This window comes from Mobula hypostoma, chromosome 13, assembly GCF_963921235.1.
Source record: "Mobula hypostoma chromosome 13, sMobHyp1.1, whole genome shotgun sequence".
Taxonomy (NCBI): domain Eukaryota; kingdom Metazoa; phylum Chordata; class Chondrichthyes; order Myliobatiformes; family Myliobatidae; genus Mobula; species Mobula hypostoma.
This window is the reverse complement of record NC_086109.1, coordinates 6,666,521-6,794,613: the sequence shown is the minus strand read 5'-3', so window position 1 is coordinate 6,794,613 and position 128,093 is coordinate 6,666,521. Positions and strand designations below refer to the sequence as shown.

Sequence of the window (128,093 nt, the reverse complement as noted above, 5' to 3'; positions counted from 1 at the left end):
GTGGAGTGCAGAGGTAGGTGGGAGATTGGTGGAGTGGAGAGGTAGGTGGGAGATTGGTGGAGTGGAGAGGTAGGTGGGAGATTGGTGGAGTGGAGAGGTAGGTGGGAGATTGGTGGAGTGGAGAGGTAGGTGGGAGATTGGTGGAGTGGAGAGGTAGGTGGGAGATTGGTGGAGTGGAGAGGTAGGTGGGAGATTGGTGGAGTGGAGAGGTAGGTGGGAGATTGGTGGAGTGGAGAGGTAGGTGACAGATTGGTGGAGTGGAGAGGTAGGTGACAGATTGGTGGAGTGGACAGGTGGATGACATTGGTGGAGTGGACAGGTAGATGACATTGGTGGACTGGACAGGTAGGTGACAGATTGATGGAGTGGACAGGTAGGTGACAGATTGGTGGAGTGGACAGGTCGGTGGGAGATTGGTGGAGTGGACAGGTCGGTGACAGATTGGTGGAGTGGACAGGTCGGTGACAGATTGGTGGAGTGGACAAGTAGGTGACAGATTGGTGGAGTGGACAAGTAGGTGGGAGGTTGGTGGAGTGAACAGGTAGGTGACAGATTGGTGGAGTGAACAGGTAGGTGACAGATTGGTGGAGTGGAGAGGTAGGTGACAGATTGGTGGAGTGGACAGGTAGATGACATTGGTGGAGTGGACAGGTAGATGACATTGGTGGAGTGGACAGGTAGGTGACAGATTGGTGGACTGGACAGGTAGGTGACAGATTGGTGGAGTGGACAGGTCGGTGGGAGATTGGTGGAGTGGACAGGTCGGTGACAGATTGGTGGAGTGGACAGGTCGGTGACAGATTGGTGGAGTGGACAGGTCGGTGACAGATTGGTGGAGTGGACAGGTAGGTGACAGATTGGTGGAGTGGACAGGTAGGTGACAGATTAGTGGAGTGGACAAGTAGGTGGGAGGTTGGTGGAGTGAACAGGTAGGTGACAGATTGGTGGAGTGGAGAGGTAGGTGGGAGATTGGTGGAGTGGAGAAGTAGGTGACAGATTGGTGGAGTGGAGAGGTAGGTGGGAGATTGGTGGAGTGGACAGGTAGGTGGGAGATTGGTGGAGTGGAGAAGTAGGTGGGAGATTGGTGGAGTGGAGAGGTAGGTGGGAGATTGGTGGAGTGGAGAGGTAGGTGACAGATTGGTGGAGTGGACAGGTAGGTGACAGATTGGTGGAGTGGACAGGTAGGTGACATTGGTGGAGTAGACAGGTAGATGACATTGGTGGAGTGGACAGGTAGGTGACAGATTGGTGGAGTGGACAGGTAGGTGGGAGATTGGTGGAGTGGAGAAGTAGGTGGGAGATTGGTGGAGTGGACAGGTCGGTGGGAGATTGGTGGAGTGGACAGGTCGGTGGGAGATTGGTGGAGTGGACAGGTCGGTGACAGATTGGTGGAGTGGACAGGTCGGTGACAGATTGGTGGAGTGGACAAGTAGGTGACAGATTGGTGGAGTGGACAAGTAGGTGGGAGGTTGGTGGAGTGAACAAGTAGGTGACAGATTGGTGGAGTGGAGAGGTAGGTGGGAGATTGGTGGAGTGGACAGGTAGGTGGGAGATTGGTGGAGTGGAGAGGTAGGTGGGATATTGGTGGAGTGGAGAGGTAGGTGGGAGGTTGGTGGAGTGAACAGGTAGGTGACAGATTGGTGGAGTGGAGAGGTAGGTGGGAGATTGGTGGAGTGGACAGGTAGGTGGGAGATTGGTGGAGTGGAGAGGTAGGTGGGAGATTGGTGGAGTGGAGAGGTAGGTGGGAGATTGGTGGAGTGGAGAGGTAGGTGGGAGATTGGTGGAGTGGAGAGGTAGGTGGGAGATTGGTGGAGTGGAGAGGTAGGTGACAGATTGGTGGAGTGGACAGGTGGATGACATTGGTGGAGTGGACAGGTGGATGACATTGGTGGAGTGGACAGGTAGGTGACAGATTGGTGGACTGGACAGGTAGGTGACAGATTGGTGGAGTGGACAGGTCGGTGGGAGATTGGTGGAGTGGACAAGTCGGTGGGAGATTGGTGGAGTGGACAGGTCGGTGACAGATTGGTGGAGTGGACAGGTCGGTGACAGATTGGTGGAGTGGACAAGTAGGTGACAGATTGGTGGAGTGGACAAGTAGGTGGGAGGTTGGTGGAGTGAACAGGTAGGTGACAGATTGGTGGAGTGGAGAGGTAGGTGGGAGATTGGTGGAGTGGACAAGTAGGTGACAGATTGGTGGAGTGGAGAGGTAGGTGGGAGATTGGTGGAGTGGACAGGTAGGTGGGAGATTGGTGGAGTGGAGAGGTAGGTGGGAGATTGGTGGAGTGGAGAGGTAGGTGGGAGATTGGTGGAGTGGAGAGGTAGGTGGGAGATTGGTGGAGTGGAGAGGTAGGTGGGAGATTGGTGGAGTGGAGAGGTAGGTGACAGATTGGTGGAGTGGACAGGTAGGTGACATTGGTGGAGTGGACAGGTAGATGACATTGGTGGAGTGGACAGGTAGGTGACAGATTGGTGGACTGGACAGGTAGGTGACAGATTGGTGGAGTGGACAGGTCGGTGGGAGGTTGGTGGAGTGGACAGGTCGGTGACAGATTGGTGGAGTGGACAGGTCGGTGACAGATTGGTGGAGTGGACAGGTAGGTGACAGATTGGTGGAGTGGACAAGTAGGTGACAGATTGGTGGAGTGGACAAGTAGGTGGGAGGTTGGTGGAGTGAACAGGTAGGTGACAGATTGGTGGAGTGGAGAGGTAGGTGGGAGATTGGTGGAGTGGACAGGTAGGTGGGAGATTGGTGGAGTGGAGAGGTAGGTGGGAGATTGGTGGAGTGGAGAGGTAGGTGGGAGATTGGTGGAGTGAACAGGTAGGTGACAGATTGGTGGAGTGGAGAGGTAGGTGGGAGATTGGTGGAGTGGACAGGTAGGTGGGAGATTGGTGGAGTGGAGAGGTAGGTGGGAGATTGGTGGAGTGGAGAGGTAGGTGGGAGATTGGTGGAGTGGAGAGGTAGGTGGGAGATTGGTGGAGTGGAGAGGTAGGTGACAGATTGGTGGAGTGGACAGGTAGGTGACAGATTGGTGGAGTGGACAGGTAGGTGACATTGGTGGAGTGGACAGGTAGATGACATTGGTGGAGTGGACAGGTAGGTGACAGATTGGTGGAGTGGACAGGTCGGTGGGAGATTGGTGGAGTGGACAGGTAGGTGACAGATTGGTGGAGTGGACAAGTAGGTGGGAGGTTGGTGGAGTGAACAAGTAGGTGACAGATTGGTGGAGTGGAGAGGTAGGTGGGAGATTGGTGGAGTGGACAGGTAGGTGGGAGATTGGTGGAGTGGAGAGGTAGGTGGGATGTTGGTGGAGTGGAGAGGTAGGTGGGAGATTGGTGGAGTGGACAGGTAGGTGGGAGATTGGTGGAGTGAACAGGTAGGTGGGAGATTGGTGGAGTGGAGAGGTAGGTGGGAGATTGGTGGAGTGGACAGGTAGGTGGGAGATTGGTGGAGTGGAGAGGTAGGTGACAGATTGGTGGAGTGGAGAGGTAGGTGACAGATTGGTGGAGTGGACAGGTGGATGACATTGGTGGAGTGGACAGGTAGATGACATTGGTGGAGTGGACAGGTAGGTGACAGATTGGTGGACTGGACAGATAGGTGACAGATTGGTGGAGTGGACAGGTCGGTGGGAGATTGGTGGAGTGGACAGGTCGGTGACAGATTGGTGGAGTGGACAGGTCGGTGACAGATTGGTGGAGTGGACAGGTCGGTGACAGATTGGTGGAGTGGACAAGTAGGTGACAGATTGGTGGAGTGGACAAGTAGGTGGGAGGTTGGTGGAGTGAACAGGTAGGTGACAGATTGGTGGAGTGGAGAGGTAGGTGGGAGATTGGTGGAGTGGACAAGTAGGTGACAGATTGGTGGAGTGGAGAGGTAGGTGGGAGATTGGTGGAGTGGACAGGTAGGTGGGAGATTGGTGGAGTGGAGAGGTAGGTGGGAGATTGGTGGAGTGGAGAGGTAGGTGGGAGATTGGTGGAGTGGAGAGGTAGGTGGGAGATTGGTGGAGTGGAGAGGTAGGTGGGAGATTGGTGGAGTGGAGAGGTAGGTGACAGATTGGTGGAGTGGACAGGTAGGTGACATTGGTGGAGTGGACAGGTAGATGACATTGGTGGAGTGGACAGGTAGGTGACAGATTGGTGGACTGGACAGGTAGGTGACAGATTGGTGGAGTGGACAGGTCGGTGGGAGATTGGTGGAGTGGACAGGTCGGTGACAGATTGGTGGAGTGGACAGGTAGGTGGGAGATTGGTGGAGTGGAGAGGTAGGTGGGAGATTGGTGGAGTGGAGAGGTAGGTGGGAGATTGGTGGAGTGGACAGGTAGGTGGGAGATTGGTGGAGTGGAGAGGTAGGTGGGAGATTGGTGGAGTGGAGAGGTAGGTGGGAGATTGGTGGAGTGGAGAGGTAGTTGACAGATTGGTGGAGTGGACAGGTAGGTGACAGATTGGTGGAGTGGACAAGTAGGTGGGAGGTTGGTGGAGTGAACAGGTAGGTGACAGATTGGTGGAGTGGAGAGGTAGGTGGGAGATTGGTGGAGTGGAGAGGTAGGTGGGAGATTGGTGGAGTGGAGAGGTAGGTGGGAGATTGGTGGAGTGGAGAGGTAGTTGACAGATTGGTGGAGTGGACAGGTAGGTGACAGATTGGTGGAGTGGACAAGTAGGTGGGAGGTTGGTGGAGTGAACAGGTAGGTGACAGATTGGTGGAGTGGAGAGGTAGGTGGGAGATTGGTGGAGTGGAGAGGTAGGTGGGAGATTGGTGGAGTGGACAGGTAGGTGGGAGATTGGTGGAGTGGAGAGGTAGGTGGGAGATTGGTGGAGTGGAGAGGTAGGTGGGAGATTGGTGGAGTGGAGAGGTAGGTGGGAGATTGGTGGAGTGGAGAGGTAGGTGACAGATTGGTGGAGTGGACAGGTCGGTGACAGATTGGTGGAGTGGACAGGTCGGTGACAGATTGGTGGAGTGGACAGGTAGGTGACAGATTGGTGGAGTGGACAGGTAGGTGACAGATTGGTGGAGTGGACAAGTAAGTGACAGATTGGTGGAGTGGACAAGTAGGTGGGAGGTTGGTGGAGTGAACAGGTAGGTGACAGATTGGTGGAGTGGAGAGGTAGGTGGGAGATTGGTGGAGTGGACAGGTAGGTGGGAGATTGGTGGAGTGGACAGGTAGGTGGGAGATTGGTGGAGTGGAGAGGTAGGTGGGAGATTGGTGGAGTGGACAGGTAGGTGGGAGATTGGTGGAGTGGCGAGGTAGGTGGGAGATTGGTGGAGTGGAGAGGTAGGTGACAGATTGGTGGAGTGGACAGGTAGGTGACAGATTGGTGGAGTGGACAGGTCAGTGGTAGATGAAATGTAACTGCGAGGAACACTTCATGTTTCTCAGAGTTCTATGCCACCATTGTCTAACTCAATAACTTTATGGCTGATCAATAACTGATCAGGTGCATCTGTAAAACAACGTGAGCTACTCTCAAGAAGCTAGATGAATACTCTTCCCATTCTTCTGCACTCCTACAGAAAAATACTGAAGGATCGCGTATCCACCAAGGACACAGTGGGTAGCAACAACTGCAAATCATATTAACAGAGTCCAGCAATGGTGAAGTTATGCTGGTTCATATAAAAAAACAAAACTCTAGAAATAGGTTAATTTATCCTTATGCTGAAACAATCTAAACACGAATTGTTATCAAACAGTATACCTGACAGTATCAACCTGTATTAAGAAGCAAAAGGTGCTCACCTGTTGCAGGAAGAAGCTTTGTCATCTTTCCACTGGTCTGATGCTGACTTCAACAGCCTCTTTTATATAATTTTCTTATCAATGGAAATAATTAAATCTGTTCATTATTTACTTTATTGCAAGGAAGAGGTCAGTCACAATGGTCCTCTTGCTGTTTGCAAAGGGGAAATATGAGTCCTTATCTTAACTTCATAAAGACGTCTTTGCTTTCTCTTAACCAACAATCAGACCTTTTGCAGTGTTTACCTTCATTTTATTCTCAAGCCTGTTTTTATGGTAACAATAAAATTTTTGAGTTGGAAGTTGGCCACATATACTCATTGTGGGGGTGAGGTGAGTAAAATTGAAGTGGTAGAAAGCCAGTATGAGGAACCAGTAAGTAGCTCAGTACTGACTGTGGACTTAAGGAAGATGATGAAGACTGACCACTCCTCACAGCACACGCATGGCTCCTCCGAGGAGCGAGTTAGCAGCACCAAGTTTCCAGGAGTGCACATAATGGACGATCTCACCTGGTCCCTCAATACTACCCATTTGGCCAAGAAAACTCAGCAGTGCCTCCACTTCCTGAGGAGATTGGTCTCTCTTCTAACCATTAGAGATATTTATCAGGGGCTTTCCATAAGCAGGGCCCTTAGCATTGTCAATGACCCTTCCCATCTGTCAAACAATCTCTTTGACCCCCTACCAGGAGGTGCTGTAGAATTAGGACAAGAACTGTCAGGATGGGAAACAGCTTCTTCCCCAGGTTGTGGGAGTACTAACGCCCTGCCAGCACCAGGTCTCACCATGCGTGAAGCCCCTGTAGCATTATTACTATTTGCTCTTGAACTTGTATCATAAATGCACCTTATTGTTTGTCAATTTATTTGTGGTAATATTACTGTATGTGTTGCGTGTGTGAGTTATATGTACTGTATTGTGCACTTGGTCTGGAGGAACGTTGTTTTGTTTGGTGGTTTACGTGTGAATGATGATAAACCAAAGTTGAACTTAAACTTGAAGTTGGTATTTGGAAAGTGGAAACTGAGAATAGATTTATTTAATTGCATTAATTTAAACTGAGGTTGGTATGGTGGTTAGTGTTCCTATCTCACAGCTTCAGATACCTGTCAATAGATCAAATAAGTAGAATTCTGGCTCTTAACTCAGTAAATTAACCAACATACCCATGAACAAAAACAACAGGAATTCTGCAGATGCTGGAAATTCAAGCAACACACATCAAAGTTGCTGGTGAACGCAGCAGGCCAGGCAGCATCTATAGGAAGAGGCGCAGTCGACGTTTCAGGCCGAGACCCTTCGTCAGGACAAACTGAAGGAAGAGTGAGTAAGGGATTTGAAAGCTGGAGGGGGAGGGGGAGATGCAAAATGATAGGAGAAGACAGGAGGGGGAGGGATAGAGCCGAGAGCTGGACAGGTGATAGGCAGAAGGGGGTACGAGAGGATCATGGGACAGGAGGTCCGGGAAGAAAGACAAGGAGGGGGGGTGACCCAGAGGATGGGCAAGAGGTATATTCAGAGGGACAGAGGGAGAAAAAGGAGAGTGAGAGAAAGAATGTGTGCATAAAAATGAGTAACAGATGGGGTACGAGGGGGAGGTGGGGCCTTAGCGGAAGTAGAGAAGTGAGCCATCTTCTACACCCACTACAATCCAGCTGATGACCCGGAGTGATGAAGGAGTGGTGATTTATTCCAAGGAGTTACACAACCTGTTATTGTAGCCCCTGGACTTGTGCCTCTGATCAAATAGCAAAAGTGGAATCATGGAACCATTCAGCCCATGGAGTAAGTGCTATCCCATTGAAGGGTAGGTCACTCAGTCATTCCACTGGTCCTTTCCACGAAACCTGCCAATCATCTTCCTTCTGCCAACCTATTTCCCCTTTGGAGACCCCTGACAGAATCTGTGATCAGAAGAGGTGATCCTTTCGCCCAATAGATATGTCAGTACAAGTCTGGCCAATGGCTCACCTGTAAGTTCTGGAATGCCCTGGAATCTGCCACTTTCTTATTTATTTATTTATTTATTTATTGAGATTCTGTGTGGAATGGGCCCTCTGGCCCTTTGAGCCACACTGCCCAACAATCCCTGATTTAACCCCTGCCTAATCATGGGACAATTTACAATGACCAATTAACTCCCCAACCATCTTTGGACTGTGGGAGGAAACCAGAGTACCCAGAGGAAACCCACACAGTCACGGGGAGGACGTACAAACTCCTTACAGGCAGTGACGGGAATTGAACCCAGGTTTCCTGTACTGTAAAGCTTTGTGCTAACCACTACACTACCATAACCACCCTGCAGCCATGGTAAAGTAACTCCCTGACCAAATTCCAAGTATTTTGGAACAACATAGCCCTACATAAACGTAAGACAAGTTTGTATCAGGAGTTTAGAACAAGGGGTCCTGAAGCATCGTCACCTGTGAGTCCTGAAGATCGAAAGCTGTAGGTCGATCAGAAATCCTGCAGTTGAGCTATGTTGACCACAGCCTCGAGTCTGTATCTGTGAGAGCAATGGCAATATTGAAGACCTGATATCTGCGAATCTGCGTGTTTACTGGAGACTGGACCAAAGAAGATAGCCTGTCCTGTGGTTAGAGGACTATATACCGTCCTTTGCTAAAGTCTTGGGCACATATGTATAGCTGGGGCGGCTACGACGTTTGCACAGTACTGTATTTGTCAACGTGGAGCGGAGAGCGAGCTTGCAAATCTGATGGGAGCAAAGGCTGTTGGGAAATGTGAGGGTGCACCCTCGCAGGAGGGGTGGGGGACGGGTGGCAGAGAAGGAAGGGGTGACGTGGGTGCAGACACACCCAGCCCTGAGGCACCAGGCAAGGTCATTATTCCAAACAGTTGGTTTATTGGACATCACGGAATGTCTCCCTGGTACTTTCCACTCCCTCCCCTCTCCCTTCCCCTTTTCCTAACTGTGATTCCCCTGTCACTCATATCAGAATCAGGTTTATCATCACTTACATCATGAAATTTTTTTTTGTGACAGCAGTACAGTGCAATACATAAAATTCCTACAGGACTATGCAAAAGTCTTAGGCACCCTTTCTGTATGTTTTGTTTCAGTGTTGCTACTTTTATTGTGTTCTCTGTTGTTCAGCTGAGCATGTGGGCACTGGAATGTGTGGCGACACTTGTGGGCTGCCCCCAGCACATCCTTAGGCATCTTGGTCATTTACACAGACGATGCATTTTACCGCAGGTTTTGATGTAGCTGATAAATAAATTTGAATCAAGTGCACGTGACAAAGGAGTAGGCACCTGCAGAAAACCTTCTCTTTTTTATATCAGGATTTTGTGTTATTTGGCTTAGCGAGTGAATGGAATATTATGATTTGACAGATAAAATGTTTGTCAAGGTCTAAGAAAGACCTTGGGGACTGTGATGCACGTGCTATAAATGGTAATCTAGCCAAATAAATCACACGTTATTTGCTTAACCTGCCAGATATCCTTTCCAAATAATGACGCTAGCAGGTTGAAACAACAGATTTAATTTCTCTTTCTCAGCCACCACGGGTGAGTCATAAAAGGAACATTAAGAAAAGGGCAACAGCCTTGGCTTTAAGCATTAGCATTCATTCAGCTGAATCCAGGCACTCCCACAGGTATAGTTTTATTCTCCCGTTCAAAGTGTGCACAAAAGGTGTTGAGATCATCGGGGAGCGAGGCATCACAGCCATTCACGATGGGAGAGCATGACTTGTACGGTTCAGAAATAACATCTCCTGCTTGCTGACAATCAACACTGGCACACCTCAGGGATATGTGCTTAGCCCACTGCTCTACCCCCATGATTGTGATGCTCAAGCACCATCTATAAATTTGCTGACAACAGAAGTATTGTTGGCAGAATTTTGATGGTGACAAGGAACAGAGTTGCTAAAAAACTAATTTCACAACATATGCGAGTGATAGCTGGCCAGTGGGTTTAGTGGCATCAGCACTGGACTTCAAGATCAATGGTCCTGGGTTTGAATCTGGCCAGCTTCTTGCATGCTTTTTCCACCTATCACCTCCCACCTTCTTGCTTCATCCCACCTGGCTTCACCTATCACCTTCTAGCTTGCACTCCTTCCCCTCCCCCTCTTTCTTATTCTGGCATCTTCTCCCTTCCTTTCCAGTCCTAAAGAAGGGTCTTGGCCCAAAACGTTGACTGTTTATCGCATTGTGTGTGTTGCTCCTGATTTCTAGCATCTGCAGAATCTCCTGTGTTTATGTGAGTATGGCAGGCTTTCCCTACTTCCTTTGAAAACTCAGCCAGCTTCAAAATAAATGTATTATCGAAGTTCATATATGTTACTATATAATACCTTAAGATTAACTTTCTTACAGGAATGCTAAAGAAATACAACAGAAGCTATGAAAAACCCTACAAAGTCTGACCAATGACCAAAGTGCAAATGAAGGCAAAAAGTGCAAATTTTAAAAGTCAAATAATAATACTGAGAACGTGAGTTTTAAAAGGGCAATAGAGGTGAAGGTTCCGAACTTGCATATTTGAAAACACAAGTTCATATCCCACCACGGCTGTTGGGAGAACACACACAAAATGCTGGAGGAACTCAGCAGGTCAGGCAGCATCTTTGGACGGGAATAAACAGATGACATTTCGGTGCAAGGCCATTCATCAGGACTCACCAGAGGGATTAAAGTTCTGTTCAAAAGTTAAGTATGGAAGTAAAAGAGAAATCAATTTCACTAATGTTGATCATGAGAATACCGGCTTCAGAGGGGAAATTAAGTACAACACTTGAAATAAGTTTATTATCAATCTGCGCCTTGTAAGGCATGAAAATGCCCGACACAGGCCTCTCATGGTCTGAGTCGACGTTCCCCTCCCTTATAGTATGTATATGTTGCCATATATACCTAGACATTCATTTTATTGCAGGCATTCAGAGTAGGACAAAAAAATACAATAGAGTCAATGAAAAACTACACACAAAGACCGTCAAACAACCAATGTGCAAAAGATAAATTGTGCAATTACCAAAACAAAATTAAATAAATAAGGAAATAAATAATACTGATAAATAAATAATACTAATAGCAATACATAAAAGTATTAAATAATAAGTTGTTGTCCTTACCCGTTCTGAATTACACCTTCAGTTTGTGGATGGGTACCTGCTGTTGGCAATGCCTGTAGTCTCCACACGTACAAAGGCCAAAAGGTGCCCGCTTCCTGTTTCACTGAAGCCCACCTGGAGAACCCGAGGAACAGGCGGACACGCAGAGAGAGGTTCTGGATGTTGGCTACGGAGGAAGCCAGCAAAGACTGAGGGAGGTGAGGCCAGATGCACCAGTGCCTAATGTCACCCCAGGAACGAGTGAATGACCTCACCGATTGTGGTTAATAGGCTGAGCTATAAACATCAGAAGATCGCTGTATCACCCATGTCATCCACATGCACATCTGACTTAAAGGTCCAGATACTCAACCACAAACCACAAACTATAACTCATGCTCCTTCTGCCACTGGCACAGAGTGGAAGTCAGCCAAGAAACGCCCAGGACAGAAAAGTCTGCAGAAAGTAGTGGACACAGCCCAGTCCATCACAGGCAAATCCCTCCCCGTCACTGAGCACATTTACAAGGAGCCCCGCCACAAGAAAGCAGCATCCTTCATTAAGGACCCCTGCCAACCAGGCCATACTCTCTTCTCACCGCTACCATCAGGCAGGAGGCACAGGAGACTTAGATCCCACACCACCAGGTTCAGAAACAGTTATTAACCCTCAACCATCGGGTTTTTGAACCAACATGGATAACCTTGCTCGCTCATCACTGAACTGACTCAACAACCTGCAGACTTACTTTCAAGGACTCTACAACTCAATATCATTTATTTATCTTATTATTATTATTTAGATAATTTGTCTTCTTTTGCACATTGGTTGTTTGTCAGTCTTTGTTGGTGTAGAGTGTTTTCATAAATTCTATTGTATTTATTTTCTATAAATAACTGCAAGAAAATTAATCTCTCAAGGAAGTATATGGTGACATATACATGTCATCATAATAAATTTACTTTGAACTTTGAACTTTGAAGGGAAACCACTCTACCACTGTCTTGGTGTTAGGAGTGGGGGACGTGAGTGATGTTGATCTTCCCAACACAGGCGCAGTTGCCAGTTGGGGTTTGGAGGCCATGTTGTGATTCTAATCTGCATGGTTGCTGGTGTAGAGAGGAGAGAGTGGACTTCTGTTTTTAACTCAGAGGGTGGTGGGGAGTGTCAGCCTCACAGAGATGATGACAAAGGCTGGATCTCTCTCTATCTCTATATCTATCACTTTATCTTGCTCCCATTCACCGTCACTCTCTATTTCTCCTTTTTCATTCTCCCCACTCCCTCTCCTCTCCCGCCCCATTCCTACTCTTTTTCTCTGCCCACCCTTCCCACATCATCCATGGGCCCCCCTCCCTTATCACAGCCTTCTCAGCAGAGGCCTCACTGGAAGCTTTAATCCCTGCCATTGTTACTCTGTGGTCGGGGCTTCGAGTGTTAGATTCCTGCCCCCCCCCGCCCACTGCCAGGAACCTGTGACCCAGAAGCAGGTGCATGTCATGTGTAAAGTGTAAAGCTGCTGTCCTCTCTCTCCCGTGGTCCACTGCTCACATTGGCCTCTTAGTGTCTGTCAACCAATGGGCTGGACCAGGGACCTATCTCCTCTGCAATGCTGGATCTGAGAGCGTTCCTGTCATCAGGGGAGCCACCTCACATCTCCTACACTCTGTGCTATCCAGGAAACATTACATTAGACCGTAAGACCATAATATAGGAGCAGAATTCAGCCAATCAGGTCTCCTTCTTCTTCTCCATCTTGTTTTACGGCGGTTGGCACCCAGCTTAATGGTGCATTACCGCCACCTTCTGCTCCGGAGTCTGCACTAGACTTACATTCTAAATCCCTTCACCCAATCACACATACACACACACACACACACACACACACACACACACACACACACACATACCCTAACATACACTTTATCCTCCCACCTTTGGCCATCCTACTACCCTATTCCTGCTTATCCTTCATATTCTATAAAAAACCCCTGTATCCCTTAAGAAAGCTAAAAATACCTTGACCTGTGCTCTCTCACCAATGCCCAGCAACCCTTTTAATGTGAATTCCTGCACCCCCAATTCCTTTAGATTAATTATCATCATCTCTCTCTGTATCTGCCAATCAGGTCTGCTCTCCAATTCAATCGTGGTTGATATTTTTTAGCCACATTCTACTGATTTCTCCCTGTAACTAGTAACCACATTACCAACCAAAAACCTCTAAAATCTCTGTCATAAATACACTCAATGACTTATCTCCACAGCTCTCTGGCAATGAATTTCACAAACTCACCACCCTCTGACTGAAGAAACCTCTGTTCAAAGGGACGTCCTTCTCTTCTGGTGGGATGGCAAGGAGGAGATACATCTCTACCGAAGGAGGTGTAAGACACTCCTTCCTTCCGCTAGCCTGCAGGTCACCATTGGACAAAGTCATGTGAAGCCACGGGAGCAGGTGGTGGATGGTCGTATGAGCAGCTGGTGCACATCACTAGTCCTGGCTGTGTGACCACTGACACCAGGCAGACAATCTCTGAAGAGTATCGATAATGGCTGGGGTCACCCGTCTTGTAAAGACACTGCCCAGAAGAAGGCAATGGCAAACCACTTATGTGGGAAAACATTGCCTAGAACAATCAATCATGGATAAGACCAGTTTGCCCACATCATACACCACTGCACATAAGGATGATGATGGTCTTATCTGAGGCTGTGCCCTCTGGTCACAGACTCTCCCACTACTGAAAACATTCTATTCTCTGCCTTTCAGTATTCAGTAAATTATTTAGGATTAAGGACTATGTTAATCTCAGACTTTCTGTGCTTCTGTGATTGCTGGTCAAGAACCTTGTTAGCCGTTAACGCACCTGGCTCCTGTTCACATTTCACTGAACAACTAGATCCCTTGTGGGGTCTGGTTGCAACAGAGAGACCTGCACATGGGAGAGTGGGACCACACACACCAAAGGAAGATGCAGTTAGACGTCTTTGAGTCATAACTACAAGAGACTCTTCAGAAGCTGGAAATCCAGAGTAAACACACAAATAATATCTTATTATTATTTTCTTTGTGTTATTATTTTAGTGGGCTTAACCTCCTATTTAGGATGTCTTCTTCTGTGGTTCCTTAAGGTTGAGCCAGGGGTGCTAATGGGGAAAAAGCTCCCGCTACCTATTAAATGCTCCCAATGGCGTGCACCTCAAATAACCTCTGACAGCTAAGTCCTGCTCCTGGCCTACACATGTGGCTTAGCTACTAAGCCCGGTTGGACTGTTTCTACTGGCAGGAGAAGGGGGCAATGGTAGGTTACAGGCGCCTTAAAGCCAGTCGCTTCGGGCAGACAGGGCTCACCAGCTGTGGTTGGCAGCTCATCTAGGAGAAGGAAAACTCTGATCTCAAACTTCCGCTAACTACAGCTATTGCTTAACTACTCAAGAGATTGCATTTTGTCATATGTTTTTCTCCCTCTTCCTCTTTCTGTTCCTTTTTCTCTTCTGGGCATTACCTGTGAAGTTTGTGTTTCTGATTACAAACAGGGAACTTGCTCGTATTCCCAGCCAGCAGTCCACCCATTTCCAAGCATGTGACTGGGATAAAAGCAGAACACAAGCATGTTTCCCTTGCACAGTACTGTATTTCTCAATGTGGAGCAGAGAGTGAGTTTGTAGATTTGATGGGAGCAAAGGACGATGGGCATGGTGAGGATGGAGTGCCACAAGAGGTGTGTGTGACAGGTGGCAGAGAGGAGTGCCAGAGGTGGGAGGTGGTGTCAGTGCAGACACCCAAGCAAAGTAATTTCATTCCAAACAATTGGTTTATTGATCATTACAGAATTTCTCTTTGGTGCTTCCCTCTCTCTTCCCCTTTTCCCAACCACGATTCCCCTCTCCCTGCCCTCTTCCCACTCCCAGTCCACAACAGAGACTCATATCAGAATCAGGTTTATCATCACTCACATATGTCACAAAATTTGTTTTTTTTCTGTGAAGGTCTCAGGCACCCTAGCTATGTATATTGCCTTAGACTTTTGCACAATTCCCACTGCCTCCACAAAGCAGCCAGCAGCCAGCAGTCCTGCCGAAGGGTTTCATCCTGAAACATTGACGTTACTCTTTTCCATAGATGCTGCCTGGCCTGCTAAGTTCCTCCAGCATTTTGTATGTGTTGCTTGGATATCCAGCACTTGCAGATTTGCTCTTGTTTGTGAGAATAATCAAAGACCCCGCCAACCCAGGACATTCTCTCTTCTCCACTCTCCCACCAGGTGGAAGATGTAAAAGCCTAATGCATGTACCACCAGGCTCAGGGACAGCTTCTATTCTGATGCAATAAACTATTGAACAATAACATTGATTCTTGATCTCACATCATGGCCCTTGCAACCTACACAGTGCCAGACTAAACACTCCATCCCACTGTTACTGGAAAACGCGATCATCATCATCAGGTGCCGTGCCCAGTTTGAGCTTTGACTGCCATGGCCCACACATTCCTGTTTCGGGTTAAGTGGATCAATTAATTGGTATTCATTTCCAGTTCTCTGGTTGCTGTCTCCATCATCATTTGTCTTTGTCTTCTTCTTGCTTTCTTCCCTTCAATCTTTCCCATAATTACCGTTCATTCTAACTCCTCTTTCCTAATCACATGTCCAATGAAGTTACGTTGCCTTTTCATGATCTCATACATTATTTCTCTTCTTGTGTTTGCTCTGTTCATGACATCCTCATTAGATATTCGTTTCGTCCGTGATATTCTTTGCATCCTCCTCAAAAACCACATCTCTGCTGCTTCAATTCGTTTCCTCATATTACTAGATGTTGTCCAACGTTCTGATCCATATAACATAACTGGATAAACGTAACATTGCAGTACTCTGAGGTGGGTTGTCACGCCTAGTTTAGTATTGGTCAGTATACTCTTCATTCTCATAAAGGTGTTTTTTGCCATCCCTATTCTTCTTTTGATGTCCATGTCGCACCTGCCATCTGATGTCACCCAGCTTCCTAAGTAGCAAAAGTTCTGTACTTGTTTTATGTCTTCCCCGTTTATTCTCAGCCTGCAGATAGGATTCTCCTTCTTTTTGGATATCACCATACATTCTGTCTTTTTACAATTGATAGATAGACCCATTTTTGCACTTTCTTCAACAACTATATCAATTAAGTTTTGTAGTTCTTCCTCCGTACTTGCCATTAACACAGTGTCATCCACATATCTGAAATTATTGATGTTTTCACCACCAACTTTGATTCCGAAGATGTCTCTTATTTTTTGTAATATTGTTTCGCTGTACACATTAAACAAATCAAGGGAGAAAACACACCCTTGTCTAACGCCTCTCTTGATTTTCGTAAACTGACTCACTTCTCCATCTATCCTTATAGCGGCAGTTTGTTCCCAGTACAGATTTCTGATTAGGTGGAGGTCTTTTGAATCTATATCTAGAGTTTCCTGTAATATTTCAAGTAACTTATTGTGCTTCACTTGATCAAATGCTTTTGTGTAGTCGATAAAACAAACAAACAAATCTTTTTGCACCTGAATAGCTCGTTCACACTGGCCCCCATGAAGACCTTCTCACAACGGAGAAGAAAAGAAAGCTGAGATGGTACGGCCACGTAACAAGATCCAGTGGCTTTGCAAAGACCATTCTACAAGGAACTGTGGAGGGGAAAAGAAGGAGAGGCAGACAGAGGAAAAGATGGACGGAAAATATTAAAGAATGGACAGGGAAAACATTTGCGGTGACCCCGGCTCTGGCACACAACCGCGACAGATGGAACAGACTGGTGCAAAGCTTGTCATGACGGCGCCCCGACGACTCCACCAGGAGTTAAGGGCGCAAGGAAGGAAGGAAGGAAGCTCATTCTGATAGTATCCTTAACATCAATATTGCGTTTCTTGTACCTTTGTCTTTCACAAAACCACATTGTTCTTTACCTATTTCAGCTTGCGTCTTACTTTTAGCTCTTGTCATCAAAATTCTTAGAAGTATCTTGGTGATATGACTCATTAAACTTATGGTCCTATGTAATTCACATTCTATTGCTCCAGGAAGAGTGATAAATACTGATTTCTTCATCTTTTCTGGTGTTATTCCAGTCTCATAAATGTCATTGATTAAATCAGTAAGTTTTTCAACTCCATAATCTTCAAGGGCGATAATTTGTTCTATTACTAATCCATCAGGACCTGCTGCCTTTCCTTTCTTCATCTTATTTACTGCATTACGAACTTCAGATTTTAAAATACTTGGACCTTTGATGCTCTTCTTAATTTCTGGTTTTTCGCCTCGGTTGTCTTCAAACAATTTCTGAGTATACTTAGTCCATCTGTTCATAATCTTATCTTTTTCCATGATAATGGTACCATCCTTTCCTTTCAAACATCCACCTGAAGAACAGAGGAGCTTTTTACCAGTGATATTCTTGATTTGTTGATGTAACCTTTTTGGATCAGTAATAGGGATTCTTTCTATTTGCTCACATTCCTGGTTTAACCATACTTCTTTGGCTTTTTGACATAAGCTTTTAACTTTTTTTATCTAAGGACTTATATTCTGTAGGATTTGCTTTCTTCCATCTCCCTTCTTCCATTAGATTTTTGATTTCATCTGTCATCCATTTATTCTTTGTGCTTTTTTTCTTTTTTAAGAATCACTGACTTTGCTGATCTTACCAAGGCATCCTTTAGAGAGTTAAACTTCATTTCTACACGATTGCTATCATATTCAACGGATTCTATTTCTAGACTTTGAAATCTATTCCTTACTACAATTGTAAATTTTCATCTTAGATTTTCTTCTTTAAATAATTGTCAGTAGTCAAGGGATTGTTCAGGTTTTTGCTTCTTTAATTTTTTTAAGTTTTACTTTTACATGATGGCAGATGGAGTTTAATGCTGAAAAATGTGAGGTGCTACATTTTGGTAGGACGAATCAAAATAGGACATACATGGTAAATGGTAGGGCATTGAAGAATGCTGTGGAACAGAGGGATCTAGGAATAATGGTGCATAGTTCCCTGAAGGTGGAATCTCATGTGGATAGGGTGGTGAAGAAAGCTTTTGGTATGCTGGCCTTTATTAATCAGAGCATTGAGTGTAGGAGTTGGGATGTAATGTTGAAATTGTATAGGGCATTGGTAAGGCCAAATTTGGAGTATTATGTACAGTTCTGGTCACCGAATTATAGGAAAGATGTCAATAAAATTGAGAGAGTACAGAGGAGGTTTACTAAAATGTTGCCTGGATTTCATCTCCTAAGTTACAGAGAAAGGTTGAACAAGTTAGGTCTTTATTCTTTGGAGCGTAGAAGGTTGAGGAGGGACTTGATAGAGGTGTTTAAAATTATGAGGGGGATTGATAGAGTTGATGTGGATAGGCTTTTTCCATTGAGAGTGGGGAAGATTCAAACAAGAGGACATGAGTTGAGAGTGAAAGGGCAAAACTTTAGGGGTAACATGAGGGGGAACTTCTTTACTCAGAGAGTGGTAGCTGTGTGGAACGAGCTTCCAGCAGAAGTGGTTGAGGCAGGTTCGATGTTGTCGTTTAAAGTTAAATTGGATAGATATATGGACAGGAAAGGAATGGAGGGTTATGGGCCAAGTGCAGGTCAGTGGGACTAGGTGAGAGTAAGAGTTCAGCACAGACTAGAAGGGCCAAGATGGCCTGTTTCTGTGCTGTAATTGTTATATGGTTATATATGACATATTACTGGATATGTTTTGCATTGAGTCACTGAGTTTCTAAATCTTTGGTTTATAGTAATAAGGTCAATTTGATTTCTGGTGTTATCGCCTTGACTTTCCAGGTCCACAAGCATCTAGGATGGTTTTTAAAGTCGGTATTCATAATGACCTGATTATTCATCTTACACCATTCTACCCATTTCTCACCTCTTTAATTTCTTTCCCCTAGTCCAAATTTTCCTATGGTATTTCCATCAGCACCTTGTCCTACTTTAGCATTTAGATCTCCCATGACAATAACAATATCTTGAGATTTGCATCAATTCTTTACTTGTTCAAGCTCTTCATAGAATTTATCTATATCCTCATTTTTTCTATTATTGGTTCATATACCTGTATAATTGCTAAATCAAATGGTTGAGCTCTGAATCTAACAAGGAGCACTCTTTCTGATATTGCCCAATGTCCTAAAACACTTTTTGCCATGTTTTCATCTATAAAAATTCCTACTCCGTTAGTATGGGATGTTCCACAAGAATAAATTGGTGTTTTATTTCTATACTGACATGTTCCAGCACCTGTCCAATGAACTTCGTTAATTCCCTTGATGTTAATCTTTAGTCTTTCCATTTCATTTATCACATTGTCCAATCTTCCTGCTTGATATAGGGTTCTTACATTCCAAGAGGCAATAATTTTTTTTTGTGTTACTTGAATTTTATGAGCAGTAGCTTGATGACAGTTGGGGATCCCTTGCTGCCCAGAATCAACCCTACCAAGCGAAGGATCTTCAGAATTGTCTTGAAGACCGTCTTGACACTGTTGTTGTGCGATACAGTTTGTGAGTTTGATGATGGTTTTCTTAGCAAATAGATTCTAGGAAACCTAATATCTAGCAACAGTGGTTTGCTATTGCCTTCCGTTGGGCGAACTAAAGAAATCGCCATTTCCCTTCCCAAATGTTCATCCGCCTGTACTATAGCCATTGTCATTTGAGGTCCTAGCTCATCCGCCTTCTCCGTCATAAGATCAGTTACGGAACCTGCCGGATCTGCTGTTGGCCTTCGCTCGTATCCTGAGCAGGAACCCTTGCAGGTGCTACCGTTCCAGGTCAGAGCGGCCCTGGGAGCAATGAATGACGAAGGGGTAGCTCCACTTTCCCCAAAGCTCTGAAAGTCCCCAGTCAGAGCCTCATCACCGGTTGCAGTTTAGAGTCATACCCAGGACTGTGGAAAACGCGATAAGGGTGTTAAATTAAAAAACTTCGTGCCATCTTAAAAGTTTCTTGCCCCCAGGCAGTTAATCTGATCAACCATTCTGGTTAGCCCCCTCCACCCCCCTCTATCTATTACCCCCTATCACTGCACTGTAAACACCTTAAACACTTTTTATAATGCTATTTACATTTAAACTACATGCGGTGTTTATGTATTTCTGTTAATTTTATTCCATATCCGTAGTTTAACCTTTAACTTTATATTTTGTATAATCCTTTATAATTTTGAATGGTGTTTTCTTTTGTAAACCGTCATGCCAACACACCACAGCAAATTCCTAAAACATGTCAATCTATAGAGTGAGTAAAGTTGATCCCTGATCCTTGATTCCCATTGCTCTCTGTAAGGAATTTGTACGTTCTCCCCATGTCCGCATGAGTCTCCCCCAGGTACTCCAGTTTCCTCCCACATTCCAAGGACATACGGGTTAGTAAGGTAATCAGTCACATGGGTGTAATTGGGTTGCGCAAGTTTCTTGGGTCAGAAGGTTCTTTACAGTGTTGTATCTCTAAACTAAAATCCTTATAAGACAATTGAACGGTTCTCTAGTACTCTAAGATGGACTCTTGATCTCACAATCTACCTCATTATGACCTTTCGCCTTATTGTCTGCCTGCAGTGCACTTTCTCTGTAGCATTAACACTTTATTCTGCAGTCTGTTATTGTTTTACCTTGTACTACCTCAGTGATCTGTATGGATGGCATGTAAGACAAGTTTTTTTTTCTATGTACCTCAGTACAGGAGACAATAATAAACTAGTTCACCATTTTACCAGCCCTATTGCTTGAGGTCAGAGCGGTGAAATGGCAAGGTTCCCCCAAGAGGGCACAGAGTGTAGTGTCTCTAAGTTTGCTGATGATACTAAATTGAGTGGAAAAGCAAATTGTACAGAAGGTTCAGATAGTCTGCAGAGAGATATACATAGGTTAAGTGAGTGGGCAAGTGTTCTGCAGATGGAGTACAATATTGCTAAATGCCAGGTCATCCACTTTGGAAGAAAAAATTGGAAGATCAGATTATTATTTAAATGGTAAAAAAATTACAGCATGCTGCTGTGCAGAGGGACTTGCGAGTGCTTGTACATGAATCACAAAAGGTTGATTTGCAGGTGCAGCAGGCTATCAGGAAGGCAAATGGAATGTTGGCCTTCATTGCTACTGTCACGTACCCCGTGACGGGAATAAAGAGCCAGCAGAAGTAGAAAACACTTTGGAGTCCAGTATTGCTATTAACTAATAATATTTATTAGTAACTACACAATACAGTAATATAAATGTAGATAAATCAAACAGGTTAGCAATGATTATATATAAGTAAGCATATCAATAAGTGTGGAAATATATGAAAATCATGCTTCTTCAAGTCTAGTGGTAAAAAGCCACAGTCTTACGATGATGAGTAAAGTTCAGTTCAGTTCGTGGTGTTGAGTTGAGTAGTGATGGAGAGAAAGAGAGGGAGAGATTTGAGACCTCAGGTGAGCTAACACCGTCGATCTTCTCATTGTCCTCCGAAATCCCTTAAAAGTCACCGACTGTGTCCACAACAAAGGGGACTGGTTTTCTGTGGTGGAGCTATCACCCAGGCAAGGGTGGACACATGGACAGCTCCCCACCGGTCAACCTCTTTTCTCACTGCAAGAGCGACTGATCGATCCTCCAAAAACCCACTTTTTCTGCAGGCACAATGAAGCTCATTCAGATTCCAAAACATGTGCTGAGGTCTATATTATCTAACCTCCTATTTATCTCACTTTACCAGGTACCAACTGTCTCTCAAATAACTCCTCCTTCCTTTGACTGTGTAAGAAATGCACTAGCATGCCATGTCCTTGGGAAGTATCAACACGCTGCCGAAAAATCATAACATCGATTGTCCATCAAATAACGCTGCCCTCGGTCACCATAGCAACTTACGAGCTGCTTGGTGCCATCTCCAACTCAGCAGAAATCCAAAAGTTCCTTGTGCCTTAAAGTGATAGTCCAACAGTTAGTCTTTATCTCTCTCTCTCTCTCTCTTTCTTTCTCTCTCTCTTTTCAAAACAACATGTTGGTGTTAAATAACTCTCACTCTCTCTTTTCAGAAGCACAGTTCACAGGAGTAATTCAGGACCCCGTCACACTAGAGGAATTGAATTTAAGAGCAGGGAGGTTATGCTGCAACTGTACAGGGTACTAGTGAGGCCGCACCTAGAGTACTGTGTGCAGTTCTGGTCTCCTTACTTGAGGAAGGATATACTGGCTTTGGAGGTGGTGCAGAGGAGGTTCACCAGGTTGATTCCAGAGATGAGGGGGTTAGACTATGAGAAAAGATTGAGTTATCTGGGACTGTACTCACTGGAATTCAGAAGAATGAGAGGAGATCTTATAAGAACATATAAAATTATGAAAGGGATAGATAAGATAGAGGCAGGAAAGTTGTTTCCACTGGTAGGTGAGACTAGAATAGGGGACGTAACCTCAAGATTCGGGGGAGTAGATTTAAGACAGAAATGAGGAGGAACTGCTTTTCCCAAAGAGTGGTGAATCTGTGGAATTCTCTGCCCAATGAAGTAGTGGAGGCTAACTCAGTAAATATATTTAAGACAAGGTTGGATAGATTTTTGCATAGTAAGGGAATTAAGGGTTATGGGGAAAAGGCAGGTAGGTAGAAATGAGTCCATGGCCAGATCAGCCATGATCTTATTGAATGATAGGTCAGGCTTGACAGGCCAGGTAGCCGACTCCTGCTCCTATTTATTATGTTCTTATGTTAATTCTTTACAAGAGGCAGTAAGATTAGTTCTCTCTGTACTTGTACCGAGAGTGAGTTAACTTTCCAACCTCCTTAAACATAGACTAGTACAGCACAGTACAGGCCCTTCGGCCCACAATGTTGTGCCGACCCTCAAACCCTGCCTTATCATAAATCCGGCTTCTTATTTTGCTGAACTTCTCATGAAGGTCACAGAAAAAGCAGAGTGCACCTTTATCCCGGTGTGAATAACCAGGTTTGCACACAATTCGAGGGGTGATTGATAAGTTCGTGACGTAGGTAGAAGGAGTCAATTTTAGAAAACCTAGTGCATTTACTTTTCAACATAGTTCCCTCCTACACTTACACACTTAGTCCAGCGGTGGTGGAGCATACGGATCCCTTCTTTGTAGAAGTCAAGTCAAGTCACTTTTTATTGTCATTTTGACCATACTGGTACAGTACACAGTAAAAATGAGACAACGTTTTTCAGAATCAATACAAAAACTACACTGAACTACGTAAAACAACACAAAAACTACACTAGACTACAGACCTACCCAGGACTGCATAAAGTGCACAAAACAGTGCAGGCATTACAATACATAATAAACAAGACAATAGGCACAGTAGTGGGCAGTAGGTTGGTGTCAGTCCAGGCTCTGGGTATTGAGGAGTCTGATGACTTGGGGGAAGAAACTGTTACATAGTTTGGTTGTGAGAACCCGAATGCTTCGGTACCTTTTGCCAGATGGCAGGAGGGAGAAGAGTTTGTATGAGAGGTGCATGGGGTCCTTCATAATGCTGTTTGCTTTACAGATGCAGTGTGTGGTGTAAATGTCTGTAACGGCGGGAACAGAGACCCTGATGATCTTCTCCAAGAGCTGTATAACTCATCTCCGTCTACCTTAGGCCACAAACTTATCAATCAGCCCTGCTGTGGAGGTCCAAGACACTGACTTCTACAAAGAAGGGATCCGTATGCTCCACGACCACTGGACTAAGTGTGTAAATGTAGGAGGGGACTATGCTGAAAAATAAATGTGCTAGGTTTTCTGAAATTGACTTCTTCTACGCAGGCCACGAACTCATCAATCACCCCTCGTATTTGCTGCTTTCTGTGAAAGGGATAGTCATTGCTAGATCAGGAGGAGGGGTCCAGGAGTAGAGGTTGTGTGCGGTTCTGAGAAAAACAAGAGCAAGTTAACAAGGAGACTGGGGCCCGCATCCGGTTTATCAGAGATTAAAAGCAAGTCATTAAGTTGTTTGGGTAGGATGATTGGCCAAGATGTTAGACCAAGTTACACCTCTCTCTGTTAGATGTGAACTCAATGATATAGCTGCCCTTTCACATAGACGTGACAGGTCCCCTTAGCTGGAGATTGCAGTTAAGCAAAGAATATTCCATAGTTCCTGAGTCAATATTTAATTTTCCATCAACGTTACAGATTATGTGGCCACAAACATGTTGCTGTTACTGAGAAATTACTGTACGCAAATCACCATGTTTCCAAAATTCACTTCAGTAGTACCTGGCCAGTGGTGGGGCAGTTTAGAAAATCTGGCTGTTTCTTGCTTCATGTAAAACAAAGGACACGTTTTATTTATTTTTCTGTTGCACATTTCATGATTTCAGAAAGTCCCAAGTTACCTCAGGAAGGTGCAGGTGAACCATCCCCTCTGTGCATACATGGCTCCTCCATAGAGAGATTTAAATGAACCAAGTTTCTGGGAGTTCACATCACAGATGAGCTCACCTGGTCCCTTAATATCACCTCCTTGAGCAAGAAGGCACAGCAGCGTCTCCACTTCCCGAGGGGATTAAGACAAGTGAGGCTCCCACCCTCCATCTTAACTGCATTTTCCAGGAGCACCATTGAGAGAGTCCTGATAAGTTGCATCTCCATCTGGCAAGGGACCAGCCGACCATCGGACCAGAAGACCCTGCAAAGGACGATGAGAACTGCTGAGAGGATATTAGGAGTGTCCCTACCATCCACTGGGGACATTTATCTGAAGAGCTGCGTATGCAGGGACCTTACTATGATCAAGGATCCCACCCATCCACCCAGCGTCCTCTGACTTTCTACCATCAGGCAGGAGACTCCGATGCATAAAGACAACAACGGTCAGGATGGGAACCAGCTTCTTCCCTCAGGCCATCAGGCTTCTGAACTCCCTGCCACATCAGATTCGAAGTGTCACCAGATAATTTGTCCTGTACCCTACGATATTTAATTTAGATAGATAGCTACTTTATTGATCCAAAAGGAAATTACAGTGTCACAGTAGCATCACAGGTGCACAGGTTTACAAATATACAAATATTAGAAGAGAAGTCTGAAAGAATAAAAAAAGAGTTACCTTAAATAGGAGGGGGTCATCACTTTCCCAGCTATAGGTTGACTCATTACAGAGCCTAATGGCCAAGGGTAAGAATGATTTCATATAGTGCTCAAGCAACACACATAAAAGCTGCTGGTGAACGCAGCAGGCCAGGCAGCATCTCTAGGAAGAGGTACAGCCGACATTTTGGGCCGAGACCCTTCGTCAGCACTCTTTCTCAGGTCATATAGTGCTCTTTGGAGTAGCACAGTTGTCTTAGTCTATTACTAAAAGTGCTCCTTTGTTCAGCCAAGGTGGCATGCAGAGTGTGAGAAACATTATCCGGAATTGCCAGGATTTTCCGTAGGGTCCTTTGTTTTACCACAGACTCCAGTGTGTCCAGTTTGACCCCTATAACAGAGCCGGTCTTCCTAGTCAGTTTATTGAGCTTGTTGGCATCAACTATGTCAATTGCATTGCCCCAGCACACCACCACACAGAAGATAGTACTGGCGACAACAGACTGGTAGAACTTGTGAAGGAGAGGCCTGCATACTCCAAAGGACCTCAGTCTCCTCAGGAAGTAGAGGTGACTCTGGCCCTTCTTGTACACAGCCTCTGTGTTGGGGCTCCACTCAAGTCTATCATCCAGGTGCACCCTCAGATACTTGCAGGTCCTCTCCATATCCATGTCCTCACCATGAATAATAACAGGGAGCAATGCACTTCACTTTGTTTACCTATGTGTAATTCATTTGTAGATTTAATTATTACTTCCCTAAGTTATTGTGTGTTATGTGTACTACCGTGCTTTACAACCTGGCTCGGAGAAACGTTGTCGAATTTGGCAGTATACATGTATACGGTTAACTGACAATAAACTTGACTTGACTCTGAAGCAGAAAAATGAGAGGTGTTGAACTTTGGGAGGACAAACCAAGGTAGGACTTACACAGCAAACAGTAGGGTACTGAGATATGGGGTGGAATAAAGTGATCTGGGTATACAGATCCCTAATTCCTTGAAAGTGCCAATACAGGTAGATAGGGTTTTTAGCACATTGGCCTTCATAAATCAGAGCATTAAGTTAAGTGCAAACACGAGGAAATCTGCAGATGCTGGAAATTCAAGCAAAACACACAAAATGCCGGTGGAACGCAGCAGGCCAGACAGCATCCATAGGAAGAAGCACAGTCGACGTTTCGGGCCGAGACCCTTCGTCAGGACTTAAGTGGTTGGGATGCCATATTAATGTTGTATAAGATGTTGGTGAGGATAAATTTGGAGTACTGTGTGCACTTCTGTTAGCTGCTTACAGAAAAGATATCAATAAGCTTGAAAGAATGCAAAGAACATTTACAAGGATGTTGCTAGAACTTGATTTCCTGAGTTATAGGGAAAGGTTGAATGGGTTACGACTTTATTCGCTGGAGTGCAGAAGAACGAAAGGGGCTGTATAGTGGTATACAAAATTATGAGGGGTATAGATCGGGTCAGTACTTGCAAGCTTTTTTCCCTTCAGCTTGGGTGAGACTAGAACTAGAGGTCATGGGTTAAGGGTGAAAGGTGAAATATTTAAGGGGAACCTGAGGGGGAAACATCTTCACTTAGAGGGTGGTGAGAGTGTGGAATGAGCTGCCAGCAGAAGTGACAGACTCAAGGCCAATTGTAACATTTGAGAAAAGTTTGATGAATGGGAGGGATATGGAGTGCTATGGTCCAGATGCAGGTAGATGGGACTAGGTTGAAGGCCAGGCTGGCATGGACTAGATGGGCCAAAGAGCCTCTTTCTGCCTTGTAGGACTCTATGACTCTACTTTTTAACTGGAATGTAGTCACTGTCACATTGAGATACATACTGGCTGGACAAACGGGTATAATTCACCCAGTCTTCTCAAACGTGTCGTTTGGACAATGCTCTTTGAAGGGCAACATCTCAGTCAATGCAATACTCTTCAAGAGATTCCAATGAAAACTAATTAAACTGAAGTGCTAACTCTATAATTTTAGAATAGTATACTGTATCCATTTTTATGTCTTTGCATTGTATCGTGGAAGCAAAATAACAAATTTCATATTAACACACACAAAATGCTGGAGGTCAGGCAGTAACTATGGAAATGAAGATTCCTGAAGGGTCAGCAAGGGTCCTGAAGAAACAAGGGCCTCAGCCCAAAATGTCAACTATTTTCCCTTTTCCATAGATGCTGTCTGACCTGCGAGTTCCTCCTGCATTTTATGTGTGTTGCTTTGGATTTCCAGCCTCTGCAGACTTTCTCATGTTAAAATTTTCATGCCATATAAGTCAGTGATAAATAACCTGATTCTGATTCTCTCTCCATGGAGGCTGCCTGACCTGCTGAGTGTTCCCAGCATTTTCTGTTTATTTCAGACCAGGAACATCGGGTTTGAAGCTGGAGTGAAATCAGGAACAGATGTGAAGCAGGTGGGCCTTGAAGTAAGATCATGGTGCAAGATCAGAGTCTGTGTGGGCTTTGGGATGAGCTGAAGACATAAAGGTTTCAGCTAATTGACAGGGGCCTTGCACAGCTTTAAGGTGCGGGGGTTGGGGAATCCAAGGCAGATGTTCAGAGCACATTCTCTTACACAGAGAATGGTTTGTGTCTAGAATGGGACGCCAGATGATGGTGGAAATAGATATGATAGTGAGGATTAAGAAGTTTTTAAAAAGGTACATGGATATGCACGAGTGTGGGTTGGGGGTGGCATTATGGAACATGAATAGGCAGAAGGGATTCGTTTAATTTGATATTGTATTTGATACTGACATCGTGGACTAGGGGGCTGTGCTGTGCTATTCTACATTCTATGTAGACCTAGAGTGATACATTACAGAAAGAAACAGGCCCTTCGGCCCACCTTGTCTTTGATAACCCTCTGCATCATCAAGGACATCTTCAAGCGGTGGTGCCTCGGGAAGGGGGCATCCATCTCTAAAAGCGTTCACCATCTACGACATGACCTCTTCTCATTACTACCCTCCGGGAGGAGGGACAGGAGGCTGAAGACCCACACTCAAGGTTTTAAGAACAGCTCTTCCCCTCCGCCAAAACACACACAAAATGCTGGAGGAACTCAGCAGGCCAGACAGCATCTGTGGAAAAAAGCACCGTCAACGTTTTGGGCTGACACCCTTCGGCAGGACTGTGAGTTCCGCAGTGAGTCCTGCGCCCGCCACAATGCTGAGCTCTTCTTCTGCTGCCTCCGTCTCTGAGCCTAGTTCTTCGTCAAGGACTCTCCACCCCTCAATGATGACCCCTCCTCCCATACCAAATCTCTTCCTCATCCTGGACAACCCGCCCTAGTCTTCTGCCTGCTCTGGACCTTTCCATTAAAAAATCCCTGCTGAAGGCCCTCGGCCCGATACGTCGACTGTACTTTTTTCCATAGATGCTGCCTGACCTGCTGAGTTCCTCCAGCATTTTGTGTGTGCTGCTCGGAATTCCGGCACCTGCAGATTTTGTCTTGTTTATTCCCCTCCATCATCAGGTTTCTGAACTATCCATGAAACCATGAACACTACCTCACTAATTTACTCTGCTTTTTCACTGGTTTTTAATATATTTCTTACTGTAACTTGTAGTAATTTTTACGTTTTGCTCTGTACTGCTGCCACAAAACAACAAACTTCATGACACATATCAGTGGTAGTAAACACACAAAACGCCGGAGAACTCAGCAGGTCAGGCAGCATCTATGGAGGGGAATACACGGTCAACGTTTCGGGGTGAGACCCTTCATCGGGACTGGAAAGGAAGGGGGTGCGGGGGGGGAGCCAGAATAAGAAGGTGGGGGAGAGGAAGCATTAAAAGCTGGCAGGTGATAGATGAGACCAGGTGGGGGGCACGATGGGTGGGTGGGGTGGGGTGGGGTGGGGAGGATGATGTGAGAAGCTGGGAGGTGATAGGTGGAAAAGGTAAGGGGCTGAAGAAGAAGGAATCCGATAGAAGAGGAGAGTGGATAACGGGAGGAAGGAAAGACCATGATCCCCCAGGTCATACGACATGGCCACACAATGATGACGGTGGCTCCATACTTCGCACTACAAGGTACTTCACAGATTTCTAGACATCTGTCATAACCAATAGATTTACCGCCCTTTATCAGGAACCTTCAGGACCTCCTGTACCTAATAAAGTGGCCACTGAGTGTATGCTTGAGGACTTCGGCTGCTATAGCCCATCCACTCCAAGTTTTGACGTGTTGTGCCCTTCTGCACACCACTGTTGTTGCACACGGTTATTTGAGTTACTGTCACCTTCCTGTCAGCTTGAACCAGTCTGGCCATTCTCCTCTGACCTCTCTCATTAACACCTCAGTAGGGAGTAGACAGGAGCATCACCTCATACGCCGTCTGGGTAATCTCTAACCTGACAGCATGAACGTTAATTTCTCTAACATCCGGTCATTTCTCCCCACCCCTTCCTTCTCTCACTTTTCATTCCCTATTCCGGCTCCGCCCTCATCCCTTCCCTTCTCCTCACCTGTCCATCACTCCCTCTGGTGTCCCTCCTCCTCCCCTTTCTCCCAGGAAGCACTTCCCTCTCTTATCAAATTCCTTCTTCTTCAGTCTGTTTCCTCTTTCACCTATCACCTCCCAACTTCTGACTTCATCCCCCTTTCCACCCACCCGTCTGCTCTCCAGCTCACCTAGTCTCACCCGAATTGCTTGCACTCCTTCCCTTCCTCCCGCACACTTAATCTGGCTTCTGCCCCCTTTCTTTCCAGTCCTGATGAAGGGTCTCAGCCTAAAACACTGCCTCTTTATTCCTCTCACAGATGCTGCCTGACCTTCTGAGTGTTCCTGCGGTATTTTCCGTGTGTTACCATAGAGTTCATTCCAGAGTCTGGCCGCTGCTAACTTTAACCTGATGAGCACTGCCATCTAGTGGCAATAGAGGACTCCGTATCAATTCCCATTGAGAGCCACAGGTACATGGGACAACGCGCTCAAAATGCCAGAGGAAACAGTGCGTTGCTTAAGATTTCCAGCATCTGCAGAGTCTAATGTGCTAAAAGATCATTGGAAACTGGAAGCCTTGAAAGAACTTAATTTTCTGATCAGTATATCAGACTACACAAAAACATTTGATAAAGTGAAGCACAGTAAGGTATTTGACGTCAGGCAGACGATCTCTGAAGAGCATTGATAATGGCTGGGATCGCCCGTCTTGTAAAGACACTGCCCAGAAGAAGGCAATGGCAAACCCACTTTTGTAGAAAATTTGCCGTTGCCTTCTTCTGGGCAGTGTCTTTACAAGACGAGTGACCTCACCCATTATCAATAAGGTCATACAACACAGCACTTGATGCTGATGATCGTAGTGATTAGCATATCGCTTTACAGTGCCAGCTGTAATATCTGGGTTCAATTCCCCTGACTGCGAGTCTGTAGACTCTCCCCGTGACTGTGTGGGTTTCCTTTGGGTGCTCACATTTCTTCCCACGTTCCAAAGACTGCTGGTTAGGGTTAGTAAGTTGCGGGCATACGATATCGGCACCTTGCTGGTTTGATTCAATGCAAAATGCTTCATTTCGCTATGTATTTCAAAGTACATGCAACAAATAAAACTAATCTGTTAACAAGGTAATGACGTGAAAAGAAACCACTCCGCCTTTCAACCTCATGCTGACTTTTGGTCGGTAAACTGTGGCTTGATTGGGACTGGGGTGTTGCAACCATTTCACCTTCAAAAGGTTACGGAGGATGCGAGCTGAGCAGGCCCTCTCCCACGGCCTGGACCAATTCCCTCTTAAAAGCCACACTTGCACCTGCCTCCAGTAGCTGTCAGAAGATGTATTCCAGAAATGAAGCTCTGCCTACTGATATCACTTTAAATTCCCTGACCAATGGTCCCATGTCATCCCCTCTAATCTAATAACTAAGCTCCAGGAGCTCGGCCTCAATTCCTCCTTGTGCAACAGGATCTTCGATTTCCTCACTTGCCAACCCCAGTCAGTTTGGATGAGCAACAACATCTCCTCCAAAATCCCCATGAGCACAGGTACCCCACAGGGCTGTGTGCTTAGCCCCCTGCTCTACTCACTTTACACTTACGACTGTGTGGCTAAGCACAGCTCCAATGCCTTGCTTAAGTTTGTTCATGACGTCACTGATGTTGGCCGAATCAACAGTGGTGACCAAACAGCATATAGGAGGGAGATTGAAGATCTGGTTAAATGATTGAAAATCCTACAAAAAATAGTGTATACAGCCTAGTCCATTGCGGATAAAGCCCCCCTCCCCACTGTTGAGCGCTGCCACAAGAAAGCAGCATCTATCATCAAAGACCCTCACCATCCAGGTCATGCCTTCTTCTCACTACAGTACTAACATTTTATTTATCTGTTTGTTTGTTTGTTTGTTCAGGGATATGGCATGGTAACTTCCAGCCCACCTTGGACTGGACAGGAGCAGGGGGAATGCAGCAAATTGGGACAGCTGTGTGGGTCCCGTGGTTAGTAAGGACTGATCAGGCCGAAGGGCCTGTATCCGTGCTGTGTCGCTGTATGACCGACGGTCTCCACAGTAGCGTGGCGGTTAGCATGACGCCATCACAGCTCAGGGCGTCAGAGTTCAATGCCAGCGCCGTCTGTAAGGAGTTTGTGCGTCCTCCCCATAAGCGCGTGTGTTTCCTCCGGGTGCTCTGGTTTCCTCCCACAGACGTCCCGGTTAATAGGTGAATTGGTCATTGTAAATTGTCCTGTGATTAGACTAAGGTTACATAGGCAGTGCAGCTCATTGGTTCTATTACTCTTTGTCTGCTGTCCACTATCCTGGTCAATGACTCCATCATTCCCAAACACATCCATCTCTGTTCTCTATTCTGCCCATTGTTTCCCCCTCCTTCATCTGTTGCACAGTTTGTCTCCTGTTTCAACCTTCGTCTTTGTGCCATGTGTATGCTGTAGGCTGAGACCCGGCGATGGACCACAGGGAGTTAACAACAAAGGGGTGGTGGGTCAGGGCGGTTACAGAAACTCTTGGTGGAGGATCTTGGCTGAAATGTTCACTGTTTATTCACTACCTGACTTGCTGAGCTCCTCCAGCGTTTTGTGAGTGTTACTCAGATTAGACGTGGCTCTTTTAAATGACAGAGTAGTGCAGAGAAATGTACTTCTATAATTGCACAGTAGACAGTATCCTAATTGGTTTCATCACACAAACAATGTATAGGAATGGAAGAGTCCTCGGAAACTGTATCAGCATGCAGAGGGTGATTGAAAACTTGGCTGAGAGGTGTAACAACGACAACCTTTCACCCAATGTCAGTAAGACCAAGGAACTAAATGTAGACATAAGGAGAGGGGAACCAGGTATTCATGAGCCAGTAATCATTGGAGGATCAGAGGTGAAGAGGGTCAGTAACTTTAAGTTCTTGGGTGTCACTATTTCAGAGGACCTGTTCTGGACCCGTCATGTAAATATTATTGTGAAGAAAGCACGACAGCTCCTCTATTTCCTCAGGCATCTGTAAAGGTTCAGTATGTCATTAAAATCCTTAGCAAACTTCGGTAGCTGTGTGTTGGAAAGTGCACTGACTGGCTGCATTACGGCTGCTAAGGGAACACCAATACCTTCGAGTGGAAAATCCTGCAAAACTTTGTGGATTCGGCCCAGTACATCCTTGGTAAGACCCTCCCAACCTTTGAGCACATCTACGTGAAACGCTGCTATAGAAAGCCAGCATCCATCATCAAAGACCCTCACCACCCAGGCCATGCTCTTTTCTCAAACAAGAGAAAGTCTACAGATGCTGGGAATTCCGAGCAATACACGCAAAATGCTGGGGGAACTCAGCAGACCAGGCAGCATCTACGGACAAAAGTAGTCGATGTTTCGGGCCGAAACCCTTCGGCAGGACTGGAGAGGAAAAGCTGAGGAGTAGATTTAAAATGTGTGGGGGGCAGGGGTAGGGGAGAGAGATATGCCGGGCAGTACGTGTGGAGAACAGCAGGGATCACACAGTGGGAGAAGAGAGAGAGGGTTTCACTGAACTCCCGTCAAAGGGAAGATTTAAACTTCTTCAGAGTACGTTTCTGCCATCAGGTAGAAGGTACGAGTCCCTCAGGACTTGCACCACCAGGTTCAAGAACAGTTACTACCCCTCAACCATCAAGCTCTCGAAGAAAAGGGAATAACTACACTCATTTAAGGACTCTGTTATATTGTTATTTCATGCTCGTTATTTATTGCTGTTTATTTATATCTGCATTTGCACAGTTTGTTTACAGTTAACACTTACTGTTCTATAGATTTGCTAAGTATGCCCACAGGGAAAAAAAGAAATCTTAGGGTTGTATGCGGTGACATGTATGTACTCTGATAATAATTTTTACTTTGAACTTTGGATACAGTCCGTCACAGGCAAAGCCCTCCCCACAATGAGCATATCAACAAGGAACACTACCACAAGAAAGCAGCATCCATCATTAAGGAACCCAACATCTAGACCATGCTGTTTCCTCACTACTATCAAGCAAGAGTTACAGAAGTCTTGGGTCCACACCATTAGGTTCCCTACAACCATCAGGCTCCTGAACCAGCATAGATATCTTTATTCACCTCAACGCCACCTCAACACAAGGGCTCTACAACTCATGTTTTCTTTTATTTCAAAGGTTTCAAAGGTCCAATTTAATGTCAGAGAAATGTATACAATATACATCCTGAAGTTCTTTTTCTTTGCAAACATCCACAAAAACAGAGGAGTGCCCCAAGCAATGAATGACAGTTAAGTGTTAGAACGCCAAAGTCCCCCCACCCCCAGCTCACCCCCCATGCATAAGCAACAGCAAGGCAACAACCCAGCCCCCACAAGCAGAAAAAAGCATCGGTGCCCCCCACCAAGCACTCAATTGTGCAGCGAAGCATCAATAAAGACACAAACTCACAGTACCCCAAAGACTACTCGTTCACCCAGTAATTCAACACACCACAGGCTCTCCTTCTCCCTAATAAGCACAATTTGTCCCCTTTTACACATTAGTTGTTTGTTGCCATTTGTTTATTTATATTTTTTCATAAATTCTATTGTATTTTCCTGTAAATGTCTACAAGGAAATTAATTAAAGGGTAGTATATGGTGACATCATCGTACTTTGAAAATACATTTATTTTAACTTTTGACTTTATGCTGCCTCCACCCACCAAGTTCTGCATTTCTATAGTCACGGTTGGACTCGTTTCCTCATCCAGATCAATGGATCACATCTTGTTGTCACAGTTGGCTCACGTTTCTTGCTGTTAATGACAAATGGCTCAGTAACTTCAGGGGGAAAGATAGAGAGCTAATTTTTAATATCAAAATAAACTTCATTCGCAACAAAAGTTATTTCCAAGAAAAAAAACATGCAATGCCTTTTCATTCTTGCATTCCTAGACAATGTATAAGTACTGTAGTGTTCTATTATACTCCTGTTGGAATCAGTTGCTTTATATAGCTTTTATAAGATATTAGTTGAATTAATGCAAGACTAAAATCATAGATCCTTTCTTACTGACATAATTTGTATTTTTAACAATTAGTATCTTGAACAAACTGATGTATTTTTCACTATATGTGGTGGTTCATCCCCACCTACTGGCAGAAAGTGGTATAGCAGTTGCATAATGGTTTGGCACCTTTTCATTTTTTAATTGGCTAAGTGTTAGAACATCATTCACATGTTATAATTGTGTAGCCTTTTGACTGGATTCTGTTAACTAAGGAATTTCTGATATCTGGACTATAAGGCCGATAGATGTTTCGAAAGCATTATATTGAATTTCTTCAACTTTTCAGCTCCAATCTGCTTTGTCTGCTCAGTACCTGTTCCTTTTTTAAACTTTAAAATAAATGATTGTGAAGAATCAAAGTCTTTCACTCGTTCTTGAATTCCTAAAAGAACCCAGGGATTGAAAATTACCAAGATCCGACAGACCTTAAAAGCAATAGCACCATTCCCACTCCTGTGGTACTCTGGGCTGGTACACTGCTACAATAACAGAGGGGCTTCCAAACTGGCCCCTCCCTGTCCAGTAGCAGAAGAACCTTACAATGTGGGTCCTTCCCCACCAAACCCATGTGGTGTCTGCACCGAGCTTCACCACACACTCCTGCAGCCTGGACTGTGCCAGTCAGCAGCATTCCCGTACGGGCATCTCGATGTGCTGGCAGACCAAAGGCCGTCAACGCAGCTGCTCAGGGTGAAACATGACACAGACCCTTGCATCTTTCTCCATACCATCTTCACAAACTCACAGTCCACAAAGAGGTTGTTGTAACGTGAACGGAGTCACTAGAGAGACACTGAAGTTTGTGGATCTGGAAGTGTTTTATTCAACACAAACGAGCATCAGGCATCATAGTGAGACACTCTCGGAGCAAGAGGCCTGAATGACCCAATATGACATGACATTTTATATGCTAAAGATCAAAGATAACAGCAGGACTATTCTATAGTTACACTGTATCCACAATGCTTCCTTTGAATTACATACAGTTTTCATACACCTCTTAGAAACATAGAAAATAGGTGCAGGAGTAGGCCATTCGGCTCTTTGAGCCTCCACCGCCATTCAGTATGATTATGGCTGATCATCCAACTCAGAACCCTGTACCTGCCTTCTCACCATACCCCCTGATCCCTTTAACCACATCGCCATATCTAATTCCCTCTTAAATATAGCCAATGAACTGGCCTCAGCTGTTTCCTGTGGCAGAGAATTCCACAGATTCACCACTCTCTGTGTGAAGAAGTTTTTCCTCATCTCGGTCCTAAAAGGCTTCCCCTCTATCCTCAAACTGTGGCCCCTCGTTCTGGACTTCCCCAACATCGGGAACAATCTTCCTGCATCTAGCCTGTCCAATCCCTTTAGGATTTTATATGTTTCAATAAGATCCCCCCTCTATCTTCTAAATTCCAATGAGTATAAGCCTAGTCGATCCAGTCTTTCATCATATGAAAGTCCTGCCATCTCAGGAATCAATCTGGTGAACCTTCTTTGTACTCCCTCTATGGCAAGAATGTCTTTCCTCAGATTAGGGGACCAAAACTGCACACAATACTCCAGGTATGGTCTCACCAAGGCCTTGTACAACTGCAGTAGTACCTCCCTGCTCCTGTACTCGAATCCTCTTGCTATGAATGCCAGCATACCATTCACCTTTTTCACCGCCTGCTGTACCTGCATGCCCACTTTCAATGACTGGTGTATAATGACACCCAGGTTTCGTTGCACCTCCCCTTTTCCTAATCGGCCACCATTCAGATAATAATCTGTTTTCCTGTTTTTGCCACCAAAGTGGATAACCTCACATTTATCCACATTAAATTGCATCTGCCATGAATTTGCCCACTCACCTAACCTATCCAAGTCACCCTGCATCCTCTTAGCATCCTCCTCACAGCTAACACCCACACTCCAGACACCCAAAATGAATGTTAATCAGCGTCATCTGGTTTTTAATCAGATTGAGTCCACAGCTCCAGGAAACTATTGTCCAGGGCTGCATTTTAAATTTAATCTACAATCCATGTTCAGGTCTAAAGACTGGTTGCTGAAGTTAATATTTGTTTTATACCAGAACACACCCTAACAAGGTGAGCGACTGTTTGGTCCCTGCTACAGTCATCCCGCAGTGGGAGTGTTGGTCCAGGCGTGCAGGAAGGACCTAACTTGGAGGGTCCCTCTCACTGCCAGCCAGAGGAGCAGAATTTCCTGTCTAGGTGCGCTGCTCTAATGTAAGCTTTACAATGATGCCAGCTCACTGCCCTCCTCACTCTTTAGGCATATCACCAAGATCCTTAAACTAAACCAACTATGCAAAACGCAATTTAGTCATCGATCTAATCTGCGTTCTGGGCACTGCCTTAACCACATCATCAAGCTACTGACCTTCGACCTCTCCTTGGACACTATCTCACTAATCCTCTTTTCTCACCACCTATTTATTTTTTGTAACTTATAGTTACATAATGTAGGGCACTGTACTGCTGTCACAAACAGATTTCACAACGTACCGGTGATAATAAACTTGAACTCGTGGCAGCAGCTATATTCCATCCCATGAACACTGTCTCCCTACTTTTCCTCTCTTTTTGCACCATTTAATTTGAAATATATATGTATATCTTATTGTAATTTATACATTTTATGTACTGCACAATAATTTTGTGACATGCAGAACATCAGTGATATTAAACCAGATCCTGATTCTGGTTGAAAATGTGACCTCTTATTCCGGCAGATTTTAATTGCTGTAGAACATCTTAACTTCACCTCTTGTCTCTTATTTCTCTCATAATCCACCTTTCTTCGCCTCTGCCTTACCTCCTGTGCTGTGCCAGTACCTGAGAATGAGGATCAGCTGCTTGCCAGTTCCCTCACTTCCCTTTATTCCCTCACTTCCCTTCACCACTTCACTTACAACCATTTGAAAAACAATTTCGACAACTGTACCTCTAACTATCAGCGAGTGCTGGTATCTGTTCTGTCAGAGCAAACGATAATCCAAACATAAGAAGGAAAAGTGATGATCATATCACCAAATATACTGCAAGGCCTGATTCCCAGTTTTTCCTGCACTGTGACGTCTGGTATATTATAGAACAGAACAACACAGTACAGGCCTTTTAACCCGTTCCGAGATCTGTCACAATGTGCACTGGCAGGATCAGAACCCAAGTGCGGAGGAGAGACAAACTCAGATTAGACTCAGTGATAGGTTTATTCATAGTAATTCTAAAAGAACATTAGACCCTGGACCCTGCAATTAGATAGATGGATACTTTATTGATCCCAAAGGAAATTACAGTGTCACAGTAGCATTACAAGTGCATAGATATACAAATATAAAAATATTAGAAGAGAAGAAAAAATAAAAAAATAAGTCTAATTGGGGGAGGGCATTATTTCCCCGGCTATAAGTTGACTCCTTGTACAGCCTGATAGCCAAAGGTAAGATTGACAAGAATGACCTCACATAGCGCTGTTTGGAGCAGCACAGTTGTCTTAGTCTATTACTGAAAGTGCTCCTCTGTTCAGCCAAGGTGACAGGCAGAGGGTGAGAAACAGTGTCCGGAATTGACAGGATTTTCCGTAGGGTCCTTTGTTCTACCACAGCCTCCAGTGTGTCCAGTTTGACTCCTATAACAGAGCCAGTCTTTCTAATCAGTTGATTGAGCCTGTTGGCATCACCCCATGTTGATGCCATTGCCCCAGCACCCCACCGCATAGGAGATTGTACTAGTAACAATGGACTGGTAGAACATGTGAAGGAGAGGCCTACATACTCCAAAGGACTTCAGTCTCCTCAGGAAGTAGAGGCGACTCTGGTCCTTCTCGTACACAGCCTCTGTGTCGGTGCTCCACTCAAGTCTGTCATCCAGGGGAACTCCCAGGTACTTGTAGCTCCTCACCATATCCACATCTTCACCATCAATAGTAACGCAGGCTTAGTCTTCCTAAAGTCCATCACCATCTCCTTTGTCTTATTGATGTTGAGCTGCGGATGATTCAGCTTGCACCATCTGACAAAGTCCTCCACTAGGTCCCTGCATTCATCCTCCCGTCCTCCCCTTACACAATTATTGCTGAGTCATCAGAGAATTTCTGCAGGATGACGTGACTTAGTGTTGTATCTAAAATCCCAGGTATACAGGGTAAACAGGAAGGGAGCCAATACAGTCCCCTGTGGAGTCCCAAGCTGCACCAACTGTGGTCTGCCAGGCAGGTAGTCCATTATCCAGGATACAATGGAAGTGCCAAACTACATTGAACAGAACTTCTCCCCCAGCAGTGAAGGCTGTATTGAAGGCACTCGGGAAATCAAAAAACATGATCCTCAGAATGCTGCCCTGCTTATCTAAATGGGAGTAGGCTCTGTTCAGCAGGTAGATGACAGCATCGTCACTCCAGTGTGTTCCTGGTTGGCAAACTGCAGGGAATCGAGGGCTGATCTGACCAGGGGTCGGAGGTGAGCCAGGACCAGCCTCTCTAGGGTCTTCATGATGTGTGAGGTCAGGGCCACTGGACATTAGGGCTAATCGGGCCTCCGCTTAAATAATACAAGCAACATGGCATCCCTGGGCCCATCAAAATAAACTTAACAAGCTTAAACAAAAGGGTACCAGGAGACCGCAATACAAAGTGCGAGTAGCTCGAGAGAAAATACAGGGAAATCTAAATGATTCACAACTGTCAATAAGCAACAATTAACCAAACCAGTGGCTCCAAAGTCCTCAGAGCTCAACGTTCTCTAGTGCCTTGCACAAGCCCGAAGAACTCAATCTAACCCTTCCCTCCCACACAGCCCTCCATTTCTCTATCATCCATGTGCCTATCTAAGAGTTTCTTAAATGTCTCTTATGTATCTGCCTCTACCACCACCCCTGACAGCACATTCTCTGTAAAAAACATACCTCTGATATCACCCCTACATGTTCCTCCAATCACTTTATAATTATGCCCTCTTGTATTAGTCTCTGGCTGGCCACTTGATCTATGCCTCTCATTCTCTACCAAGTCACCCCTCATCCTCCCTCGCTCTAAAGAGAAAAGCTCGAGCTGACTCAACCTGTCCCGATGTTCTCTCCAATCCAGGCAGCGTCCTGGCAAATCTCATCCGGGTCTCAGTTTCAGAGACCTGGATTCAGCCCTGAGCATGAGTGCTATCTGTGTGAAGTTTGCACCTTCTCCCAGAGAACGAGTGGGTTTCCCGTGAGTGCTCAGCCTTTCCCCCCCACAACCCCAAAGGCGTGTGGTCACTATGCGCAGGTGAGCGGTAGAACCTGTGAGGACAACTGATGGGAATGCTGGGAGATGAGGTATTATGGAACATTAGTGGGATTGCTCTTTGGACACAGTGGACTCCTGTGTTACAGGGAAATACAGAAATCTCATGAAGGACTAATATGTTACTAAATGCATGGGTGGTACATGGACAGGAAATGTCTAGAGCAGGTGTTCCCAACCTTTTTTATGCCATGGGCCAATACCATTAAGCAAGGAGACCGTGAACCCCAGGTTGGGAACCCCTGGTTCGGAGAGAGGTGGGACTAGATAAATGGGCAACTTGGACAGCATGGATTAGTTTGGCCAAATGGCCTGACTCTCTCCTGTATCACTCTAAGGTTTTATGAACATTGGCCATTCCAGCAAGTTGACTTGTTTTCCTGCTCCTCCAAAGGACCTGGGCTGTTATGGGCGATTCTTGCGGGCACATTCTGTTGGTGCCGGCAGCATGGTGACACTTGCGAGCTGCCCTCAGCACAGCCTCAGACTGTGATGGTGGGTGACACAAATGACACACTTTACTGTATGTTTTGTGACAAATAAAGCTAATCTGATCTAACCTACTTCACATCAACCTGTCCTAGTGTTAATATTACTTTGTATGAGTGGGATCGCAACTATATAAGACCATAAGACAAAGGAGCAGAAGTCGGCCATTCAGCCCATCGAGTCTGCTCCGCCATTTTATCATGAGCTGATCCATTTTCCCATTTAGTCCCACTCCCCCGCCTTCTCACCATAACCTTTGATGCCCTGGCTACTCAGATACCTGTCAATCTCTGCCTTAAATACACCCAATGACTTGGCCTCCACTGCTGCCTGTGGCAACAAATTCCACAGGTTCACCACCCTCTGGCTAAAAAAATTTCTTCGCATTTCTGTTCCGAATGGGTGCTCTTCAATCCTTAAGTCATGCCTTCTCGTACTAGACTCTCCCATCATGGGAAACAACTTTGCCACATCCACTCTGTCCATACCTTTCAGCATTCGAAATGTTTCTATGAGGTCTCCACTCCATTCTTCTAAACTCCAACTCCATGAGCGGCCAAAATGTGCCATGTGTGACCGTATGTTCTATGTGTTATACCTAAAGGAACAATGTTTTGTTTAGCTGTGTATGGTTGAATAAAAGTAAACTTGAACTTGAACTAACTTCAAATACAAATTTGAGATTTCAAGAAAGTGAGCCTACAGCTTAAGTCCTTACAACACTGGATTTAAGTTTAAGCGGATATGATTCAATAAATCTGCCTCGTAACACAGTGTTGAGTGTAATTTTCCACACGGTGACTGGCAGGAGGTAAGTGGACTGCCTTCTCCCTTACTGCCCTGCAACGTTGGCACTTTCCGATTCACTCTGAGACTCTGCATGGCTGCACTATTGTCCCAAAGTGTGTTGGGCCACTTGTGCTCAGTCTCACGCACATCCCCCTACTGCATGGAGAAGTACAGACACTAAACAGCGTGGCAGAGTCTATTAATCTGCCTCAGTGTCTATTTGAGTTTTGGCTTGATGCCTGCACAATGTCAAGAAGTCCCTGTCTGAGATGTTTTCTGTCCTTCAAAATACACTCTGCCTACAGGTCCCATTGGGCCAGGGTAAATATATTACAATACATCCAGGCCAATGAAATGTTGAAACATGCTGAATGCCCTGACATTTTCCAGATAGAAGTGATCAATGTCCATGTCAATGTGACCTTGTTTACTGTGGAGCACTGAGCAAAGATTTGTAGAGTCAGAAACACAAGGGATTCTGCTGATGCTGGAAATCCAGAGCAACACACACAAGGTGCTGGACGAACTCATCGGGTCGGGCTGCGTCAATGGAGAGGGGAAAACAGTCGACATTTCGGGCCAAGACCCTTCATCAGCACAAGAATCAGAAACAGATTTAACATCACTGGCAAATGTTGGGAAATCTGTTGTTTTTGCAGCTGCAGTACATTGCCATACGTAATAATAAAAACTACAAATTACAATAAGTATATAGTCATAGTCATACTCTATTGATCCTGAGGGAAATTGGTTTTCGTTGCAGTTGCACCAACCAAGAATAGAGCATAAATAAAGCAATATAAAACCATAAATAATTAAATAGTAATATGTAAATTATGCCAGTAAATTATGAAATAAGTCCAGGACCAGCCTATTGGCTCAGGGTGTCTGACCCTCCAAGGGAGGAGTTGTAAAGTTTGATGGCCACGGGCAGGAATGACTTCCTATGATGCTCTGTGTTGCATCTCAGTGGAATGAGTCTCTATATAGTGTATATAGTGTATAAAAAAGAAAATTAAGTAAGTAGTGCAAAAAGAGATTTAAAAAATATGGAGGTAGCGTTCATGGGTTCATTGTCTGATGGCGGAAGGGAAGAAGTTGTTCCTGAAATGTTGAGTGTGTGTTTTCAGGCTCCTGTACCTTCTTCCTGATGGTATCAATGAGAACAGGGCATGTCCTGGGTGATGGGGGTCTTTAATGACGAATGCTGCCTTTTTGAGGCCTCACCTTTTGGGGATGTCCTCAGTGCTGGGGAGGCTAGTGCCCATAATGGAGCTGGCTGAGTTTACAACCTTCTGCAGAGTACTCTGTGCAGTGGTCCCTCCGTACGTGACGGTGATGCAACCAGTTAGAATGCTCTCCATTGTACATCTGTAGAAATTTGCTAGAGTCGTTGTATATCACAGAGGGTGATTGGACTGAGGTTTGAGATGGTCGGACTGTTGTAGGAGGAGAGCCCGGCTCAGTTAGGCTTCAATTCACTGGTGAATAGAAGGTAAGAGGGGATCTCATAGAAACACAAGAGATTCTGCAGATGCTGGAAATCTTGAGTGACACACAGGACAATGCAGGAGGAATTGTTGGATCCTGATGCTTCTATGATTCAAAGGTTCTTCAGAAGTCAAGAATGAGGTTATAAAATGATTGTTTTATTAAATGTTACAAGGGCAGAAAATTAAAAGAGACAGCCAAGGCAATGGTTTAATGGTTCCATTTAATATCAGAGTCATGCCATCTTGGTCAATATCTCCCATCCACTACATAATGTACTGGGTGGGCACAGGAGTACATTCAGCCAGAGACTCATTCCACCGAGATGCAACACAGAGCGTCATAGGAAGTCATTCCTGCCTGTGGCCATCAAACTTTACAACTCCTCCCTTGGAGGGTCAGAAACTCTGAGCCAATAGGCTGGTCCTGGACTTATTTCATAATTTACTGGCCTAATTTACATACCACTATTTAACTATTTATGATTCTATTACTATTTATTATTTATGGTGCAACTGTAAAGAAAACCAATTTCCCCCGGGATCAATAAAGTATGACTATGACTATGAGAATGTATAAAGTATACAACCTGAAACTCTTACTCTTCACAAACATCCACGAAACAGAAGCCCCCCAAAGAATGAACGACAGACAAATGTTAGAACCAAAAAGCCCTCCACCCCTCCCACACACAAGCAGCAGCAAAAGAATCAACCCTCCCCCTCCACAATTGTTCCGGTAGAAAGCATCGCACCCCCCACCACCCACCCACCACGCAAGCGAGAGCAAAGCCCCCCAAAAAACCATGACCTAGAGTCCATCAAAAACCACTGTTCATCCCAACAGTTCGACATCCCACGGGCTTTCTCTCTCTCACTAACGAGGGAGAGAGGGGTGTCGCTCCTGCCACAGTGAGAGGGAGACAAACAGCTCAAAACAGCAAAGTAAGACAAAGAGGAACCTCATACTCAAACTAGATGACTAAACCAATTGCCCTATAAAATAGCCAAATTCCAGTAACATGTCACCTGCTACTGAAAACTAAGGAATTCCTAGAAAAATACAGAAACAACTGTACCATAATTACTGGAAAATTTACTGAACCATTGCACGTATATACTGTGGGTGATTATATAAAAATACCAAAAAAGCATAGGAATGTTAAACTACAAGAAAAATAACAATTCTACACTTACAGGGCTAGACCTGTTGGATTTTGATGTGCAACACACACACACACACACACACACACACACACACACACACACACACACGCACACACGCACCCGCGCGCGCACGCACACATACACACACAAACACACACACACGGTGCTGGAGAAATTCAACAAATGGAAGCAGCGTCTATAGAGGGGAATAAACAGTCGATTTTTTGGACTGAGAAAGGCTATTTATTCCCCTCCACTGATGCTGCCTGACTTGCTGCGTTCCTCCAGCATTGTGCGGATGTTGCACATCAAAATGCAACGGGTCTAGACAGATACCAGGAGCAGATTCCCGATAGCTGGAAAGCCCACAGCAAGGAATGACAGCCCTTGAGCACAAGGTGTGACAATAAGATTAAGGGAAAATTAAACTCAAGTCAGGTGAGGGAGCCTTTTGGAAGATTTTGCCCTCATGTTGACTCCGAGGGTTTATCTAGTTTCTTTAACCTTTAAACACTGCCTGTGCTTCCAAATGCATTTGCCTTGTTCTCTTTCATTGCCTGGTTGATCATTTATAGGAACTTTGACTTCATTGCTTCCTCTGCTCAGTTGTTGTTACAGGAGACCCATAAACAAGTCTCATGCTGACCAGCAAACAGTGCTGACCAATATCATATTAACAAACTTTCAAAAGCATTGTTCCCTGAACAAGAGGAGCAAGATGGCAAAGGTCACATTCTGTGCTGGTAAGAATAATATTCAGCCAAATATCTTAACTACATGAAGCACCTAGTTAAAAATATAAATACATTATCTAACATGCCGAGTTTTATCAAATTATAACAGTTATAATTTTTATTATAATTATGTGTTAAATTATGTATCAAGTTACTTGTTAAATGTCCAAGGTATAAAAACATGTACACTTTAATAAATGCTAAACATTTTCAATTTTTGTTTCTGCTGCTTTAGTGGGATTGGTCCTGCTGTTACAAGTATGCAAAGGTAAGCTGAAACCTTCAGTCAGCACTGAATTTATCAACACTGGAGGAACTCAGCAAGTCAAATGGAGAAAAACTAGCAGTTGACATTCCAGGCCAAGACCCTTCTCAGCCCGAAACGTCGACTGCTTGTTTGTTTCCATAGATGCTGCCTGACCTGTTGAGTTTCTCCAGCATTTTGTGTGTTTTGCTTTTGTTAGGCTGGTCCTGGACTTATTTCCTGGCATAATTTACATATTACTATTTAATTATTTATGGTTTTATTACTATTTAATTATTTGTGGTGCAACTGTAACGAAAACCAATTTCCCCCGGGATCAATAAAGTATGACTATGACTATGACTATCTGCAGAATTTCTTGTGTTACTGAATTTATCATATCATGATGCTAGGAATATTTATAGCGCCAGTTCAGATATTACAACACGGTAGCCTAGCAGCCAACATAGTGGTTTACAGCGTCAGTGATTGTGATTCAATTCCTGACACAGTCTGTAAGGAGTTTGTACCTTCTCCCCACAAGTGCGTGGGCTTCCCCCACGTGCTCCGGTCTCCGCGCACGTTCCAAAGATGTACGGGTTAATGTTAGTAAGTTGGGGGCAAGCTATATTGGCACCAGCTTGCGAGCTGCCCCCAGCACATCCTCAGACTGTGTAGGTCGTTGACACAAGGGACACATTTTGTGGCATTGTGATCTATTTGAAAGGTCTCCACAGCTGAACATTCAGCTCAGCTAAGATCTCCTTGTAAGTGCTGGTGTGCTTTCTGCCTCGTCAACAGCAAATTGTAACACTAGTGTTACAGGCAATTGTAAAACTGGTAAATTAGTTTATTGTTATCATATGTACCGATACAGTCAAAACTTTGCTTTTCATGCCATCCATACAGATCATTTCATTACAACAGAACACTGAGGTAGTACAAGGGGAAAGCAGTAACAGAATTCAGAGTAAAGTCTTACTGTTACCGAGATAGTATAGTGCAAGGCTCTGACGAGATAGACTGTAAGGTCAAGAGCCTATCTTGTCATACTAGGAAACCATTAAAACATTAGGATAGAAGCTGTCTTTGATTCTGATGGTATATCCTTCCAGGCTTTTGTATCTTCTGTCTGATGCAGTGGGGGGAGGAGGAAAGGAAGAACGTCCCGGGTGGGAGGGGACTTTGATTTCATCAATAGGTTTCAATTTATACAAGTGTTATTTAAGGTTGCTTCCAATTCTAATATTACCTTCTTCAAATATGTATTTGAATTGTACAGGTAACCAACTAATAATTTATTTTCTCAAACAGTTTTAGGCAAGGACTATAAGATAGTTTGTTACTACCCAAGCTGGGCCAATAATCGAGGCAACTGTGGGTTCTCACCAGAAGACATTAACCCCAAGTTATGCACACACCTTACCTACGCATATGCTGTTGTTGACAAGAACCATCAACTAGTTCCTGGTGAAAAGGAGGATGAAAATCTTTATGAGTCATTTAATAACCTTAAAAAACGGTATGTGAATAACACTGTGAAAAATATCTGTAGGAGCCATGTATCTATTTTCTCTCTGTATTGTATGTTTATTGTGGGTAATATGTCATGTGGGTTGGGGCATTGAAATGAATGGGTATAGTTACATATTCATTCCCACTTTGCCTAAGTTCAGTTTAGTCTAGGTAGAACCAAGAGGCAACTTGGCTGATTTTTTTTGTTGATCACTAACACTACTATTAGATCACTATTGAATTGTTATTCCACTGCTTATTTCATTATGTCACTAGTTTTAGTTTTGTTAGTTTTTTTATCGCTGCAGGATTGCTGGTTTCTTAATAAAGGATCAAATGTACTTTCTTCATACAGTGTCAACACCACCCCACCCCCTTGCTCAACCTCCAAGCAGTGTTGGTTTGTTTTCAAGTAAACACTGCAGTATCTATTACAGATTTTTCTTTTACAATATGTTTTATTAATTTTCTACCTAGGAGATTACAGAGTTCAAGAAAAAAGAAATATATCAAATACATTATTCTGAATCGCACACACAAACTCCTTACTCTATATTCATACACGCAAACACAAGGAATTCTACAGATGCTGGAATTTCAAGCAACACACATCAAAGTTGCTGGTGAACGCAGCAGGCGAGGCAGCATCTCTAGGAAGAGGTACGGCTAGTAAGCTTTTCCTTCAGTTAGTCCTGACGAAGGGTCTCGGCCTAAAACGTCGACTGTACCTCTTCCTAGAGATGCTGCCTGGCCTGCTGCGCTCACCAGCAACTTAGATGTGTGTTGTCTATATTCACACAAATTGATTAATTCATAATATTGAAATATAGTAAATTTATTATATGGAAAAAAAATCTAACCCACTACCAAGACCGAAGCTGATTAGTAAAGAAGAAAAAAGAAAAAAAAGTATATTATTCGCCAACATCTGTGCTTTAAGGGCAAATCAAAGGTTTTGAAAATAGTTCAAAAAAGGTCCCCACAATGTTTGAAAGTCTTGATTAGATTCAGAAATTGAACACCGAATCTTCTCTAAATTTAAACATGACACCACATTACGCAGCTATTGAACATGAGTGGGCGGGACTACATCTTTCCATTTAAGCAAGAGCACCCTCCTCGCCATAAGAGAAATAAAGCCAAAATGTGCAAATCAGATTTCTCCAAAATAATATCCTTTCGTCCAATAATACCAAATAAAGCGGTCAAAGGATTAGGCTTAAAAAGTACCGAGAAAGGTTGAAATACTTCTTTCCATTATTTTGAGTGAAGCTTCTCTATTATTACATTTATCACAATAAGGAGATATATCCAAATAAAAGCGAGACAACTTATCCTTGGTCATGCGGGCCCAATGGACCACTTTAAATTGTAGGGGAGAGTGGTGAGCACAAAACGATGAAGTGTTAACCAATTTAAAAATTTCATTCCAAGTTTCCTCGGAAATTGAAGTCTGTAAGTCTTGTTCCCAAAGATTTTTAATTTTATCTAAAGGAACACTTCTCATTCCCAGTAACATATTATAAATATTAGATATAGATCCATTATAAAAAGGTTTCAAATTAAAAATTACATCTAGTAGATTCTTATCAGGACTTTTAGGAAGTGTACATATTTGAGACCGTAAAAAGTCTCTTATTTGTAGGTATCGAAAAAGGTGAGTTTTGGGTAAGCTATATTTAGCTGACAGTTACTCAAACGAAAGGAAACTTCCCTCTACAAACAAGTCCTGGAAGCATTTAATACCTAATCTATCCCATTCTTTAAAAGCCACATCTATCATAGAAGATTTTAAAAAACAAACAGATTTTAACATAAATTTTAAGTTCTGCGTGATCCCCTTCACAAGATGTTTTCATAATCAAGGAATTGTACTTTCTTTCTTAAAAAGAGAAATTGGTTTTGAAATTAATGGAGGAATACACCTAATGTCTAACATTAAGTATGAATGAATATATTCTACTATACAGAAATACATCAAAAGTAATTAGAAAGAATTTTTTACTGGAAAGCTTGTATGGTAATAATTAAATATTCTGTTAAAACAGAGTTCAGCGGTGAAGGAAACTAATTGGTGTTGACAAACAGACATTATTTCACAACTCACAATGGCATTAGCCTCTAGTAAAAATCAACATCAAAACAGGCCTTCTGGCCCATCATGTCAGTGCCATCGTGCCTATCTCTATCAATCAGAATCAGGTTTAATACCACTGGCTTATGTTGTGAAATTTGTTGTTTAGTGGCAGCAGTACATCGCAATACATAGTAATAAAAACAGTAAAAAGTAGATACATATATTTACAGTAAGTTAAGTAAGTAGTGCAAAAAGAATTTTTTTTTAATATGCGGTGAGGTAGTGTTGATGGGTTCAATGTCCGCTTAGGAATCGTATGGCAGAGGGGAAGAAGCTGTTCCTGAATCGCTGAGTGTGTGCCTTCAGGCTTCAGTACCTCCTCCCTGATGGTAGCAACGAGAAGAGGGCATGTCCTGGGTGATGGGGGCCCTCAATGATAGATGTCACCTTTTCAAGGCACCACTTCTTGAAGATGTCCTGGATGTTGGGGAGGCTAATGCCCATGATGAAGCTGACTGAGTTCACAGCTTTCTGCAGCTTCTTTCAATCCTGTGCATCTCACCCCCATACCAGACGGTGATGCAGCCAGTTACAATGCTCTCCACAGTACGTCTGTAGGAACCTGGTGTCTTTGGTGACATACCAACTCTCCTGAAACTCCTAATGAAATATAGCTGCTGTCATTCCTTCTTTGTAACTGTTGGGCCCGGGATAGATCCACAGGGAAGCTGACATCCAGGAACTTGGAAACTGCTCACCCTTTCCACTTCTGATCTCTTGACTTCCCCTTCCTGAAGTCCACAGTCAATTCCTAGTCTTACCGACGTTGAGTGCAAGGTTGTTGTGACACCACTCCACCAGCTGATCTAACTCACAACTGTACAACTCCTTGGCATTGCTCAAGCAACACTAATGGAATATTCTGCTGAACATCCCATCCTCCCACTTGCCTGCATATCTTCCATGTCCCCTAGGCCCTGCTCACTCAATTGTCTGTCCCGATGCCTCTTAAAGGTTATTACTGTTCTTGCCTCCACTACTAACTACCCTCTGTGTGATTTTACCCCTCGGACCCTCTTTAAATCCTCGCCTCATTTTAAACCCATGTCCTCTAGTCTTAAAAAGCACCACCATAAGAAACAGACTCCTGCTATCCACTCATAATACACCCTCATAATTTTACATACAGTAGCTCATAGCTCTATCATATAAAGGTGGGTTAATAAGCTTGTAGATGACATGAAGATTAGTCATGTTGAGGATAGTGTAGAAGGGTGTTTTAGGTTACAACAGGTCATTGACAGGATGCAGAGCTGGGTTGAGAATGTCAGATGGAATTCAACCCAGAAAAGACTGAATGATTCAGTTTGGAAGATCAAGTTTAAAGATGGAGTATGAGGTTAAGGACAAGATGTTGCAGTGGGCAGGAACAGAAGAATCTTGGGGTCCATGTCCATTGATTCCCCCAAAGTTGCCGTACAAGTGGTTAAGAAGGCGCAAGGTGTGTTGACCTTCATTAGTTGGCAGATAAATTTCAGGGGCTGTGAGATAATGGTGCAGCTCCATAAAACTCTGGTTAGACCACACTTGGAATATTGTTCTGGTCACCTCATTATAGGATGGATGTGGAGAGGGGAAAGAGGAGAATTAGCAGGATGTTGTCTGGATTGGAGAGCATATCTTATGAAGATGGGTTGAGTGAGCTTGGGCTTTTCTCTTTGGAGTGGAGGAGGATGAGAGAAAACTTGATAAATGTGTATAAGAAGATAAGAGGCATAGATCGAGTGGATAACCAGAGAGTTTTTCCTGGGGCAGAAACGGTCAATACAAGGGGGCATAATTTTAAGGTGATTGGTGTGAAGTATAGGGAGGGATGTCAGAGGTAGGTTTTTTACACAGAGAGTAATGGGTGCATGGAATGCCCTATGGGGGGGGGTGGAATTAGTGGTGAAGGCAGATATATTGGGGACATTTAAGCGATTCTTAGATAGGTATATGAATGATAGAAAAATGGAGGGTTATGTGAATGGAAAGGGTTAGATTGATCTTGAAGTAGGTTAAAAGATCAGCACAACATTGTGGGCTGAAAGGCCTGTATGTGCTGTGTGTATGTTCCACACATAATGAACATAATGAAGATGCGGATATTCAACATGGCCTGTGTCAGTGGTACCTCTCCAGTGACTGTAGTACCAAACCGCAAGGATGACAAGAGGGTAAATATTGTTCTGCTCTGTCCACCCTTTCTGGTTTTTGTGCTCTTTTTTTAAAACAATCATCTCCTCTAACTTTCACAGAAACTCAAATTTACAAACACTTCTGTCTGTGGGTGGCTGGAACTTCGGAACTGAAATGTAAGTCTCTCTCGTTCAAAACTTGTAAGTGGGTCACCAGCCGCAGGACTATCTGGGACTGTTTGCCATAAGGAGTGCACGCAAGTCCTACTCGAGCACATGAATAGAAAGGTGAATGGATTCACACTAACCTCCAGAAGGCAGGTAAACAGGATTAGTGCCTGAAAGGGAAGAGTCGACGGGGAAAAGTCGAGGAGAGACAGTGGCTGGGTTTCTCCAGTACAGACTTAAGGGGCTGAATGGCCTTGCCTTGTGTAAACATCCTGCAACTTCTGCTAAAGTATCTTGACTGAGATGGTAAATTAGTAAATTTGTTTATTATTGTCACATACACTGAGGTACAGTGGAAAACTGCCTTGCCCGACCATCCATACAGATCATTTCATTACAACAGTGTATCAAGGGAAAACGATGACTGTATGCAAAATAAAGTGTTACAGTTACAGAGACAGCGCAGTGCAGGCTAAAAAAAGTGCAAGGGCCATGACGAGCTAGATTGTGAGGCCAAGAGTCCATCTTATCATACTAGGGAGGGGTTTGGAACAGGTGACAGAGGAGGAGTGCTCGAGACTGGGTGGGGGAGGCGCTGCAGATTTAGACACACGCAGCCTGAGACACCAGACAAGGTCATTAGATTCTAAACGATTACTGTAGTTTAGTCATCATTACAGAATGTCCCTCTGGTGCTTTCCAATCCCTCCCCTCTCCCAGCCATGATCGTCCTGTGCCTGCCCCCCTTCCACTCTCAGTCCACAACAGATATCCATATCAGAATCAGGTTTATCATCACTCACACATGTCATGAAATTGGTTTTGTTTTGCGGAGGTACCACAGTGCACTACATAAAATTACTACAGTACTGTGCAAAAGTCTTAGGCACCCTAACTGTATATACTGTATGTGGCTTAGACCAAAATAGAGGTATTTTGAGGAAGTATTAGTTTCATAATTAAGTATGAACATGGTAATTTAGACATCATAACTGAACAATCATCATGGGCTGTGTGTCCATTATTCAACTGCAGAGTTTGGAAGACTAAATTCTGAAAAGGATTTTAACTATTACTAAATAAAAATAGTCTTCTTAGCCAGATGTGAAAATTATGCTGAGCATATTGTCTCCAAACCCATTTTGTCAGGTTCACTATCATGGCTGCCAGTAAAGAAACACGACAAATCTTCATTAAGTCTGCAATTAAGCTTCTAAGAGAAAAAGGGTTTGATGGTTTGGATCTGCACTGGGAGTACCCAGGGTTTAACAGAAGCCCGCCCGAAGACAAACAACGATTCTCTTTCTTGGTTCAGGTGAGCAGGATATATCAAATCACTCACTTTTTGGGAAGAATGTTCTTGACCACAAAACCACTGAATTTTATTTTATTTGAGTGTTTGAACGTAAGGAAGCCAAATACAGTCGGCCCTCCATATCCGCGGGTTCCGCATCTGCGGATTCAACCAACGGCGGATCGGGATCGAAAAAACCCCACAAGTTCTCTCTCCAGCACTCGTCGTTTGAGCATTGTTCGCCTCGCGTCTCATTTGGTCGCTACTTGTGTTGTGTGCACCCTTTGTTTCTGTGAAAAAATGGCTCCTAAAAAGCAATTAAGTGGTCAAAGCAATTCCTCAAAGGCTAAGAGGGAGCATAGAGTACTGTAATCTAGAGATGATTAGAAGTATTACTCATTGTTTGAGCACCATTCGCCTCGCGTCTCGTTCATTCGCTACTTGTGTTGTGAGCGAGAGGAAGGAGTTTAAGGCTAGTAAGGGATGGCTGGCTGGCTATGTAAAGTGCTGGAGCCTCAGGAACTTAAAGATCAGGTGAGAATCGGTATCGGCTGATGCCGAGGCAGCATCAGCGTTCGCAGAAGAGCTACGATGGTTGCGTCTGTACCGAACATGTACAGACTTTTTTTCTTGTCATTATTCCCTAAACAATCCAGTAATACAACTACTTACATAGCATTTACATTGTATTCGGTATTATAAGTAATCTAAAGATGATTTAAAGCACAGGAGGATGTGCTTAGGCTATGTGCAAATACTATGTCATTTTATATACGGGACTTGAGCATCCGTGGAATTTGGTATCCATTGGGGGTCCCGGAACCAAACCCCCCGAGATACGGAGGGCCGACTGTACCAGGGGCTGGTAAAACAGGGGTGGAGGGCAATGCGAGCCTATAGAGGTGGGGTGCAGAGGTTTTGCTGGCTGCCTGCTGTGCAGAACCTATTCTTCCCATGGCATTTATGGGGGCAGCAGAGTAAAGAGCTATCAGGATTGCCACGGAGCGAGCTTCCAGGTGGCTATGGATGTGACCCGTGGACCCAAGTCGGAGCCTGATCACCTGGGTGGGGTCGCCCGGGAGAGAGTTGTCTGATCACTGACGATGTGCCCCAGCACATCCTAGGGTGTATCTCAGCCTCAAAGACACAACGTGGAATATCCCTTCCAGCTCTTTGAGTCATGTCAGTTGCAACTCACCGATTTAACCCTAGCCTAATCACAGGACAGCTTACAATGACCAATTAACCCATACTTCTTTGGACTGTGGGAGGAAACCGGAGCACCCAAAGGAAACCCACACATTCTGCGGGTGAGACTTACAAACTCCTTATAGAGGACACCAGGATTGAACTCCAAACTCCGAAACTCCGAGCTGTAAACGGGTCGCGCTAACTGCTACACCACCATGGTGTGAAGGTTGGCCTAACCAGTCACAAATCTACACTTACAACACGCTGGAGGAACTCAGCAGGTCGGGCTGCAACACTTCGTCTGGCCTCTGCCCCCTCCCTCTTCAGTCCTGACGAAGGGTTCCGGCCCGAATCGTTGACTGATCATTTCCACGGATGCTGCCCGATCTGCTGAGTTCCTCCGGCATGTTGTGAGTGTTGCTTTGACCCCAGCATCTGCAGAGTATTTTGTGTTTACAGAACTACACTTATAATCTGCAGGATATCATTTATCATTGTAATCTTTGGCTGTTTTTTTTTAAATAACAGGAACTCCTGGAAGAGTTTCAGAAAGAATCCAATGAGACCAGCAAACCCCGATTGTTACTATCAGTTGTCGGAGCATCTGGAATAAGAAACATTCAAGCCGGATATGAAATAGAAAAGATTTCAGAGTACGTCACAAGTGAATTTTGTCGCTGATACAGGTTTAATTATGTTTGCCCTAAATATGTTCATCAAAACATTTGTTTTCTAAATGGAGAAAAGAATCAATAATCTGAGGTGCGAAGGGACTTGGGAGTCCTCATGCATGGTTCCCTAAAGGTTACTTTGCGGGTTGAGTCAGAGGTAAGGAAGGCAAGTACAATGTTAGCATTCATTTCGAGAGTACTGGAGCAAAAAGCAAGGATGTAGTATGTCGAGCAACACACACAAAATGCCGGAGGAACTTGGCGGGCCAGGCAAAAAAGTAAACAGTGAAAAAAGTAAACAGTTGACGGTTTGGGCCAAGACCTTCACCGGGACACAGTCTCAGCCCAAAACGTCGACTTTTTACTCTTTCCCATAGATGCTGCCTGGCCTGCTGAGTTCCTCCAGCATTGAATGCGGATTCTCTTGCATGGAATATTGAGGCTGTTACTGAAGGCTGGCGAGGCCTCACTTGGAGTATTGTGATGCACTGGGGGAACTCAGCAGGTCAGTCAGCATCAGTTGAAAAGATTAGTCGACGTTTCGGGCCGAAACCCTTCGTCAGGACTGAAGGAAGAACTTAGGGGAGGGTTTGAAGAATGCTGGTAGTTGAAAAACACGGTAATTTTAAAGACAAAGGGGTGGGGGAGGGGAAGCAGGGAGGTGATTGGCAGGAGAACAATCCCAAGTAGTAGAAGGAGGCGGAACTATGAGGGAGGTGATGTAAAATAGGGATAGAGGAAGGGAGGGGGAGGGAATTACCGGAAGTTGGAGAATTCTATGTTCATACCAAGGGGCTGGAGACTACCTAGACGGTATATGAGGTGTTGCTCCTCCAACCTGAGTTTAGCCTCATCATGGCAGTAGAGGAGGCCATGTATGGACATATCTGAATGGGAATGGGAAGCAGAGTTGAAGTGGGTGGCTACCGGGAGATCCTGTCTGTTTTGGCGGATGGAGCAGAGGTGCTCGATGAAGCGACCCCCAATCTGCGTCGGGTTTCACCAATGTAGAGGAGGCCGCACCGGGAGCACCGGATGCAATAGATGACCCCAACAGACTCACAAGTGAAGTGTTGCCTCACCTGGAAGGACTGTTTGCGGCCCTGAATGGTGGCAAGAGAGGAGGTGTAGGGACAGGTGTAGCACTTACGCTTACAGGGATAAGTGCAGGGTGGGAGATCCACGGGGAGGGACGTGTGGATCAGGGAGTCGCGGAGGGACCGATCCCTGCGGAAAGCAGAGAGGGGTGGAGAGGGAAAAGATGTGTTTAGTGGTGGGGTCCTGTTGAAGGTGGTGGAAGTTGCGGAGGATAATGTGCTGGATCCGGAGGCTGGTGGGATGGTAGGTAAGGACAAGGGGAACTCTGTCCCTGTTGTGGTGACGGGAGGATGGGGTGAGGGCCGAAGTGCGGGAAATGGAGAAGATGCGGGTGAGGGCATCATTGATCACCGTAGAAGGGAAACCACGATCCTTAAAGAAAGAGGACATTTGAGATGTCCTGGAATGGAAAGCTTCATCCTGGGAGCAGATGCGGCGGAGACGGAGGAACTGGGAATAGGGAATGGCATTTTTGCATGTGGCGGGGTGGGAAGAGGTATAGTCGAGGTAGTTATGAGAGTCAGTGGGCTTGTAGAAGATGTCAGTGGACAGTCTGTCTCCAGAGATGGAGACCGAGACATCGAGAAAGGGGAGAGAAGTGTCCGAGATAGACCAAGTGAATTTGAGGGCTGGGTGGAAGTTCGAAGTAAAGTCGATGAAATTGACGAGCTCAGCATGGGTGCAGGAAGCAGCACCAATGTAGTCATCAATGTACCGAAGGAAAAGTTGGGGAGCAGTACCAGAATAGGTTTGGAGCACAGACTGTTCCACATAACCAACGAAGAGGCAGGCGTAGCTGGGTCCCATGCAAGCTCCCATAGCTACACCCTTAGTCTGAAGGAAGTGGGAAGAGCCAAAAGAGAAGTTATTAAGTGTGAGAACCAGTTCCGCCAACCAGAGGAAGGTAGTGGTGGTGGGGAACTGATGAGGTCTATTATCCAGGAAGTAGCGGAGGGCTTTGAGGCCTTCTTGATGGGGAATGGAGGTGTATAAGGATTGGACATCCATAGTAAAAATGAAGCAGTAGGTACCGTCTAGGTAGTCTCCAGCCCCTCGGTATGAACATAGAATTCTCCAGCTTCCGGTAATTCCCTCCCCCTCCCTTCCTCTATCACTATTTTACATCACCTCACTCATAGTACCGCTTCCTTCTACTACTTGGGATTGTTCTCCTGCCAATCACCTCCCTGCTTCCCCTCCCCCACCCCTTTGTCTTTAAAATTACCGTTTTTTTCAACTACCAGCATTCTTCAAACCCTCCCCAAAGCTCTTCCTTCAGTCCTGACGAAGGGTTTCGGCCCGAAACGTCGACTAATCTTTTCAACTGATGCTGACTGACCTGCTGAGTTCCTCCAGCGCATTGTGAGTGTTCCTTTGACAACAGCATCTGCAGATTATTTTGTGTTTTGGAGTATTGTGAGCAGTTTTGGGCCCCTTATCTAAGAAAGGATATGCTGACATTGGATAGGGTTCAAAAGAGGTTCAGGAAAATGACTCTGCGATTGAAAAGCTTGTCATATGAGGAGCATTTGACAGTTCTGGGCCTATATTCACTGGAATTCAGAAGAATGGGGGGAGGGTGGGGGGAGATGTCATTGAAACCTATCGAATGTTGAAAGGCCTGGATAGAGAGGATGTGAAGAGTATGTTTCCTATGGTGGGTGAGTCTAGGGCCAGAGGACACAGCCTCAAAGTCCATTTAGAACAGAAATGAGGAAGAATATCTTTAGCCAGAGAGCGGTGAATCTGTAGAATTCATTGCCACAACAGCTGTGGAGGCCAAGTCATTGGGTATACTTAAGGCAGAGATTGACAGGTTCTTGATTAGTCAGGTATGAAGGGATATGGGGAGAAGGCAGGAGACTGGGGCTGAGAGGAAAATGAATCAGCCTTGATGAAATGGCAGAGCAGACTCGATGGGCCAAATGGCCTAATTCTGTTCCTGTATCTCATGGTCTTATGGTCAAAAACCTGAAGGTAATAACCACGGCTTTGAGTAAGAGCCACACTATTACAGAAGTGTCCAGTGTACATTTTAAACTTTAGCACAGGGAGGAAAGGTCAGGAAAAAGATGTTTATGCAATGAGTAAGAATTGTGAATTACCAGTAAGAGACTCACATAAGCAGCAATATTAGTGATACAAGCAGTAATGGGATTCACGTTTAGAGAAGAGAGGAGATGATATAGTGAGAGGACAAGTGTCATGAGGGGCACAGATAGGGTGAATGCACAGTCTTTATCCCAGGGTTGAAGAATCAGCAAGCAGAGAGTGTAGGTTTAAGGTGTGATGGGAGAGAGTTCAGAGGAACTTGAAGGGCAATAATTTTTTTAAACACAGGGGGTGGTCAGTAAATGGAACATGCGGCCAGTGGAGGTGGTTGAAGCAGGTCCATTAACAGTATCTAGAAGATATTTGGACTGGCACATGGATAGGAAAGGCTTGGAGGGACATGGGCCAAATACAAGCAAATGGAACTAGTTGGGACATCCCGGACAGCATTGTCCAGTCAGGCTGAAAGACTGAATGACTATATGACCTAAACAAATAGGCTAGGTTTGTTGATAAACTAGCGAGATGAGTGGGGCGTCAGGGTAGCATAGTGGTTAGCATGAAGCTATTACAACTCGAGGCATCGGAATTCAGAGTTCAATTCTGGCACCGTCTCCAAGGAGTTTGTATGTTGTCACCATGACCATGTGGGTTTCCTTTGAATCTAATGTACTTAATTACAGAATGGTGCTGATGCTTTGCAATAGTTCAACTAAGTTGAAATGTTTTGTTGATGAATTTCATTTGTACTCAGTGTCTGAGGCTTCTCACTTAAGTGTCCAACCATAATCAGCCAGCATTGATGGAATCCAGTTGCCCTGATACTGTTTCTCCATGACTGCAATGTCCTGGTGAAACCTTTCACCATGCTCGTCACTGACAGCGCCAAGATTTGCAGGGAAGAAGTCTAAATGGGAATACAGAAAATGAATCTTTAGTGACATGTTGCACTTTATGGCTTTGTATAGTTGGATCATATTGACAACCAGCTACACGTAGACTGATGCTTTGTAGTTGCCAAGAAAATTTTCAACAATATCCTTGAATGCCTTCCTTGGGATTTTCTCCAGTCCCACTAGAAATTCTTCAAATTACCTGTCATTGATTAACTTTTATACCTGTGGGCCAACAAAAGTGCCTTCCTTATTCTTGGCATCAATTATTCTCACTTGAATTATGAATTGAAATAACAAATATAGGCGACTTTTTTTTAAAAAATGGTGTGTGATAGGGAAATTTCATGGTGATTTTCATGATCAGCAGCCCAAAACCCATAAAGTACACCCAAAAGTGTTCAGGAATCAAAATTTTTGCTGCCCAGTGTAATGCGTCCTAAGCCGATCTGATGCACTAGGACTGGGTTTATGGTGCCTGTCCCACCGTACCCAGCGGAATAACCCATTTCTTTAGTAATGGAGATGTGTAAATGTTTAACTATGTATATGTTGTTTGTATACTGTATTTAAGGTAGAAACTTCATTTATTTTGTACTATGATTGTGTAGTCTTAAGTTAACTTTGTGGGTAATTAAACATGGTATGCCCTAGTGCCTCATAAACATTGCCCTCAGTATGAGAAAGAGATAGACCATAAGACCATAAGACAAAGGAGCAAAAGTCGGCCATTCGGCCCATTGAGTCTGCTCCGCCATTTTATCATGAGTTGATCCATTCTCCCATTTAGTCCCACTCTGCCGCCTTCTCACCATAACCTTTGATGCCCTGGCTAGAGGGAGACTGCCAGGAGTTCACACTGGACTGTACAGAACGACTATTGTGCTTTCTGGTGACATCTTTTTGCAAATATTGGCTGTTTTCTTTTCACTAACTCCTGTAAATTTGATTTTTGACGCACCTAATAAGCACCCTAAGCGACTCCAGCCAGTTTTCCTTTGATCATAACCCACAGATCTCACATAAACCATTACATCAATGGCTGCTGTAGAAACTTCCCACATTTCATTCTCAACACGTTTCTGTGTTGTGCAGACACGCAGATTTTATCGGTGTGATGACCTACGAGTTCCACGGCCCATGGGATTTCAAAACTGGACCCAATAGTCCACTGTACAAGAGCTCTCAAGACAAAAATGATGACAGATACTTTAATGTGGTACGTACGCATATCCTTCCCACATCACCATTTACTTTATTTACTGATTACTTATTTAGATAAAGCGTGGAATAGGCCCTTTCAACCCTTCAAACTGCACTGCCCAGCAACCTCCGACTTAACACTAACCTAATCACTGCACAAATTACCAATGACCAATTAACCTATCAATCTTTGGAATGTAGGTGGAAACTGGAGCACCCGGAGAACATGTAAACTCCATACATGTGGGAATTGAACCCGAGTCACCTGTACTGTAAAGCGTTGTGCTGACCACTTTGCTACTATGCCGATAACTCTTACTTTGTCTAGATAGGGGTGGCGGGATGGGGATACCAAAGGAGGTGTAAAGCATTCCTTCTCTCCGCTAGCCTGCAACTCAGCTTGGCAAGGTGTAACACCTGCTTAGCCCCATGAAGCCATGGGAGCAGATAGTGGAAGGTCGTATGAGCAGCCGGTGCAGATCACAAGTCCTGGTTATGCGACCACTGACACCAGGCAGACAATCTCTGAAGAGTATTGATAATGGCTGGGGTCACCCGTCCAGTAAAGACACTGCCCAGAAGAAGGCAATGGCAAGTCACTTCTGTACAAGACACTGCCAAGAACAATCATAGTCATGGAAAGACCATGATTGTCCACATCACACGACACGGCACATAACAGAAGAGGGAACCTTGTCTAGACAGATGATAAGAAGAATAGATAGTGTGGACAGCCAGGGACCTTTTTCCCCAGGGAGGAAAAGTCTAATACAAGGGGGACATAACTTTACAGTGATTGGAGGGAAGTATAAGGGGGATGTGAAAGGTAATTCATTACAGAGTGCTGGATGACTGGAACACACTCGCGGGGATGGTGTTAAAGACAGATACATGGGGCACACCTGAGTGTAACGCTTTACTGCACCACCTGTAAGATCAGGATTTGAGTCCCGATGCTGTCTGTAAAGAGTTAGTACACTCTCCCCATGACCACATGGGTTTCCTCTGGGTACTCCCGTTTTCTGCTACAGGTCAGGGTTAGTAAGCTGCGTGCATGCTATCTTGGCACCGGGATGAAAGCATCACTTGCGGGCGGCCCAGACACAATCCTCATTGATTTCATTTGACACAAGTTATGCATTTCACTGCATGTTTTGATGTAGATGTGACAAATAAAGCTCGTCTTTCTTTATCTTTTCTTCTTTACATTTAAGAGACTCTTCGATAGGCTCGTGAATGAGACTCTTAGACAGGCAAATAGAGGGCTATGTGTGAGGGAAGGGTTAGACTGATTGTGGAGTAGGTTTAAAGGGTTGGTATATCTTCACGGGCCGAAGGGCCTGTTCTTCATTCTAGTTTTCTAGAATGCAATCTTGGGCAGCCACCTCCAATAGAAATCCTTTCTTACAGGAGTTTGCAGTGAACTACTGGAAAGAGCAGGGCGCTCCTGCAGAGAAGCTGTTGGTTGGATTCCCGACGTATGGACGTACATTTACCCTCTGTTCCACCGACACCAGACCAGGCGCCTTGGCTTGTGGTCCTGGGTCACCAGGGAACTGCACCAGATCAGAAGGAACTTTAGCATACTTCGAGGTACAGTTCAATACACAAAACTACCTCAGCTCTTTGTCAATTTTACAGAAAAGGAACGCACTTTGATTATTATTATCTGTTGTAAACTTTATTATCAAGCAACACAACAGGTCCCTAATGTGTAAACTCGTGGTTTACTTATCACAGTGACACATGAATGGTATCATTATAAAATTTACTCTAACGATTTACTATTTATTAATACTATTATTATTTTTAATTTGCATTTACACAGTTTGTCTTCTCTTGCACATTGGTTGTTTGTCAGTCTCTGTGTGCAGTTTTCCATTGATTCTATTGTACATTTTGCTCTGTGAATGCCCGCAAGAAAATGAACCTCAGGGTAGCATATGGAGACAGAAAAATACTTTGATAATAAATTCACTTTGAATTGTGAACATCTTAATCATCATTGTAATCATAATTGCTATTAACATTATTAACATTCTAGCTTACTTACAATTGGTATGAGTAATTAGGAAACAAAGTTGACAGTCAGGTATTCTGTGGCAAGTAAGTTATAAGACCATAAGACATAGGAGCAGAATTATGCTATTTGGCCCATTCAGTCATGGTTGATTTAGAGAAGGGGTTCCCCACCTATTTCATGCCATGGACCCCGACCGTTAACTGAGAAGCCCATAGACTCCTGATTTAGAGTTGTAGAACACTAAAGCACAGACACAGGCCCTTTGTCCCATCTAGTCCATGCTGAACCATTAATCTGCCTAGTCCCATTGACCTACACCCAAACATAGCCCTCCCATCCAGTACCTATCCAAATTTCTCTTAAATGTTGAAATCGAAACCCGCATCCACCACTTAGGCTGGCAGCTCATTCCACACTCTGAGTGAATTCCCCCTTACGTTCCCCTCAAACATTTTATCTTTCACCCTTAGCCCATAGTTGTAGTCACGCTCAATCTCAGTGAAAAAAGCCTGTTTGCATTTACCCTGTCTATAACCCTCATAATTATATGAAAGATTATTTCATCATCATCATGATAGAACAATAACATTAAGCAAGGGGTCTGCAGACCCTGGGTTGAGAACCCGTGGCCTAAACTCTTCTTAAACAGTGCTATTGTATCTGCTTCCTCCACCACCCCGGCAGCACATTCCAGCCACCCACCAGTCTCCGTATAAAAACTTTGCCTCATAAATTGCCTTGGAACTTCCAGCTGCAATCCCCTCACTTTAAAGATCTGCCCTCTAGCCCAGGTAGGGTGGCAGGATACAGACATGTCTCTACCAAAAGAGGTGTAAGGCGTTCCTTCCCTCCACTAGCCTGCTAGTCACCCTTGTAACACCTGCTTAGCCCCCCACCCCCAGGTCAGGGTCACGTGAAGCCATGAGAGCAGGTGGGGGATGGTCTGAGCAGCCAATGCATATCACGACTTAGTTATGCAACCACTTACTCCGGGCAGACAAACTCTGAAGAGTAATGATATTGGCTGGGGTCGCCAGTCTTGGTAAGACACCACCCAGAAGGCGGCAATGGCAAACCACTTCTGTAGAAAGAACTGCCAAGAGCAATCACGATCACAAGACCATGACAGACATCCCACCTCTCCCGGAACTTCCGGGAGTCTCCCGCGTTTTAATAGTGGCTCTCTGATGCCCACAAATTATATACAATATCCCAGAAATCAATTTTTTTGAGAGCGAGCGAGAGAAAAGCAAGAGAGAGCGCCACAGTGACCGCGAGAGAGAGAGCACGCGCGAGGAAGCGAGAGAGCAAGAAAGCAAGTGAGAGAGGGAGAGAGCGCGCCATTGCAGAGTGTTCAAAAAAAAATAAAATGTACGTCACCCCAGACTACACTAAAGTGTACCCCTGCCTAATAGGGGTCAAAATAATGACAGTGTTGCTCGCTGCACTGTTTGCAACAGTGACTTTTCTATTGCCCATGGTGGGTTAAGACTGTAAAAGACATGTTGAGGTGAGTTTAACAGGTGTCATTCGTTCATTATCATAGCTAACGTTATTTAAACTAGCTGGCTGGCTGCTCAGGAGCTACTCTATTGCAGACATCCCACCTCTCCCAGAAGTCTCCCGCAAATTGATGGTGCTACCTCCCTGAAATGAGTCTTTGCAGGGTGGGATGTCTGCCATGATCACCCATGTTATAAGACACAGCACATAATGATGGTGATGATCTAGCCTAGGGTGGCAAGCCTTTTTGAGAGCATGTGCCCAACTTGCCGAAGGTTCTTCTAAAAACAAATTATCTTGTGTCCCATGATAATGTTGAGCAGATATTATCACTGATAAAATTATTTGTAACAATAATCATGGATTTTTTTTTCCAAGATGAGTCATGTTGCTCATTCACATGCATTCACTGTTTTACTACTAAAAGTATAACAGACAGAATGAAATAAATGAAGCATTTTAAAAAACCTGTTAACAATTATTAATATTAAACTTTCAAAAAGACAATTAAAAATAAGTTTGTTTCTAAATAGAACTGTTTACTATCCAAATACTGATGTGTACACCAGGTCTGCGAGGATTCCAAAATGCATCTTGTGACTGTCTAGCTGTCACCAAGCTGACATGAGACATTTCCTATGAAAACATCTCACTGCTCTCCGGTTGTAAAAGATCATCTGCTGATTCATTTGGAACTAAAGATAATCATGAGTTGAACCCGGGCCGCTGGCGCTGTAAAGCGTCTTATGCTACCATGCTGTCCCTCGAGGATTTCTTCTACTACTTCAGACCCATAGAAGCAATTCATGAAGAAGTCATTCCCAAAGGGTTGCCTGACATAGACTAAATAACATTAATGCGCTTTCGTTCTTAATTTTTCCTAAAATAAACAGAAACCTTTGCATCTATCCTAAGGAATCCTGGTAATAATGTAATTATCTTAGTCACACCATCCCTCAAAATCCACTTCCAAGATAACATAGATTGTGTTTAAGAGACTATTAGTAGGTACATGAATGTAAAATAAAACTAGAGGGTTATGGGCTGTGAAGGAGGCAAGGATTACAACTGCTCAAACAGTAGCTTTATGTAGGTCGGCACAGCATTGTGGGCCGAGTGGCCTGCGATATGCTGTACTGTTCCACGTTCTATGATCACACGCTACACATTCGTAACTATGAAGCACACTGAAGGATAGTGATACAGTTATACACGTTACCGTTACAGGTCTGCAGCTTTTTGAAAGGCGCCACCAAGGTCTGGCTTGATGAACAGGAAGTTCCATACGCATACGGTGGTGATGAGTGGGTTTCTTACGACAGCTTGAGGAGCTACGAGAAGAAAGTATGTATTCTATAGTCATATTTAATATAGATTCCTGTGTACCTTTGGTACCACAGTAGCGTAGTGGCTACCGCGATACTATTACAGCTTAGGATGTCAGAATTCAGAGTTCTGTAAGAAAGTTTTTATGTTCCTTCCCCTGTACACGTGGGTTTTCTCCCATATTCCAAAGACATACCAGTTGGTAGGTTAACTACGCATTGTAAATAACCCTGTGATTAGGCTAGGATTAAATAGCTGGGTTACTGGTGGGCAGTGCAGCTCGTTGGGCTTGATGGGACCATTCCGCACCTTATCTTTAAATAAAATAAATAAGTACCTGATGGCAGGTGTGGAGTTTGCACAATCTCCCTGTGACCACATGGGTTTCTCCCTGGTGCTCCAGCTTTCTCCACATTGAATAGAATAGAACTTTATTGTCTTTGCTCAAGACAATGAGATTGTGGTGCCACTCCAGTCCGTGCAAAACAGATATTTACAATGCATGCAGTAGGGGTTCATTTTTTTAAATTCCCATTTTTACATGCAACAAGTGACTTCGGTAAGGCCGTTGACGAGCCAGGGTGTAGCATTACTCAGCTGCACAACAGCCCTCGGGAAAATGCTGTTTTTCAGTCTTACTATCTTGGCTAAGATGCTTCTGTATCTCCTACCAGAAGGCAGGAGATTGAACAGTGCCCAGGATGGGGTGGGGTGGGTCTTCAAGAATATCACGAGCGAGCCGTAGGCATTGAGAGCTGTAGACTGTCTCCAGGTCTGGTAGCTGAGCCCCAGTGATGTGCTGAGCTCAACAGACAGTAGGCAGAGTCACAGCCTTAAATTGCCCCAGTGCAGGAGGTTGGCGGTGTTGGTGTTGTTTGCAGATAAGCAGACGATAGGTTAATAGTGGGAATGGGATAGATCCCAGAGCTAGCATAGACTCAATAGGCCAAATAGCTTCCTCCTATGTCCTGAGGAAATAAAAACTGAGAAGATAAATCCAGTCGGGCCCTACAATGAGCAGAAAGGTTAGTTTTTTTGAGAGATTCAGATTCAGATATATTTATCACATATACATTGAAACATACAGTGAAATGCAGCATTTTTGTTAACAACCAATGCAACCTAAGGATTTGCTAGGGCAGCGCACAAGAGCATAAGGTGTTCATGGCCTTTATAATTATCATGGAAAAGGATAGAATCAAAGAGGACAGGAAAATTTTTAATTGGGGAAAGGCAAATTATGAGGCTATAAGGCTAGAACTTGCGGGTGTGAATTGGGATGATGTTTTTGCAGGGAAATGTACTATGGACATGTGGTCGATGTTTAGAGATCTCTTGCGGGATGTTAGGGATAAATTTGTCCGGTGAGGAAGATAAAGAATGGTAGGGTGAAGGAACCATGGGTGACAAGTGAGGTGGAAAATCTAGTCAGGAGGAAGAAGGCAGCATACATGAGGTTTAGGAAGCACGGATCAGATGGGTCTATTGAGGAATATAGGGAAGCAAGAAAGGAGCTTAAGAAGGGGCTGAGAAGAGCAAGAAGGGGGCATGAGAAGGCCTTGGCGAGTAGGGTAAAGGAAAACCCCAAGACATTCTTCAATTATGTGAAGAAAAAAAGGATGACAGATGTGAAGGTAGGACCGATCAGAGATAAAGGTGGGAAGATGTGCCTGGAGGCTGTGGAAGTGAGCGGGGTCCTCAATGAATATTCCTCTTCGGTATTCACCAATGAGAGGGAACTTGATGATGGTGAGGACAATATGAGTGAGGTTGACGTTCTGGAGCATGCTGATATTAAGGGAGAGGAGGTGTTGGAGTTGTTAAAATACATTAGGACAGATAAGTCCCCGGGGCCTGATGGAATATTCCCCCGGCTGCTCCACGAGGCGAGAGAAGAGATTGCTGAGCCTCTGGCTAGGATCTTTATGTCCTCGTTGTCCACGGGAATGGTACCGGAGGATTGGAGGGAGGCGAATGTTGTTCCCTTGTTCAAAAAAGGTAGGAGGGATAGTCTGGGTAATTATAGACCAGTGAGCCTTACGTCTGTGGTGGGAAAGCTGTTGGAAACGATTCTTAGAGATAGGATCTATAGGCATTTAGAGAATCATGGTCTGATCAGGGACAGTCAGCATGGCTTTGTGAAGGGCAGATCGTGTCTAACAAGCCTGATAGGGTTCTTTGAGGAGGTGACCAGGCATATAGATGAGGGTAGTGCAGTGGATGTGATCTACATGGATTTTAGTAAGGCATTTGACAAGGTTCCACCGGTAGGCTTATTCAGAAAGTTAGAAGGCATGGGATCCAGGGAAGTTTGGCCAGGTGGATTCAGAATTGGCTTGCCTGCAGAAGGCAGAGGATGGTGGTGGAGGGAGTACATTCAGATTGGAGGATTGTGACTAGTGGTGTCCCACAGGGATCTGTTCTGGGACCTCTACTTTTCGTGATTTTTATTAACAACCTGGATGTCGGGGTAGAAGGGTGGGTTGGCAAGTTTGCAGATGACACAAAGGTTGGTGGTGTTGTAGATAGTGTAGAGGATTGTCAAAGATTGCAGAGAGACATTGATAGGATGCAGAAGTGGGCTGAGAAGTGGCAGATGGAGTTCAACCCGGAGAAGTGTGAGGTGGTACACTTTGGAAGGACAAACTCCAAGGCAAAGTACAAAGTAAATGGCAGGATACTTGGTAGTGTGGAGGAGCAGAAGGATCTCGGGGTACATGTCCACAGATCCCTGAAAGTTGCCTCACAGGTGGATAGGTTAGTTAAGAAAGCTTATAGAAACATAGAAACATAGAAAATAGGTGCAGGAGTAGGCCATTCGGCCCTTCGAGCCTGCACCGCCATTTATTATGATCATGGCTGATCATCCAACTCAGAACCCCGCCCCAGCCTTCCCTCCATACCCCCTGACCCCCGTAGCCACAAGGGCCATATCTAACTCCCTCTTAAATATAGCCAATGAACTGGCCTCAACAGTTTCCTGTGGCAGAGAATTCCACAGATTCACCACTCTCTGTGTGAAGAAGTTTTTCCTAATCTCGGTCCTAAAAGGCTTCCCCTCTATCCTCAAACTGTGACCCCTCGTTCTGGACTTCCCCAACATCGGGAACAATCTTCCTGCATCTAGCCTGTCCAATCCCTTTAGGATTTTATATGTTTCAATCAGATCCCCCCCTCAATCTTCTAAATTCCAACAAGTACAAGCCCAATTCATCCAGTCTTTCTTCATATGAAAGTCCTGCCATCCCAGGAATCAATCTGGTGAACCTTCTTTGTACTCCCTCTATGGCAAAGATGTCTTTCCTCAGATTAGGGGACCAAAACTGCACACAATACTCCAGGTGTGGTCTCACCAAGGCCTTGTACAACTGCAGTAGCACCTCCCTGCTCCTGTACTCGAATCCTCTCGCTATAAATGCCAGCATACCATTCGCCTTTTTCACCGCCTGCTGTACCTGCATGCCCACTTTCAATGACTGGTGTATAATGACACCCAGGTCTCGTTGCACCTCCCCTTTTCCTAATCGGCCACCATTCAGATAATAATCTGTTTTCCTATATTTGCCACCAAAGTGGATAACTTCACATTTATCCACATTAAATTGCATCTGCCATGAATTTATAGGAAGAGGCGCAGTCGACGTTTCAGGCCGAGACCCTTCATCAGGACTAACTGAAGGAAGAGTGAGTAAGGGATTTGAAAGCTGGAGGGGGAGGGGGAGATGCAAAATGATAGGAGAAGACAGGAGGGAGAGGGATAGAGCCGAGAGCTGGACAGGTGATAGGCAAAAGGGGATACGAGAGGATCATGGGACAGGAGGTCCAGGAAGAAAGACAGGGTGGGGGGGGTGACCCAGAGGATGGGCAAGAGGTATATTCAGAGGGACAGAGGGAGAAAAAGGAGAGTGAGAGGAAGAATGTGTGCATAAAAATGAGTAACAGATGGGGTACGAGGGGAAGGTGGGGCCTAGCGGAAGTTAGAGAAGTCAATGTTCATGCCATCAGGTTGGAGGCTACCCAGACGGAATATAAGGTGTTGTTCCTCCAACCTGTGTGTGGCTTCATCTTTACAGTAGAGGAGGCTGTGGATAGACATGTCAGAATGGGAATGGGATGTGGAATTAAAATGTGTGGCCACTGGGAGATCCTGCTTTCTCTGGCGGACAGAGCGTAGATGTTCAGCAAAGCGGTCTCCCAGTCTGCGTCGGGTCTCACCAATATATAAAAGGCCACATCGGGAGCACCGGACGCAGTATATCACCCCAGTCGACTCACAGGTGAAGTGATGCCTCACCTGGAAGGACTGTTTGGGGCCCTGAATGGTGGTAAGGGAGGAAGTGTAAGGGCATGTGTAGCACTTGTTCCGCTTACACGGATAAGTGCCAGGAGGGAGATCAGTGGGGAGGGATGGGGGGGACGAATGGACAAGGGAGTTGTGTAGGGAGCGATCCCTGCGGAATGCGGGGGGGGGGGAGGGAAAGATGTGCTTAGTGGTGGGATCCCGTTGGAGGTGGCGGAAGTTACGGAGAATAATATGTTGGACCCGGAGGCTGGTGGGGTGGTAGGTGAGGACCAGGGGAACCCTATTCCTAGTGGGGTGGTGGGAGGATGGAGTGAGAGCAGATGTACGTGAAATGGGGGAGATGCGTTTAAGAGCAGAGTTGATAGTGGAGGAAGGGAAGCCCCTTTCTTTAAAAAATGAAGACATCTCCCTCGTCCTAGAATGAAAAGCCTCATCCTGAGAGCAGATGCGGCGGAGACGGAGGAATTGCGAGAAGGGGATGGCGTTTTTGCAAGAGACAGGGTGAGAAGAGGAATAGTCCAGATAGCTGTGAGAGTCAGTAGGCTTATAGTAGACATCAGTGGATAAGCTGTCTCCAGAGACAGAGACAGAAAGATCTAGAAAGGGGAGGGAGGTGTCGGAAATGGACCAGGTAAACTTGAGGGCAGGGTGAAAGTTGGAGGCAAAGTTAATAAAGTCAACGAGTTCTGCATGCGTGCAGGAAGCAGCGCCAATGCAGTCGTCGATGTAGCGAAGGAAAAGTGGGGGACAGATACCAGAATAGGCACGGAACATAGATTGTTCCACAAACCCAACAAAAAGGCAGGCATAGCTAGGACCCATACGGGTGCCCATAGCTACACCTTTAGTTTGGAGGAAATGGGAGGAGCAAAAGGAGAAATTATTAAGAGTAAGGACTAATTCCGCTAGACGGAGCAGAGTGGTGGTAGAGGGGAACTGATTAGGTCTGGAATCCAGAAAGAAGCGGAGAGCTTTGAGACCTTCCTGATGGGGTACGGAAGTATATAAGGACTCCCCTTTTGCCTATCACCTGTCCAGCTCTCGGCTCTATCCCTCCCCCTCCTGTCTTCTCCTATCATTTTGCATCTCCCCCTCCCCCTCCAGCTTTCAAATCCCTTACTCACTCTTCCTTCAGTTAGTCCTGACGAAGGGTCTCGGCCTGAAACGTCGACTGCGCCTCTTCCTATAGATGCTGCTTGGCCTGCTGCGTTCACCAGCAACTTTGATGTGTGTTGCTTGAATTTCCAGCATCTGCAGAATTCCTGTTGTCTGCCATGAATTTGCCCACTCACCCAACCTATCCAAGTCACCCTGCATCCTCTTGGCATCCTCCTCACTGCTAACACTGCCACCCAGCTTCGTGTCATCCGCAAACTTGGAGATACTGCATTTAATTCCCTCATCCAAGTCATTAATATATATTGTAAACAACTGGGGTCCCAGCACTGAGCCTTGCGGTACCCCACTAGTCACCGCCTGCCATTCTGAAAAGGTCCCGTTTATTCCCACTCTTTGCTTCCTGTCTGCTAACCAATTCTCCACCCACACCAATACCTTACCCCCAATACCGTGTGCTTTAAGTTTGCACACTAATCTTATGGGGTGTTAGCTTTCATAAGTCGAGGGATAGAGTTTAAGAGTCGCAATGTAATGATGCAGCTCTATAAAACTCTGGTTAGGCCACACTTGGAGTATTGTGTCCAGTTCTGGTCACCTCACTATAGAAAGGATGTGGAAGCATTGGAAAGGGTACAGAGAAGATTTACCAGGATGCTGCCTGGTTTAGAGAGTATGCATTATGATCAGAGATTAAGGAAGCTAGGGCTTTACTCTTTGGAGAGAAGAAGGATGAGAGGAGACATGATAGAGGTGTACAAGATATTAAGAGGAATAGATAGAGTGGATAGCCAGCGCCTCTTCCCCAGGGCACCACTGCTCAATACAAGAGGACATGGCTTTAAGGTAAGGGGTGGGAAGTTCAAGGGGGATATTAGAGGAAGGTTTTTTACTCAGAGAGCAGTTGGTGCATGGAATGCACTGCCTGAGTCAGTGGTGGAGGCAGATACACTAGTGAAATTTAAGAGACTACTAGACAGGTATATGGAGGAATCTAAGGTGGGGACTTATATGGGAGGCAGGGTTTGAGGGTCGGCACAACATTGTGGGCCAAAGGGCCTGTACTGTGCTGTACTATTCTATGTTCTATGTTCTATGTTCATACACGTTTAAGGTCATACAGTGTAGGGACAGGCCTTTTGGCCCTGTTCATCCATGCCGACTCCTGAACTCTGATCTCCAAATCTGCCTTGCCATGGCCTTTGCACGTTGTTTGGCTCCCTGCACTGCACTTCCTCTGTAACTGCAAGACCATATTCAGCTGGAGGTTCAAGTCTATTTACCACATGTCCACCGAAGCATGCAGTGAAATGCATCATTTGCATTAACAACCAACACACCCAAGGATATGCTGGGGGGAGGAGCTCGCAATTGTCGCCACACATTCTGGCACCAACATAGCGTGTCCACAACGTTCAGCCGAATAACACAAGCTGTTATTTGATAACAGATGTGCGTTAATAGAACTATAATTTTAATCTGACTTAATTTTAGGCCACTGAATTTATCCTGTACTCCCTTGACATTTGTATTTAATGAGTTTTTATTAAAGATTTTTTTTAATCTCTGCAGTAACTGAAAATAAATAAAAATACTGTATATTATTTTGCAAGTTTTTGGGTCCACCCACTGAGTTCTCTATCTTCTAATACAAGCCACAGATCCCCTTATTATACAAATTACCTTTGATGATATGTGAAGCTCTGCATCAAGTGTGAGCAGGGTATGTTATTGTGGGGATACTGTAACTGATTCATTCAGTACACGGGGTGTCCATACCACCGCTCTCTCTAAGCTGTGCATTCGCACAGTAACTGAACTGCTCCCGCGCACATAGCCTTTGTTGCCACGCAGTTGGAATTGGACGCAGCTGGAAAAAGTTTAAGAAACGTGCAAGATTTACTTTGTTGTATTTCATAACAACCTTCAAATAATAAATAAAACCAGAAGTATGTGATTTAAAATTTTCATTCTAAATATTCATAGGATGCATATCACAAAAAACATTTAAAGTGCTGTGCTATTTTCAGGTCATGTAGAAGTTTCCTGCTCGGCACAGCTGTAAAAAGTATTAAAGGGAACACTGGTTCATACACATTTAGAGCCACAGACTCGTATTGCAAGGGAACAGATCCTTCATCCCAACTTGTCCATGCTGAGGACATGTTAAGAAAATTTAAGAGCCATCTAGCTAAATTTGTAGAGACTATAGGCTAAATGCAGGCAAATGGGACCAGCGTGCAGCTGAGCATGCTGGTCCCATTTGCCTGCATTTAGCCTATAGTCTCTACAAATTTAGCTAGATGGCTCTTAAATTTTCTTAACATGGCCCTCTTCAACCACTATTTGCGACACTTCATTCTAATCCCTTTATGTGTAGAACCTGCCCCTTTTAAATCTCTCACCTCTGATTTTAAACCTATGACCTCTCATTTTTAGCACTCTTTCCTTGAGAAAAAGACGATGTTATACATTTTATATATTTACTAAAATGTTCTCTGGGTTTCATCTCCTAAGTTACAGAGAAAGGTTGAACAAGTTAGGTCTTTATTCTTTGGGTAGAAGGTTGAGGGGGGACTTGATAGAGGTGTTTATAATTATGAGGGGGATTGATAGAGTTGACGTGGATAGGCTTTTTCCATTGAGAATGGGGGAGATTCAAACAAGAGGACATGAGTTGAGAGTTAAAGGGCAAAAGTTTAGGGGTAACATGAGGGGGAACTTCTTTACTCGGAGAGTGGTAGCTGTGTGGAACGAGCTTCCAGCAGAAGTGGTTGAGGCAGGTTCGATGTTGTTGTTTAAAGTTAAATTGGATAGATATATGGACAGGAAAGGAATGGAGGGTTATGGACCGAGTGCAGGTTGGTGGGACTAGGTGAGAGTAAGAGTTCGGCACGGACTAGAAGGGCCGAGATGGCCTGTTTCCATGCTGTAATTGTTATATGGTGATATATGTTCTTTCACCCAGTCTATGCCCCTGATAATTTTGTATATCTCTATCAAGTCACCTCTCAGTCTCCTATGGTTCAGGAAATGTTTACTTATTTATTTAGAGATACAGTGCGGAATAGGCTCTTCCAACCCAATGAGCCACGCCGCCCTGCAGCCCACCTATTTAACCCTAGTCTAGTCACAGAACAAGCTACAATGACTAATTAACCTGCTTACCCGTGTGCCTTTGGACTGTGGGAGGAAACTGAAGCACCCGGAGAAAACTACCGTGGTCACGGGAAGAACGTACAAATTCCTTATAGACCGCACCATAGTCCTACTCTGACACCTCAAGCCGTACTAGCGTTGCGGTATCGGCTTCCCTAATTTGTGCCCCTTTTGTGAACAGGCACCCAAATATTAACATGAAACAATCTACATCAGGGGGTTTAAAAGATTTTTAAAATTCTCTTCATTCAGGTAGAATGGTTGAAAAATAATAGCTTTGGAGGTGCGATGGTTTGGACAATCGATCTGGATGATTACGAAGGTACTTCCTGCAACCAAGGAAAATACCCCCTGATTAATAAACTGAGGGCTAAGCTTTTCTCGGATTCTGAATCTGAGGAAACCTTGCCAGGTAATTAAATTACATTTAAAATAGCTTTCCAAAACAAGATATTTATATTTCTGTATCAAATATTTAAGCATTAATTATGTCACTGTAATCACGCTACTTCCAAAAGCTTTCATGATATGTAATTTTAAAATATTATATCTTTAATAAAATCAAAATTTCATATTTGGGTCAGTGCAAGACCCTATATCACAGGAGACATCAGATTAAAAACCTAAAACCTGTACATGATGAAAATCTGAAATAAGAACCAAAAATGCAGGATACACTCAGCAGGTCAGACAGTATCTGTGGAAAGAGAACCAGCGTTTTATTAACATAAGAGATTGTGCAGATGCTGAAAATGTAGAGAACCAAAGATAAAATGCTGGAGGAACTCATCAGATCAGGTAGCATCTATGGAGAGGAATAAACAGTCGACGTTTCAGGCTGAGACCCTTCATCAGAGACATATTTTAAAACAGTAGGAGAGAAGCTGAAGGGGATGAGTAAGTTTCAGAGATCAAATGAGTCAATGTAGCAGCTCAAAGCACTCTTTCCTTTCTGGTCTGTGGAATGTATTGTTAATAACAAGGCTGTGAGGCATAGCCAGCAGATCAACACGCACAAATGCTGGAGGAACTCAGCAGGTCGGGCAGCATCCATGGAAATGAACAGTCAACATTTTGGGCCGAGACTCTTCGTCAGGACTGAAGAGGGAGGGGGCAGGGGCCCCATAAAGAAGATGGGGGGAGGGTGGGAAGAAGGCTGGTAGGTGCCAGGTGAAAAACCAGTAAGGGGAAAAATCAAGGGGTGAGGGAGGGGATAGGCAGGAAAGGTGAAGAAGGAATAGGGGAAAGCACAATGGGTAGTAGAAGGAGGCGGAACCATGAGGGAGGTGATAGGCAGCTGGGGGAGGGGGCAGAGTGAAACTGGGATGGGGGAAGGGAGAGGGAGGGAATTACTGGAAGTTGGAGAATTCAATGTTCATGCCAAGGAGCTGGAGACTACCCAGATGGTATATGAGGTGTATATAGCCAGCAGATCAGTGTGTACAAATAGAAAGAAAAAAACTGAGCCAAAATGAGGGCAGGAAGAAATGACCAGTTCTTCAACAGGAGAAAGAGGTCCCAAATTGGAGAATTCACTGTTAAATCTGGAAGGCTACTAGGTGCCCAGATGGATGAGTCCTGGTCCTCCTTGTAACACACATGAAGCCACCAAGGGGGAGTTGTAGTCAAGGAGAACACAGAGCTCAGGGTCAGTCCTGAGGATGAGGGGTAGGAGTTCTACAGAACAATCACCCAATCTGTGTAGGGTTTCTCCATTGTCAAGGAGACCACACTGAACTCTGAATAGTCACAGAGTCATAGAGCACTTCAGCACAGAAATAGGCCCTTTGTCCATGCCAATCCGTTATACTGCCTAGTCCATTGATTCTGACATGAAGCATAGCCTTCCATGCCCCTCCCATCCACATACTTATCCTAACTTCTGTTCAGTGTTGAAATTGAACCTGCATCCACCATGTCCGCGGGCAGCTCTTTCCACACTCTCACTACCTGCTGAATGAAGTAGCTACCCCTCAGCTTTCTCTTCAATATTTCACCTTTCACCCTTAACATACAACTTCTTGTTGTAGTCTCACACCTCAGTGGAAAAAAAAATGACCTGCTTGCATTAACCCTATCTATACCCCTCAATTTTTTTTATACCTCCAGTAAAACTCCCCGCATTCTAGGAGGTAAAACCCTAACCAATTCAACCTTTCCCAATAACTCAGGTCCTCCAGTCCTGGTAACAACCTGTAAATTTTCTGCACACAATACTCCATATATAGTCCACCGACATCTTACACAACTTCAACATAACATCCAACTCCTGTACTCTACACTGATTTATGAAGGCCAATGTGCCAAAAGGTTTCTTTACAACCCTGTCTACCTGTGGCAACACTTTCAAGGAATTATGGACCTGTATTCCAAGACCCTTTTGTTCTTCTGCACTCCTCAGTTCCCCTCCACTCACCACGTCCTACCCTAGTTTGTCCTCCGAAAAGTGCAGCACCTCACTCTCGTCTGCATTAAATTCCATCTGCTATTTTTCAACCCATTTTTCTAGGATATTTGCTTGGATGACATGCAAGTGAAGCAGTGTGTCACTTGCATGTCATCGAAGCAAATATCCTGGAAAAATGGGTTGAAAAATAGCAGATGGAATTTAATGCAAGTGACACACTGCTTCACTTGCTTAAGTCCCTGAATGATGGGACAGGGAAAAAGTGAAAGGACAAGATACAAGAATTGAGTACTACCTGGGCGAGAAAGATTAGACTGATCTGGGAGTAGGTTAAAAGCTCAGCACAACATCGTGGACCAAAGGGCCTGCCCTGTCCTATATTGTTCAATGTTCTAAGTGTTGCGTTGGAAGGAGCTGTATGATAGGAATTGTTTGGTGGGAATGGATGAGTGGCCAGGGAGTCACCCTTCAAAATCCTGAAAGGGGTACGGGAGATAGGGGAAGAATACTGGTTTCACCTGTCTCTTACGATGGTTCACCTGTGATTAAGCAGCCTTCATCGTCCCTCTCGGCCACTCCCACCACCCCTTATTCACACCCCTCTGGACTGCACCCAGTCATTCCCTCTCCACTCCTCCCTACTCTCTGCAACTTCAAACATGTCTGAATTCTAGCTTTTCTCGCTCCTGATTAAAAAAATCAACCCAAGATGTTAACTACTTCTCTTACCACAAGAGGCTTGCTGAGTATCTTCAGCATTTTGTTTTTATTTCAGATATACTACAACTACAATTTTGCTGTGCTTTCCGCATAAAACATATGGAATCTGTTGGGAAAAGTCAGGGAAGTAATTGGTGGAAGCTCTGACCATTTTCCAGTTCTTCTTAGACTTCAAGTTAACCAAGGGCACACTATCAGGAAACTGGAAATTCTAAAATGGTGCTGTTATTTTAACAAGTGAGAGAGGAAACTAAGGCCAGCTCAGCCTAATACTGATGAGAGAACAACTGCAGGAAAAACTCTAGGGCAGCAACATTTAGGAAGTACTTATTAAGGAGAAATTGAATTAATTTTTTGTTGTTGTGAGGAACAAAGAGAACAGTGTAGAGTTAATCACGTCATTGTTTCTTCTTTCAGCCACACCACTGCCCACCTCCACACCACCAGATTCACAGTCCACGTGCCCTAACCTAGAATTTTGCGAAGGCAAAGAGAACGGTGACTATGAAGTTGAGTGTGCGCCAGAGAGCTTCTATCGGTGTACTGACAGTGACACACAGGTTAAGAACTGCCCCAGAGGAACTTCCTACAGCAGCATTGGTGGCAAGTGTGTCTGGCCACCCAGGCTGTTTCCCGCAATTCATTTGGCAGCCAGCAGCTTTTGCGAGGGCAAACCTAATGGTTCTTACGCAATCCCTGTCCCCATCTACTACAAATGCAAGGCGGAACAAACACAAATAAAGCACTGTTCCTCCAATTTGCTCTATGATGCAGTCAGAAGAAAATGCGTGAGTGCGAATATATTCAGTGACTATGATGTGGAGTTCTGCAGTAACAGTGAAGATGGTACCTATCCTATTCCTGGCAGACCTAGCAAATACTACCACTGTTCCAAAAAGAATACCAACATCGGGAATTGCCCTAAGGGAAGTGTCTACAATGACCTCTGTAAATGCTAACTCTACGTTTATGTAGAAACAGCAATAAAAATCAATTTAACAAACTGGGTGGCAATAACATTGTGCACGAACACAAAACAGAATGGGTCTTGTGATATTTAGACATACAGGTAGGGTCGCCGTTTCACACCTCCAGAGACCCAGGTTCGTTACTGATCACTGGTGCTGTCTGTGTGTAGAGTTTGCACGTCCTTTCTGTCATCGCACGTCTGGATCTTCAAAATCAGAATTATCATCACCAACTGTGCAGATTTTAAAATTACTAAAAAATATACTACAAATTACAAACTAAATAAATAGTGGAGAAAATAGGAATAATGAGATGGTGTTTATTTACCATTTAGGAATCTGATGGTGGAGAGGAAGAAACTGATTCTAAATTGTCGAGTGTCTGTCTTGATGCTGCCGTACTTCCTCCCCAGTGGCAGCAATGAAGGGAGTCTGTCCTGAACCTTAACAATCAAGGTTTCCCAACCTGGCATCCACGGACCTCTTGGTTAATGGTAGAGGTCCATGGTTGGGAAGCCCTGTTAGTGACAGACGCCGACATCTTGAGGCACTGGCTTTTGAAGGTGTCCTCAATGGTGAGGAGGCTAGAGCCCATAATTGAGTTGGCTGAGTCTACAACCCTCCACAGCTTTTTTTATTTTGCCTGATCCTGTGTATTGGTATCAGATAGTAATGCAAGCAGCCAGAACGCTCGCTACCGTACATCTGCAGAAATTTGCTAGCCCTTGTTGACAAACCAAATCTCCTCAAAAACCTAATGAGGTATAGCCTCTGGTGTGTCTTCTTCATAATCACGTGGGCAGCAGATCAGAGTTAAGAGCTCTCTGCTGCAAACAGAGGAAAGGAAACAGAGGGACCCTATAATAAGGTATTAACCAATTGGTCTGTTGTCTCCACACCTGCCACTCTGCATGTTAGTTTTCTCATCTACCTTCCCCCTCACCTGAATTCATGTGTCACCTATCAGCTTGTATTACATACCCTCCCCTACCTTCTTATTCTGACTATCTCCCCTCTTCCTTTCCAATCCTGATGAAGGTCCCGGCCTGAAATGTCAACGGTTTATTCCCCTCCATAGATTCTACCTGACCTGCTGAGTTGCTCCAGCATTTTGTGGTGTGTCACAGTTTATAGTTCTGATGAAGAGTCCCTGAAGGGAAATGTTGACTGTTTATTTCCTCTCACTCCTGATGCTGCGTAACCGGCTGGTGCTTATCGCTTCGGCAGTTTTTGCTTCAATTACTAGATCTGAAGTTTTATTTTAATTTCACTAATAATATTATGGGTGGCAGGGTGGAGTTATGTCTCTACCATGACACATTATACAACATGACACATAATGACAACGGAGTGACATTGTGCTTTTTACCTTTTTTTTGGGAGGTACGGGCAGATTTACTTTTCAAACAAGACATTTTTTTTTAAATAGATACCTGCTGCCAAGGAGACAGAAGCAACTAGTAAAAACACGATATTTTCCACACTATCATTTTGTTGAGACCTATAACTTTATTAAAAGATGATTCAAACTGATAGATCACTTAGCTAATATACAACCACCCTTTAACAATATCCACATATCACCTTAGCCAAACATGAAGCAAAGTCCAATTTCAGAAATTTGACCCTTGTTTTAAATGGTAAAAAGCAAATTATGCATTTTACATACTTGTAGGATTAATGGATGTACGGAGTTCAGTGTGACTTGGGCGGCACCGTAGCATAATGTTAGCACAATCGCTTTACACTGCTAGTGACCCACTTTCAATTCCCAATGTCTCTAAGGAGTTCGGACATTCACCCCACAGCTGTGTGGGTTTCCTCCAGGTGCTCTGGTTCCCTCCCACAGTCCAAAACCGTACAGATTACGACTAGTAAATTGGGTTGGCGCCAGAAGCATGGTGATACTTTCGGGCTACCCCCAGCACATTCTCAAGACTGTGTTGGTTACTGACACAAAAACCAACATTACGACATCAAAAACAATTTCACTAGATGTTTCGATGCACATATGACAAAGAAACCTAATCTTTAAGATTAACCTTTATCTTTAATCTCTTTTCAGTAGCTAAATTCAAATCATCTTCCCTCTCAGAGCTCTTGAGACCTAAGTGTCTTATATTACTAAGTGGCACTTTGTATAGTGTTTATTCATGAACAAAACAAAATTTATTCTAAATTTTTCAATATTAATACAAGACATAGCCTTTTAAATCTGGTCTGGGACTTGAAGAGATCAAGTGCATCTGTGTTATGGATGTTGGGTCTGGCGGAGACAGTAGTCTTCAGTGTAATTTTAAACAGAGGATAATAATAGCATTATAAAACCATTACTCCCTCCACTGTAGTGTATACAGTGGCGAAAAAGCACTTCAGTCTTTTACCAGGCTTCTCCGACAGCAGCTCTTAAACCCATTTACTACTAAATAGGAAAAGCAGGACAGTACTGGGCAAAAGTCTTAGGCACATGCAAAAAAATTCTGTGAAGCAAATATACTTTCAAAAATAATGAAATGAACAGTTTCTAAATATCGGAAAATTTACTATGAAGAGTTTACAATAAAAAAATAAATCAAATCAAAATTTGGTATGACCACCCTTTGCATTTAAAACTGCATCAATTCTTCTAGGTACTGTTGTGCAGTCTTGTAAGAAAATTATCTTGGAGAACTTGCCACAGTTCTTCTGCAGACTTTGGTTTCCTTGCTTGTTGCTGTCTCTACAGGTATTTGTAGACTGCCTTGATGTTGTTGAGATCAGGGTTCTTTGGAGACCAAACCACCTGAAACCACATAAAATATCTAGGGTACTTAAGACTTTTCCACAGTACTGTATGTGGAAGGAACACAAGCGTCATCTGGTTCCCCTGCAGTCTAACATCAAAGTCTCTCGTCATTGTTCCTATATCACTCTTCTAAATCTTAGAATCCTCTCCCCAACCTCACCACTATGAAGTGTGAGGAAACATGAAGGCTGCAGAAGGACTTAAGCAGATTTGGAGAATGGGCAAGAAAATGGCAAATAAAATACAATGCTGGAAAATGCATGGTCATGCACTTTGGCAGAAGAAATTAATATGCAGACTATTTTCTAAATGGGGAGAAAATCCAAAAATCTGAGATGCAAAGGGACTTGAGAGTCCTTGTGCAGAACATCCTAAAGGTTAACTTGCCAGTAGAGTCGGTGGTGAGAAGGCAAAATACAATGTTAGCATTCATTTCAAGAGGTCTGGAATATCAGAGCAGGAATGTGGTGCTGAGGCTTTATAAAGCACTGGTGAGGCCTCACTTTGAGTACTGTGAAGAGGTTTGGGCTCCTTATCTAAGATGTGTTGGCATTGGAGAGGGTTCAGAAGAGGCTCACAAGGTTGATTCCAGGAATGAAAAGGTTATCATACGAGAAACATTTAACTGTACTCACTAGAATTTAGAAGGATGAGATGGGATCTCATTGAAATCTTTCAAATGTCGGAAGGCCTAAACAGAGTAGATTTGGAAACAATGTTTCCCATGGTGAGGGAGTCTAGGACAAGAGGGCACAGCCTCAGGATAGAGGGGCATCAATTTAAAACAGAGGTGTAGAGAAATTTCTTTAGCCAAAGGGTGGTGAATGTGTGGAATTTCTTACCACAGCTGTGGAGGCCAGGTTGTTGGTGTACTTAAGGCGGAGATTGATAGGTTCTTCATTGGGCATGACATCAAAGGTTATGGGGAGAAGGCCGGGGAGTGGGGCTGAGGAGGGGAATAAGAAGATCAGCCATGATTGAATGGCGGAGCAGACTCAATGGGTCGAATGGCCTAATTCTGCTCCTATGTCTTATGGTCTTATAAATAAATAGATGTATCTACACAAACCCTCGAGATTGCACAAATGTGATGAAAAAATGGAAATGTAAAACTTAAAGACATATTAATCATTCAAGATGCAACCCAGAAAACAATGACAGAATTTGTGATACACTACTTCTTTTGACGTAGCTCTCTAACTCAGCCGACCAAATAAAAGAGAAAATGAAAGAAATATTCAGTAGTGTAAGTGATATCTGTGGAGAGAGAAGCAGTTACCCATCAGAGGGTTAACTTTACACAGGACAGTAACTCTGTCATAAAAAACATTTAAGAATGCCTGAACCAATGACTTTTCGTAGTTCCTACATTCACATCCATGTAAGACTATAAGACATAAGAGCAGAATTAGGCCATTCAGCCATCGAGTCTGCTCTGCCATTCCATCATGGCTGATTCTAGATTCCACTCAACCCCATATGCCTTCTCGCCATATCCTTTGATGCCTTGACCAATCAGGAAACTAGCAACTTCCGCCTTAAATATTTCCACGGACTTGGCCTCCACCGCAGTCTGTGGCAGAGCATTACACAGATTCATTACTCTCTGGCTAAATAAATTTCTCCTTACCTCTGCTCTAAAAGGTCTCCCCTCAATTTTGAGACTGTGCCTTCTAGTTCTGGATACCCCCACCGTAGGAAACATCCTCTCCACATCCACTCTATCTAGTCCTTTCAACATTTGCTAGGTTTCAGTGAGATGCCCCCCCACATTCTTCTAAATTCTAGTGAGTACAGGCCGAAGGCTACCAAACACCCCTTAAATGTTAACCCCTTCATTCCCAGAATCATCCTTGTGAATCTCCTCTGGACTCTCTCCAATAACAACACATCCTTTCTGAGATATTGGGCCCAAAACTGTTGACAATACTCCAAGTGCAGCCTGACTAATGTCTTACAAAGATTAAGCATTATCTCCTTGCTTTTATATTCTATTCCCCTTGAAATAAATGCCAACATTCCATTTGCCTTCTTTATCACAGACTCAACCTGTAAATTAACCTTCTGGGAGTTTTGCACAAGGACTTCTAAGTCCCTCTGCAACTCTGATGTTTGAACCTTCTCCCCATTTAGATAATAGTCCGCATTATTATTCCTTTTAACAAAATGCATTATCATACATTTTCAACACTATATTCCATTTGCCACTTTCTTGCCCATTCTTCCTGCTGCAATCGCATTGCTTCCTCAGCTCTTTACCTACCCCTCCATCTATCTTCGAATCACCCGTAAACTTTGCCACAAAGCCATCAATTCCATTATCCAAATCACTGACAAACAGTGTGAAAAGTAGCTGACCCCTGAAGAACACCACTAGCCAATGGCAGCCAAACAGAAAATGTCCCTTTTATTCCCATTCACTGCCTCCTGGCTGGCAGCCATTCCTCTATCCATGCCAGTATCTTTCCTGCAATGCCATAGGATTTTATCTTGTTAAGCAACATCATATGTGGTACCTTGTCAAAGGCCTTCTGAAAACCCAAGTAAATGACATCCACTGCTTCTCCTTTGTCCACTGCTTGTTACTTCCTCGAAGAACTCTAACAGATTTGTCAGGCAAGATTTCCCTTTACAGAAACCATGCTGACTTTGACTTATTTTATCACTAGCCTCCAAGTACCCCAAAACCTCATTCTTAATAATAGACTCCAACACTTTCAAAACCATTGAAGTTAGGCTAACTGGCCTATAATTTTCTTTCTTTTCCCTTCCACCCTTCTTAAAGAGTGGAGTGACATTTGCAATCTTCAAGTCTTCCGGGACCATGCCAGAATCATGCGATTCTTGAAAGATCATGACCAATGCATCCGTTATCTCTTGAGCAACCTCCCTCAGTACTCTGAGATGTAGTCAGTCTGGTCCAGGTGACTTATCCACCTTAAGGCCTTCGAGTTTGCCTAGCACTTTTCCCTTTGTAATAGCAATGGCTCTCACGGACCTCTGGCACACTGTGTCTTCCACAGTGAAGACTCATGCAAAATACCCATTTCTTTGTCCCCCATTACTACCTCACCAGCATCATTTTCTAGTGGTCCAGTATCAACTCTCACCTTCCTTTTATTCTTAAACTAACTGAAAAAACTTTTAGTATCCTGCTTTATATTATTGGCTAGTTTGTCCTCATATTTCATCTTTTCCCTTCTTAAGGCTTTTTTAGTTGTCCTCCGAGTCTGCTGCACCACCTGATCACGGCTGATTTATTTTCCCTCTCAGTCCCATTCTTCTGCCTTCACCCCATAACCCTTGATAGCTTTACTCACCCCAACACTGAACCTATGGGCTCACTTTGAAGGACTCTTCAGTAGTATTTATGTAATTTTGTATTTGCAAAGTTTTGCTTCTTTTGCACATTGGTTGTTTGTCAAGTCTTTGTGTGTAGTTTTTCATTGATTCTATTTTACTTCTCTATTCTACTGTGTATGCCTGCAAGAAAATGAATCTCATGGTAGCGAGACCATGGTCTTGCAAGACCATGAATCTGCACCTGGAAAGTCTTCACTCTCCAGGGCGCAGGCCTGGGCAAGGTTGTATGGAAGACCAGCAGTTGCCTATGCTGCAAGTCTCCCCTCTCCACAACACCAATGTTGTCCAAGGGAAGGGCATTAGGACACATACACCTTGGCGCCAGTGTCGTCGCAGAGCAATGTGTGATTAAGTGCCTTGCTCAAGGACACAACACATTCCCTCGGCTGGGGCTCAAACTCACGACCTTCAGGTCGCTAGTCCAATGCCTTAACCACTTGGCCACATGCCCACATATGTCCCCATATGCTACCTCATGATAGCATATGGGGACACTACATACTTTGCTAACAAACTTACTTTGAATTTTGACGCCATTGCTAATCAAGTACCCCAATGACTTGGCCTCCACCCTCTGGCTAAAGAAATCCCTGCCCCACCTCTATTCTAAAGGGAGAAATGGTTCATTTTAGCCAACTTCTAATGTTCATTCTGGGCAACTAAAACAAAAGATGCAATTGCCTAATCATGTACAATGCTCTTAACTGAATGATTTTAGAAGGCAGTTCAGAAAACACTGGCCACAACAAAATTCGCATTACTGTGCTGTCACCAATTTTCAACTATTAATTTGCACCACTGGGTAAAATGAGAGGCTGGGAGAGGGTGGACAGAGCAAGGGGAGGGAAGGTGGAGAAGAGAATCATAGACACCACAGACAGAAAGTCTAAAATATTCTGGTGCAATCTAATCAATGCTATTTTTTCAGAAAATTCATGCACATTGTTTGATGTACACCTAAAGCAGGTTAGAACATTTGTTATTTAAGAGTTCTATTATGTATAAAAATGTTCTGGGTTTGCCCAAGCAGAATAATTGATACCATGAGATAGTTAATTATGGCCATGTAAAAGGAGCATTTAATTCCGCCTTGGATGGTCCCAAGCCTGGCTGCAGGAGGAGGAGGAGGGCTGGGCAAGGGGCTAGCAACCCCATCCTGTAAAAACACTGTTACAGAAATCCCAACAGAAGCTCCAAATATTCAAAGATCCTGGGAGAGGAAGGATCTTTGCCTAGATGTATGAAGTTCAACCTTCAGCTCAGGACAGAGGACTCAGGCGAGGTGCTGTGGCAGCCTATACCCAAATAGGGGTGATGGTTTTAAGAAGAAAAGGAACATTTATCTGCAACCATTACTGATCAGTGTTGCCCTACAGGTTATAGAGAAGACATGACAGAGCCTGCACGAGAAAATCAATAGGGATATGTGACCAGGATAGAGCTCTATCTTGGTGCAATCACATTGATATCATGGGCAAGAAAGCTCAGCAGCACCTCTACCTCCTCAGAAAACTACAGAAATCTGACAGGATTCCTGAACAATGCACCACAGAAAGCACCAATTCAGATGCATCACAGCTTGGTACAGCAAATGCTCTGTCCGCGACTGCCAGAAGTTACAGAGTTGTGAACACAGCTCAGCACATCACAGAAACCAGCCTCCCCTTCATGGACTCTGTCTGCAATTCTCGCAGTTTCAATAAAGCAGACAGCATTATCAAAGACTCCATCCAATGCTGCTGACTAGTCTAGTAAGAATCCTGGTCCACATCTATTCCAGCAAAAATGCCACATGCGTGTGCGTGTTCCTGAGGCACAGAAATAAAAGCATTTTTGGAAGGACTGGCACCATCAAGGTCTTCCCTTTGAGGTTCAGGGTGATGAGAAAATCCTAGAGAAAGATTTAACAGGACAGTATAGGGAATATTGCACAACACACGGAATGTTTCAATGACTGCAAAGAAAAATTTGTGGATGCTGATTCCAGTCTTGTCGTCATTTATACTTGAGGGCTTCATTACGATTGTCTGCTAGAGGGTCTAGATGAAAATTGTCCTTATGGCCTTTGTTGAATTTAGTAGTAGATCCTGTAAAAAGAGTCGAATTGGGTTTATTGTGGTTGTTGAAACAGGAGGCTTGGCTGTGCGAGGCGTGCATATCGATGAAGATACACTTAACTGGCTGTAGTGAAATGTGTATAAAAAGCTATCACAAGAATCAAAGGCCTTGCAAAGATGCTCAATTCAGCATTGCAGGTGATTGGAATGCAAAGCAACACTGTAGATGTTGAAAATTTGAGTTATAGAGCGCTATGGCACATCTGAATCTAGGAGGGTTTCTTGATATATGCAGATAATCCAACCAATGGCTGTAGTAGACTACTGAGCTGGGATTGAGTCTGCCCAGGTGATCAAAGTTTCAGTGAGGGAGCCACAGTAACGTCGCAGTTAGTGTGACACTATTACAGCGTGGGGTGTCAGAGTTTAAAGTTCAATTCCAGCATCCTCAGAAAGTAAGCTTGTACACTCCTTCCCATGTGCGAGTGGGTTTCCTCCCACGGTCCAAAGGCGTACCAGTTAGTAGGTTAATTGGTCATTGTAAATCATCCTGTGCTTAGGCTAGCACTAAATTGGTGGGTTGCAGAGTGGCTCAGCTTGAAGGGCCGAAGAGCCTGGCTCGTGCTGTATCTCTAAGTAAAATAAATTTTGGAAATACTATATTGATCATCTTTCTGTAAGGATAGGACTGCAGTTGGAAGGACAAAGTTAAAGATTAGCTTTATTTGTCAAAGTATACAGTGAAATGCATTGATGCATCAAATCAAATCAAATCAAATCAGTGAGGATTGCGCTGGGCAATCCACAGATGTCACTACATTTTGGGTGCCAACATAGCATACCCATAAATAGTTAAACTGTTAAACTCTTCCTGCTCCTGATTAAACTGGAGAGAGTGCAAAAAAAAATCATTTATGAGGACGTTACCAGGGCTGGAGGTTGGAGTTATAAGGAGAGGCTGAAGAGAGGAAATCATAGAGCACACAGCACAGAAACAGGTCCTTCAGCCTAACCAATCCATTCTGAACCCTTACTCTACTTAGTCCCCTTGATATAATTTTATATAGAAACATAAGGAATAGATAAGATAGAGGGGCAGGAAAGTTGTTTCCACTGGTAGATGAGACTAGAACTAGAGGACACAGCCTCAAGATTCAGGGGAGTAAATTTAGGACGGAGATGAGGAGGAACTGCTTTTCCCAAAAGTGGTGAACTTGTAGAATTCTCTGCCTAATGTAGCAATGGAGACTACGTTCGTAAATATCTTTAAGACAAGCTTGGATAGATTTTTGCTCAGTAGGGGAATTAAGGGTTATGGGGAAAAGGCAGGTGGGTGGAGATGAGTCCATGGTTAAATCAGCCATGATCTTATTGAATGCTGGAGCAGGCTCAACAGGCCAGATGGCCTACTCCTGCTCCTATTTTTTATGTTCTTATGTTTTTATGTTATGACCCACACCTGGACCATAGCCCTCCATACTCCTCCCATCTATGTCCTTATCCAAACTTCTCTGAAGTGTTGCAGTCGAACCCGAAGGTAGCTCTTAAACAAGAAAAAAAAAATGCTGGGGATACTGAGCAGGTCAGGCGGCAGTTGTGGAAAGAAAAAGTTAGTCAATGGCCTGACAAAGACTCTGAAGACAAGGATATGTTCTCATGCACGCTAACCGTTTCTCCCTCGCAGAATGCTGCTTGACCTACATCAGTTTTCTGTATTTTCAGTAACATTAGGGTTCTTTTGTGCTTTATTGTTGAATAACCTTGCACATTGAAACAAGTACATTTATGTAAGTGTAAAGCACAGATAAGAGCGCTATCTACCTATTAGATTAAAATATTAGAAATACTTTCCCATTCACCTCAATTAGTCTACAGCATGATGAAACAGTCTGGTAACATTTGATAATGGTTTGGGAACATTTATTTGATTGTTGGGCGGCACAGTGATTAGCGTAATGCTATTACAGCGCCAGAAACCTGAGTTCAATTCCCACTGACTATAAGACGTTTATACATTCTTCCAATAACCACATGGGTTTTGTGGAAATATATCTGTAACCCTTAAGTCTTTATGAATTTATAACTTTTGTCAAATATAATGTGACAAAATGGAACCTGAGTGATCCCAGAATGCTTTGCTGGCTTGTTGAAGTGTTTAGCTTGCAAGCGGGTTGCGCTTTCTATCACGATGTATGCTTATGGCAGGTAGTGCTTTGACAACAGAGAAGAAAAGGACGCAGCTGTCATAGGGGGAAAAGCCTCAAAATGCAATTCTGATTAAAAGAACAGATGCATGGATCCAGATAAGGAAGGAATACCATTATGAGATGGAATGACCTCAAAGACATGAAGTTGATGAATTACTGATCTCAGTAAAATTATAAAAATGATTTATTCTGAGCTGTAAAATTGAAGCTACCTTCCAACGATTTAACATAAGGAGGTAGACGTTCTCTTGCAAGAAATAAATGCATTTATTAACGTGATCCACTCTGAACTTGTTATAGTTCTTACTGTATTTTAGAAGACGTAGCTGAATGGTACACGACAGTTTCCTCCAGGTGCTCCAATTTTCTCCCACGTTCCAAAGACATACCTGTTAGTAAATTAATTGGTCACATTGCTGTAATTTTATTTAGAGATACCAAACTGTATCTGTAAATAAAAATAAATGATACAAAGAAGTGCAAGAATTAAACAAACTTTCAGACCTCTAAGATCTATTTATTGTTAACATCGGGGGGTGGGGCGAGGGTAGGATAATAACTTCCAACTGGGAACAAACGTGGAAGGTGATGAACGACAATGCCTTCTGCCAGGAACTATAAAGGAAATACATACACTTAATGGCCACTTTATTAAGTACACCTGTACACATGCTTATTAATGCAAATATCTAATCAGCCAATCATGTGGCAGCAACTCAATGCATAAAAGCACACAGACATGGTCAAGAGTTTCAGCTTTTGTTCACACCAAACATCAGAATGGGGGAAGAAATGTGATCTAGGTGACTTTGTTCATGAAATGATTGCTGGTGCCAGACAGGGTGGTTTGAGTATCTCAGAAACTGCTGATCTCCTGGGATTTTCACATATAACAGTCTCTAGAGTTTACAAAGAATGGTGTGGTAAACAAAAATGCATCCAGTAAGTGGCATTTCTGTGGGCAAAAATGCCTTGTTACTGAGAGAGGGCAGAGGAGAATGGGCAGATTTGTTCAAGCTAACAGGAAAATGACAGTAACTCAAATAACCACTCATTATAATAGTGTGGTGCAGAAAAGCATCTCTGAACGCACAACACATGAAACCTTGAAGAGGATGGACTACAGCATCACACTGGGTTCCACTCCTGTATCTAATAAGGTGGCCAGGGAGTGTATTTCTCACACTGCAAATTAAAATTAATCCAATAAACCAGGGAAAAAACAGAGCAACAGCAGTGATGGGGAAATGCTGAAGGACAAGCTACTGAAGTATTCACTTCAAAGAGAGTTAACACACACCCAGCAGGTCACTAGCACCTTTAACTATCAAAAAATAACTAGCATCTGAATTCATTAAATATATCACTCATTCATTACGTGGCAAACTTTCCTTACTCTATACAAATCAACAGCTTTTGTACAAACAGAGAAAATCTGCAGATGCTGGAAATCCAAAGCAACACACACAAAATGCTGGAGGAAATCATCAGGTCACGCAGCATCTATAGAAAAGAGTACACAGTCAAGATTTCAGGCCGAGACGCTTCAGTTTTTGTACTTATGGCTTGAGTTAATTTGATTGGTCATCAGAATATTTAAAAAATCTAAATAAGCCCTGATCACCTCACCATGCACTCGATACTGAGGTATTGACAAGAGACGGAAAAAGTTGAAAAAAATTTACAGTAATTACTTTCCAAACATGATGCTTTTCTCCTTGATATATTTTAACCAATAGAATTCATACTTACTGAAGGTTACTCAAATTATACAGATGCACATTATTTCTCATACAAAGCTGATTCTGTCACACTACTGAGATACAAGGGAAAGTATAACAGATATAAATAAAAAGACATTAATATTGTGAGAATCCAACCATAGAACACATTACGCTGTTAACAAACTTATCACAAATAAAGACCTAATGGACTATCCTATCAAGTCTTTGTAAGCTTTGTATTACAAACCATTTGATAATTTGCAAGTTACTTAAAAATGTGAATAAATACCCAACTGGAAATACTGGAAATCAATACCCCGAGAACATACACTCACTGGCCACTTATTAGGTACAACCTGCTCATTAATACAAATATCTAATCAGCCAATCTAATCTAATCAGTGATTAGCACAACGCAATTACAGCCTGGGGCATTCCAGAGTTCAGGGTTGAATTCCAGCGCTGTTCCGTACATCTTCCCCATGGAATGCGTGGGTCTCCTCCTACAATCCAGACGTACCAGATAGGTTAATTGGTCGTTGTGAATTGTCCCATGATTCCGTTAAGGTGAATCGGGGGTTGCTGGTGCAGTGTAGCTCGAAGGGCTGGAAAGGCCGACTCCACACTGTCTTACTAAATGAATAAATCATGCGGCAGCAAATCAATGCATAAAATCATGCAGACACGGTCAAGAGGTTCAGTTGTTGTTCAAATCAAACATCAGAATGAGGAAGAGGTGTGATCTAAGTCACTGTTCACGGAATGATTGTTGGTGCCAGACAAAGTGACTTGAGTATTTCAGGAACTGCCAATCTCCTGGGGTTTTCTCTAGAGTTTATTAGAGAAGGTACGAGAAACGAATAACATCCAGTGAGCGGCCGTTCTGTGGGTGAAAACGCCTTGTTAATGAGAGAGGCAGAGGAGAATGGCCAGACGAATTCAAGCTGACAGTAACTCAAATAACCACACTTCATAAATAAGAATCTCTGAATGCACAACACATTGAAACTTGAAGTGGATGAGCTACAGCAACAGCAGACCATAAACGCATACCCTGTGGCCACTTTATTAGGTGCAGGAGGTACCTAATAAAATGGCCACTGAGTGCAATTTTGCAACCAGCATTTTGCAGAGGAATGCAAATTTCTCAATGAAGACCTAATATTGTCCAACACGCTCCTCGAAGTCATATTGTTCCTTTCAAGTATGATTTTTCTGGAGGACCCAATTCTTTCTATCAGAATTCCTTTCAAAAGGACTGTACAATTCCTTTAAAATGTACTTAAAGCAACCAATCCGATAAAATGTAAATAACATCAGCGAATACAGGTACAAAACTACTGCCTGGAATTAATGCGTCATCCATCTACAGGCCAAAGCATCCCTGCATTGCGATGAACATTATACAGCAGAGTGGTCAATAAGACCACAAGAAATTCCACCTTATCCATTCTAAAGGGACATCCCTCTATTCTGAGGCAACGCCCTCTGGTCCTATACTCCCAGCTGCGAGGTTTCTACTGGATGCAGCCAAGTTACAGGGAAAGAACTCTCTAACAATACAAATGGCCCAGCTTGTAGAGCTGCTACTTCATAACACCAGCGAGTCTGCTTTAGTCCTGACCTCTGGTGTCAGGAGATTGTGAATGAGAGGGAAATGGATCAGCCAAATGGCCTAATTCTGCTCCAATATCTTACGGTGTTTTCTGTGCGGAATCTGCGTGTTTCTTTGTGACCATGGCTTCTTCTCGTTTCCTCCCACATACCAAAGGCACATGGGTTAGTAGGTTAATTAACCCCTACCAGGTTTGTGAACAGTTGAATTTGGAGTCAATACATGTTAGTGTGGGGAGAATGAAGTAGGTTCAAGGTTGTCGGTCAGCATGGACTCAGTGGGCCGAAGGGCCTGTTTCTGGGTTGCACCTCCCTATGATCTTAATGAAACTCCACTTGAATTTGGCTTGATGCTATGGAAAGAGATTTACAGATTTAAAATAAAAACATTAGAATTATTACCTAAAGTTAATTAGGATTTTAAAAGACACACGAATTTTACAGGAACATAAATGTCAAAAAAAAGGTACAGATTAACCTATATAAAATATCAATTAGTTTCAGTTGTACCAATATCATAGCAGTTAATAGTGAGGCTTTGACAAGCGGACACGGCAGAAGCCCCCCACCCCACCCCCCACCCACAAGAGGCCTTAAAAACTCAGGCATTTTCATTATAAAAAATTATACTTAAGAAGTTTAGGATTACGATAGGGTAAAGTAATAGATAGATACACTTACAAAGATGCGCAATGGGGAAAAGCAAAGAACCGTCACTTAATTGTACAGCATAGGTGAGGGAAAACCAGATCAAAATTTATACTAGATCATTAATGGAACAGTGTGGAAAATTTGATTATTTGTTTATGAGATAAAGTCCACATGAACAGTTCAGCTCAATGACATTTTTTCTCTTGTTATCTTTGACACTGTTCCTTAGCTTGTGGGGTGGGGGGAGGTGAGCTCCCACTACCTATTCAATGAGCCCTAAAACCAGTCACTCCAGGCAGATGGGGTTCATCAGCCGTGGTTGGCAGCTCACCTAGGAGAAGGAAAACGCGGATCTGAAACCTCCGCTGCCTTGCGGCTACACCCACTCACGGGGGAAGGCTTCAGGAGAAAACCCCGAGGAACACTCCGGAGCTGGAGTCCCAAAGGTAGTTCTACACTGAGCTCAACATTGACTGGCAACTCCTGCAACGCTGCTGGTGCCAAACTGAATCAGTCTCTGCCATTCCTTTGGATCCATCAGCTGTGTGGAGAGGGGGAGCCTGCTACACAGGAAACAGCTTGCTCTCCACATCGTACTGCCCTGGTTTGCATATCACATAGACAGCTGGGAAGCAACATCCAGAGTTGACTGTGGCCAATGGAGTCCTCAAGAACTTCTACAAAGCATTAACCAAATTTCTACCACTACTCAATGCTTTATCAGCTCCAGGTATCCCAGGATCTGCCTCCCTCATTTCTCTTTTCACTACTCCACCACAGCAACCCAAAGCAAACAATATTTCACAATGAAGGACTCATTATTAAAGAAATTCACACCAGAATTATACAACGTTTTAATATAACCTGGTATCTGTGGATAGTAAAGGACAGAATCCCTGCTAATATGATAAAAGAACATCTAGAAATGAAAAGTATCGCAGTGAATAGTCAGTGGGTATTTCAAAAGGGAATTTTTTTTTACTGAATTTGAGGTACAGAGAAAGTAGACAATGTAATACAGTAGATCCAATTTAACTCAACTTGCTAAAGATCTTCAATAAAATACTTCATAAAAAGACTATGAACAAGGTCAAAGATGGAGGTATGAGGAACAAGTGACGAAATGGATTGCTAACTAACTTTAGGACACAGACTGCACAGAGAAGTGCAAAGAGTAGCTATTCACAGTTGAAAATGTCAGATACTGGTATTCTAAGAGGACAATGCTCTTCACACTTTACATTAACAATTTAGACTCTCGAACCAAAGACAATTTCTAAATTTGAAAACAATACTAAAGGGGGGAAATGTCTGATACTGAGTATTACTGCAGTATATGTCATTAATAAACTTGCAAAAAATGGGAAAATCAAAAAACGAGGTTGAAAACATCACTTTAAGTACATTTCCTACAGAAAAGACAGGCCAGTTATTTATTACTCTGAGGGTGCTTGTCTAAGTTGGGTACAGCAGAGGTTTTGGAGTTCCAATAACTTCAATAAAATCAGTACCGCAGCTTAGCAAGACCATAAAACAAAATAAAAAACCAAAAAGCATCAAGTGCTTTCTTTCTGTAGGCAGAGTTGCCAAGTTATGCTGAACCTGTATTGAACCTTGGTTAGACTACATTTAGAGGACTATGTACAATTCTACTCTCATTATAAAAAGGATGAGAGGAGATTACAAGGTTACTAGAAATGAGAGGGGATACGTATCAGGAAAGTATGAACAGACCAAACTACTACTCTCTTGGGAAAACGGGGCCAAATAAAGATCTTTAAAATTATAAAAGATCTTGAATTTGTGGAAAGACAACACAATTTCACTTGTGGGAAGAAGCACAACCTGCTGTCAACAATATAAGACTGTCAAGAGGAAACTGAATTTAGAAAAACCTTCTACACCAACAGTGGTGGGAATGTGGAACTCATTGTTGTACAGAGAACTCAAGGTATACAGTATAGTTACTTTCAAGGGAAGGCCAAACAAGCATATGTGGGTAACGAAACTAGGGGTCACTCTGATAGACGTTCAAGACGCAAAGCTAAAAAGGCTTACTTCTGTGCAATGTTCACTGTGTAACTGTAATTAACCTGATCTACTGTTGGTTAAGACATGGCACTATGTTACCAGCCTCATATTTAAAGACACAGACTGCAGACAGAGTTTCGCCAGTTAAGTACTGCATGAAAAGGATCAACATTAAACGGCTGATCATGTACCAGAGGCATTATTGGTGGCGAACCTCTACAGACGAATTGGGGATCTATTTTGCTGGAATCCTGTGGAAGATGCTAAATTGGGTCATCACTGTAGATTTATTTACAAGGTATTTAGTGTGTATGTTCATTTACAAGATATTCAGTGGCTTTACTATATATAATGATTTGTCCAAAAAGACAAAATCGACACACATACCATCAAAACTCGTACTCTCTGTCCTTTTCTTTTTTTCTAAGATATTTTTCTTCACTGTAATCGTGTCCTTTTCCACTCTTTTCTGAATAAACATGCCAGATATCATCACTTCTAGAGGTATATCTCAGAGAGTCACAAGGCCCTTCTAGACCATAGCTGTCCCTTTTATCTCGGCTTCGGTCTGAATGGTGATCCCTCCGAGGAGAATAATCACAATGAATCCTTTGTTGCCGCTCTGGATCATAATCCATTTTTTTATCTTGATAGTGACCATCACTGGAACTCGGACTCCTGGAGCGATCCCTCACAGATCCGCTTCTCTCCCCAGATCTCTGATTTTCTCTCTGCCTTGGATATTCCAGCTCCCTTAAAATGAGCAATAAAATACAAACTCATTAGAATAAACAATTCATTGTATTTGAAAACCCAAATATTTCTTGTGTATTTTTACAACTTGTCAAATTCTAGCACATCTTTAATCATTTGACTTCTACATGTTTAGATCATGAACATCAAAATTCCATGGAAATACAGAAACAAACCTTAATAAATAAACTGCTAAATGTTCCGCAAGGAAAATAAATTACCGTAATCCTGAAGAAAATTGTTTCAATTCTGTTCCATGCAGCTGGCTTGGAGGACAATTTAACGAATCCCTGTAGTTATCAGGTGTAACTGATTTGGTCTTTTTTACAAAAGAAACAAGCCGAAGGAGACTCCCATAATCTTCCGAAGAGTCATCTGAAACAAGGATAGAGAAAAACCTCTTTCAGAAAACTTATCAGCCCTTGCATGGCTGGACCAAAAACTTCCACTTAGAAAATAAATATGAAGTAGAAAATAAATATATAAAATCCAGATGAATAAGACAGCATCTTGGGCACAAACTATATAAGACTCTGGTCAGACCCCACTTGGAGTACTGTGCTCAGTTCTGGTCGCCTCACTATACGAAGGATGTGGAAACCATAGAAAGGATGCAGAGGAGATTTACAAGGATGTTGCCTAAATTGGGGAGCGCGCCTTACGAAAACAGAATGAGTGAACTCGGCCTGTTTTCCTTGGAGCGACGGAGGATGAGAGGTGACCTGACAGAGGTGTATAAGATGATGAGAGACATTGATCGTGTGGATAGTCAAAGGCTTTTTCCCAGGGCTGAAATGGCTAGCATGAGAGGGCACAGTTTTAAGGTGCTTGGAAGTCGGTACAGAGGAGATGTCGGGGTAAGTTTTTTTTTAAAACGCAGAGAGTGGTGAGTGTGTGGAATGGGCTGCCGGCAATGGTGGTGGAAGCAGATAAGATAGGCTCTTTTAAGAGACTCCTGGATAGGTACATGAAGCTCAGAAAAATAGAGGGCTATGGGAAACAGCAGGTAATTTCTGGGGTGAGGACATGTTCGGCACAGCTTTGTGGGCCGAAGGTCCTGTATTGTGCTGTAGGTTTTCTATGTTTCTAAACCTCCAAACCATTGAGGACATCTTAAAAACGTGGTGCCCGAAGGCAGTATTCATCACTAAGGACCCTCACCATCCAAGACATGCCCTCTTTGTATTACTACCATTACGGAGAAGGTATCGGAACCTGAAGACACACCTTCAACGCTTAAGGACAGCTTCTTTCTCTCCATTGTCAAAACTTCTGAAGGGTCCATGAACACTATCTATTACACACACACACACACACACAGTACTATGCAAAAGTCTTAGGCACCCTAGCTATATATTTCAGACAGCATTTACACTCTTGTAGTGATGGAACTACACAAGCTGCAGGCCTAGATAATGCAATTTATAAATTAATAAATACTTAGAATCCCCACAACTTCTGATTTTGTTTTGTCAATCAGAACAGAGACAAGACTAGCATTTTTGTCTGCCTCTGTCCACCATCAAGTGGTGACAAAATAAAGGTACACCAGGCCACAAGATTAGATTTTGGTGATGGCCCATCATAACGATCATGTCACATGATTTGGTGAGGGATATATATTTTCACACAGAAGGTGGCCGGTATATGGAACGAGCTGCCACAGGAAGTGGTTGAGATGGGTACAGTAGCATCACTTAAGAAGCACTTGGATAGGGACAAGGCTTCGAGACATGGGCCAAATGTAGGAAACTGGGTCTAGCTGGATGGGCACTGTGATCGGCATGGATTCATTGCACCAAAGGGGCCTATATCAATGCAGTAATGCTCTATGACAGCACTAGAGAAAGGACAAGACCAATTCCCGTCAACATAATCTGCATTGAGAAGATAGATATGAATAAGGGCCTGGAAGTTTATTTCTTGTGTTCATGTGCACATTTTTTACTACAGACTGCTCTGGCGATATTTTATCCAAAACTCAATGATGCCACTTATTATTACAGACATTGAAGCCCTCCACCCAAAATTTTCGAGCATTTGCTACTCTCATAAGCCAAAGGACAATAGGTGGTCTTATCACCAGTGTTTGACTAGCAATTCAACATCAACAGCAAGGGCTAGTGGATGTGTCCCCTTACTGTCAATGAAAGACAGTACCCAGGAATTGTAATTTAGCAGTTGAGGATACTGGCTGTAAGGTGCAAGTCTGAGTACAACACGAACAGGCAACTGCTTGCCTGGTCTGCTTGTCAACTCACCAAATTTTATACATTACAAGCAGTAAGGTTGATCAACACCTCCACCCAATAACTAACTTCACCACCACTACTTTATCATTTCTTGTCAGAGTTCAGAGCCACTTTATATAGACATTCCTGTGCCTAGCATTTTATGTACATATAGTATAATCAATCTGTGTGTGTGTGTGTGTGTGTGTGTGTGTATATGTGTGTGTATATATATACACACACACACACACACACACACATATACATATACACACACACACTCTATAATTATATGCTAATAAATATATGGTTGGGTCGAGTTGTGCTCCAATCTTGGCAATTTACTTGCAAATGTTTCGTCACCATTGGCCAGATAAATTGCCAAGATCAGAGAACAACTCAACCTTACCATTAACCGCACGAGCTATCCAAATTATCTTATATAAATATATATTTATATTTATTGTATTTTTTATTATTGTGTTCTTTATCTTATTGTGTTTCTTTTTTTTGTGCTGCATCAGATCCACAGTAACAATTATTTAATTCTCTTTCACGCTTGTGTACTGGAAATGACATTAAAAATCATAGCCATTGTGCTCTAAACTTACATCAGTCCACCTCTTATTTTATTTCTTATGTTCTGCATACAGAGAATAATTTAGTGTAAAACTTTTTAAAATTACAATCAGTTCTGACCCCTTGACATTGTACATGCTTATTTTCTTCTAACATGCACTTAATTTCAGTGCAATGTGTTAACTCGTTCAACTTTTTTTTCAATAAAGATCACAAGCCTTTTAAAATAGCTCTAGAAATATACCATTCTTTCAGTCACTTAAACTAAACAGCATAATGGACAAATGTTTGCCCTTAAAAATGGACAATTTGGGAAAAGTTGGTCAAGAAAATAGTAAATATAGAGGACAGTAATGAGACATGAATATGTTTATTTATTTACTGGGGTGCAGCATAGAATAGACCCTTCCAGCCCTTTGAACTGCACTGCCGAGCCATCCCCCAATTTAATCCTAACCTAACTGCAGGACAATTTACAATGACTAATTATCCCTTTTTTTTCCCTCACCCCTTATGGGTGGTGTGTATGTGTATTTTTCCCTCTACCAGGGGTCTGGGAGTTTGAGGGCTGGGTGCAGTATCCTTGCTGTTCCCAGTAGTGCACTCTTCTGGACCGAGATCTCAGGTGCTGTTCCGGGGATTTTTTAGAGCCACTGTCCCAGTCCAGGTGCTCCTATTATCACCGGAATTACGCTGGCTTTAACCTTCCACATCCTTTCTACCTGCTCTTTCAAGCCCTGGTATTTCTCCAGCTTCTCATATTCTTTCTTCCTGATGTAACTGTCATTCAGCATTGCCACATCTGTGACTATTGCTTTCTTCTGTTCCTTGTCCAGTATTACTCTGTCTGATTGATTGACCAATACCTGCTTATCAATCTACATTTGGAAGTCCCACATGATCTTAGCTTTGTCATTCTCCACTATGTTCTCGGGTGTTTCCCGTTTGGAGTTGGGAGTATCCAATCCATACTCAGTGCAGGTGTTCCTGTACACAATTCCTGCAACGGCCCATGAATTCTTGATGAAGGTCCTTTGTGTCTTGTTGACCTTGTGCAAGGACAGGCGTTTCAGGATCCATGCACGAGGCATTGAGTCATATGCTTTCTGGTAGTTGATCTAGGCTGTACTTAGGTTGGTTTGTCTGGTCTTCAAGTCTCACATCACTGCTTTGTCTACCAAGGCTCAGGAACTTGCACACAGATCCCTTCAGCTTGATGGCTATGATATCTGATAGGATCTTCCACGTTATTAACAGACAAGTTATAGGCTGGTAGTTCGATGGTGTTGCTCCTTTGTGACAATCCTTTATTAGGAGTACTGTCCCCCTTGAGTTAGCCAGTCAGGGTGGGAGCCTGCTTCAAGCAGCTGGTTCATTTGAGCTGCCAGCCATGTCAGTAATGCCGTTAGTTTCTTCAGCCAATAGGTCTGGATCTTGTCAGCCCTGGTGATGTCCAGCTCTCCATACTTGCTACCCGTTGCTGGACATCTACTGTTGTGATGGTGACTGGTTCTTCTCATAAGAAGCATTCCAGTGTTAGTCTAGTATAGTAAGCTATATCTGAACTACTTCCAACACGACAAGTTTGACAGTTCTCCAAGAGGACCACAACCTTGTCCTGCTTTAGAGGCTTGCATACCTCAATGACCCAGAGAGCTATGTTGGGTGGAGTCAGGGCTTTATGCTTTGGCTCTTGGTAGGGTCACCTATGCCAAACAGGTCAAAGGGTAGAGGCCAGACTAAGAGTCGTCCACTGGACCTCTAGGTTCGGGGGTACAGCACAGGGGTAACAACCCTGAATGGTAAGACAAAACTGTTAAGAAAAAGCAATAAAGAATCCTTCTACAGCTGAATGCAATGGTATTCCTGAGTCTCCACCTGGGACTTGCGTGACTGACAGTAGTGAAAACCGAGAGGAAGCTACTGACATGATGAAGGAAGCCCTGAACACCACCAGAGACGGAGCACCTTCATTGTTGCCCTAAATGCCAACAGTGTAACAGGGAGTAAGTAAATATTGTACAAGTATTGGACTCCTTATTTTGAGAAAAATATCCTGTTGGAATACTTCTTATGAGGAAAAATTAAATAGGCTAGATTTGCCCCCACTGAATGTTAGAAAACTAAGAAACTAGATTTAAACGTACTGCGTTAAAACAGAAAAAAAAAAGTGATATTTCTTTCCTCAGTCACAAGTCTTTGGATCTCTCCCCTAAAAAGGACATTAGGGTAGAGCTTCTAAATATTTGTAAGGCAGAGATAGAATGGATACTTAATAAGCAAGCAACACACACAAAATGCTGGAAGAACTCAGCAGGCCAGGCAGCATCTTTGGAAAAAGAGTACAGTTGACATTTCAGGCCAAGACCCTTCATCAGGACTGATGGATTCGCAGGATCTGCAGATTTTCTCATATTTGTGGCTTAATAAGTAAAGATTAGTACAGTCAGAACAACCGTGATTTTATTGAATGGCAAATATTCGTGGGTCCTGAGGGACCGTTAATGCTCCCAATTCAAAATGTTCGTACAGGAAAAGTGACAGTACACAAGTACCTTCAAGAGCACAGCATACCTTTTAAAGTTCTGTCTTGTCTTCTTTAGCTTACATGTAAGGAATATATTTGCATGGAGAATACTGGATTACGGGACCTTTTTTGAATTATTTTCAAAATCTTTGATTTGCTATTAAGCACAGATGTTGGTGAACAATATGTTTTATTATATGATAAGGATTTTTTCCTTTTCTTTTTTTTAACCAAACAGCTGTTTTTTTTCTGGTAGTGGGTTTAGATTTTTTTTGTATAATAAAATTATCTTTTCAGTATTATGTTTAAATTTAATGTATACGGATATGGGGTCATGAGACTATATTTGTGATTTCAATATATTGTAATCAATATATATTATATATCCTACTGTGTATTCTTTTATGTAAGAAATCAATAAAAATATTGAAAAAGAAAAGAATACTGGATTACTATTTCTGCTTAAATACTTCTTAGAGCGGCACAGTAGTACAACAGCGAGTATAACACTACACAGCGCCAGCGGTTTGGGTTCAATTCCTGCCACTGCCTGTCAGGAGTTTGTACATTCTCTCTGTGGCTGCATGGGTCTCCTCCAGTTGCTCCAGTTTCCACCCATGTTCCAAAGGCAGACAGGTTAGTTAGCTGTGGGCTTGCCATGTTGGCCACACTTGCAGGCTGTCCCCATCACATCCTCGGACTGTGTTGGGATTGACGCAAATGATGCATTTCAATGTACTTCTAGATATAGAGGTAACAAATAAAGCTAAGTGTTTATCTTTAGATCATTTACTGACCCAATGTATACTGAGCATCTTTATGTTTGCAGATATGCAACGTCTGCAGCATTTTACTTCTGCTGTCTGAGCTCTTACCTTTGCTCTCATTACTGGGTAAAATTGCCCCTCTTCTTTCAAGCTCTTTTCTGATCTCCATGCTTTGCAGGGTCTCTTGAAATTGTGGTTCCCTGTGAAACATGTAATGCTCAGTTATATTGGCTCGTATATGTCTAGGGGAAATCCCACCCAGCACCTGCCTCAACGCTTCCCACGGAGTCGGCTGCCGCCCGAATCAATCCCAAACATCAATCATCAGCCAGCACACCCAGTACGTTTTACCAAGGACACTTTATAGATATTACTAATTCTATGATATTAATATAAATTTGATACAGGAAAAAAAATGAAAAAAAGGCGCCAAGACTTATCAAAGTCCAAGTTCTTCGCGCGCAACCGTTGGAGCTCAATCGATTCCTGACGACCACCCAGATCCTGTCGACTCACGGCTCGGGACCACCCGAAGTGATCGACCGGAGCCTCTCCACACGTCCGCCGTCCTCCCCGTCTCTCCTCCGACTCCCCGCCAAAACCCCATCCGCCATCCTCCCCGTCTCTCCTCCGACCCCCCGCCAAAAACCCCGTCCCCAGTCATATGATACAGCATTGTATCCAAAAAGAAAACGATACATGACCACCTATTGGCTAATAGCACCCTGCTGTCTGTACTAACCCAAGCAACTGTCTAGCTAGAGACTTTCTCAGCATTTAACATAACAAAGAAGCATTCCCCAGTATAACATAACAAAGAAGCCATTTTAAATTTAACATAAAAAAAGAAAGATCCTGTACAAACAAATGGCCTTAATTTAACAAGACCTTAAGAGTTCAATTTGCAGCATACATGATCTGATATGCTGGACTGAAGCTGTGACATAAACGTGATAATAACCTGCTATGCCCAATGGACACTTTCCTGAAGGGTCTCAGGAGGTACAGGAGCCCCAAGACACACACGCAACGTTTTACAAATAGTTTCTTACACTATGCTATCAGATTTCTGAATGGAAAATGAACCCATGTACACTACCTCACTCTGCATTTTTTTTTGGTTTCTGCTCTCTTTTTGCACTAAGTTAATATATATATGGTTCCTTAAGGTTGTTATAGTCATGGGAGATAGTGCAGATAAGCTCACACTACTTATTAAATGCTCCCAATGGCGTGCGTCTCAAGTAGTTTTTGACAACCAAGGCCAGCTCCCTAGCCTTCACTTGAAGCTCAGCTTCTAAGCCTGGTGGAGCGATTTCTACTGACAGGAGACAGGGCAAAGGCAAGCTACTGGTGCCTGAAGACACACACACAAATGGTAGATGGCCCTTGACAGCAATGGTTGGCAGTTCATCTAGGAGAAGGAAAACTCTGATCTCAAACCTCCGCTGCTTTGCGGCTATACCCACTCATGGGGAAGGCTTCGGGAGTAAACCCCCAGGAAAAATTCAGAGCTGGAGTCTCTAAGGCAGTTCTACGTTGATTTCAACAGTGACTAGCAACTCCAGCAATGCTACTGGTGCCAAACTGTATCAGTCTCTGTCATTCCTTTGGGCTCATCAGTTTCATCGGGGGCGGGGCAACAGCTTGCTCTCCATATTATACTGCCCTGGCTTGCGCATTACAGTTAGAATACAACATCCCATGGTCAACCATGACCAACGGAAAATAGCTACAAATACACACACACACACATATACATACACACACACAGGTATACAGCCACAGATTCTAAATACTTACAAACAGGTATACATTGTAATTTGTAGTTTTTTTTGAATTACGTATTGCAATGTACTGCTGCAAAACAACAAATTTCAAATCACAAGCCAGTAATATTAGACCTGAGTGTGATATTCACTGAACCACAGGCTACAAGGGCACACAGCATGTAATAGGATTTCCATATTCAATCAAGATTGCAGATGAGTTGTCAAACGATGGCATCTCACATTTAAGTGACATGCACCGATGGAACAGTAAAAAGGCCATCACTCCCATGCTCTCTGCCAAAGCATACATGGATACCAGGGAGAAAGATGTGCCAGCCCCTCGGGAAAATTACAAATTTCAACAAGCTCTGAGTGAAGAAATGCCTTCTCACCTCAGTTCTGGATGACCGGACAGTTAGCACTCTAAGCCTTGGTTCAAGAATCCCCAGCCAGAAGGAAAACTTTTTCCCAGCACTTATGGTGACTAAGAATTTTATGCTTTAATCAGTACTGATTTTATCGAGCGCAATGGAGAACAGCCCTATGTTCCAGGAATCAATTTTGCGCTCCCTCTTTTAAAGGTTTATCCTTCGTAGATAGGGAGACCAGGTCTTTACATACAACTCAAGGGGCAGACTTAGTAGGAACCCATTTGATTTCAGTTCATTCCTCTCTAAACTTGAGTTTGTCAGTGGTGGGAAAACTAATGGAAAATATTGTCAAGGACAACATTTACTTTTGAGAAACATAGGTAAGAATGGGAAAGCCATCCTAGATTCATCGAATCATGCCTAAATTTATTGAAGTCAATTTTTTCCAAAAGGAAGAAAAAACATGAATTTTGATAACAATAATAATCCAATTATGAAATTAATTTGATTAATCCAATTCTGAAAAAATAAAAGTTAAATAGAGCTATGAATTCTCACCTTGCAAGCGCTCTGTATGGATTAAACATAGGTGGAAATAAGTTGTTGCGAAAAGGAAAAAATCCGGGGTTGATTGGTGGTATGAAGGGCGCAGGAGCAGCACAAGCCATCTGGAACGACTGACGATAACCATGTCCACCAAAACCTAGTCGTGGAATACTCATAGCTGAAACACCCAGTGAAATGAAGTTTCGTAACAGAAAGTTAGGAGAAAGAAAAGCAGCAGGTTGGAATTTATTTCCAACAACCGAAGCTGTTAGTTTAACTGCCGACTGTTCGATTGGTGAAGGGGTCTGGTCTTGAAGAGCTGAATCCCCTGTCACAAAAAGAAGATATTTAAATGATGCCATAGAATTATGCTGGATCTGCTGTCAACATGGAACACTATAGCACAGGACTGGTCATTCTGTCCACGATGTTCTGCCAACCTCTTAACTTACTCGAAGAACAATCTATCCTTCCCTCTACATAGCTCTCCCAATTTTTTTCACCCATGTGCCTATCTAAGAGCCTCTAAAATTTCCCTAATGTATCTGCTGCTACCACCACCCCAGGATTCCACACCCCTATCACTCTCTGTCTAAGAAACCTACTTTCCTCCAACCACCTTAAAATTATGCCCCCCTCATATTAGCCATTACCCTCTGCATTATTTTCAAAGAAAATAGCCTTTATAGTATCCAAATAATCTATAGTATCTAAATGGAAAGTTGACCAAATAAAACTGGAAGTACGGAATACCTTTTCATCTACACTTTAGACACAGGTTTTTACAAGATCTTTCTGATGCACTGAAATAGTCCAAGTTTTATACAAATAATTTCATTGGTGAATAGAATCCAGCTCCCAAAGTACAAAATTCATTGGATCAACACCTCAGTTAAGCAAAACAACAATCATTCATTCAGCACAACTTGACAAATGAATGCCATCACCATCTAAATATGCAAGTAAAGTTAAGCAATTTTTTTCCTCAGATACAGGTTAGAGGCTGGGTATATTGCGTTAATGGAACCTGGAAAACTTTCTATGAAAATAAAGCTAACAAGAGCTATACTGCGGTTTTTAAAAAAACATATACTATCTCGATGGTTGGGATTTGTTGCTGGTTCTCGAGTCGGGGAACTCGGAATAAAAGCGACAATGCAGACTGTAACGTCAAAATAGCAAGTTGTTTATTGGCGTCCCATCTCGCTGTGGAAGGGGAAACACCTCTCGGTTCCTTGTTCGCGACAGTAGCCTGTGGCATGTCGAATTGTACTATGAGCTTTTGGTCCCTTATCTAAGCAAGGATATGCTGGCATTGGAAAGGGTCCAGAGGAGGTTCACCAGAATTATTCCAAGAATGAAAGGGTTAATAATATGAGGATCATTTGATGGCTCTAGGCCTGTACTCATTGGAGTTTAGAAGAGTGGCGGGGTGGGGATCTTTTTGAAACCTAACAAATATTGGAAGGTCTGATACAGTGGATGTGGAGAAGATGTTTCCTGTAGTGGGGGAGTCTAGGATCAGACAGCATAGCTTCCAAATAGAGGGATGTTCATTTAGAACAGAGATGAGGAGGAATTTCTTTGCCACAGGTGTGTGCGGAGGCCAAGTCATTGAGTATATTTAAAGCAGAGGTTGAAAGGTTCTTGATTAGAAAGGACACCAAAGGTTACAGGGAGAAGGCAGGAAAATTGAGGGTTGAGAAGGATAATAAATCCCTCTTTAGCAGTACTTTGACAAGGTCCTGCACGGGAGGTTGGTCAAGGTGGTTCAGATACTTGGCATTCCAGATGAGGTAATAAAAGTTGCATATCACTCTCAACCCTCAATTCTCCTGTGTTGTCCCTGTAACCTTTGACACCCCTTCCAAACAAGAAACTATCAACTTCTGCTTTAAATAGACTCAATGACGTGGCCTCCACACCTGCCTGTGTTCTTTTTTCCATAGATGCTGCCTGACCTGCTGAGTTCCTCCAGCATTTTGTGTGGGTTGCTTGGATTTCCAGCATCTGCAGATTTTCTCTTGTTTGTGAGTGGAAGTAGTAGCCTCTCTGACTGGAGGCCTGGGACTAGTGGTGTGCCACAGGGATTGGTACTTGTTTGTCATCTATATCATCAATCTGGATGATAATATGGTAAACTGGATGAGCAAATCTATGGATGACACTTAGTCTGGGGTTATAGTGGACTGCGAGAAAGGCTATCAGAGCTTGCAATGGGATCTGGACCAGCTGGTAAGATGGGTGGAAAAGTGACAAAAGGAATTTAATGCAGACAATCATGAGGAGTTGGACTTCAGGAGGACAACCAAGGTAGGATTTATGTGGTGAGCGTAGGGCACTGAGGAGTGCAGTAGAACAGAGGGATCGGAAACTACAGATCCATAATTCCATGGAAGTGGTCACAGATAGAAGAGATCGTAAACAGAGTGTTTGGCACATTGGGCTTCATCAAGTTTTAAGTACGGGGTTGGGACGCTTTGTTGAAGTTGTAAAAGATGTTGGTGAGGCCTAATGTGGAGTATTATGTGTAGTTCTGATAACCTACTTACAGGAAAGATATCAATAAGATTGAAAGAGTGCACAGAAAATTCACTAGGATGTTGTCAGGTCTTGAGGACCTGAGATACAGGGAAAGGTTGAATAGGTTCGGGCTTCATTCCCTGGTGCATAAGAGAACAAGGGGAAATTTAATACAAGTATACAAAAAATTATGAAGGGTATAGATAGAGTAAATGCAAGCAGGCATTTTCCACTGAGGTTGGACATGACAACTACAGGTCTTGGTTTAAGGGTGAAAGCTGAAGTGTTTAAGGGGAACATGAGGGGGAGCTTCTTCATTCAGACTGTGGTGTGACTGTGGAACAAGCTGCCAGGGGAAGCAGTGGATCTAGGTTTGATCGCAACATTTAAGAGAAATGTGGATAGAGTTATGGACCATTGCAGGTCAATGTGACTGGACAGATTAATAGTTCAGCATGGACTAGATGAGCCAAAGGATCTGCTTCAATGCTGTACTGTCCTATGATTCTAGATCAACCATGATGGAATGGTGATGCACCCAATGGGCCAACTTCTACTTCTATGTTTCACGGTCTTATAATTTATTAATTTATTGTTATTGTGATTATTTCTTTTTTTCCTCTTTCTTTTAGTATTTGCAGCTTGGTCTTTTTTAAACACATTGTTGTCCATCCTATTGGGTGTGGCCTTTCATTGATTCTCATAAGTTTCTTGTATTTACTGTGATTGCTCACAAGAAAATGAATCTCAGGCTCGTACGTGGTGACATAAATGTACTTTGATAATAAATTTACTTTGAACTTTGCTCATCACAGAATACCTAAATGTCAGCTTTGTTTTCTAGCTGCAGTGTATGTACTCAACAGCACTGGCCACTCAGATAATGGTGCACGAACGAATCTCGAGGCTAGATAGGTGGCACAAATACTAAATGCTCAACAGCTTTGCCTGGGGAGCAGCACTACAAACATGGGCTGGGTTAGTTCTCAAGTTACCCTTAATCTCCTGAGCCACTTCAGAAGTATTTGATCAAAGGGCAACTTCCCCTCTCAATTGCCCTCTAGAAGCACTTGAAAAAAAGGCTGAACAGAGATCCTTCCTTCCAGGCTCAATGTAAATACTGGTAACCCAAAAGAAGAAATTTAGGTAACACAATGGAGGAAAGCCACATCTTGTATGAACAAAAGACAGCAAATAGCCCTTGTCTTCAAGAGCAAAGCAAATAAAATATTGGGAGCTTGGCAGTGACAGGACAAAAGCAGACCCACTTGAATATGAGGTTAAATATACCTTGAACTGTTTCTTTTAAAGAATCAAATGCAGACTGACGATCACTTCCATCATAACTAAATACTTCATTTCCTGATGAATACGCCTTCGATTTTTTGACCGCTGCAAGATAAAGAACATCGTACTATACACCACTGCAGTAGATGGGTGTCCTTAACACCAGACAAATAAAACCAACAATCAAATTTAATGCCACATTATTTGTTGCTTTACTGGGCCACTTGCCCATAAAATTCAAGATTCAAGATTTTTTAATGTCATTTCTAGTACACAAGTGTAAAGGAGAAAGAAATAATTACTCCAGATCCAATGCAGTACAAATAAAAACACAAACACTATAATAAAAAGACACAATAAATATGAATACATAAGATAGCTTATATACAGAGATTGATTGTATGTCCATAGAGTGACACTACAGACAGGAGTGTCTGTACATAAGGTGACTGACAGGAAATGATAAAGTGATGGGGAAGGATGTAGAGGAGGGGGTTCAAGCAACAATCAAGCTGGGAAGTTGACTGGTGAAAGAGACAAAGGGCTGGAGAAGGGGAATCTGATAGGAGAGGGCAGAAAGACATAGGAGATAGGACAGGAAGAAAGGGAAGGGGGAGGAGCACCAGAGGGAGATGAAATGCAGGTAAGGAGATAAGGTGAGAAAGAGAAATGGGAATGGAGAATGGTGAAGGGGGAGAAGCCAAGAAATTGATGTTCACGCCATCAGGTTGGACGCAACCCAGATGGAATATAAGGTATAGAATAAACCCAGAGGGAATACAAGGTGTAGCATGGGTGCTCGGCAAAGCGGTCTCCCAATCTACATCACCGATATACAGGAGGCCACACCAGGAGCACCGGATACTGTAAATGACACCAACAGACTCACAGGTGAAGTGTCACCTCACCTGGAAGGACTGTTTCGGGCCCTGAATGGTAGTGAGGGAGGTGTAGGGGGAGGTATAGCATTTATTCCACTTGCAAGGATAAGTGCCAGGGAGGGACAAATGAACAAGGGAGCCATGTAAGGAGCGGAAAGCAGTAAGTAGGGTGAAAATCTGCAGATTTCCTCTTGTTTAAGATATACTTGGTGGCGAGATCTTGTTGGAGATGGCAGAACTTACGGAGAATTGTGTGCTGGACATAGAGTCTGGTGGGGTGGTAGGTGAGGACAAGAGGAACCCTATCCTTGGTGGGGTGGCAGGAGGATGGGGTGAGGGCAACATAAGTGAAATGAAAGACATGCGGTTGAGGGCAGCGTTGACAGTGAAAGAAGGGAAGCCCCTTTCTTTGAAAGAGGAGGACATCTCCTTCATTCTGGAATGAAAAGCCTCATCCTGACAGCAGATGCGGCGGAGACAAAGGAATTGAGAGAACAGGATTGGCATTTTTACAGTAACAGGTTGGAAAGAGGTATAGTCCAGGTAGCTGTGAGAATGAGTGGGTTGATGTTTTCTCCAGCCCTTCATCTCTTTCACCAATCAACTTCACAGCTCTTTACTTCACCCCTACCCCAGTTTCCCGTGCCACTGGCTGCAACACAAGCCCAAAGCATGATCGATCCACCCGTGCTTAACAGTTGGAGAGGGGTTCTTTTCATGAAGTTCCGCACCCTTTTTCTTCAAACATACCTTTGCTCATTATGGCCAAAAAGTTCTATTTTAACTCCATCAGTCCGCAGGACTTGTTTCCAAAATGCATCAGGCTTGTTTAGATGTTCCTTTGCAAACTTCTGACGCTGAAATTTGTGGTGAGGACGAAGGAAAGGTTTTCTTCTGATGACCCTTCCATGAAAGTCATATTTGTGCAGGTGTCGCTGCACAGTAGAACAGTGCACCACCACTCCAGAGTCTGCTAAATCTTCCTGAAGGTCTTTTGCAGTCAAACGGGGGTTTTGATTTGCCTTTCTAGCAATCCTACGAGCAGTTCTCTCGGAAAGTTTTCTTGGTCTTCCAGACCTCAACTTGACCTCCACCATTCCTGTTAACTGCCATTTCTTAATTACATTACGAACTGAGGAAACAGCTACCTAAAAACGCTTCTTATAGCCTTCTCCTGCTTTGTGGGCATCATTTATTTTAATTTTCAGAGTGCTAGGCAGCTGCTTAGAGGAGCCCATGGCTGCTGATTGTTGGGACAAGGTTTGAGGAGTCAGGATACTTATAAAGCTTCAAAATTTGCATCACCTGGCCTTTGCTAACGATGACTGTGAACAAGCCATAGCCCTAACAAGCTAATTAAGGTCTGAGACCTTGGTAAAAGTTATCTGAGAGCTCAAATCTCTTGGGGTGCCCAAACTTTTGCATGGTGCTCCTTTCCTTTTTCTCCCCACTCTAAAATTGTGCAAAATAATACACCAATCTTGCTTAAAACATTGAAAAGAATGTTTCATCTTTAACTTTATGACTTTTGGAGATCAGTTCATCTTCTACTCACTTAACTATTCACAGTAACAGAAATTTTATATTATGTATATATATATATATAATACACACACAAATGAAACCCTGCATAACACTACCCCACATAGCGCTGATTCGTTAAACGCAGTTATTCTTTATTGAAATTATTTTGAATGACAAAAATTCATTCTAAAGAACACTTAAAACTTCTCAAGAGCAGTCACCATTAAACATTTAATCAGCCATTGAGAGTGCTTTACATATACTCTGCGCCACTCACAGCCAATCACGTATTAGTTCACACTCTGCCTCTCCGCATGTGTGTAAACGTTCTTGTTCCCTTGCCAATTTATTCCATTTTTTTCACCCATGACATCTGGAAAATGACCTGCAACTTTCAGTGAAGGTAGAACATCCAAGATGTCTAGGAAGAGCATTAGCATGGATGTGAAACTGCAAGTGATACAGTGTCTGGAAGCTGGTTGCTATTGGTGCCTCTTTGAAATTGGCTACCCCGATGATTAAAGCAATAAAAAAAAATGTAGACAAGATAAAACGACAACCTTAAAGTTATCATCAATGAATTTGACTCGTTCAAGGAGATATTTGCTTGAAAAAATAGAAGAAACTAAATATATGGGTGGAAACCAAATCCAACAAAACATGCCCCTAAGCCAGCAGATAATAATGGAAAAGGCAAGAAGCATCTTCAATCATATTCAAGAAGATGTCAGTAACATTCACAGCTGCAGAGGTTGGTTTGATAGATTTAAACAGCACAGTAACCTCCATGGCATACGCGCCTTTGGTGAAGCGGCCAGTGCAGACAGCAAGAGCTTTAATAATGAAGAGCTTTGCAAACTGGGACAGCAATGCACCCTGGGTGAATCCAAGGAGACAGATGGAGTAGAGGAAACACCAGGAAGAAACCTCACAAAATTCCTCAGCACTAGCGTCACCATGATCATACAAATCATGGACCAGTTCATCGATAATGACCCTGACTGGTAGCGAGGCAATAAGGCAAAGAGAGGTGATCTCCACGTGATTTCTTGCTACTGAGAACTGCGTTATGATAGGAAACTTAAGAAAAGGCAGTCAAATCTCGACATCTACTTGAAGAAGCAGCCAAAGTTAGAGAAGGACCCACAGCCTGGTCCCCCCTCTTGGATCTAACCATCACCCGCTTCCCTCCACTGTTGCTGTGATGTGTTGCTGCTCCACTGATGGACAGGTTAGGCCTAGTTGTGTGTTTGGTTCTCCAAGAATTACTGTGGATACGTAAAATAATATAACATATCTTGGGTTTGATTTTTTTTAAATCAGGCACACATGACCATTTACACAATGTTATCATGACCTCGCATCACGCTGATTTACATAGTGCTCCACCCCAAAGGAGCACATCCTCAGCGTTCAGCAGATTTAAGTGTATATACAACAGTAAGACTAATATTATTATGGAATAAAATCCTCTATTCTCACGAAATAACTAAAAAGTAATTTCTGAACTTACCACGTATGAACTGCGTTTCAAAATACTGGCGATTTGCTGTGGTAAAGGGCCGTACATCAGGAATCTTCCCATGAATTTTTCTCTTTGGGATCATTTCCAACAATCTGTAACTGTCCCAATCAGAACTCAGATCCACTTTAGCAAATCTAGAAACAAAAACCAATTGATTATTTTTCTTTTATTATCCAAATACAATAATACACCACTATTTTATAAGCAGACCCATGTTTCATGCAAGGAGGATATGAAATTTAGTTTTCATTCTTGTGTCATGATGAGGCCACCCTAAGTGTGGAGGAGCAACACGCGATATTCCGTTTGGGTATCCTCCAACCTGATGGCGTGAATATAGATTTCTCTTTCCGCTAAACAAATCTCCTCTCCCACCCCCACCCCCCCATTCCGCACTCCATCCCACTTCTTCCCACCTCCCCCGGGTTCCCTCCTCCTCCTTTTCTCCTATCAGCCACTCTCCTCTCCGAACAGATTCTTTCTTCTCCAGCCCTTGACCTTTCCCACCCTCCTGGCTTCACCTATCACCTTCCAGCTAGCCTCCTTCCCCTCTCCCCTCCACCTTTTTATTTTGGCATTTTTCCCCTGCCTCCTCAGTCCTGATGAACGGTCTCACCCCAAAACGTCAACTGTTTATTCACTTCCATAGATGCTGCCTGACCTGCTGAGTTCGTCCAGCATTTTGTGTGTATTGCTGTGGATTTAGCATCTGCAGACTTACTCGTGTTTCATTTTTATTGTTCATTCTCCATCTGCTGTTTCTCCATCCCTAGTTTTTAATGGCATTGCATGCTCCCTCTCGGTCCCACCACTTAGAGATACATATTCAGCCCCGTTATGAACTCACACCTAGGAGCAAACCCGACAGGCAGCTGGCCTAATTCTGCCCCTTTGTCTTATGGTCTCTTCCCTAAAATCTAGTCTTCCTATTTTTTTTTGTAGCTTCCCTTCAAACTCCTTCAGAGAAGTAATTGTGAGTCAATTATGAATTCATTAAAGCTCCAGAGGTAACTGCAGCGCTGGAAGCCAATTAGGTAACAGTGTGGAAACTGCAGTAAGGCAAGGGTTAACATAATGGGCAGGCAAGGATAGATTGCAAATAGCCCAGGCAAGGAAGGTCTTTGGAGAGCAGAGCTTCCCTTTGCACAGCTGGGGTATGAAGATAAAACAAGTAATCCAAGAGACAAATGAAGTGAGAGGGTTTGAGCTGAACAGAAGCGAAGTAGTGTTCATAGGTTCATGGACCACTCAGAAATCTGATGGTGGAGGGGAAGAAGCTGTTCCTAAGATGATGTGTCAGATTAAAGAAAGATAGTGCTGGAGAATAGTGATTTTTTGTGTTCATCTCCGAAGGGAAAAATCAAAATCAATCCACTATGCATTGAAGTAGGACAAGGTAAAATAACAGGTGCAGATTAAAATGTAACAGCTATAGCGAAAGTCCAATGTAGGGAAACAAAAAGGCACCAGATCATAACGATTATGAGGTCAAGTGTCCATCTTATTGTACTGGATAGAAGCTGTCTTGGAGCCTCGGTGGTACGCGCTTTCAGGCTTTTATATCTTCTGTCCACTGGAAGAGGGGAAAAGAGAGATGGCCAGGGTGTGGTTGAATTAAGTGGATTGGAAACATCCCAATGACAATTATCACTTAAAGGAATGAGTCTGCAGTTTCACATATGCCAATAATTGTGACACAGTGATGATTTTATTGATTTAAGTATTTGTCTGCAATGGAATCGATCTCAAAGTAAACATACAAAATTTATCACAGAAGTTTTTACATAACTTCTCACTTACCCTTTTGATTGACCACCTTTTGGAACTTCATAAATTCTGATGTTATTAACATTAAATACTCCAGCAGAACGACTGGCACTTACTAAGTCATCAGCAGATGTCCACTGTTAAAAAAATATACAAACATGATCAGAACAAAGCAAATGTTTTCATTGCTAAACCTTTTTATTCTTCACTACACATGCTCAATATTATGTTAATTAATGCTCAAATATTCTTAACCTGCATGTCAAAAATTCTTCTAAATTACTAAGGCTAGCATTTCAAATCCAGTTCGATAAAAGACTTAAGATCAAAACAAATACCAAAAATGTCAAAGCACTTAAAACACTCTATGCCTTTTCTAGCATTCTTACAAAGACACATCAAATGACCAGTTACTGTCTCCTTACAAGAAAAAACCTCATGCTCAATTATTTTCCTGCCCATCCCATTTACACTCAGTGACGATACCTCCTGTACCTAGTAAAGTAGCCACTGAGTGTATGCTCATGGTCTTCTACTGCTGTAGCCTGTCCACTTCAAGATTCGACATGTTGTGCATTCAGAGTTGCTCTTCTGCCCACCACTGTCGTAAACGGATGGTTATTTGAGTACTGGTGCTTGAATGAGTCCGGTGATTCTCATTAACAAGGCATTTTTGCCCACAGAACTGTTGTTTACTTGATTTTTTTTTGTTTTTCCACACCATTCTCTGTAATCTAGAGACTGTTGTACATGAAAATCCCAGATCAGCCCTTCCCGAAATGTTCTGGCTTCCTCCCACAGTGCAAAGATGTAGGGGTAGTTTAATTGTCCTCTGATTAGTTTAGACTTAATCAGGGTCTGGGATTGTTGGGGCAGCGTGGCCCGAAGAGACCTACTTCGCACTGATTGCTAAATAAATAAATAGGGACAGAAGGCTGTTGCCGAACAGTTTCTAACTAGTGTCAGTTGCAGCACTTGTGTGGCCGTTAGACACCATACCGTGTTTGAGCAAAGAGCTTGTAAAATAGCACCAGTGTTTTGCGTTCAAAAAGCAATGATCTTTGTCACTGACAGTTAGAGAGAAATAACCAGCAAGACCATTCAGAACCGGGAGTGAAAAGAAATGATTTCATTATTTCAACAAGTTAGGAACTACAAGAATTTGAAGGTATCAACAATCATTCTGAACACTATAATGAAAATACAATCGCCAAAAGCATTGTATGAAGGCAGTCCATTACCTGCACTAAGTGTCTGTGCTGATTTTGCTCATTTACAGTCAATCTAAAGTATATAACAATATACACCAAATGAATTCCGCCATCAATAACTACTAGAAACCAATACACAGTTTGGATGGCGAGGTGGAGATACTCTCTACCAAAGGTGGAAGGTGCTCCTTCCCTCTGCTAGTCAGCAGGTCATCCTTCGGCAAGGTGTAGCACCTGCTCAGCCCCCGTTCAGGGTAACATGAAGCCACGGAAGATGGTTGTATGAGCAGCTGATGCAAATCACAAGTCCCGGTTATGCGACCATTGGCGCCAGACAGACAATCTCTGAAGAGTACTGATAATGTCTAGGGTCACCCGTCTTGTCAAGACACTGCCCAGAAGGCAGCAATGGCAAACCACTTTTGTAGAAAAATTTGCCAAGAACAATCATATTGATAAGTACCTTTTGTAATGTTTTAAATTGTTCTGTATTTCATTTAAATACATAATTTGTTACTCAGTTAAACAGCAGTTTGTCTTTTTATACCTTTTAACTATTTCCATGACACCAGCTAATTAGAGCAGCCACTTAATTGGACCAAAATATACTGGTTTCAATGAGTGCCAATTAACCGGAATCCACTGTAGTTTTCTGTGCACCCTTTTCTCGCCCTCGACTTCCATTCATACTCAAGCCCTTTCTAAGGATAGAAGATTGGCAGAAGGCAGACAGTAGGGATAAAGGGGCTCTTCTCAGACCCCTGGTGACTACTGCAGTTCTGCAGGGGTCAGTGTTGGGACAAGTTTTCACTTTATACGTTAATAATTTCGGTGAAGGAACTGACTGCTATGTGGCCAAGCTCTAAGACCATGCAAGAATAGTGGAGGGGTATGTATTGTTCCAGAGGCATGGATTCTGCAGTAGGACTTGGACAAGTTAAGAGAATGGGAAAAGAGGTGGCAGAAAGAATGCAGCACAGGTGTTATACACTTTGGAAGGGCAAATAAAGTGCACGTTCATGCTCATCTGCTGCTCTGGCCCAGCCACTTCAAGGCTCAAAATGTGCTTTCAGAGATGCTTTTCTGCACACCACATGGTTGTTTGCTGCAATGCATTGCTGCCTTCCCATCAGCTTGAAACAGTCTGGCCATTCTCCTCTAACCTCTCTCATTAACAAGGCATTTTCGCCCACAGAACTGCCACTCACTGGATGTTTTCCTTTGTTTTTCACACACATTCTCTGTAAACTCTTAGAGACTGTTGAGCATGAAAATCCCAGGAGATCAGCAGTTTCTGAGATACTCAAACCACCCTGTCTGGCACCAACATTCATTCCAAGGTCAAAGTCACTTAAATCACATTTCTTCTCCATTCTCACTTCTTCCCCCATCCCATCGGACATGTATCACCAAGCTCAAGGACAGTTTCTATCCCGCTGTTATCAAACTCCTGCATGTATTTTTGTTCAATAAGGTGGGCTCTTGACCTCACAATCTACCTCGTTATGATCTTGCACTTTCTCTGTAGCTTCTACACTTTATTCTGCATTGTTATTGTTTTATCTTGTTCTACCTCAATGCACTTTGTGACGGTTTGATCTGTAACAGTATGCAAGACAAGCTTTCTACTGCATCCTAATACACCAGTACACTAGTGTGGAACTAGATCTGTATCCCTGAAGTCTTTATGAATTTGTAACTTTTGTAAAATGCTTTTAGAATATAAAAGGAAGGAGATAATGCTGAGCCTATATAAGACACTAGTCAGGACACACGGAGTATTGTCAACAGTTCTGGGTCCCCTATCTCAGAGATGTGCTGTCATTGGAAAGAGTCCAGAGGAGGTTTACGAGCACGATTCCAGAAATAAAGGGGTTAACATATGAGCAGCTTTTCGCATCTTTGAGGGGGGAATCTCATTGAAACCTACCGAACATTGGAAGGACTAGATAGGGTGGATGTGGAGAGGATGTTTCCCATGGTGGGGGTAATCCAGAACTAAAGGGCACAGCCTCAAAATTAAAGAGTGACCCTTTGCAACAGAGGTAAGGAGGAATTCTTTTTTAGCCACAGAGTAGTGACTGTGGAATGCTCTGCCACAGATTATAGCGGAGGATAAGTCAGTATGTATATTCAAGGTGGAAGTTGGTAGTTTCCTGATCGGTCAGGACACCAAAGGACATGGCAAGAAAGCAGGCATAAGGGGTTGAGAGAGATCAGGGTTCAGCCATGATGGAATGGCGGAGCAGTCTGTTCCTATGTCTTACAGTCTTACTGTGAACAACATGGAACCTACAAAATCCAACGTGCTTTGCTGGTTTAGATAGGAAGCTTACCAAGTCTCTGTGTGTTTTAAGATAGGAAGCTGCTTTTTGACAGATTTGTTTTATGGCTGGGACGGTGGGATGTTTTGACAACAGAAGGAAATAGGATAGAGCTTCTAAAGAACAAATGTGAGAATCAGATAAGGATAAAGATAACAGCGGAATGTTACTGGATGGAGTAACCCTAATATTGTTTTCTGTTGTGGAAAAAAATTATAAAAGTCCTTTGGTTGAAACATAAGATCAAAGCTATTTTCCAGATGATACTTGGCTAGAAAATAAACTTCCCTTGCAAGTAAAATAATAAGTGCACTAATAATGTGATCCAGCTTGAATTTGTTGTAGTTTGTTACTTTATAGTAAAGACCTAGCTGAACAGTACACAACAAACCACACTGACCATCAAAACGTCACTGACCACACAGCACAGCGACTGCCCTATTCCCTTACACTACAACTCCAGCTGCTGTTAGTCCCATCCCAAACACACTACCATAAAAAAGAGCTAAAACACATAGTTTGTAGTCCTTGCAAATAACGACCAAATTGACATTATCACAATTTTACTCCCAATTAAAGCAACTATGTGCAGTCCATTGCTGCCACCAACTTACCAAGAAAATATTAATGTGGCCTAAATTCTTAACTGTTTCAGGTCTCCCAAATGTTTTAACAGATAGACAGTGCAGAGAGCTGTGGACACAGCTCAGCACATCATGGAAACCAGCCTCCCCTCCATGGACTCTGTAAGCACTTCTTGGTACCTTGGTAAAACAGTGAGCGCAATCAAAGACCCCCACCCATCCTGGACATTTTCTTTTCTCACCCCTGCATTGGACAAAAAATACAAAAGCCTGAAAGCTCAAGAACAGCATCTATTGCACTGCTCTGACTGTTGAATTGTCCCATTGTACAATAAAATGGACTCTTCACTGCACAACCGACCGTGTTATGACCTTGCACCTTACTGTCTATAGTGCACTTTCTCTACAACTACAATGCTGTATTCCACACTGTTATTGTTATATCTTGTACTATCTCAATGCACTGTTGTAATGAAATTATCTACATGAATCTTGTGGAAAAGTTTTTCACTGTACCTTGATACATGTAATAATAAAACAATTTATAAATTGTTTCCAGAGTAGCCCATTCTTAAGCTTCTATCTATCGACGGCACTACATTGAGGTAAACACCAAGCCATAATAATTCATACCTAGTTTCCTCACTAAGCATAGTTGGCCAATAAGCTGATAGACTGACATCACATCAGCAGTTCACTGTGCCAGGCATGTTTAACGTCAACACAAGGAATTCTGCAGATGCTGGAAATTCAAGCAATGCATATCAAAGTTTCTGACGAAGGAACCCGGCCCGAAACGTCGACTGAACCTCTTCCTAGAGATGCTGCCTGGTCTGCTGTGTTCACCAGCAACTTTGATGTGTGATGTTTAATGTTACATCGTTATATAATACCTCACCTCATATGTACAGATTTTTTTTATCTCAAAAGATTTTATTTTACTTTGCTGGGATCCTGATACCTGGCACTTTCTCTTCATTCAGTAGGACACTCAATCCTGCCTTCATTGATGTCATCAATGGCACTGTGAGGATGTTTGCCATCTATGTTGCAACCGATGGACTGAGCAGTTCCGAGGATTTCCTTCACAGTTCCTGAAAGGTCTCCGGCTAGAGAATGATGGCTCATCTGCCGGGCAATATTAACTACCTCATCAAAGGTGATGCTTCCAGTGTGTTTAATATTCTTTTGCTTCTTTCTGTCCCTGGGAGGTTCCTTCAGAGCTTTGATGATTAGGACAGAAGCTGATGGGACAACCTGAATCCGTGCCTGTCAGTTCTGGATGGTCAGCTGGATTGTGATACGAAGGCCTTTCCAGTCACCTGTAGCCTTGGCAATGTCATCACCCACTTTCTTGGGAGACAGACCCAATGGACCAACCTTGGGAGCCAAAGCAGAAGCTGCACCAACTTCACCTCCCGTACATCTGAGGTACACAATCTTAAATTCGTTAGGGTCGAATTCAGGAGGCATCGCGCTGGCTTTGACCTACACAGGCGCACGGTTTAGGTGTCGGATGAACCCAGGTTCGGGACGACCAAAAATTAGTTGCACCATCACCGACGCAAAAGATATAGATATATCACACTGTAAACATACTCACCCATGTCAGATTGCCAATCAGCAGACTCCTCTCAAGAAGTGGAACAGCAACCTTACCCGGAACGGAAGGTTTGGATGGAGTTGTGGTAGCTGGAGCTTCAGTCGTTGAAGCAATTGCATCACTTGATGAGCACTCTGGCAGATTACAACTGTCCTTTTTAGGGTTGAACCCATTGTCTAAAGGTACGCCTATTATATCATCAATTAAATCATCATAGAGATCCATCTGGTTCTGATTTTCATTTTCTGGCTGTGGGGAACAAAAGGTACAATGGTGAACACCGCATTTTCTCAGCAAACAACTGAATAACATGCCCATGTTTGGAATGTTCTATCTTAGAAGGGCCACCCATTGTTTCAACACCATCGCTGTTTTTATACAAAGCTCTGCTCCGTTCCACCGTGTCATCCAGTGATGTCACCAGTGATAAATATGACATGGCATTTAATATTCCCCACTATTGCAATGACGTTGAGGCTTTGGAGAGGTTCAGCAGCATGCTGCCTGGTTTAGAAAGCATGTACTTCATGGGGATGCAGTTCTGGTCACTATGCTACTGGAAAGGTACAATGCCACTGAACAGAGTGCAGAAGAGATTTGATTTTAGGGCCAAATTACAATTATAGGGAGAGACTACCCTAACTGGGGCTGCTGTCTTCCAAGGGAGGCTTAGTTATCATGGTGTAAACAGTTACATACTCATTTCCCTTAAAGAGAATTCAATATCTAAAGGAACTATTTAACTTAGCTGTAGAAAGATAAAGAGAAAAAGAATGGAGATTTGTAAATCACCGCTTGATATTTTGTGGTAATATTTTCTTTTTGTGTGTTGTGTGTGATTTAGGTATTGTGGTCCATGGTCCACAGGAATGCTGTTTCGTTTGGTTTTATATTTGTACACTCAGATAGCAATAAACATGAACTTGAAAGAGTCATACAGAGAGAAACTCCCACCACATTTAAACCTGCAGGACTATGTGAATCAACAGAAAAATTGTGCTATTAATCTAAAAGCACAATTGGGGTGGATGGGATAAGCAGACTCTCATTTCTTAAAAAAAAGTTTATTTGCAGAATCTCCAGATGAATGTTTTTTTTTTAAATTTCATAGCATTGCTTTATATTCTCTCAGCTCTGGGGATTTCTACAAATACATTAACATCTGTGGCTTGATTCAGATTCACTTATCGCAGGTACAGTGGTATTGTGAACCCTGTAGAATTGTCTCTATTTCTGCATAAATATGACCTAAAATGTGATCAGATCTTCATGCGTCCTAAACTAGATAAAGAGAACCCAATTAAATAAATAACGCAAAACATTATACTTGCTCATTTATTGAGAAAAATTATCCAATATTACTGTACATGCATTTGTTGGGAAAAGTATGTGAACCTTTGCTTTCAGTAACTGGTGTTATGCCTCCCACCCCTGTACAGCAATAGCTTCAACCAAACATTTCCAATAACTGTTAATCAGTCCTGCACATCAGCTTGCAGGAACTTAAGGTCATTCCACCTGAGAAAACTGCTTCAACTCTGGGATGTTGGTGGGTGCCCTTCCACAACATTTCTATAAGATTAAGGTCAAGACTTTGACTTAGCCATTCCAAAACACAAATTTTCTTCTTTTTAAGCCATTCTGTTGTTGATTTACTCTGGTCTTTCGGATCATTGTCTTGTTGCATTATCCAACTTCTATTAAGCTTCAGGTGACTATCTGCTACCGACTTTCTCCTGTAAAATGTCTTGATACACTTTTGAATTCATTGCCCCAACGACTGCAAGCTGTCCGGGCCCTGAAACAGCAAAGGAGCCCCAAGACACCATGCTTCACAGTTGTGATGAGGTTTTGGTGTTGGTGTTGGTGTGCAGTGCCCCTTTTCCTCCAAACATAAGAATGTGTATTTCTGCCAAAAAGATGGCTAGCATGAGAGGGCACAGTTTTAAGGTGCTTGGAAGAAGGTACAGAGGATATGTCAGAGGTAATTTTCTTTTTTACGCAGAGAATGGTGAGTGCGTGGAATGGACGGTGACGGTGGTGGAGGCGGATATGATAGGGTCTTTTAAGAGACTCCTGGATAGGTACATGGAACTCAGAAAAATAGACAGCTATTGGTAACCTAGGTAATTTCTAAGGTACACACATGCTCGGCATAGCTTTGTGGGCCGAAGGGCCTGTATTGTGCTGTAAGTTTTCTATGTTTCTATGTTTCAGTCTCATTTTCCCACAGAACATTGTCCCAAAAGTGTTATAGAATATCCAGGTGGCCTTTTGAAAACTCAAGACGTGGAGCATTTTTTTTTGGAGAACAGCGTTTCCTTCCATGAACACCATTCTTGTTCAGTGTTTTTCTTATAGTGGACACATGAACAGAGACTTTAACAAGTTCTAGAGATTTCTGCAGGTCTTTTGCAGTTACCCTTGGGTTCTTTCTCATCTCCTCCAGCTTTGCACATTGTGCTTGCCTTAAAGGCATTTATTTGATTTTGTTGGGTCTATGTTTTAAATGATTTGTTTGTGACTATATTCTAGTTAAAGTTAAAGGTTGATAACTATGTTATAGTTTAACAAAGTTAAGTTCAATGTCTATGGTATATCATGGCATGCGATGACGTCACCTCCGGTTTCACCGCGTCTTGGTTCGGGAAAGTGTGAGGGCAGGTGCCAGGCGTGCAGCATGATCGTGAAGAGCTCCGTTTCTACCCACAAAGAAACATTATAGAAGTAACGCCGTAAATTCATAAGAATGCATCTGAAGTAAAAATATTAACACGGTTTCTGTTAAGGAAGTGGCGGCTGGGGCAGCGCGCGTGCTGGCTTTTCAATTATTCAAACGCGGGGTTGGCTCGGGCCCGGCAGCAGTTTGACATGACCCCCCCCCACCCCCCGCCTGCTACTCTGGGCGGCTGGAGACACTCGCTAAAAGAAGAGAGCGCGCGTGGTCTCCAGAATGAAATAGACTCTGTATATGTTTGTATTTGTTTATCAACAGTTTTCACCATACGATGTTAATGTGGAAGAGTGAACAGCAAATGGTTAACCTTACTACAACTCTGTCTTCATTGGCTCCGGTTTAACTTGGGGTTTAGTCAGAGTTTCAACACACTGCACGAGAACACTACAGTGCTCTTGGTGTGATCTTTGCAGGCTGCCCACTCCTACAGAGTGTAACAATAGTACTGAGTTTCCTCCATTTGTAAACAATTTCTCTTTCTGTGGACTGAAGACTCAGGACTTTAGAAATGCTTTTGTAGCTTCTTCCAGCTTCCTGCATCTTTATAATCCTTCTTCTAAGGTCCTCTGAAAGTTGTTTCAATAGAGGCATGGTGCACATAAACAGATCTTTCTTGCGAACAGCAGGTTCTGTCAGCAACCTGACTTTGTGTGTCTTTTTTATAGGACAGGGAACCTTTACAACCCACAGCTCCAAAATCGTCTCATTAATTGGAACACCTGACTCCAAATAGCTTTTGTAGAAGGCATTACCCTGGAGGTTCACATATTTTTTCCAACAAATACATGCAATATTGGAATATGCTATAATATTCATGGCATTCACTATTTCCCACCGCGTACAGTTCTGCTCTCCCCACTATTGGAAGGATGTTGAGGCTTAGGAGAGGGTGCAGAAGAGGTTCACCAGGGTGCTGCCTGGTTTAGAGGGCACGTGCTATCACAAGAGGCTGGATAAACTTGGGTTGTTTTCTCTAGAGCATCGGAGGCTGAGGGGAGATCTGATAGAGGTTTATAAGATTATGTCAGGCATAGATAGAGTGAATAGAGAGCGTCTGGTTTCCCAGGGTTGAAATCTCATGCGATGAAGGTGAGATGGGGTAGGTTCAAGGGGAATATGAGGGGCAAGTTTTTTAACTCTGAGCGTCATGGATGCCTGGAATGCACTCCCTGGTATGATGGTAGAGGAAAATACGTTAGAGGCTTTCAAGAGACGTTTGGATAGGCACATGGTTATAACAAGGATGGAGGGATAAGGACATGGTGTAGGTGGGGGATTGGCGTTTGGATGTTTTTGATTTGCTTTTTAGCTGGTTCAGCACCACACTGTAGGCTGAATGGCCTGTCCCTGTGCTGTATTATGTTCTATGTCATAAATATTAAATAGACATACATCAATACATCTAATTATCATTGATTAATAAACAAGTATGTTTTTGTGTTATTTATTTAATTTGATTCTCTTTATCTAGTTTTAGGACTTACATGAAGATCTGATAATACTTTAGGTCATATTTATGCAGAAATAGAGAAAATTCTACAGGGCTCACAAAATTTCTAGCACCACTGTACATCGAAACATACATGCCGTTTGCATTAACAACCATTCTTGTTAACAACAAAAATGTGTCACTTGCGTAAACAACCAATACAATGCAAGGATGTACTGGGGGCAGCCCACAAGTGTCACCACACGTTCCAGCTCCAACAAAGCATGCCCATAATGCTCAGCAGAACAAGACAAACACAACAATGAAGGTCAAAACAAGACCTTTCTTCCCCCACCCAACCACACAGACAGGTCTCTAACCCCAGGACAAGTCTCCAGAGTTCTTGGACCTTGGACTCTCGGACTGGCTTATTCTCCTAACCAAACTTTATCAACAATGCTCACTTTGAAGCTATACCCATCATGCATCAGTTTGTCTCCCCAAATCCATCTGTCCATGGTCCTCACCAGGTTCCACCTATCAGGTCAGCCCTTATGTCACCCTCCTCTTCACCTCTTCACACCAGCTATCTCCCTTTTACATTCTCAGTCTCAATGGACCAACCCTCTGCTTCCAAAGCCTGGCCGACCCAGAAGTTTATAATCTTGCTCCAGATTACAGCAGTCCTTCAAATCTCCTTAGGAGCTTGAGCGAAGAACTGGTATGATATCTAAAACTTTGACAAACTTCTATAGACGCGTGGTGGAGAGTGTATCCCAGCCTGGTACGGAAACACCAATGCCCTTAAAAAGAAAATCATACAAAAGTATCCATCATGGGTAAAGCCCTCCCCGCCAATAAGAACATTACACATGTTGTCACAGGAAAGCATCATCCATCATCAGGGACGCCGGCCACACAGGTCATGCTCTCTTCTTGCTGCCACCATCAGGAAGGAGGTACAGGAGCCTCAAGACTCGCACCACCAGGCTTAGAAACAGATACTACCCCTCAACCATAAGGCTCCTGAACCAAAGGGGATAACTTCACTCACCCCCATTACTGAAATGTTCCCACAACCCATGGACTCACTTCATCTCATCTTCTTGATATCTACTATTTACTTATTATTATTTCTTTATTTCCGTATTTGCAGTTTGTTGTCTTTTGCACAATGGTTGAATGCCCAGTCAGTGCTGTCTTTCACTGATTCTATTATGGCTATCATTCTATTATGGATCTTTTTGAGAATGCCTGCAAGAAAATGAATCTCATGGTTGTAAGTGGTGACATATATGTACTCAGATCATAGATTTACATCGAACTTTGGACCTCTATGATTGGATGACCAACACAATATGTGATTATTTCAATATCAATTATATTAATTGATGGCTAACGACATAGAACAACGAAGAGTACAACAGAGAAATAGGCCATTTGGCCCACAACATTGTGCCAAACCAGATAAAAAGCAAATCAAAACACACAAACACAAATCTCTCCTACCGACACAATATCCATATCCCTCCATCTTCCTTACATCCAAGTGTCTATCCAAACGTCTCTTAAAAGCCTCTAATGTATTTACCTCTACCACCATACCAGGTAGCACATTCCAAGCATCCACCACTCTGTGAGTAAAAAACTTAGCCCTCACATCCCCTCTGAAACCACCCCATCTCATCTATAATGCATGCCCTCTGGAACTAGACATTTCTACCCTGGGAAAAAGATACTCCCTGTCTACTCCATCTATGCCTCTCAATCTCGTAAACCTCTATCAAGTCTCTCCTCTGCCTCCATCGCTCCAGAGAAAACAACTCAAGTTTGTCCAGCCTCTTGCGTTAACACATTCCCTCTAAAACAGACGGTACCCTGGTAAACCCCTGCACCCTCTCCAAAGCCTCAACATCCTTCCTATAGTGAGGCAACCAGACCTATAAGGAATATTCCAGATGTGGCCTGACCAGTTTTATAAAGTTGGAACATTACCTCCTGACTTTTGAATTCAATGCCTCAACTAATAAAAGCAAGTATTCCGTAAGTCTTCTTAACCATCTTATCGACCTGTGTAGGCCCTTAAACTACACGGCATAAGGGACTTCGAGGGGCAGGTTTTTCCACACAGCGGGCTGTGGGTAAGTGGAACAAGTTGCCAAAGCAAGTGGCAGAGATGGGTACAATTAGAGGTTAGCTTTACTTGTCACACGTACATCAAAACATACAGTGAAATGCGTTGCTTGCGTCAAATCAAATCGGCAAGGACTGTGTTGGGGGTAGCACCTGAATGTCGCCATGCTTCCATGCCAACAGAGCATTCCTAACGCACAAACTCCTTACAGACCCCAGTGGGAATCGAACCACCATCAGTGATCACTGAGTCTGTGAAGTGTTTGCACTAACCATTTGGACAGCTACATGGATAAGCAAAATTTAGACAGGTATAGACCAAGCACAAGCAGGTGAGACTAACTAGACTAGGCACCTAGATCAGTGTGGCGAGTTGGGCCAAAACACTGGTTACTGTGTTGTACAAGTCTTTGACTTTACAATTAAGTATGGATTAAAATCTCTCCACTATCTACCATCTCTAACTGTTTGACTGCCAGCTAATCTCAGAAATAATTTTCTAATTTTCAGGATCTCCCAGTGGCCACACATTTTAATTCCACGTCTCATTCCCATTCTGATATGACTATCCACGGCCTCCTCTACCGTAAAGATGAAGCCACACTCAGGTTGGAGGAACAACACCTTATATTCCGTCTGGGTAGCCTCCAACCTGATGACATGAACATTGACTTCTCAAACTTCCACTGATGCCCCACCTCCCCCTCGTACCCCATCCGTTATTTATTTATATACACACACATTCTTTTTCTCTCTCTCCTTTTTCTCTCTCTGTCCCTCTCACTATACCCCTTGCCCATCCTCTGGGCTTCCCCCCTCCCCCTTTTCTTTCTCCCTAGGCCTCCTGTCCCATGATCCTCTCATATCCCTTTTGCCAATCACCTGTCCAGCTCTTGGCTCCATCCCTCCCCCTCCTGTCTTCTCCTATCATTTCAGATCTCCCCTTCCCCCTCCCACTTTCAAATCTCCTACTAGCTCTTCTTTCAGTTAGTCCTGACGAAGGGTCTCGGCCCGAAACGTCGACTGTACCTGTTCCTGGAGATGTTGCCCGGCCTGCTGCGTTCACCAGCAACTTTTATGTGTGTTGCTTCTAATTTTGAGATGTTTTCATTGGAATAGAGCAGTTCTGAAACTTGAGCTCTGTTTTCCCGATGACACCTGCCCTGTTTGTGCTTCCAAGCATTTTGTTTCTGTTTTGGAATTACACTGCAGAGCTCCCAAACGTAACTTTCATATCTCAGTGGAATTACTGCTTATTTACAATTTAAAGTGGCAGATGCAGCACTACAGAGCGGGAACACTTAGCAAGGAGAACCCTAAACCCACTCAATGGCGGATTGCTTAGTAGAATATGGTCTGCGTTGGTTGTTGATCAGATTAGACCATAGGACAATAGCAGCAGAATTAGGCCATTTGGTCATCGAGTCTGCTCCATCATGGCTGATTTACTATCCCTCTCCACCCCATTCTCCAGCCTTCTCCCCATAACCTTTGACACCCTTATTAATCAAGAACCTATCAATCTCCGCTTTATATATACCCAATAATTTGGCCTCCACAGCCATCTGCGGCAATGAATTCCATAGATTCACCACTCTCCAGGTAAATAAATTCCTCCTTATCTCTGTTCTAAATGAACATCCCTCCATTTAGAGGCTATGCCCTCTGGTCCAAGACACCCCCACTATAGGAAACATCCTATCCACATCCACTTTATCCAGACCTTTCAATATTTATTAGATTTCAATGAGGCCCCCCCCCCCACTCTTCTAAACTCCAGTGAGTACAGGCCCGGAGCCATCCAATGTTCCTCATATGTTAACCCTTTCATTCCTTGGATCATTCTGGTGAACCTTCCGGACCCTCTCCAATGCCAGCACATCCCATCTTAGATAAGGAGACTAAAACTGCTCACAATACTCCAATAAAAATTGCTGGTGAACGCAGCAGGCCAGGCAGCATCTATAGGAAGAGGTACAGTTGACGTTTCAGGCCGAGACCCTTCGTCAGGACTTCAAATCTCTTACTATCTCTTCTTTCAGTTAGTCCTAATGAAGGGTCTCAGCCCAAAATGTCCACAGTACCTCTTCCTATAGATGCTGCCTGGCCTGCTGCGTTCACCAGCAATTTTTATGTGTGTTGCTTGAATTTCCAGCATCTGCAGATTTCCTCGTGTTTGCACAATACTCCAATGCCTTACATTCTTGCTTTTGTTTTCTAGTCCTCCTAAAATTAAGGCTCATCAAGAGAGGACTATGTGTGATATTGTTTACAAAGAACAGTGGGTATGCTTCATGAGAGAAATCTCAGTCCGTATATCAACAAACCCCTCCCACCACACCACCTGTCCTACAGCATCATGTAGTTTGGAAACAGATCTTCCCCACCCCACACCTGATACGGATTGTTCCTCCCCCTCCCGTATATACTCCGAATCCCCGCGGCTGGACCACCCGATTCCACTCCCACACCTACTCCGAGCAGCCAACCTCTAACCCTGAGGTTATGGTCCTCAAATACCAACTCCGAGCCCCGGTTGTAACCCCCCCCCCGAAACCCTATCACCCAGTTGTGGTTACGTCCCCCCACCGAATATACCCCCATCCCCCAGTTATGCCACCACGCCCACCCTACGAGGGTCCCCACCCCCACCCAACCTCCGGGTTATTCACCCGCCCCCTGATACATCCGTCGAAGCCCAATCGCGATTTTACCACCAACCTCGGTTCGTGACCCCGCCCCTCGTTACCTGCTCGGAGCCAAAGGCGTCCGCCCCTCCCCTCCACCACCACCCCGGTTGCATCCCCATCCCTGTTCGAGACCCGTTGTGGCCCCCTTCCCCCGGTTTTATCCCCGCCTCCAGCAGCAGCCCGGAAACGCTGATCTCCAGTTTTGCACCCCGGCCCCTGGTACCCGGGGAGCCCCCTATCCCTAGGTACTTACCCCACCCCCCGGTACTTGCTCGGAGCCGCCAGCCCCGGCCGCTCCGGCCTGCAGCAGCCCATGCACCGCCATGTTCGAGTGGACCGCCATTTTAAAACAACCCATGGTGCCAAGCGGGCCGTAGCCGGGTGGCTGGCGCTCTCACTGGTCTGCGCCCTCTGTGGCGGCCGGTGGTACTGCAAGCGGGGAACGGCGAGTAGTAAATAACAAGCGCCCGGCATCCTGGAAGGAATTGTTAAAGTTCATAGATTTCACTGTCTAATTACCACGTGAAAATAACACATCCAGCCCCTTATATCATTTAACAAGTAGAGTTTATTGTCGTGTGCTGCGAGGTTCAGATTCAGATTTATTTATCCATATGTACATCAAACATCCATCTCTCAGACAATCAACACGGGCGCACGTCGGGGAAGTGTGCTTAGCCCACTCCCTATACCCATGAATGCAAGGCTAGGCACAGCTCAAGTGCCATCTATAAATTTGCTGACGATACAACCATTGTTGACAGAAATTTAAGACGGTGACGAGAGGGCGTACTACAGGAACAAGGTATCTCAGCTGGTGGAGTGGGATCGCAGCGACAATCTTACACTCAACGTCAGTAAGACCAAAGTACTGATTGTGGACTTCTGAAAGGGTAAGACGGGGGAACACACACACCAATCCTCTTTGAGGGATCGGAGGTGAAAAGAGTGAGCAATTTCAAGTTCCTGCATGTCAATATCTCTGAGGATCTAACTTCGATACAGCTATAAAGAGTGCAAGAAGCTAGCTGGATTCGAACCCAGGACCACTCGTCACGAAGTCTGGTGCAGATGCCACTACACCACTGACCAGTTAATTTAATTATTGAATATATATTATAATTACCGTATTTCACAGTTTCTTTTTCTCTGTTATGTGTTGTGTTGCACTGCTGACACAAAAGTCAACAAATTTTACAACATATGCCAGTGATAGACTTTAATTCTGAAAACATACAGTGAAATGCATTGTCTGTTCGGCCACCAGCATAGCACGTCCACCATGTTCAGCAGAACAACAGCAAAACAAAGCAATACACACAAAATGCTGGAGGAACTCAGCCAGCCAGGCAGCATCTATGGAAATTAACATAGAGTTGACACTTGGGGCTGAGACCTTTCTTCAGGACACAGAAGGAAGGGGGAAGATGCCAGAATAAAAAGGTAAGGGGAGGGGTAA

The 128,093-nt window shown here is 43.6% G+C and overlaps 3 protein-coding genes and 1 pseudogene across 11 annotated transcripts in view; 1 reads left to right on the top strand and 3 right to left on the bottom strand.

Annotated features, from left to right (window-relative positions):
• LOC134355394 (acidic mammalian chitinase-like) overlaps nucleotides 1–11,384 on the bottom strand; it is a 35,940-nt gene extending 24,556 nt beyond the window's left edge. For 2 of the 7 annotated variants that reach the window (XM_063065208.1, XM_063065207.1), the window contains exon 1: nucleotides 10,856–11,380. Coding sequence is in view for 4 of the 7 variants with exons in the window: in XM_063065200.1 (XP_062921270.1) it covers nucleotides 5,739–5,763 (25 nt within the window). In the remaining 3 variants the exon portion in view is untranslated. Of the gene's footprint in view, nucleotides 1–5,738; nucleotides 5,813–6,907; nucleotides 7,054–8,167; nucleotides 8,251–10,855 lie in introns of those variants that run through there. The other 5 variants (XM_063065200.1, XM_063065202.1, XM_063065201.1 and 2 more) reach the window with 5 other exon arrangements.
• A 32,357-nt stretch (nucleotides 11,385–43,741) lies between these two features.
• On the top strand, nucleotides 43,742–76,688 carry LOC134355392 (acidic mammalian chitinase-like). 2 transcript variants are annotated; one of them, XM_063065194.1, is made up of 12 exons: nucleotides 43,743–44,034; nucleotides 44,203–44,339; nucleotides 44,566–44,598; nucleotides 45,889–46,096; nucleotides 50,464–50,520; nucleotides 51,661–51,826; nucleotides 53,525–53,649; nucleotides 58,806–58,929; nucleotides 60,324–60,506; nucleotides 63,667–63,783; nucleotides 72,596–72,755; nucleotides 75,888–76,687. In XM_063065194.1, the coding sequence occupies exons 2-12, from the start codon at nucleotides 44,315–44,317 to the stop codon at nucleotides 76,427–76,429; spliced, it is 1,740 nt and encodes a 579-aa protein (XP_062921264.1). In that variant the 5' UTR covers nucleotides 43,743–44,034; nucleotides 44,203–44,314; the 3' UTR covers nucleotides 76,430–76,687. The 2 variants fall into 2 exon arrangements, with proteins under 2 accessions (XP_062921265.1, XP_062921264.1); XM_063065195.1 differs by having other exon boundaries at nucleotides 43,742–44,339; nucleotides 72,596–72,665; nucleotides 75,888–76,688.
• A 10,381-nt stretch (nucleotides 76,689–87,069) lies between these two features.
• On the bottom strand, nucleotides 87,070–126,992 carry LOC134355393 (cleavage and polyadenylation specificity factor subunit 7-like). Of its 2 annotated transcripts, none has more exons than XM_063065197.1 (10): nucleotides 126,888–126,992; nucleotides 117,646–117,894; nucleotides 111,957–112,060; nucleotides 110,145–110,290; nucleotides 106,230–106,331; nucleotides 102,429–102,744; nucleotides 99,836–99,927; nucleotides 93,845–93,998; nucleotides 93,258–93,623; nucleotides 87,070–89,457 (listed from the first exon to the last, which is right to left on the bottom strand). In XM_063065197.1, exons 1-9 carry the CDS (start codon nucleotides 126,990–126,992, stop codon nucleotides 93,260–93,262), a joined length of 1,632 nt encoding a protein of 543 aa, XP_062921267.1. In that variant the 3' UTR covers nucleotides 87,070–89,457; nucleotides 93,258–93,259. The 2 variants fall into 2 exon arrangements, with proteins under 2 accessions (XP_062921267.1, XP_062921268.1); XM_063065198.1 differs by lacking the exon at nucleotides 87,070–89,457 and adding an exon at nucleotides 89,465–90,541.
• Nucleotides 116,971–117,530, bottom strand: LOC134355395 (large ribosomal subunit protein uL11-like; annotated as a pseudogene).
• Nucleotides 126,993–128,093: the final 1,101 nt, after the last annotated feature.

Coding starts and splice junctions, on each gene's coding strand:
- LOC134355392 (XM_063065194.1), top strand. CDS start 44,315: ATGGCAAAGGTCACATTCTGTGCTG. Junction 50,521..51,660: donor TGGAACTTCGGAACTGAAAT/GTAAGTCTCTCT, acceptor CCATTTTGTCAG/GTTCACTATCATGGCTGCCA. Junction 60,507..63,666: donor GAACTTTAGCATACTTCGAG/GTACAGTTCAAT, acceptor TTACCGTTACAG/GTCTGCAGCTTTTTGAAAGG.
- LOC134355393 (XM_063065197.1), bottom strand. CDS start 126,992: ATGGGTTGTTTTAAAATGGCGGTCCACTCGAACATGGCGGTGCATGGG. Junction 102,745..106,229: donor TTTAAAAGAAACAGTTCAAG/GTATATTTAACC, acceptor TTTTTGTGACAG/GGGATTCAGCTCTTCAAGAC. Junction 93,624..93,844: donor CAATTTTCTTCAGGATTACG/GTAATTTATTTT, acceptor GCTCATTTTAAG/GGAGCTGGAATATCCAAGGC.